Genomic DNA, 144,179 nt, shown 5'->3' with positions numbered 1-144,179 from the left:
CCCTTATGATTTTGGAGTCTTTTTTGGCCCAAAATGTGTTCCTCTTCCATGTCTCCACATAAATTAAGATCTTGAAGCATGAAATGGCAGTTTAAACACACGGAAATGATGAGCAACTAACAACTAGACTCTTCTATACTCCTTTTAGACTTGACTTGTGGAAGAAATATTTTAAGCAAGATTAAGAGCTAAAAGTGTGCCAAATTTTGTCATTTTAAAGCACAAATGCAAGTCCAATGGAAGCGATAGAGGCAAATCCAATCATTTTATGCATTAATGAAAGATGGGTTTTAAAGTCCCCATCTAAAGACAAACCCCACAATAGTTTTAAATTCTCATAATTTTTTTCGAGTGGCAGAATCAATAATGTCAAGTGTCAGGCAATGCAAGAGTTCCAAATAGGTAGGTAAAAATGTTTAAAACTCAATTCAGAGGTCGGATGTGATAGATGATGTGGACACCAACCGAGAGGCCGAGAAGAGAGCCAAATATGAAAAAGGTTTGGGGCAAGAAGAGAAGGGGTGTGACCTTAGGGGCCCTACCCTCCCCAATTTTTCATGAGGAGGCGGCATTTTTTTAATAGAAAAAAAAAGGAACGGAGGAAGATGCCATCAGAATGAGGAGAGAGGAGGAAGAGAGATGGCTATCAGTGCCTCAACGTACCCTATCCAACAGATTCTACCATGATTCTTATCTATTTTTTCATTTTCTATCATAACCTTTGGCTTCTTGAATGGTAGTCCGATTAAAATCTATGTTTCTAGTGTTTCTCTCTCCTCCCTCCCTCTCCTCTTGTGGGCTGTTCTTGTGGCAATAATCAATAGAAGATTGGGATGAGATATGGCTCTCTAGCTTGAACTACATGAAGATGAGATGATGCCGATGCTGAGATGCAATGATCAGCACTGATTAGAGCCCAAATTAGGACCAATTTGCTAGCCTTGTATTCATTTATGAAAATTTAAAAGGTGAAAAATGTCAATAAGTCTTATTTTTAATGGAAATTTGGTTCTTTTTTTCGTTTAATCATGAGATTTATATGCAGATGGCATGAAATTTGATATGAGAGTAGTATGTGATGTGTTTGAGTGTTTTCATAATGAAAGTTCAAAAACCAACATCACATTAGTGAGAAATTAATTATCTAAAGTGCAAAAACACACACAAAATGAGATAGTTCTAATAATAATTGATGAAAATGATTAAAAGAAATGTTATATGTGGATAAAATGGTGTATGTTGATTTCCATGGTTGGGACTTTGCTATAGTGTAATAAAAAATTGCAAAATAATGATATTTATAATCAAAATAATCAAGAAGAAATTAAAAATAATTAAAATTAGAAAAAATAATTTACATTTTAAAAATAGAAAAAATAGTATAACATGTTTGGGTGTATGGTGGGCTGTAAAGCATGAGGTTTAGCCTTAATCTATATTTATTTCCATGTTAAATTACATGTTTAGGGGGTGTTTTTATGGAAAAATGTTGTATAACATAAAAATGTTACGTATAATGAAGCAATGTGGAATGGGACTAAAAGGCCAAGGTTTTTTCATGGAAAAAAATGAATGATTGTGTATTAAAGTATAGCATTTAGATTTTGTTGATTATTTAAAGAAACAAAAGGTCGTGTTAGCGTCATCCGGTTTTCTCAATGCCGCACTATGTTAAGGAAAAGTACAAAAAAGGTATTCGCACAACATGGACATTGATTCTTAATTAAAAATATTTGAGCATGCTAGGGCATTACATACCGCATATGCACAAACCATGGTATCAAAGAGGAACTGTTTGTTGCATAGCACATGTTTCGTGAATCATTGACCTACATTGAGAGAAATAGGTTCCTAAACATCTAGGGAAAACTTCTATTCAATTCTAGGTCCTAACAATAATATGGCATGAACTAGAGCTAGTGGAGGTCAAGGTGCAATAAGTACACCCATGACCAACCCTAATCTAAGAGGAAGCATGATACAAAATGTACTTATGTTGTTAGCTCCTCCTAATGTTGTTATGCCAATGGCTAGCCAAATGGCTCCATTTAATAGCCGAAGCCAAATGGAAAATTGCAGTGTAATGCCAACTAATCATCCACCAATACCTAATTAGGTGGTTAGGCCATCATGATGCCAAGTGGATAATTACGATTATGATTCTAGTGTATCGAATGTTCTTGTGAAAGTCAAGGACATGATGAAGTATTATACTAATATGATATTTGAACAATATAGACAAATAACCATAGATGTAAACTTCTTGAAGAAGCAACAAAACTTAACAGGAAGTTGATGCCCTTAAGAGGGTTGTCCATCAAGGTTTAGCTATAAATGGTGTGATGGTCAACACTTCCTTTGAAATTATCCCAATGTTAAATGTGACATATACGAAAAGTTTGACCACTTAGCTAGCACCTGCTAAAGCAAGATTAGTTCCCTTCATCAAGGAAATAGACAGCCAAGTCCTACTAATCATCGAGGACAAGGAAACTCTCTTTAGTAAGATGAGGGACCAAAGCATATTTTGCAAAGAGAAAATGCTATAGTGGAAGAACTACCTAGTGGTAGTGGTGTACGTGTGATAGAATTAGTGTGTGTTAATGGAACTAATGCTTCTAAATCATAAGTAAATACAAGAGGTCAGAAGGCTAAAGAGGGAGATAGAGATAATGTAAAATATGTTGAAGAAATCCCTAAGTAGTGTGTGTTAATGGCACTAATGATTCTAAATCACAAGTAAATACAAGAGGTCAAAAGGCCAAAGAGGGAGATAGAGAAAATGCAAAACATGTTGAAGAAATCCGTAAATAGAATGATAAGGGTAAAAAAGTCTTAGTTTGATGTGTAAGGTGGCTCTTTGAAGGCTATTAATGACAAAGTGGACCCGAATAAGGAGCTAACAAAGAAGAAAGTAAAGGTCAAGAGAGAGGCATCTAAGATTTTGAAGTGATCAAGAGAGCAGATGGTTTGATGGGAAAGAGGACTGTTGCTAACTTTCAAGAATTTGATCTAGCAAGTTCTCTTTGTGAGGTAAACCTTTTGCAATTAAAGAACTCTTGTGTATAGCTTATGTTTGTGATGATTGATTTGAGCATGCTTAAAAGCATTGCCCAAGGGTGCTAGACTATGTTGATGGACCATGTCATTCTGGATACATGATCCTCCATTAACATTAGGAACTTGAAATTGATAGAGAGGCTAGGACTAGAGATCCAATAAGTTTCCTCTACAATTCTAAGGATGGATGATGATAGTTTGAGACAATTGAAAGGTTATGTTATCAAAGTACATGTAACTATCGCTAACGTTGAATGCATCATCGACTTTGGGTCATTAAGCTTGTAGGGTGGCCAAGCTACCAAGTGCTATTAGTAGGCAAGTTGTGGACCTTGCAATCAGACTATGAAGTTGACATACTAGCTAGTCATTTGATCTTTTGTAGAGGTACCAAACAAGTTTTAATCGATGTTTACCCAAAATCGCCTCAAAGTGAGAGCGCACCCATATCCTCAACAAAATTGGATGTGCTAGAGAGGCCTTCTCGTAGTGAGACTTGGTCGAGTGATAAATCAAGAGAGGAGTCTACTACGGATAACATTTACCAAGTAAATTTGAAGAATAAATAAATCAAGCTTTACATTGATTTTAAAGAACTCAATTTTTTAAAAAATAAGGATTATAATTGGTTTCCATTCATTGCTCAAATCCTAGAACAATTAGCATGTAGGGATATATACTTCTTTATGAATTGTTTTTCTGGCTATAATTAAATGGCCATCGCAGAGGAGGTCAAGCTAAAGATGATATTCTTAACCATGCTTGGAACCTTTGAGTATTATGTCATGGCCTTCAGGTTATGTAATGCACCTAGTTCTAGGCAACATGTGACCGACAAAACCTTTGGTGATATTTTTTGAGAAGAGCTAAAAGTTTTTATTGATGATCTGGGGGCAACCACCAGTAGGGAATGCCAGTTTGATAGTTTTGTAAAAATAATTTGAGTGCTGCGTGCAATTTTGCATTGCTTTAAATATGAGAAAATGTGTCTTTCTGGTGCCCTACAAATTACTGTAGGGCCATATGGTAGTTCGGTTGGAATTGAGACTAATCCAAAAAAGATCAAAATCAAGGAAGTACATAATTTCCTATCGTTAGTCCAAAAATACCGACGATTCATTAATACACTTACTCAAAGGACATTGCTATTAAAAAATTTATTATTCGTCAATTGTTCATTTGTCTAGAGGGATGTGTGTAAAATATCTTTCGAGGATGTGAAGTTGGAATTGGCTAAAGTGCTAGTCTTGAAAGCACCAAAAAGAGGTGAGGTGTTCTATGTGTTTTTAGCAGCCACAATGCATAGTATTAGTTGTTGCTGCTTAGCTCAAATATGGGAGGAGAAATAGTATCACTTGATTGTTTTTGCCAATCACAAATTGGGTGTATCCAAAATTAATTATACGTATATGAAAATTTTGTGCCTAGGAATGGTCTTTGCCACAAGGAAATTTAGGCACTATATCCTATATGAGAACATAATACTTTATAAAAAGGCAGAAGGATTGAGGTTATCGCTAAACAAGTTGCAACCACGTAATTGCCTAGCAAAGTGCATGTAAAATCTTGCTATCTATTGTATTAGAGTAGTTAAATAAATTGTATAAACTGAGCAATGGAAGATCAAATGAAGCCAAGAACATCTCAAGATGTTTGCCAAATATCCGAGCATCAATGCATATACAAATGGGCAATTGTAGAGATTAGAGTGAACTCCAATGACTAACAAAACCCTGTTCAAATTTGTATTACAATAGGTTTCTTATATAGTATAGTAAGTAACAGAGGTTGAGAGTTCCAAAACTCAAGTGGCCAATTTTAGGGAGGGTGCTAGAGGTTTTCCAAGTGTCCAAGAGTTCCTAATGAGTGCTAGGAACCAAGGAGGTTTCCCATATGTGCTATCTAGATAGCCTAGAAATCAAGCATAAATCATGCCAAGCTAATTGCAGGGTTATGCTATCAATGTTGCTACTTGTCAAGAGTAAGAAGCACTTATTAGTGCTCATGAAAGCCTTTGGAAATCCTTGAAATAAGCTCAAACAACCATGGAGCAAGCTAAAGTGAAATGGTTATCTCAAATGGAAGAAGCCATGGCTTGAGAAACAATGAGTTGTAGATATTGTCAGGTGAAGCTCCTTGATATTATCTCTAATAGCAATTGAAGAGATAATCTCAAGTGAGAGCACGAGCAAGTAGAAACAATGGAGGAATGAGCTATGGTGGATGGACACACAAAGAGAGAGAGAGAGAGAGAGAGAGAGAGAGAGAGTCAAGATGTGGAAAATCCAATAGTCACAATGTGTGACTAACCTTCCCTTATTCAAATGTCACTAAAAGAATAAATAATGAAGTAACAATGATGGGCACCCACCACTTGTTGTGTATAGGTGTGTGGATACTATCAATGTAGTAATACACAAGCGTTGTAGGCACAAGCACCTTTACCCCTAATGTTTCTTTGTCTATCTTGGTCAATAATCCCTAGTTTGCTACTATCACTCTCCCTACCTAGAGATAGCCTCCATCACAACTACAAAGGTCCTTAAATTCTTCTCATCCCCATCTAGTTAAATACATATGTCACCTTCAAATTCTACATCCAATAGCTTTGAAAACTCTAGGATGGGAAGTTTAATATCTCAAATACTTGTAGCTCTATCTTGCAAAAAGAGTAGATGGCCTTTGTAAAAAATAAGAAAAGAAGATATGAAAGGCAAAATCCTTGTCTCATTGAACTCTAAATGTTGAATCTAACTCATTAGCCTTTCAAGACCCAAACCCAAGGATGAGTTCTTGCAATGGCCAAGTGTGTGATCGGATTGGACTAGGAAATTCTTGATGAATTGCTTCACCTAGCTAATGCATGACCTAGAGAAGGACCAATAAGAAGTCTCTTCACTTGGCTATTGCATTACCTATAGGGGCAACCTTCTCCACTGACCTCTAAATAACACCATATTGAAGAATGTGGGAATTTCGCTTAGGTTTGGGACATGTAGTCAAATCTTTGGATTTTTCATAACTTGAACAATATTCAAAAAATAGGAATTGGGAGATTCCAAAACTCATTAATATTGTGTTAAATGATCAATCTATCTCATCACATCACAAACTGACCATGTGCACAAAGGCATTTCTGCAATTGCAAAATGCTCTATAGCACATGGTAGAATCCAACCCAAAAATGTGGGAATGGCAAGGGATGAAGTTTATGCCTTCAAAATGCATTGAGTCTATCTAAAGATGCACCATCACTCACCTCAAACTTTGCACAACATAGCACAATACAATATAGAGGAAGGTAGAAATGCGATAGTGAATCCCAAACCATAAGTTGAACAAAATATCTATGTTAGGCCCATATATTTGAGTCCATGTCTCGTTAGTACCATATGTCCATGGATGTGAGAATTATGGAGTGTCATTTGCCACATTTCATCATTTTGTGTTCCCATATGTGCAGGCATCCAAAATTCATGGCCAACCATTTGCCACATGACAAGATGCTATGTTTTTCAAGAAAATGTCTGGCTTGTGACATCATGCTCACACGGTTTATACTATATACATGCACCATCTTGGGTCAAATTTCAATTAGGACATCTTCAAAGTGGAAGATTGATCAACGTCAATAGAAAAGGTTAAGCACACTTTAGAGGTGCCTCTCTTCCCTATTCGTTCAATGCAATGGACTTTAAAATGTTTATTTGGCTTGCATCTAGTCAGATGATACAATGGTAGGCAAGGAACCATTTTGGACTATCAGAATGGCTCCTTGCATGCTATAGGGTCTAGGCCAAGCGCTCTATGTATTTTTTTCTTACGTATCATCCAAAATGTGTTCTTTGGACATTGGTCATACAAGTGTACTCTTTATAGTAAGATTGATGATAGTATTCTATACAATAATATCTTTATAGTATGGATATTGTTGTTCTTAAGGGGATTACCTTACTCAATATAGGAAGGTTGAGGATGGCCTTCTCAAGGGGGCACCCTTACCTACAAGGAAGGTGTTCACAGTATAGATGTTTGCATATGACCACACTTAATAAAGGTGTATGAGGACTTCTCGATATGATTGCAATCCATGATCATCTCCACCAGGTTAAAGGTTTTTTCCTTCTCTTAGAGTTCCTCCCCACTTGGCATTTAGGAAGAGATTCAAATGTCCTCCCCACTGTTTCTTCTACATTTAAAGGTGCATGGCCCCAATCATAACCTTGGCTGCTATGATAGACTAGTCATCATAAGAATTCCCTCTCCAGAAGTACAATGCTCATGGTGTTGACCATCCAATAACAGATCATAAACTCCAACAAAGTCTAAATCCTTTTCATATTGTGTCTTTCATCTTATCTAGCCTGTAATGGTATACTATAGATACTGCTTAGGCCTTCATTTCCCTAGAAATAATATTTTTTAACCTTCCACATAAGTTGTCTAAAATTGAAACATGGATATGAATTTTTCATGTTGAATATGCTTAGAAAACTTAGTAACAAAGTAAGAAAATGTCGTAGAGTTTGATTATCTTTCTAGACAAAAATATCAACCCTTGCAGGTAGTAGTATTCCCATGTGGAAAGAGCATGATTTACAATGGTAGGAAATGACAGGTTGGCCTAATATAGGTAGCAGTAAGCTACAAGTCATTTTGTAAACCGGACCCTACGGCTCACAGGGGGCCATTTCTAGAGTTTTAGAATGGCTCCATATACGCCATAGGGTTCGGATTAAGAGGTTTGTGGTTGGTGCACTCAAGAGCTTGGGGACATCTCAATAGCATTGCAATCCATGACCATTGTCAACAAGACAAAGGTTTTGTACCTTTCCTTAGAGGACCTCCCCACTTACCATGTTGGAAGAGATTTAGGGTGTTCTAGTTCAGAACAATTATGCATCACATGGGTTGCTTATTGGGTTGGCATCTAGCTTTCCTAGAGGCTTGATTTTGCTCTATGTAAGGCTAAGAAAGATGTTTCAGGCCTAGAAAGGTCAATGTATGGGGCTTATAGAAACCTAATGAGACTAATGAGAAATAAGTCTTGAATATTATGTCTATCTTGCATACAAAGGTGCATGACCACAGTCATGACCTTGACCTTGACAAACTATGCATCATAAGAATTCCCCTTATTGATAGAGTAAAATGCTCATGGTCTTTAGCATCTAATAGTAGATCATAGAATCCATTGAAGTTAAAATCTTCTACATATTGTCTTTCATCTCATCTAACTCATAATGATATACTATGAGCACTAGTAAGACCTTCAATTTCCTAGTGGACAATACATTAGCCACCACAACATTTTTTTAACCTGCCCCATATGATTTCTTAAATTGAAACATGGATTAAAAGTTTTCCCATTGAACATGCCTCTCAGAAACCTAGTTTAAGTAAGAATTTATCTTAGAGTTTTGATGAGCTTTCTACACAAAAGATCAAGCCTTGAAGGTAATGTTTTCAAATGGAAATAGCATGACTTACAACAAGCATGACTTTCTCATTAACTTTCAAATTTCTCTTTGCACCCTACTATGCAACTTTCCATTTACACAAAGCAAGTTGGATCATGTTGAAAGATCTTATGCATGGAGCTATAATGGTAGGTTGGCCTAAAGGTTTTAGACCACAATGGTAGGCAATGATGGCTACCACTAGGACTCATAGAGACTAGTGGCTGCTAGACCACCATTGCCTACCATTGTTAGACTACATAGGGAGCCATTTTGAGAATACATCATTCTTGTGTTTCCAGCCACCGAAAGACATGGTGTATTAAGTGAGAATGTACATGAGTGTACCATTTCCTTGGTGCCTATTTTAGGCTATAAAGAGTTTTATGCAGTAAACATACATGTCTAGAAAATTTTGGATCAACAAAGTTTGGTGGTTGAGACATATAGATTTTCTCTTCTAAAGTAACCATGTAAGAAGGTAGTTTTGACATCAATATGGTGAAGAATCAATTTGAAATGAGCAACTATGGAGAGTAATACCCATAAGGAGGCTAAAGATAGTACAAGAGAGAATGTACTTCCATAATGGAGGCCTTCAATTTCTTTGAAACCATGAGCTACAAGTCAAGCTTTATACTTGTCAATAGAGCCATCTAGTTTGAGCTTTTTGCAAAGTACCCATTTGCAACTGATTGCAGATTCTCTAGGAGGAAGAGGAACTGATATCGAGGTGTTTTTGTGAAGAAGAATCTTGTATTCATGGAGCATTGTAGCTTGCCATTGAGAGGCTTCATGACTTTGAAGTGGCTAGTGATTGGAGGCAAATCTTGAGCTTGTCCAAGGGCAATATTGGCTTGCAGATGAAGATCATGTAAGATTTTAAAGAAAGGAGTTGGTTGTGACTGTACCTCATCAGTATCAAAGTCGGAGGAGCTCAATAGAGTAATGGGCATTGATGGGCAAGTTCAAGGTGGAGGCCAAAGAGTGGTAACAATGAGAGCACTAGGGGAAGAATTGCTTGAAGTGGATGACATTGCTGCTATACGACCAGACCTTGAAAGTTTGTGTCCATTAGTGGAAGATGATGGAGCTAGTTTCTAAGAGGAGGAATTTTTTAGAAGATTTGAATTCTTTTGAGGATATTGGACTTGTGGGAGTGGAAGGATAGGATCTTGTTTGTGTTTAAGTAGAGCTTCACTTGTGGAGAGTGAGCTGAAAAATTTCAGGAAGAGAGAGAGTATCATTATGAGTGTATAGTTGAGGTGGGTAAATAGTAGGGCAACTACTGAACATCACCTTTTTTTGACGTGGCTCCTGACCAGGCGACCTGTTTGTAGCAAGAGATGGCGCCAATTGCTGTGTGGCATGGAAAGAATGCAACATTTGTGCTATCATCTCTTTAGCTAGCGTGATTGACATTGCCGGATCAGGCACCAGTTTACAATCTTTTTTTTGTTGATGAGATATGTAAGCTAAGTTATTAAGGTTATTTTATTATATTTTGAGATTGTCCATATGTGAGAGATGATTTGGGCTGGTCTAAATGAGATAAGGGAGATAATAATGGTGAAAAACATGAATGGAGAGAAATAGGAAGAGAAGATTTTGTAGAAGATATAGTGGGTCCCGATTGAGCCATTTCAAATGGCAAATTGGATAATGTGTTAACATATGGGAGAGTGGTATAAAGTGTGAGAGATTGAGGGTGTGTGCTATTAGAGCTTGTGAGAGAAGAAGATTAATTTCATGAAATATGGAACTTTTGCCATAAATAAAGACCTTAATGTGTGTATCATGAAATTGATAGGCTTTATGACCTTGGGGCTCGCCATATCTCATAAAAATGAATTGTGTGGATCTAAGAGAGAATTTTGATTTGTGATGTTATAACAAAGTGAAATTTACCATTACATTCCTCAATAGATATATTATAGTATATTACCATTGCTGATTGCACATTATTGTTGAGTTTAGTGAACTTCACCTTATATGCATTTTTGGTCCCAACCTTTAGTGTTTCCATGCATTGAACATGCTTGGGATCTCCTATCAACTCCAAAACCTTTGAATTAAATTGCCGTCAAGCCTCTATTAACTTTGAAGATTGAGGAAGAGGCAATATTCTATTTCTCTTCAGCACACGACCAATCCTAGCCTTCACACCTTTGAATATCTTTGAGTAAGTTGTTGTGCTAATTTTGACCCTGTCACAAATAGATTGTGCATCCACAGCTAAGAACTAATTTGACACATCTTTTAATGTGAACTCAACCACCTTTTTCTTCATAGCCTTAAACTTAGGATTTCTCAAAATTCTTTCCAATGTACTTGCCTTCAACAATCTACTAATACACGATCCAACCTCACCCTCACCTAGGTTCTCTTTCTGAGCTACTTTACATACTTTGATATGTTTCTTCCGTTGGCCGCTATTTACAATTAACTCATTGATTGGCTTCTTCTTTTTTTTGTGCTCCTGTGTTAGCTTACTGTTGATCTTTCTCAAGTCATCCAATTGTGCCTTTGCCTCCTCATATGAGATACCAATGTCATGGATAGTGTCTTGTATTCAAATAGTTTAATTGTTTTGTTGAATTATAGTGTCATTCAGCTATACCACTTCTCCTACGAGCTGTTATATATGAAGTTACATCGATCACATCATGACAAATTTTTATGGTTACTTGGCAAGTTGTAAATACTTTGAAAACCAAAAACCACCTCTTGCTTTCTATGCGGTAGAGGTCTCACACAATCTCGTGGCGAACAAGTCTCTAAAATCTCACCTTTGAAATGATGAGATCAAAAGAGTGTTGATATCTCCTAATTTCTCTCAAGACCACTGTACCTAGCTTTCACTTGTGTTTCTTGTGGGGATGCTGAGGAGGACCCTTAAGAGGGCGGCTTGAGGAAGCTAGGTTAGGTTGAGAAGGGGGTGCATCTAAGCTAGTAGATGCTCCAAGGGTTGAACACACAATATGGGGCTCTGAGCAAAAGCTTATTGCAATTACCTTAGAACTAGCCATCTTTCCTACACAACAAATGTGAGAACTCAATGAATAAGATAGAAAGTGAAACACTATTTTATATAACCCTAAACTATAAGACTCATTCACATAGATGTGCACTCTCTCTTTCACTCTTAAAGTATGAATTGCATTCACACTAAACACATTGTTTATCTTATATCTTAGCTCTCTTTGAACCCATTTGCTGCCTTGTTGAAGCCTTATTTCTAACCACTTATATAGGGCTCTCCTCTTGGAGCTTGATTTCAGCAGAGCTTCCGCAGCACTTGCACCTTCTCTTATCTTCTTCAAGCTTGATTTCAGCAAAGCTTCCAGAGGTCTTGCATCTTCTCTTCTCCTCTTGGAACTTGATTTCAACAGAGCTTCCGTAGCACTTGATTTCAATAGAGCTTCCGCAGCACTTGCATCTTCTCTCCTGCACAATATGTGTAGGAATCTCCTCTTGGAGCTTGATTTCAAGAGATCTTTTGCAGCACTTGCTCCTTCTCTTCTCCTATTGGATGCATGCAAAGTGATGCTTCCTTCACCTCTCCCACACCCAAGGAGAGCCTCCTCTTTTATAGGCGCTTTCAAAATCTTCTCTTCTTGGCGAAACTTGAGTGCCAAGATTGGAAAGGTTGATCTTCATGCAAGATGTAGCTGTTCCAGGACCTACTCTGTAGCACCCATTTTGAGATATCTCTATGTGCATTGCTCGGATGAAAAAACATCTAACACAAAAGTTGTAGATCTCGTTGTTTTTAATAACCTATGTGGGCTATTTTTAGAGATCGTCTTTCTATTGCAAGATATTTTCAAAATGGATTCATTATGTCTATTTTAAGAAAAACTGCTTTTTAAATTATACTCTTAACTTGTGGTTATGCAACCACTTTGAGCCATAGATAAGGAGAGTTCATTAGATTGCCTTGGGCCTCAACCTTAAGATTGAATTTCACACAAAATCTTATATAATTTTAGACCTTAGAAAGAGAAAATCACTTCTCTCCTCACTTCCAAAGGATCATGTCTCTCGTCCTTCTTAGTGGGAGAATTACCTCTCTTATCTTTCTTAATGAAAGAAAAGGCCTTAAACCTTGACTTGTAAGGGAGAGGATGACCCAAAATTAATGTAATGCTCATTACACACAAGTAAACGATCCCAAGCGTCCTAGGATGCACACATAAATACATATACCTAATGCTAATGCACTTCCTCTTCTTAGAACTCAATCCATCTTCATTTATATGTAACTCCTTGGCTCTTCTATACACTCTTACACTTGGCAGACACTTCTATCCCCCTTCCTAACTTGTATTGCCTATACAAGATATCTTGGTCGCAATGCTCTGATCACCCCATTAAGTGGTACACTAGGAATATTAGTCTCTAAATAGTCTCATGGCCATGCTAGATCATCATCAACACTTAAATAAAAGTGAGTCATTAATTTATTGACATAAATTTATTGAATAGAGAATGTGTAATAAGAAATCAATTTAGTGGCATCCCTCTGGCTTCTAAATAGTTGACATCAACTGTAGAAGGGATACATAGTCATTAAGAAGTTTTGGAAAGTCTTGTCATTCTCTCTCAATCATAAACTGAGCGTCCAATGGGAGATAATTCTTAAACTTAACCAGCTACTTCTGTAATACCTTACTTGACCTTAGATTATTGTCCTGATGGTGTAAAATTCTTTCAAGCACAAGGAGCTCTTTTATTTCTTCAATGTCAGGTGAATCTTCCTTGATTGGTTTCATTGGAGGTTCTCCAACATAGGGACGTAGCAAACTTATATGGAAACCATTATGAATGTTCCAATGGCTTGGTAGATCCAAACAAAAAGTCACATCATTTATCTTATTTGTGATCTTGAAAGGGCCATAATAGTGATTAGAAAGCTTAACCACTTTACCCTTTTTACATTTCTACTTCTTCAAGCGTGCCCTCTCAAACTTAAGAAGAACATACTGTCCCAACTTGAGATCTAACTTGAGATCAAGCTTAGCCATATGATCGGCTTTGATTGTCTTTCACACAGGTGTAAAGTGAGCTTGCTTACTAAATCTATAAATGATAGTCCGGATTGCATTGTTGCCTGCTTGTGTGTGAGGAAGCTCCATGATAAAGTCCATAACTATACTTTCCCAAGGCTCATTGGGAATAGGTAATGGCTTCAATAGACTAGGTGTTTTATGCATGTCATACATTACTTTTTGGCATATCTTGAACTCATGGACATATCTTTCAATGTAAGCTCTAAGAGTGGGCCAAAAGAAATATCTTTCCAATGATTGAGTAGTGGATAGAATACCCCTATGTCTAGCATATGGAGATGCATGTGCTTCATCCATTACCTTGTGTTACAATGGTAATGCTAAAAAAATTGCTTGATGATTATATAAATAACCATCTCGAATCAAGTAAGGTGTAATTAGCTGACCTGAGTTATAGCTAATCCCATATGGTTGAGAAGTCATGATCAGCTGCATACATTTTGGGTAAATCCATAAACTCGTTATGGTAAACAATTATGATTGCATTCACTTGAGATTGTTGTTATAGAGCACCTACTATCAAATTCTTAGTTCTAGATGTGTGAAGGATTTGAAAATGAAACATAGATAAGAAATTTTCCCAATGCATCTGTTTCTCTAAGAGCTTCTTTTGAGTAAGAAAGTATCTTAGACTTTGATGATTTTTTTAACAACAAAATCTACACCAAGTAAATAATGTTTCCATACTTGAAGAGCATGTACCACTGCCATAAGCTCTTTCTCATATACTGGAGCATGTAGCTCATGGTCCTTGAGGCGTCAACTTTCAAATGCTACTGCATGATGCTCTTAGTTAACCACAACTCCAATGTAATCCCCAGAAGCATTGCAGTGAACTTCAAAAGGTTTTAAAGATCCGAAACTATGAGAACTAGTTCTTGAGTCACAAGAAACTGAATTCTTTCAAAGGCTAGTAGTTTCCTTGATCCTCGATGAAAAGGAATTCTCTTTTTAGTAAGGTCATGTAGAGAAGATGCAACATACGCAAAACCTCGTATGAACCTCCTGTAGTATGAACATAGGCCCAAGAAACTTCTAACTTCATGTATAAAAGTAGGTGTAGGCCATTCAACAATGGCTTGAATCTTCTCAGGATCCATTCTTACCAAATTGTGAGAAACAATATAATCCAAGTAATGAATTTTTGAAAGGAAATTTTCACTCTTCATCTTAGCATTGACTTGTAGTCTATGCTTGCAAAGCTCTTGAAAAAAAATAGATAGATATTTTCTATGCTCCTTTTCATATCATGAAAATATTAGAATGTCATCAAAGAAGACATTTATGAAATTTGTGTGAGGTTTGAAAATTCTCTCCATCATTCGATTGAATGTGGTGAGTGCATTAGTCAAACCAAATGGCATGACTAAGAACTCGTATTGTCTAAACGTTGTACAAAAAGTTGTCTTATGAACATCTTCAAGTGCTATCCATATCAAGTGATAGTCACTCTTGAGATCAATGCAACTAAAGATACTAGCCCCTTGCAACTTCTCCAAGATATCATCTATCCTTGGGATAGGAAAAGAATTCTTGATTGTGATATTGTTCAAAGATCTATAGTGTATGCACAAACAAAGAGAACCATCTTTCTTTTGAACAAGACTGGAGAGCAGTATGGAGAAGAGCTAGGTTGAACTAACCCTTTTCTCAACAGTTCGTTTACTTGTTTTAGAATCTCCTCTTGTTGCTGACTTGCACTTGCTAAGGCTACTGGTTAGGTGACTGCTTGGGATAAGATCAACTATGTGATCTTCTGAGTTCTTAGAGGTAACTCTCCTGAGAGTGAATCACCAAAACAATCTTCATATTGTTTAACAAAATCCTATCTAGCTTGATCAATTAAAGAGAGGGGTTTTTTTAAAGTTTGAGACTTAGAAGCATTAGTTGGTATTGTGTGTTCATTAGAATCATCAAGTGCCCTTAAATCATTAGCTTCTTTTTACTCTCTCACAAAAATCATGTATATAGAAATAGCTTTCTTCATTTCTTTAGAAATGCTAACATGACTAACCATTGGCATAGGCCAATCTCTAGCATTAGAAATGCATACTATGTTCTTACCCTTGAATTGAAATGCAAGGTCTTCTTTACAAAATCAGGAAGAGGTCTAATCTTATAATGCTAAGGCATGCCTAAGATAATATCACAGTTACCTATGGGTGCAAGTAAAAAAGATTCTTGGTCATGGTAATTCCCAATTCTAAGATTCAACTTCCCTTGAATAGGAGTAGAATTGGTTGTAAGTCCTTCAAATGTTAAACCTGATCCAATTGGTGTTCCCAATCGATCCAGTGAATTTGTAGCCTTTGAGCAGTATTTGCTGACACAAAATTATCCGTGGACCCTAGATCAAAGAGTATCAAAACTCATTGATTTTCTAGTGTCCCCCAACCCTTTAAGACTTGTCCCTTCTTCTCATTTGAATGAGTGTTAGCTTGCATATCTGGAATAGAATTTGAGGATGGCAGAGGAGGATCTTTAATCACATTTACTTCCTTCCTTTAGTGAGGACAATCAAGCTTCATATGCCCTAACTCACCACAAAGAAAGCACCTTCCTTCCTCTTTGTACTTTTGTATTTGAGAGCGTGAGAGATACTTGTGCTTCTTCTTGTTACCCTCTGGCTTTGAATATTTGTCATGGGTGGAGGAAGGTCTTCTTTGATTAATCCTATCTCTTGTTTGATCATAGAGCTACTCTTGTCTAGCTCTATAAGAACTCATCTCCAACTTTCAAGATATACCACGTGTATGCAAAATTTCAGCTATGATGGCAGACTCCATCATGCAAGATAAGATTTCATGTGGATACACCTTCATGGTTCTGTGTAAATGAGGGAGTAGGCTAGCTTCAAAGTTTCTTTTCTTCTCTTCATCATTGATCTCCACGAAAGGAGTAACCTTGAGAAGAGCAGACCCAAACTTGTCCACATAACTAGTGACATTATCATGCTCTTTTTGGCCTAACTAATCCCACTTCTTCTTGACATCATACTCAAAATCAGGAGGCAAGAATTGGGCATAGAACTTCTTCTTGAACTTTTCCCAAGTCGTAGGTTTCCTTCCCTCCAAAATGAGAGTCAAGTACCAATTGCTAGCGGTGTCTTTCAAGTGCATGCCTACGTGCTTGAGCTTGGCATTTTTTGAGAAATTACCATCAGAAAAAGAAACTTCGAATTAAGTGACAAAGGCTAATGCCTTAGCAGGATCTCTCTTACCGGAGTAAGAGCTAAAATTTATGTCCTTATCTCCAAACTTGAAAGTATTAGTCTTCTTGCTCCTCTTATGGTCCCTCTTTGTCCATTTGCAGATTGGACGAGACTTAGAACCAAGAGAGTAGAAACTAGAAGACGAGGAGGAGGAGGAAGAACTTGAGTATTTAGGGGAGTAGCTGGTTGATGAGGGAGATGACTATCTCCTTATCCACCTCACTCGAGGTGAGGTCTTTTTACTCTTCTTGATCTGAGAGTCCTTCTTCCTTCTAGGAAGCTTCTCATCAATTGGATGCTTTCCACCTTCATCATCAATTGGTGCAATGGTGTTTTCTCCAGTATCAGCATCTTTTGGAGGATTCGATCCTTCATAAGTAGCTTCTTCCCTTGCCCTTAAGTTGTCAATAAACAGACGTACTTCGGGAATCTCCAACAAGCTATGATCATAGATGATTTTAAGATCCAACATATACTTTCATGTTATAGAATATGTGGCGAAACTTGTATTTTAGACTTTGGAAATTGTGGCAATTTGTTCTCTAAAACAAAGATATCCTATAATCAGTTGGTGAATATTTTTTATGAAAATAATAAAATAATAAAAGGCTTAAAATATCAAGGAAAGAGGATGTCATTAATAAGCTGGTGAAAAACTATGGAGGATTTGCAGATTAAATTGGCTAAGTAGAAAGATTTTGGGAAAACCAGTCATTCACAGGCTTCGCCTAAAAATAATTTCATATGTAGATGCATATAGTGTGATAGCCCTAAGTGCAAGCACAAAGATTGTGAATCATTTAATAATGTTATGTAAAAAATTTTGATTCTCTGGCTAGATGGAAAGATCTGTGCAACCAAGAGTGATAAGTATATTGCTATAAATTTTGGTAAGGGTGGAATGAAGAAGCTTTTGAAGGATATGACTACTTAGACATATTATGTAACCACAGGAGAGATGCTTCTGCTTACGGTGTTTAAATTTAAAAGAAACCAAAGTGTAAATCAAAGTTATGGACTTTTTCTTTATAGACTAAAAATAAGGACTAAGTGTAGCAAGCATATTTATCTGAGATTTATTTGGTGCAAGGAAGAGCATCACAACAAAGATTGGGTGGTGATCTCCAATTGATAAATACTCAGTTCATATCTATTTAACAAAGACCCTAAGTACATAAGTGATTGTTAAGGAAAAGAGAAAAAGGGATGATACTTCCAAGAAGACTACAAGGGGTGAGCCTACAACACCACCTTCTAGACCAGGGCCTGAATAGAATAAAGAGGATGCACAGAGAAGTAGAAGAAAGAAGATGCTAGAGCAAAGAAACAAACAAGTTACAAGATTGCTTCAGATACTAAGTCCATAATAGATATTAAAAGTGTATTGAAGGAGAGAATCTTGAATAGAAATATTGAATTCACCTTAGGAAAGATTTTGGGAATTGTAAAGAGAGATTTTCATGAAGAAATTTTAGACATCATAAAGAGAAAGAAACATGTGATTCAGACTATCGAAGAGCCTATCATGTAGGGTATCATAATTGAGGAGGTGACTAAGGAGAGTGATGATGAAATTCTTGTTGAGAGTGTTGCAATATATCCAAAGATTGTGAAGAGTATAAAACTAGTGTAGATGTAGAACATGGTTGATAGATGAGAGCCACCAATAATGTTGCAAGAGAGCTATATGCAACATGTTCGAATATGAGGGTGTCCATAGGGAATGTTCAAGGTGATTGTCGCTTCTTAATGCAAGATTCATGTTCTTATGATTTCATTTTGGGTTAGCCCTTTATCATGAAGCACAGATGGAAGCAAAAGTTATAGATGACGAATCTACATGTATGCGGATCCAAAGTAAATATGGGAAAAGAGCTGAGCAATTTATGACAGTCTGTGTATATCACCCATGAAACAAAGATACATTGCGCGATTCTCCTCTACCCGCAAAAGAGCCAAATTTTCTCTAGGTTCCTCTATCCTACAAGACAACAATGGTACAAGGAGAAAAAAGCTCTCGCCTCCTAGCAGCAATGCTTTTTCTTCAATATTTATTGATCTTTTAGTTGATAGTTTTATTTGTTTTCACAAAGTTGCAAAGATGTCTAAAGCTGCCAAGCAATATGCATGAAGAAAGGAAAAAGGGTTGAGAAGAGTACATTTATTCTAGGATGAGGAATGCATTGATGGGATGTAGGATGGGTTGTCTTATGCAAATACTATTATAGAGATTGAAGATATGTTGAAAATAGAGGTGCAAAGTGGTTCAAATTTTGTGCAAGTATGTTCCCTAGATATCTTCCATGAGATTGTTGATTTTATGCAACAAAGAGGGCTGGGTACTGAGTTTTCTCAACAAAAAGAGTTATTTTCTTATGTATTTCAGCAAAGAGAGAAAAATGTTGAATTATCAGCCAGTTGAGTTGCAAGGGGATGAGCTATTTCAGCCAAAAGAGTTTTATGTTGATTCATTTCAGCATACAAAGTTTGGGGCTATTTATATGCAGGCCAAAGAGATTATGAATGATTTATTTCAACTGATAGGGTTGGATACTCCCCATTTGCAACAAAAGTTGTGTTTACAAGAGAAAAAGAGTGAAGCCAAGGTTCAAATCAAGTATAAAATAGTTGACAAGAAAGTGAAACTAGTTGTAGGGTCATTACCTCCTAACAATGATGAGCGAATGAAGTGGGTTTCCAAGTATCTGAATTTGAGGAATCCAAAAATATTTTTCCAGCAAAGACATTAGCAAAACTGAAGATTGGAAATGGGAAGTTCTTTCTTCTTGCAAAGAGACAATGCTTTGAGGAGAATATGCTCTCTACTGATGCAATGTTTAGAAAGATCGAAGCTATATCGACAATAAAAAAGAGACACTGAAAGAGCATACTAATGATACCTTGAATAAGAGTATTAATACTAAAATACTTGAGAATGTAGATGAAATGGATAAAGAGCATGTAGATGGTATAGTCTCAGAATGATAGAGAAGAACTAGACGTTTTGATTGAGGGTATTCATATGCAAGATGTAGACGTTGGAGAGGAGAGCAAAGAAGACATTGTGACAATGTTGCTTGTACAAGATAAATATACTTTCATAGGTGTTTTTCCCAAATTAATCAGAGAGAGATATGCTATGGATTGCAAAGCTAGAGGGGGTGATGATACTCGACATGTGTTTTAGACATGGATGTTAAAACAAGGAGATGTATACATACTTATCTATGGATTTCAAGAGTTTCACCAACCTAAAAAAGGAATGATAGAATATTCAAGTGATTGTCTTCAAGAGGGCGACATATGTAGAATGATGAAGAAAGTTTTCAATCCTAGCAGACTCCATGTGTTTCTAAGTATGATATATAGGTTGTTTAGACCAAAAGTGAATGTATGGGTTGTATGCATGCCTTTTTGGTTGATTATCCAACGGCCTTTGATCTAGAAGGAGGGATATTGCTGTAGGTTATTGCAGTAGTCAAGTTGGAGCAGAATTGAATATCTTGAAAATTGTTCTATGTCAGTGCGGATTTATTGTGGCCAGAACTTCTATGATGGGCTTCTATACCTAGGGAAGAGGCCTACCAGGTTTGGTTGTCATCCAACTTGGTATGCGAAAGTCACTGGGACAAGAAGCTGGTCGATGTTTGGCCAAGTCTGAGTGCAGTAAAAGACAGTTGCAAGTTGCGCAAAAAACTTTAGGGTCTGAAATCTTTGAACTTTAGTTCTAAGTTATTCACAAGAGTTGTAGATTAAAATCAAGGCTACAACTTTGCAGAAGAAAGCTCAGCGATCCAAGTTACAGATCAAAAGACATGGGTGGTTTTCTACAAGGTGGTCGTGTAGCACAGTTTTTTGGGCACATAGAGATTGACCCTAAAGGACGTAAAGTATTGTATGGGACATATACTTCAACAAAGGTGGATAGGACTGACTTAAGGATACCTGGAGTAGGGAAAAGGTTCAAAGTATTTAAGAGAAGAGATGTAGAAGAGTATGTAGTGGAGGACTTGACAAATGAAAGACAAAGATGACGGGATAGATGAAGATGCACCCTTTTCCTTACCAGGCAACCTCAAGGCCTGGTGCTATTCACCCTGGCCACAAAAGTATGTTTTCATCCCTTTGATGCTTCGCTGGTACTCATTAAGCCCCATAGACCTTCCTTACTACTCAATGAAGCACCTAGGGTTGTTGCTTGACAAAGGGGAAGCCTATTTCTTCCTATTTCTTGCTACTGACAATTGTGGTGCTGCCTGATATTAGAGTATCATTGGGTGGGCTAGAGGCATGCATCCGCCTCTCTCTTGTCTAAGCCATGATTATCTACTTCACAGGTGGACTACTAGAGAAAACTCCTATTTGTAGAATTATAGATGATGTCTATACAATTGAAACAAAAGGGTTCTATGGAAACAACCTGTGTAAATATACAGTCCAAAGTTCTTTGAAGAGGGCAAATGGAACCACTATTCAATCAAAAAAAGGTCTAGATTTTGTAAAATATTACATGGCGCAGCGAATAGAATCTGAGAAAGAGATAGAGAGTACACGACAGATAAGAGGAGAATCAGTAAATTCTTTAACTCCAAACAACTGATACAAAGATGGCTCTGTCCACCCGTGCACTTCCACTGTGTGAAGCTTAGATGGCGATCTAGGCAGAAGATAGGTGAAGAGCTTAAGGCTAGCTGGAACAACAACTCTGACTGGGTGAAAGATGAATCAGTGAATGCTGCGAAGGGGTTTAGCTTTTATAGCCTGCGAAGGTCGTAAGGTCGGCCTGCTGACCGACCTACCATATGAGCCTCCACTAGTCAGCCAGGGAATATTCCAAGGCATATTCCAGGGACCCCCCAGCCAGGGGCCGCTTCCGCGGCTGCCAGACCCCATAATAGGAGCTCCTTTTAACTCCCTTACACCGCAACTCGATGCAATGCGCTTCGAGTTGCTACCAGCTTAACCACTTTGTCTAACCCAAAGATTAGACCCACAACAGTCACCTTTTTGCCATCCGGTCACATAGACCTCATCTCATATACAAGTCAGGACTCAACCAATGTCTGGGCTCACATTTGGCTTCTCCTCATAATGGGGGCCTTACAACTTTGAGCACCATGGATCATTGGTAGCACCTAATGAGGGTGGGGCATTGATCAAATCTAACACCCCCCCTCAATGTCTGAACTATCTCCTCGGCCCAATGCCGAGTCTCTGAAGATGAACTTGAAGCAGATCCTTCATAAGTGCTTTGGTGAAGATATCTACTCCATTCTGCTTTGTTGGACAGTAGACCAATTCCACTATCCCATCCTCCATCAAATCACGCACATAGTGATACTGGATCTCTATATATTTGGTGCGTGCATGAAACACTGGATTTTTGGCAATGGCGATGCAACTCTGATTGTCACATCTCAACACAGTTGGTTCTTCATCCTGCACTCCCATATGCCATAGAATCCTTCTCAACCATACGGCCTCACATGCAGCAAAACAAGCTGCCTTGTACTCTGCTTCGGTAGAAGACAATGCTGCTGTTGGTTGCTTCTTACTAATCCAAGAGAAAATTTCTGAACCGAAAGAGAAACAAAAACCGGAAACTGACTTCCTGGAATCAATGTCTCCTGCCCAATCTGAGTCACAGTTCCCCACAAGAGAAGATCCGAAACTGTATGTGATACCATAGTCAAGAGTTTTCTTCAAGTACAGAAGCATTTGCTGGACGTGCCATCTATTCTTTAGGTGATTTGTATTTGGGATATGATCAGTTTCAGCTGGCTTTGGAAAGCAGGGACATAACCACCATGAGAAATCCTATCGGGCTTGTTAGGATGTATACCTTGCCTCAAGGTGCCACTAATTCTGTTGCGCATATGATGAATGCCATGCATAAGGTTCTTTGTGATTATATACCTCATTTTACCATGCCTTTCTTGGATGATGTGCCCATTAAGGGGTGTGCAGAAGAAGAGAATAATGAGAGTCTAAATGAGCAGGGATGCAGATACTTTGTGGCTGATCATATTTCAGTTTGTGAGAAGATTTTGGCCAGGTTAGAAGAAATGAACTTGACACTATCAGGGCAAAAATCTGTTTTTGGAGTGAATGAGGTTGTCATTGTTGGACATATGTGTGGGTATTATGGTAGGAAACCCTCACCTGATAAGGTGGATGCTATAGGCAAGATTACGGAGTATTGTTCTACCACTTCAGAGGTATGGAGATTCATTGGAGCTTATGTGTTTTATATGATTTGGATACCTCATTTTGCACACATAGCAGATTGTTTATATCAGCTGCTTCGAAAGGGGCAGAAATTCTATTGGGATGAGAGCCATGCGGAGATTGAAGAAGTTATTGCAGATTGCTCCTACTCTCAGGAAAGAGGATTATAATTGCGGAAGGCCTATTGTATTGACAGTTGACACTAGTCCAATTGGCATAGGTTCAAGATGATGCAGATGGAAACAGGTATGCTATTCGGTTTGGGGTGAAAGTCCTAAATGAGAGACAGAGGAGATATCCGCAAATCAAGGGGGAGTTACTAGGGATTGTTATGACTCTCGAATGTGACAAGGAGTACTTTATTGGAGCTTCACTTGTGGTAGAGACAGATTGCTTGCCATTGATTGGTATGATTACGAGTTGCTCTACTCCGGATATAGCTATGTTGAGATGGATTGCATACATCAAGTCATTAAATCCGGAATATAAACATATAGTAGGGAAGGATAATCCAGTGGCAGATATGCTTTCTAGAGCCAGATATGATGATGAGGAAAAACTACTTGCAGAAGAGGATGATGCAGAAATTTCAGCCGCTATGGTTGATCATGTTTGCCATGTCTATGATATTGTGGATTTCATAGAAGAACTCTATGTAGGAGATTGATTGCAGATTGGCAAGTACCTTAGTACACTAAGCAAAAGAGATGAATGGATAGATGAAGAGTTTAAGAAGATCAGAAGAAAAGCCTATGGTTATTTTCTCAAGGACGATTTCTTTGGAAGCATCCGAAGAAAAGAGGCAGATTACCTTTGCGGGTTGTCTGCGATAGAGAGACACAGTTACAGGTGATGAGGGAGTTTCATGAGAGTCCTTGGGCTGGTCATAGAGGAGTGTGGGATACTTATGAGAAAATCAAGGAGAAATATTGGTGGAAAGGCATGTATAGAGATGTTTCTCACTTTGTAGAGACTTGCAGAGACTGCTAGATGTATTCGGTAGTGCGTCATCGAGATGAGCTTCATCTGACCTATCCGCTATGCATTCATTATAAGTGGGTAGTTGACTTGGTTACTATGCCTATGGGTCTATGGCAAATGAGATATATTGTTTTGGCTAGACAGGATCTTACCAATCATGTTGAGGGCAGATCTTTGAGAACGAAGACCACTAGTGCAGTGTGTAAGTTCTTATTGGAAGAAATTTTCTGCAGGTATGGCTGTGTGGGTAAGATCACTACAGATCGCGGAGAATTGGATGCAGATGAAACTAGGAAGTTTTTCTCTCAACTAGGAATCAAGTTGGCTCTAACCATAGCATACAATCCAAAGGGAAATTGAAAGACTGAAAGAGGGCATCCGCCAATAGTGAAAGCATTAGCCAAAGCATGCAGAGGACGGATTGGAGAATGGCCAAGACTTCTACCATTTGCTTTGTGGGCTGATCGTACGACTCATAGTGTTACCACAGGATATATGCCTGCAAAGTTGATGTATGGTCAGAAACCTGTTATGCCGACTGAGACTTGTGCTTTGACTTGGTCAGTTTTACCTTGGTAGGAGGATTTGACGAGAGAGGAGCTCTTAGCTCTTTGGATTCGACAGTTGGAGAGAAGACCAGAGGATATTCAGCTAGCTATTGATAGGTTGAAGGTTGCTAGACTAAGAAATAAGGACAGATTTGACAGCAGGCATCGCTTGCAGCCTAGAGCAATAGAAGAGGGAGATTGGGTATTAGTCTTTGATAGCAGCCTTGAAAATCAACATACTGCACTTTGGAAGATGGTGAAAAGATGGTTTGGGCTATACATAGTCAGACATGTCTTTGACAATGCAACATATGAGCTGACTCAATTGGATGGGGTAGTGCTTAGAGTGCCTATTGCAGGAAAAAGGATCAAGATTTTCAAGAAAAGAGATGATGAGGATTATGCATTGGAAGAATTTGCAAAAGAAGAGCAACGAGAAGAAATTCCAATAGAAGAGATAGATGATATGACAGATAATCTTGTTGATATACCGGAAATGCATAATGAAGAGATTGATCTGTTTGTGGATCTTGATGATAACGATCATGGGTAGTTGGCCCATCCAGAGGATGCGCAGGATTAGAGGGGGTGGATGTCGTATTGCTGCGCATTCGAGGTGTGAAATCCACCCAAAACTTGTATGTGTGGGATTTGATACTTTGTACATATTTAGTTGTTGTGTTTATACTTTTGTTCTACGTGAAAGAGGGTTTGGAGCAAGAGGAACTTATCAATAATGCTCTAGTTGGCATGTCTTGCCAAGTGGTCAGTCAACCTAGATGAGGAGGTTTTGATCAATAGCTCACAGGAGCTTTGGGAGATGTGGCTGAGACTAGCACAGACTCTGAGATTGGTTATGCATATGGTGCTTTGATATTCGTAGGTGTGGTTGGTGAAGTTCTTTGTGTAGCTCAATATTTTCAGAATGTCATGCATGTTAGCTTCCGCATTAGATCTTCTATGATTGCTGTTGTATATTCCGTAAAACATTATGGTTGACTCATGAGGGAGAAGAATTTTGTCAAGAGAAACTTAATGGCTGGAGGAAGCTCACAAGTGGGTACAATAAGTGAGGGAGAAGAATTTTTTGCTGGCAAAGATGCCAGTTGTGCTCTTGCAAAAATGTCTAGCAAAAAGGGGGAAGATGTTTTTTTTTGGATGGAATCTGGCAGAAAGAAAAAGATCCTGCGATTATAGGCTGTAAGGCTTTATTGGTCGCGGAAGAACAGCTTTGACAGGTAGGGATGCTTGTACATGGAACTCAATGATTGGAGTTAGGTGTTCAAAAGCCCATGAAATCAAAATGTTATATTGTGGAATGCGATGCTACCGGGATACGTTGAACAGAATCAGCACAAAGAAGCCCTTTGGCTGTTTGAGCAAATGATTCAGCGAGGAATGCTACCAGATAGTGGTTCTATACTTCCTATCATAAAAGCTTGCATTGGCATGAGAGCATCTGATGAGGCAAGACGAATTCATGCTTATGTTGTGGAAAAAGATCTGGAGGTAGATGCGGCTGTAGGAAGGGCTCTAGTAAGTATGTATGCCCACTTGGGTAGTGCAGAGGATGCTCGGCTTCACTTTGATAAGTTGCCAATGATGGATACTGGTGGACAATGGTTGAAGGCTAGAAGGATGGCCCTGTGAGTGTGGGAGGAAAGGGAAAGTCGGGCATTCAGCATGTGGCCATGGATTACACCCTGCCTGCATTGAAGCTGTTGGTGGCGCATTTTCTTCTCTTCGCCAGGCCAAGATCTCTTCCAGGTTCTCCTCCCGTCATGGCACTGGGCAACCTAGTGTTTCAGCGCGCTTAGTTGCAGGGTGTTCTGGTGGTAGGAACAGAAGCTGATCGCAAGGTGCTAGACGATGGAAGTGGCATCTTTGAGCTCCTTATCCCTAAGTAATTCCAGCAGAAACCATGGAAAATTGAGATGTATGTGCTCGTTGTGGGAGCTTATGTTATCAGCAATGGCAGAACCCTCCACATTACCACAGGAATTTCCAAGTCTGATCAGAATGCAAACATATAAGATACTATACCTATTACATAAGTGACAGAAGAAAATCTTAGTGTTCTGGAAAGATAAGGACTTTGGAAGAGCAACATCAATGATAATTCTGAACCACAAGGTTTGAGTAGTTCAATCAAATTGTCATGATTTGAAGAGCTATTCTCAGTTTTCATATTGCTCTTGAGAGGGTGGAATAGTTTTGTCAACTGTTGCAATCACAAATACTTGGACTCTAATAAGAGCTTGTATACACGGCATGGGTCAATTGCATAGATCACATGTGGTTTGTTATGATGTTTCTCTATGCTCAGAGATAACTTGGCAGTAATACAATTGTTACTTGGCATCATATTTGTCTTGATTACTTGCTTCGATTGATCTTCTATCTTGGAATTTCTCAAGAACCTCTGTGGTTGTGACTTTGCTTTGGAAAACCCTTCGACAACGCGTCATCATCCACCCTCTCGAAAATCTATCATTGCTAGAGGGTTGAGGGAACTCTCGATACAATGTATCGATTATGTACTCCTTGCTGGCATCTGGGATCTCCTTCCACTTGTCTGTAATGCTGTGCCAAAATACTTGTTGGCACAACTCATGCATCCTAGAGATGACAGCTTTTCCATCATCATTCATGTATAAATGGCCAGAGGCCTTATCTATGAGATACAAGTAACCTGCAAGATTTTGCAAATGGGTACTTTCAGGACATCAATAAAAATGTGTGAAACACAATTTGAATTGATAAGTGCTACTGCGAAAATCTTCATGTGAAAATACATACCTGGAGGAGTGGGTTTCATGTACTTCTTGTCGGCCCTGGGAGTGATCGGTGGGGTGCGTGAAGGAAAGGAGTGGGAGTAGTAGACGTCTGCCCGCCACCGCCAGTGAAAGACGGTGTCGACTCCTTGGTGGCAGTGCGAGTGGGAGAGACTGCATCTGCATCCCCACAACAGGAGCTACCTCCTCCTCGACCACGTGACTCTGAAGCAAAGTGAGACCTGTGACTGTGTCTAGTGGAGAGACTGACGCATCGGACCGTCTAGAGTCTGCCGATCGTGCTGAGGTGGAATGGGAAAGCTGTGCATCGGCTCTATCTCTGACCCGTGCTAGCTGCTCCAGTGAGAAACGCGCTAGCATCGCGTCGATGTCGTCATCTGTAAAATCCTGGCTCATCCTGCCATCTGTGCCCAAATCCTAAACCTGTACATACAAGGAAAAATAAGTCAATTTGATAATGAATTGCAAGACATAATAAAACTAAGCCTTCATTTGCAAGACTTCATTTTAAAATAATAAAATTTTTTAGATAATACAAAAAACGATACTCCAAAAACATACAAACTGTCCTAACCGATTTGCAAAAAGTGGACATGATGAATTGGGAGGAACGTTTTGATCGAGTCACTTTTGTTTAGGGTTCCACAATCTCATCTTGACATAGCTCAGTATACACCGGAAGATCTATACAAAATTCTCCACAAAATGAGGACTCTGCTTCATTTTCAAAAAACCCATCCTCTATCTCCTCTATCTCCATAGGTGAGATGTCTTGGTCCTCCAGGCAATTCATCCTAGTTTCTTGTATGCCTTCTATTATTGCCGCTATTAAAGGTGTCTCTTCTACGATCGGTATGGGGGTTTTGGCAAACACTGGGATACTCCTAGATGTCATGGGAATGACATACCACCATTGAGGTTGTTGCGGATTAGGGAAAAAAATGACCTGATCCATATTAGGATTAGTATAAAAGTCCACTTTGAGATTGCTAAAGTGCATCAAGTATTAGGGATGCTTACCTTCTCACAGTGATTTGGCAAAACAAATGTATCACTCAAATCGGTCCACTTCTTTGTTGAGTCAATCTCAACAAAGCCACTTGGCCCTCGTCGAATAGTTGCACCTGCTCCTTTGAGAGTAACCTTGAACCATTGCACATCAAATATGGTAACGGAGAAACTTTGATAGTCCACTGTAAGGATACTCTGTAAACATCCTAAATACTCCATCTCTGCAAACTACACGGTTTGGATCTGTGGCACATCGTCGACTTTCCTGCTCAAACATTGCCATCACTCCACAGTCCATTGTCGAGCGTAACTTGTCGATGTGCTCTACTCTGAAATGTCGTCTACGTGACCATGCTACACTATGGATCTTATACTAGGAGAAGAACAAGTATATTAGTTGCGATTTGTAGTATAGATTGTAATTTCTTGGGATTGCATACCTTGGGATTGTATCCACGTGAGAAGTCCCACTCTTCTTTAGTAATAACTGTTTCTCCATCTTGAGATGCTTTGGTTAGGGCCTCATATAGCCATCTAGTGGACATGAGTAGAGGCATCTCCTCTAAGCCCTTCGGATATCGAATGGGTCGTTGCCACATACTCCATCCAAGGTCAGCGTCGAAAGTCAAATCTTGCAGACTCTCGCTCAGCACGAGCATCCTCATACCGTTGCAGCCACTTCTCCATTGTAGCGCTATGCAGCATACAAAATCGGTTCACCTTGGACTCCATGGATGCGTCCATCTTCTTCTCTATTCTGTTTCCCACTAGGACATCTCCATTCAGACGATCATCCTCCTTAAGTGACCATATCAAGCCTTTGTCCCGGTCCACAGTGGACAACCACTTAGAAATGTACACCAAGGCCTTCGCCACTAACCAACCTTCAGCCATGCTACCCTCAGGACGAGCCCGTTGTCGCACAAATCCCTTTAAGGTCTTCATGAACCGTTCAAGGAAAAACATCCATCAACTATGTACTGGACCTGCAACCTGTAATTCATCTACAATATGCACTAGAAGACGGGTTTGTATCATGAGCATGCTAGTGGGAAGATACTTCTCCAAAAGATAAGCACCCTCTACTGCCATGCATTTTGTGGATTCAATCAATGATGTGTGAATCTCTTTTTGGGAGACAAACTGAACCAACTCGGACAATTTGTAAATGGTTGTCCGTACCTCCAATGTTAGAGACCCTGCGATTGCGATTGACAATACAAACTGTGAAAACCATGTAATTAACATTGTGTATAAACAAACGGAGATTCTGAAATCTAATATGCAGAATCATGCCATATGCAGCCTCATACTGTACATACCTGACACATCTTATGCCAATCATGGGATTTGAGTCCTGTTAGTTGGTCATCCTTTTTTAATGTTGTCTTGAGAGAATGCATTAGGCCAGTCGGCATGTGAAAGGAATTGATGTTTTCCTTTACTCGTCACACTTCATTTCAAAACAAAACCCAAGGAGCGCGCGGCAATTTCACACGACTGTCGATGCCACTTACAAGCCAATATGGTTCCATCTTTCCCACTGCTTTCAAATCCATCCTCGCTCCTAGTGTGTCTCACTGCCCAGTGAGGTGGTCCCATAGCAAGCTACCCACATTCTTAAAAATGTGCATGGGATCTAAAAGGTGACCAAGAAATCCTTCTCTCATGACATGACCCTATGGCAAAAAAGCCCGATGTCCCTCAAATACCATCTTCTTCATAGATTTTGACATACGAGAATCCAACCTTGGTCCCCATAGAGGACATGCATGGTAACCTGACGTGACTAGCCCTGCAGAACACACATGTACAATGAGGCATGTCATAATACCAACATCGCTCAAAGAAAACTAGCAAAATAAGAAAACACGCTTTACCAGAGCATTCTTCATAACCTGGAAAGTCATGCATGGTCCACATAAGAATTGCCCTTATAGTTGTGGATCGCCTACCAATATGTTTGCTCATGTCCTCCACTAGAATTCCCTCCCACAACTCCTTTAGCTCATCAATTAGTGGAGAGAGGTAGACATCCATATTCTTGACTTCGTATCGTCCAGGCACAAGCAAGCTGAGCAAAAGGTGTCCTTTCTTTGTGGAAAGCCATGGCGGTATATTGTAGTTAACAAGGACCATGGGCCATACACTATAGGAGGTGGAACGTAAACCAAAAGGATTTACCATATCCATGGCAAGACCGAATCGTAGATTCCTTGCCTCCTTTGCAAATTCAGGGAAAGTCTCGTCAATGTGATGCCATGCTTCCGAGTCAGCTCTGGTGTACGTTGTACACCATCAATGGATTGATTTTCCGCATGCCATGTAGTCAAATTTGCAAAACTTTGGTCCGAAAAATGTGATGAACACGCGGTATCAGCAGAAAGTGCCTCAAAACCTTCTGTGGAACAGTCTGTCCTTGCAAGTCATTTCGATACCTGTCCGCACTGCACTTGGGACATGTGGCCAAAAATTCAAACTCTCCCCGGAAGAGAACACAATCATTGGGGCAAGCATGAATGCAATTATAATCCATTCCTGGCTTTCGCAGCACTTGCCTTGCATCATCACGAGACTCAAGAATCGTGTTTTGGATAGGAAAAATATAAGATTTCAATGTTCTACAAATTTCAATGAAGCACGTTATTAGAGTGCTATATAGCACATTTTAATGGATTTCAATAAAGAATTATACACATCATAATATACCTAAATAGCTCTATCATACTCGCATCGCTCCATTCATACTTTGTTTGTATGCTCAACAATGCAAGAAGTGTCTTCAAATGGGATACCCGACTCCCATCATACAATGGAATGGCAGTCTTCGCAATTAAAGGATCTTGGGATTCCAAGTCCATCGAAAGCAATGATTCAATCATGTCCTCTAACTGGGGCTCCAAAAATGCAGGAGGATCGTCCATGTCTCTAGCATTCTCACCCATAGAAGGGGGTTGAGAGTTATCACCTTCTATGAGACAGTTAGTTATCTCGGACTACATTTGTATAGAGCGTGGATGAACCCTTCTTACTGGATGCAAGAGATCTGCGGACTACAATGTATCGACATGGCCCTGACCCCTGTAAAGGACATTAAGGAGTCAACTTCTAAGATAACCCCAAATTGTTATACTTAAATCAATTACATGTCATATAGTATGTAATGAGAGAGAACTTACCGCAATCTTGTAATTCGAGAGTGCTTGGTCGATTATCTCAACTCAAAACTCTCCATACCATTGCACATGCTCTATGGACAAACGACGTTTTCGATGAATGGCAAATTTGCATTGCGTGCATGGACATGGGACACGTTGATTGAGCCAAGCCTCACGATCACCACCATGTTGGTCGTGAGTGATAGACATCTTGAGTGTGATGTAATGGAATGATAATTTAATAAAGATTCTTTATTGTATATTGGGACCACTCCACTATATATATTTGAGGTCTTTTTTTTTTAAATTTTCATACCTATCTCTTTGATTTCGGCTCTAAACTTATCTATCTTTGAGGTCGGCTCTAAACTATGCTCACACATATACATTTTCGTACCTACATTGCAAAGAATAAAAACCAACACAAGAAAAATTTTGAAAACACTTGCTTCCATTTCTCTCTCTTTGAATACTTCCTAACCTACATTGCAAAGCAACACAAAGATCGAAGACAAACCAACACTTTCTAACCTACATTGCAAAGCAAAACAAAGATTGTAAAGAAACCAAAATAGGGCATACTGTCGTGCTCTCTTATTCTTCCATGACCTCTTTATGCGAGTGACACTCCTCTCCTCCCGTGCGGTTCGCGGCTTACTTCCTTGCTCACCTCCCTCTCTTGCTCACAATCCTTTCTTTCTCTCTGCCTTCACGCACTCATATAAAAGAAGCGTTTGGGTTTTGGCAAAATTTTACCACAGTAAGTTGTCGCTATTAGCGTTGGTATCTGCGTCTTTAAAAACGTCGGTATTTACGTTGTGACATTTTTCAAGATGCAGATACCAATACTAATACCGAGGCTAATATACCGACGCAAAAAAAAAAACATCCCTACTTAGCGTCACTATATGTGTGTACCCTTGTAGTGAAGAGATGGATGACCAAATAAAGTCAATAAGACAAGACATCCAAGCTGCTAAGGATAGATAGAAGGCATACACAAATTTGAAGCGTTAAGATAGAATCTTCGAAGAAGGAGACATGGTCTTCATTCACATATTCCCTAAAAAGAGTTCCCTATCCTTAGGAGATTACAAGAAGCTAAGTCCAAGGTATTTAGACCGTACAAGATCCTCAAATGCCTAGGACCTAATGCTTATAGATTGCAACTCGCTGAGAACCTAAAGGTTCACAATGTATTCCATATCATCTTATTGAAAAAGTATGTACCTAATCCTAACCATGTACTTGATGACCAACAAGTTGTAATGCTTAGTCAAGGAGTCCTTGAACTAAGGCCTGACAGGATCTTAGATGTTAGGGAGAGACAATTAAGATCCAAAACCTTGAGAGAATGCCTCGTCCAATGGAGAGATTATCCCGAAGAGGGTGCCACTTGGGTAGACGAAGGTACTCTCAACCATCAATATCCCTAGTTCATCTCGAGATGAGCACATCTCGATTCCTCTAAGGGGGAGAGAATGTAAAGTTCTAAATCTCCTTCCTCGTGTGAACTACCCTTATAAAAAAGGGAGATAATGATATGGCAAATGTTGGTAATTTCTTTGGGGATAATGCAATTTTTTTTTCCTTATTCCCCCCCCCTAGCTGAGAGTCTTGCTAGAGGGGGAGGGGAATCACATTAAAGCGAAAGCTCCTCAGTGGAGCTCGCAGAGGAATACCACTATGTGCACAAACATGAAGGGGGTATCATCATCCCCCTCCCTCCCCTATTTAATAGAGGGGGCTACTACCCTGGGGAAGAAAAAGGGAAGATGTCGTCGTGTTGCTGAAAGAAGGCAGTAAGACCCCTATTTAAATTGAGAGAGAGAGAGTGAAGGGTTGCCGTCAAGTACGAAAGGAGGAGGGACGAGGGACTAAAGATGAAGGGAATGCTGCCCCTACACTTATGTAGTCGATGGGAGAGAAAGAAGACGTGTGGGAGCACTCCGTCACTACCGCCTAATTCTGCCCTCCGTTGCTTGTCCTCCCAGCATGCCACCTGTAGTCTCACAAGCCTCACCGCCTCTCTATCACACCGCCAGTCGCCATTAGGATTTCCCCCCCACGTGTGGAAGCTTTAGAAGCTTCCTGGGGGGGAAGCTTCCAAAGGGCTTAATAAGCCCCCCTTCACCCCCCTTCTTGTGCCTTTCTGAAACCTTATCACCTCCCCCCTCGGGTTTTAGAATCCCCTTAAGCCCCTTTCTTTTGGGCCTATTACCCCTGTGTCCTAAAAACCCCCAATGCCCCCCTTCTTGAACCTCACCCCCCCCCCCCAAGAGCACGAAGGTCTTAAGGGTCTTATTACTTTTTCCCCCCGTGTTTTATCCCTTGAAACCCCTTTCACCCCTCTATCGTAAAACCCTCCAAGGGCCCTACTTGTGCCTATTATTACCCCCCCTCGTGTTTAAAGGTCTATAAGCCCTTTTTTCCCCAATAAAGAGTGGGCTTAGAGGTCCTATTATTACTCCCCCCTCGTGCTTTTAATCTCTCTTAAGCCCTTTTCCTTGGGCTTTGAAGGCCGTGCAGAAATACCCCTTGGAACTCTCCCGCACTTGTGTCTTTTTCACACCTTTCTATTCCCGTTCGTGCAAGTTTACAAAGGCCATTAAGCCTTCCCCATGGCTTCAATGGGTCTTAGTCGTAAAAGATTCTAAAATACCCTTTCGAATTCCCAACTTCAAGGAGGGAGCCTTTCAAAAACTACATTCGACGGACGATGCAAGGGAGAGATGGTGGAATTCCAAGGAGGAGTTGTAAAGCTGCTTCCACGTCCGAAAAACTACAATTGCGATCCCTCCTAAGAAAGTCCAAGGCACAACCACAGGAGGGTCATCTCCCGGTATCCATGTGGATATCTCACCCCAAGCCCACGTTTTCCTTCCTAATTTTTATCAATCATGCAAGGTTAATTGTTAGAAATAGAATATATTCTTGTCCTAGTTGTTCACGACGAAGGAACTTTGTCATCAATACATATAAATGAAACATGCGAGTTAAGCAAGCATAAAATCATTTCTAGCAAATAGCTTATACATTGAAATGAATTATAAGATTAGATTATTATCCATTGAAATAGTATACTTTGATTAAGCCTAGAATTATAAACTGCATCTCGTACTATTAATCCATATCCTCTTTGCAATGAATCATCATGGAAAGTGCAAGCATAAAATGATTCTTATGATGCATAAACTCTAGGAAAATATCATTGTCAACAGCATAAATTATCAAGTAAAAGGTTGCTTGTTTAGCATGAATTTTGTTCGCAAATTGAAGAAAGATTATTTGGAATTAACCTAACCTCAAATCGATAAAGTTTAGTATTGAAAAATCAATTTACGCATAGACAATGAATCATGTGGAAGTAATCTCAAAATTATCTTCTAGAGTTAATCAAATTGACATAAACTTAAAACACCTATGCTACGAAATACTTGTTGGGAATGAGTTAAATTCCAAGAAACACCTATACCTTAAATACTTGCCCACATTCCCTGAATGTAGGGATGGTGAATTGTAATCATAAAAGGAACTAGGGTTTGTCCCTGAGAATCTTAGAAAGATGAAGCTTGGAAACCCTAGGTCTAATGATGTCAACTTAAAGAACCTGAAACAAATTGTTTCGTGACTCCATTGTCTCATAGTTCTATGCGACGCTTGCGTAGCAAAGGCGGAGTCATATGATCTTGTGATTGGATCACAAGAGAATGGCCAAAGTCTCGCAATGGGGTTGGCAGATCCTTACGCAAGTTATCTTGTAAGAGGATGAATACTTTATTATCCTTCTTGAGTAAGGAAGATTGTTTAGAAACTAAAGACCAGCCGATAGACTGAAGTAACCAATGAACTCAAGGTTTGACCAAGTTGGGTTAATAGGGTATGCCCTAACCCAGGATATAGGGGATCTTGCCAAGTTGCAAGTCATCTTGGATCGAGTGTTGGACGCATTCGAAAGGAAGGATTCATTCCTTAGCAGTTTGCCAACAAAAACGATCAATGGAAATGTTTGTTCTTGCTATGGATTTTAGAGCATTGTTTGGCTTTGTTGGTCAATGAATTAAAAGATAAATGGATATCTGTACTTTAGGTTGAAGTTCTGAAGGGAGAGGCAGCTTCACTTACCCCCGACTACTTGCCTGACCCTAACCAAGGGGGTTGTTGACCACACCGAGAAAGTGGACCGAACCCGCCGTGAGAGGTCTCTCCATTGAGCACTACTTGGAGCAAGAGGACACTTGGGTGCCAAGGGGGTTCTGGCCATAAATCCCTCACCTTTCGAGTCCTGCACAAGAGGCTAATGTTACTTGGGATTGGATCTCGAGGCCCGCATACTAGTCTACGCGCGGAAACTTGGAATAGTGATCCCTATTGATTGCTAGATAGCCTTCGAGTGGATTGTGGATAAGCCTACAGGCTGGACTCTTTGTATTTCAAAGATAAATATGATAACCTATTAATAAGAAACTTGTCTAACATTGTTTTTCTATTTCAAGTTATAAGATTACATGAAGGAACCAGTGCGTAATGGGTTAATTAAAGAAGCTGGTTGTTACATGTCCAACTAATGTGTTAGGTAATTAAATAACTAAAACAACCCAAGGAAAGTGTGGAGGATGGGCCATAGGTCCGTCCTATGGTTGGGTGGTCCCGGTTGGCCAGGAACTTTTCTCAAATTGTGATGGATAGCAGGAGGATTGTCAAAGAACAGAACAACAAAAGTGTTGAGCTAGAGTTATGATTAAACCCAATTTACGCTATTTTAGGGGAACGGAATGGAACTATGCCTTATGGCAGAGAGGTTGAGCTTTGCCTCCCTCTCGTTTCCCATTCACCTTGAACCAAGTGCAACGTGAATCCGCTTCAGGCCTAGCGTTTATGCGTAAAGTAGTTCGCTTGGGTCCAACGCTAGTTGTTGTTAGGAAATGACCAATTAGGAAAACCCTAATTCAGGTCAATCCTAAGTGGGAACGGTTGGAATACTTCCGCTACGTGGCAGACATGGAAAGCTCTAGATCTCAAACCCCATAACATTCCACGGGAGTGCCGAGCAAAGAATTTTAGACATCCTTTCCGATGGACTGCTAAGACGTGTCCTGGATGACACTAGTGGACACGTTACAATTTGGTATGACGAAAATGGATGGTATGACAGTCCAAAAAAGGGGGAAACCTGAGAAAAAGTATTCAGCCTGCTCTTATATACGTCTTCTCTCATTCTATTACCTTATTCATGGTCCAATGAAGCCCGTCTTGTACCCAAGTACTTGAGTGACTTTGGGGCAAGAAAAAGGGAGGATTTTGAAGGTGTATGGGCTGTTATGGACTGAAAAAACCAATCATAAACAGTGCAGCCTACTATTCTTGTTCATTTTGATGAGTAAATTAGTAATCTATGTGGTTGTAATAGAGGAAATTGACCTCTTAACATCAGGGCTTCACTTGTGAATGATTAGAGGAGCTTATTCTTGGGATTATGTACACTTTTGGAGCTTGATTATGGGCTGGAAATTACTATTTTAAAACAGGGCTGAAGTTAAAATTATGCTTTATCAATGCATTTCATGAGCTTTTGATTTATGTCTTGAATGTATTTGAGTCTACCATCAAAATACTTGTATCTTGGAGTTGTTATCCATTCATGTTCATGAAATGAAAACCATTTGAGCTTGCATTTGGAATATGCATTTGGATTAAATTTGAGATTATCCCTAATATAATGGCTTATTATTCCCATATGCATTTGATGTGATCAAGACAAAGTCTTTCATTCCATTCATGTATGCTAAATAAAATGAAAAAGCTTGATATCTTCTTCTTCAACTAAGTAATTTCTAAAACCCAAATCTCATCAAACTCCAATCTTTTCTTGTTCTCCAAACCTTGAATCCCACACTCCTCTTCTACTCTAAACCCTGGGAGATTGAACCCACAAGTTAGATGCGACTCCTATGCAACAAGATTGCAAAGTCGCATGGTTTTGTGTTAAATCACAAAGTAGAGTTGCCACTCCTTAGAACAAGGTTGGCAGGTTCTAGCACAAGTCTAACTTGCAAGAGGATGAGTAATCCTGCTACTGAGTTGCCAAGTTAGGGTAATGAGCAATTGACAAATCAAGTTAGAGCGACAAGGTCGCTAGGATTTATTGTCTATTTTTAAGAAACCTAAGGTTTTGGTTAATTTGGGTTGACAGGGTATGAACCTAACCCAAGGATAAAAGGGTAAAAACGCAATGGAACCCTTGGGGATCTTGCCAAGTCACAATTGATCCTGGATCAAATGTTGGATGCATTCAGAGAAAAGGATTCACTCCTTAGCAGTTGGCCAAGTAAAATGACCACTGGATTGATTATGTTTGTACAGTTTAGGAGCATTGTTTGTATTGCTTTTCTCAAAGAATCTAAGGATGGAAAAATAAATAATACTTCAGGTTAAAGAGGTAGCATCAGCTACCCCCGACTATCTACCTAACCCTAACCAAGGGGGTTGTTAGTCGCACCGGGAACGTGGACCAAACTCACCGCATGAGAGGTCTCTCTGTTGGGCACTACTTGGAGTAGGAGGACGCTTGGGTGCCAGGGAGGGCTCTGGCCATAAATCCCTTGCCTTCCGGGTCCTGCACAAGAGGCGGACGTGATGCGGGATTGGATCTGGAGGCCTGCATACTTGTCTATGGGCAGAATCTTGGATTAGTAATCCCTGTGGATTGTTGAATTGCCTTCAGGCGGATTATGGATTTCCTTCAGGCGGATTATGGATTAGCCTACGGGATGGATTATTATGATGTATTCCAAAGACTGACTAATAAGATAACCTGTTGAAAAGGAACTTGTTTGACAATGTTTTTCTATGTCAAGTGCTAAGATTACGTGAAGAAATCGGTGACTAATTGGTTAATTAAGGAAGCTGTTTATATGTGTCCAACTAAATGTGGTAGGTAATTAGACAACTAAAGCAACCTTGAGGAAAGTGCCGTGGATGTGGCCATGGGTCCGTCCTACGGATGGGTGGTCCCAGTTGGTCGAGAACTTTTCTCGAAGGAAATGAACAGCAAGCAACGTTGACCTAGAGTCTAGGTTACTACAACCCTAATTTATGTTGTTTTAGGGGAACGGAATGGGACTATGCCTTATGGGCAGAGAGGTCGAGCTTTGCATCCCTCTCATTTCCCATTCTCCTTGAACCAAGTGCAGTATAAATTTGCTTCGACCCTGACATTTCTGAGTAAAGTAGTTTGCCTAGGATTCAACGCTAGCTGTCATTCTAGGAATTTGACTACTAGGAGAACCCTGATTCACGTCAGTCCTAAGTGGGAACAGCCGGAATACTTCCGCTTCGTGGCAGACTCAGAGGACCTAGATCGCAAACCCCGTAACATTCCATGGGAGTGCCGGGCGGCACTTTCTAGACTCTCTTCCCAATGGGCTGCTATGACATGTCCTGCAAGAAAATAGGTGGACACGTTACACCAGATGTCCTCATCTCGAGAAGAACTAGGGGTATTGTTGGTTGAGAGCACTTTCATCCATCTGAGTGGCATCCTCCTCGGGATAATCTTTCCACTGGATGAGGTATTCTCTCAAGGTTCTAGATCTCAAATGTCTCTCCCTAACATCTAAGATCTTGTCAGGCCATAGCTCAAGGATTCCTTGGCTAGGCATTATAACTTATTGATCATCAAGCACACGACTAGGATTAGGTACATACTTCTTTAGTGGACTAATGTGGAATACATTATGAGCCTTTAGGTTCTCAGGGAGTTGAAGTCTATAAGCATTAGGTCCTATGTACTTGAGAATCGTGTAGGGTCCATAATACCTTGGACTTAGCTTCTTGTATTCACCCAAGGACAGGGATCTCTTCTTTGGATGTACACAAATGAAGACTATATCTCCTTCTCAGCGAAGGATCTTTCTTGACATTTCAAATCCACATAAGCCTTTTGTCTATCCTTGGTGGCTTGGATGTCCTTTCTTATTGACTTCATTTGGTCATCCATATCTTCCAACATTTGCTTTGAAGCTTCAACTCTTAGGGTTGGATTCGAGAAGTTTAAAGGACTTCAACAGTCGTGCCCATACAATGCTTGAAAAGGGGTCATTTGAATGATATGTTGGTAGGAGGCATTGTAGGCAAACTCAACGAGTGGAAAGCATTGAATCCACTTTTTGGGTTCGCAACAGCAGTGTGCCCTCATCATATCCTCAATGAATTGGTTGACTCTCTTTGTTTGGCCATCAGTTTGGGGATGGTAAGCTGTACTAAAACAGACTGAGTCCCAATGGCTTCGAAGATAGCCCTCCAAAAGTGTGATGTGAAGAGAGAGTCATGATCACTAATGATTCTCCTGGGTAACCCATGCAATTTGAATATCTCCTTGATGAACAACCTTGCAATGTCTAAGGCTTTATAGTTTGTCTTAACAAGGATAAGATGTGCAATCTTGGTGAGCATATCCACCACAACCATGATGGAGTTGTATCATCCCTGAACTTGGAGTAGGCCAACAACAAAATCCATACTAATTAAATCCCATTTCATTTGGGAAATGTCAAGCGGTTGCAACTTCCTTGGCATTTTGACATGTTTAGCCTTAATATGTTGACAAGACAAACACTCAGTGACATATTTGAGAATGTCATGTTTAAGCCTCTCCCAATAATAGCTTTTTCTGACTACATTGAGGGTCTTGGCATAGCCAGGATGTCTTGAAAAAGGGGAATCATGAGCTTCCCAAAGTATTTTCTGTTTGAGTGAGTGGCTTGCTGGTATACATAATCTTGTTCTATAGTAGACAATTCCACTATTGATAGAGAATTCTTGATACTTAGCATGTAGCTTCGGGCCTTGATCCTTGATGGGGATCTCCCTTAGAAACTTCTAATAGGTTGGATCATGGCATGCCTCTTCTCTAGCTAGCTCAAGTATTGGGTTGTTTGGCATGGATACCTTCGTGGCTAGAGATCTAGCTATTGATGGATCTTGCAAGATCAAAGAATTAGGAAAGCCTTGTGATTGAGTGCATCAGAAACTACATTCTCCTTTCTAGGCCAGTATTTGATTTCAAAATCATACTCCTCTAGCACGTCAATCCATTGACATTGCCTCATGTTGAGCTCATTCTGGGTAAAGATCCATTTGAGACTTTTATGATCTGTCACTAGGGTAAACTTGTTACCCAGCAGGTAGTGTCTCCAAAGCTGAAGAGCATGGATGACAGCTAACAACTCCAGATCATGGGTAGCATAATTCTTCTCATGGCTCCTCAGATTCCTTGAAGAGTATGCTACATGATGACCTTCTTGCATAAGCACACATCCTAAGGCAAGTGTGCTAGCATCAGTTATCACTTTAAACTCCTTATTAAGGTCTAGAAGTTTCAAGATAGGGGCTCATACCAAGCTTTTCTTTAGCCTATCAAAGCTAGATTGTTCAGCAGTTGACCATACAATCGATGTTTGCTTCTTTAGTAGATCCGTTAGAGGCACTGCAATCAAAGCATAGTTTTTTATAAAGACCGTGTACCATCCTTTCAATCCAAGAAAACTACGTATTTCTTTGACAGTTGTTGGCATTGACCATTCTAGAACGTCTCTCGATCCATTGAGATTCCTTCCACTAAAATAATGAATCCTAGATATTCAATCTATCACTTGAAGAATGCACACTTCTTCTTCTTATCATAAATCTTGTGTGCCCTCATTGTCTCAAGGACAATGTGAAGCTAGGGTTCATGATCTTCTTCCTGTTTAGAGTAGACTAAGGTATCGTCGAAGAAGAAGAGTACGAAGTCATCAAGATATGGCCTAAAGATATCTTGCATTAACCTATTGAAGGTGGCAGGTGCATTCGTCAGTCCGAATGACATGACTAGGAACTCAAAGTGCCCATATCTTGTGTTGAATGCCATATTTGGGATATCCTCTTCCTTGATCCTTATCTGATAGTATCCAGACCTGAGATCAATCTTGGAGAAGGTCTTCGCACCTTCAAGATGGTCAAGAATTTCATATTTTCTTGGGAAGAATTTCATATTTTCTTGGGTGGAATAGGATATTTATTCTTAATGGTTGATTGATTCAACCCTCTATAATCAATACATAGCTGAAGCATTCCATCTTTCTTCTTTTGGAACAGCACTCGGGCTCCCCATGGTGAACTGCTAGGATGGATGTTTTAGCCTTGATCTAACATTTTCTTGAGTGTCTCCTTCAGCTCAATTGCTTCCAGGATGGACATTCTATATGGCCTCTTTGTAATTGACGCAGCTCCTGGTACTAGCTTGATTTCATGATCAACTTTTCTTTGAGGCAGGAGTTCTGTCAGCTCTTCAGGAAATACGTCTGTGTACTCCTTTAGCCATGAAGTTTCTTCATTAGACTCCTAATTCTGATCTAGATTATTAAGCTTAATCAAATAGACAAGTAGCCCCTTTCTGACTCCCTTTATTATCCCAGATGCTCTGGCCAATTGAATTTTCGGCTTTCCAGCCTCTCCTTGAGTTGTGAACAATTCCCCTTCAGAGTTTCAAAAGGAAACTTGGCCCTTTCCATAATGAATGTGGGCATCATTAGGTTTAATCCAATCCATTCCAAGCAAACACTCATGGATACCTAGAATCATGACCCTAAATCTGACCGAAGTCAACTTTCCTCCCAATAGGAATTCCACCTTAGCAGTTTGCCTAGTACAAGTGACCTCATGACCATTTGCTAATTCAACAAGAAAGGTAGGTGTATATTTTGTGGCTATTCCTAATCTTCTTGCACAAGATTGTGAAATAAAGGAATGCATACTGCCACAATCAATCAAGGTTTTGAAGCCTTTACCTTGATAATCCGATGGTGTCTGAATCACCGAAAACTGGCGATTTGGGCCTTTCTTGTGAAGGGCGGCATGGATTGTTGCCCTCTCAAAGTCTACTTCCATGTTCGGGTCTTCGTTATCGCATATCTCCCTATTGGCAACACATGTGATTCTTCCTTTGCCCCAGGTGGTGGCTCCTTGGTCATGGATGATTCCTTGGAATGGTCCTTGACATTGTTCTTCGCCAAGCTTGGGACATTGCCTTTTGAAATGATCGGGCTCATTGCAATGGAAGCAATGGAGGTTGCGGCCATCATCTTGGGTATGAAAAAAATTATTGACATTGTTGGTCCTAGCTTTCTTCTTTTGTCAAGTTTTGACCTTGAACTCTCTTCGCTTAGGACTTATACACTCCTTTGTTGTGATACTTATAAGACCAAGTCTTATTATTTCTTGGCCTGGTTTGCACTTCCTAAATTATGGGTGCAACTGGAATGAGTGTGTCTTGAAGATCTGTCAGGCACATTGATTCGAGGCGGGTGTTTATGGGTGGGTTTAATCCAGCACAAAACTTCGACACCTATTGTGTGATATCCATTTGTGGTGCATACTTCAAAAGAGAGACAAACTTTGAGTAGTATGCATCAAGAGATAAACCAAGCTGTTTCAACTCATAGAACTCATTCATCTTCTACGTGTGGTAGGCAAGTGGTAAGTATCTTCCTTGCACAGCTCTTTTCAGCTTCTCCCAAGTAACGGACCCTTTCGAGATCCCTTGGTCTTTGCACCATTGCTTCCACCAAAGTCTTGCTTCACGAGTAAGCTTCAGCTTGGCGAGCATTGCTTGGTTGGCGGGTGCAGTACCTGCTGCTTCGAAGTATTCCTCCATGGATTCGATCCAAATCTCGGCATCGGTTTGGATGGACCGTCCCTTGCCATCAAATTCTAGTGGCTTGATTTGCTTGAGAAGAAAATTCTTCTCCTAAATCACGGCCATACTTGGTGTGGGGGTTGGACTAGGAATCTGCATCTGAGGTTGTGCCTGGGCATTAAGATTCTTAACGTTAACAAATCGCTAAACGTTTCTCACGTTATATTTCATGCCCAATTCAACTTTTAGCCAAGATACCTAATCACATAACTTTCTTATCAATACTCATAGTCAAGACAATCATTGATAAAAAGAGTCTTATTTCATTCATATGGGCATAGCCCTTTCGGAGTACAATTATTTTTGGGGAGATGGAACAAGCTGATACATTAATTCAGGGACAATAAGGTTGTGTTACATTCAGCTATGGGAACTTGGTAATAATATGGATTTGGGTCATGGATCTTTAGGAATCGATAGGTCATTGGAAGATTAGGGTATCCTTTCCTTTGATACCCGCTCTTCTCGTAACGTTCCAACACCTTGATTTTGTCGGCAAGGATTATTCAGGTCACTTCCTTGTACACATACATGTTTAGCTTGACCTTCCGACCTCGGACATGTAGGGTTGTGTTTGTGTGAGCCTCAACAAAGATGAACAGCTTCACGATCTTTAGGTCCTCAACCACTTGATTCTCTTTAGGTTGGTTCGAAGGTACACAAATTGGTGGGCAGCTATGTAATAGATTCCTGAATCACCCGTCCATCTCTGTTCCACATACAGGGCGATGGGTTGTAGATGTGGTCTAGGATATTCATCATATCGATCCTCCGTCGATAATGTGAAGCACGCATTGCGGTCATAAATATAACTCAGAACACCAAGAATCTATTCCATGCTTCATGACTCTGCAAGTCAACATTGATAAGTAAGTAAGGAGACGATCTTAACAACAACATTTGCTTTATTTTTCCTTATTAAGTTTTCTTGTAAAAGACAAATCCTCGTTGGTTTGCTCTGATACCAATTGTAGTGTGTCCACATGTTCTCTTGTAGGACACATCTTAGCAGCCCATCGAGAGGAGAGTCTAGAAAGCGCCGCTCGTGGAGCCCCAAGAGGAACACCAAGGAAAAGGGAATTCTCTTGCAAGAAAATCTATCTTGTAACATCAACAAGCTTTTTTATTAGGTTTTATATTATCACAATGAAGAAAAGAACACAAAGCATAACAAATTTTCATGCAGCATCATGTAGATCTCCCACGGATTTAATAGAATCAACCATATTCTTCAATATCTTCACAAAATCCATCAATAGAACAAAGAAAGAAAAGGAATACACCATCTTTGAATGGAAATACATCACATAGTATTCATCTTCAATATCTTCATAGTCTTCTCTCTCAATCTCTCATATACAATCACTCTGTTTTAGTAGAATTGGTTATCTCTGACTCTCTCTCTCTCTCTCCATCAATAATACATCATATCCTCACTACAATCTCTCATAATCACTCTCAATAATCCTTCTTAGGTCGTGGATACCCCTCCCAAGAGGTATGTTTGATATGAAGAGTCACCAGAGCCACTACAGTGTCCTTTCATAGCTCACCACTGTCACTTCACTGCAGTCTTTACTTAAGTCTTCAGCAGCTACTTCTTTCACTTCTTTTAGCTCTTTTGCACTTGTATTCACCTCTTTCCAAGGTTAGAAAACTTTCCCAAGCTACACTCTTATCCATCAAAACACATACAGAAGCATACAGAAGGTCTACAGAACAGTCACAGTACAGTACCAGAACAGCTATAGTACAGAGACAGTACAGAGACAAAAGCTCTACAGAAGACCTACAGAAGGTTACAGAAGGTCATCAAAACCTCATCACTCACACTCAAACCATTCCAAACTCTAAAAAACTATTCAATAAGCTTTCACAATATCTCAATCTTCATCAATCATCAATCCATCCGCGTGCTCTTGTGACGGCTCGTTCATTTTAATTAAAAATATTAAAGTGCCTCTTTAGCGCACTTAGTGCGTGTAAAGTGAACGGCGGGTTTATTTTTAATTTAAAAAAATGGTGTGTTTAGCTCGAACGCGCGTGCCATGGTGGTAGTTAGGGTTTAGGTTTTTTTGTTGTTGATTTTTTTTGTCTTTTTTTAAAAAAGAATTAACCATGGGTTTTGGGGTAATTGAAAAAAAATAATAAAAATAAAAGGAAAAATACCAGGTAGTGGGTGTATGTAAATGCAAAGAATGCGCTCTCCTCAATCCAAAAATATCTGGATTTTTTGCTAGATGTATAGGTGGTGTTTGTATAAAAAATGATATTTTTTTTTGTTTGTTGTTTTTTTTTGTGGTTTCTTTTTGGTTTTTTTTAATGAATTAGGATGTAATGCAGTATTTGTACAGCCTAGAAAATATGCCAAAAAGTTTTTAAAAAAATAAGAAAAGTTTTAGGAAATTTTCAGGAATGAATTTAGCATTTTTTAGAATTTTTAAAGAATTTGGTTCATGTTTTTGAATATTTTTAAAAGAATTTTGATTTTTTAAAAATGGTTTGATTTTTTTTCGAGAAATTTACAGGTTAGAAAAAATAGGCAATTTGTTGCAAAAATAATAGGAAATTTTCTAGATTTGTCTATATTTTTTTCAGAATTTTAAGAGTTGTTTAATGTTTTTGTTTTTTAATTTTCAATGGTTTTTTTGTTTTGTTTTAAAGGTTTCAGGTGTTGGAATTAAAAATCTGGAAAAATACCCAGAAACAGGCTGCGTGGCAACTGCGTGTCGGCAACCAACTAACAAGCTCTTACACCCGCTCACGATCCTGCACAGGAGCAATCACACTCGCACGAACAATCGCAATCACCCACACGCACGTACACACCTGCGCATGTGGCTGCGCCTCGAAGATGTCGGCAGGTGGGATGGGGATGTATGTAGGGGGTTGCGGGGGTTGGCTGCGTATGAACCAGGGCAGGGTTGAGGTTTTGCGGTTCAGCTGTGCAACGATTCTGCAGCGTAGGACAGGGGGCTTACAGGAGGGTAGGGGGTTTTTGTGTGTGAGCTGTGGGTGTGGGTTAGGGTAGGGTTTGACTGTGTGACGGGGGGCTTGCAGGGGGTAGGGTGTGAGTAGTGTGAAGGGGTGCTTCGATGGGGGGGTGGGTGTGGGGGGGGAGAAAGGGGGGCTTGGTTGGGGGTGGGCGGAGGGGTTGTGTGTGTGGGGGCTAATGGGGGGGAAGGGGGCTTAGGGAGGGGGGTGTGTTAGGTGTGCAGGGGCACGTGGAGGGCAACGGTGTCAGGACGTGCAGGAGGAGGCGACGGCGGACCGACACAGTGGACAGCGGGGCGAAGATTGCAGACGACGGCACGTCAGGCGGAGTCTAGGCCGGAGCAGCGCGGCGTCGTCGAAGGGGCATGCAGGCGGCAGGGGCACTGTCGAGGCGGCGGCTTCACGTGGCAACGCCACGTGGCAGGCACGGCGGGCTGGAACATGGCACGGAGGAGGAGCTGGAACGTGGCACGTGGCAGGCACGGCGGGCACGGAGGAGGAGCTACGAGGCACAGGGCACGGGCGAAGCAGGGAGGGGCGCCACCTGACGGCGTCGGCGATGTTCCGGGGGCGCATGAGCACCAAGGAGGATGAGCAGATGCGGAACGTGCAGAACAAGAACTCGTCCTACTTCGTGGAGTGGATCCCCAACAACGTCAAGTCCAGCGTCTGCGACATCCCCCCCAAGGGCCTCAAGATGTCCGCCACCTTCATCGGCAACTCCACCTCCATCCAGGAGATGTTCAAGCACGTCTCCGAGCAGTTCACCGCCATGTTCCGCCGCAAGGCCTTCTTGCACTGGTACACCAGCGAGGGCATGGAAGAGATGGAGTTCACCGAGGCTGAGAGCAACATGAACGACCTCGTCTCCGAGTACCAGCAGTATCAGGACGCCTCCGCCGACGAGAAGAGAGGAGGAGAAGGGTAGGAGAGGTGGAGGAGAAGATGGAGGAGAGGGAGGAGAAAATGGAGGAGAGGGAGGAGCAGAGGGGGAAGGAGAGGGGAGACGTTTGGGGGGAAAGGGGTCGGGAAAGGGGAGGGATAGGGAAGGGTGTGGGGATGGGCAGGGGCCCATGGGGGGTGGCAAAGGGGGTGGGGTGCCCCTGGGAAGGGTAGGGGTCATGTGGTGGGTAGGGCATAGGGGAAGGGGTAGGGGCCCATAGTAGGGGGGTGCCCAAGGGATGGGGTAGGGGGTGCCCAAGGGGAAAAGGCGTACCCCCGTCCCACACCCGTGCGTGAGGCGGGGTTTAAAAAAAATTTGCTGTGATGAGATTGAAAGGGTGCCAGAACGTCGGGACGGGGCACACGGATACGATCGGGGTGCGTTAAGACGCGTAAAATCGAAAACAGGCACATTCGCGCGCAAGACGAGTTGCGTGAAAACACACAAAAATAAAGAAAATTTAATAACTCCCAATCCGGACATCAAAACAAAATGTCGTAAAAACAAAAAGTGGGTAGGATGTCAAGAGGAAGACATGGAAAATGTGCCACGGGGGTTTCGGGGGAAATACAAATCGTTCACATGCAAAAAACGCAAAAAATGGGACAAAAAACGCAATTAAAAATTAATATCAAAAGATCCGTGCATTGGAATGAGGTGCAGAAAAAAGGAAAAATGTGCCGAAGGACGTGCCCGAAAATGCTATCACATCAGAACAGGGTTCCAACTGAGATAAGACACGTTCACGTGGGAAAAACCCAAAAAACAAACCAGAAAATGGAATCGGAAATTAAGATTGGACGAACCGTACACCGGAATGACACGCAATAAAAAGAAAAAATGTCTGCAGGAAGGGGAGTACAAGGTTGTCACGTTAAAACGCAGTTCCGGCTGAAGTAGGAGGGGTTCGCATGCGAAAAACACCAAAAATACGCCCGAAACACATGGAAAAATTAATAATTAATAATCAAGAAGTCGAAAGTGGGGGAAGGAAAAAGGAAAAAGGTGGGGGAAGGCACAGGGGACATGGTTGTCAAATCAAATTGGAATTCCGATGCAAACAGGGCAAGTTCACATGGAAAAATGTCAAAAAGACACACGAAAAAGTCTTGAAAAATCGTAAAATTAATATGGGAGAAACGGTGCATCGAAATGACACGGAGTAAAAAGGAAAAGTGGCAGGGAGACAGCTGGTGTCAGGGCCATGACATCAGATCATGGTGCCGAAGCAGAAAAAGCACGTTCACATGGAAAACCGGCTAATGGGTGCAAAATGCTTCAAAAATTAATAACTTGAAAATCGTGCATTGGAACGAAAAATAAAAAATGGTCAATGCAAAGGGAGGAATAGGGCTATAAGGTTAGATTTGGGCTTCGATGAACGTAGGGTGCATGCACATGGCAGGACAGCAAAAGCAGGGAATGAAGGAAAACTGCAAGGGAGCAACCCCAAGGGTGGGTGAAAAATGAACGAGTGGGTGGGAAGGGACCCCATCAGGGTAAATGCAAGTCATGGCATAGAGGCATTAGCAGGTTGAGGCATATGCAGAGGGGTATGCAATGTAGACGCGCAGGGACGCGTCCCCACACTTAAGACCTTAATGGGTAAGGTTAAGCGAGCAATAGGGACCTAGGACCACACATCAGACCATCCACTAACGTCACCACACTTAAAACATAAACATCACTGAGAAACAGAAGTGGTAGGGTTAGAAAAACTTGGCCCATGTTATTGAGAATCAAGGTTGATTGTCAATGACACTTCCACCGTCACTGTCGGCTCTGCAGGAGGTACCAAGGCATCTTCTCGGCACTCATCTGGCATGGCAGGGACCACGCGGTAGCACCGAGGGAGGTAGCTGGTTGAAGGAATCGTAGGAAATTCGTCGATGATGAGGAATGTTGCACTCAACTCATAGTCACTCAAATGGAATGAAAGAACAGTCACTCGCCCCATGACTAATATCACTTGAGGAATAATGATTGAAACCCATATCTTGTACCTGGTTTAGAAATCGACAGGGGAATGGTGTAGAAGGAGTATGCCAGGGTGCACAATTGATGGTGCATTACTGCGTCGAACCCGTCTGGCATAAGTGCAAGGAGGAAGGCAAGGAAGTCTGACATTGCAGTGTACAGAACAGGGTGACGTGTCCTGTGATGACAGTAGAGACCCATCACATGGGTACATAGGGAAACGGAAACATACCTGACTCGAAGTGTCATAACGTCCCTCAATCTCACCTCTCAGTAATTGATTGAAGAAACTCCAGTTACACTCAGCTCACCCTCTATCTCACGCTCTATTGATAGATACAAGAGGGCAGCCCTTTCCTAAAACCCATTGATGTAATCCTCACAGTCACTTGTGCAAAGGTTGTATGCCTTGTGTGCATTTGATGGTGCAACTGTGCATCCCGCCCTGTGTCGGCATACGGTGCGGGAAGGAAAGCCAGGGAGCCTTATGGTGTAGTGCACAGAAACAAATCGTGCTTTGTGCATTGAGAGGCCCATCGCGTGCGTGCAACACTTCATTCACACTTCGCACCTCTCATTTGATTTGAAATGAAAGATTGGTCACTCACCCCACCCTCTGTCTCACGCTCTGTTGATAGATACACAGAGGGCAGCCCTTACTCATGTCCCCATCCGGTTAGGATGAAATCTCACATCACTCGATTGTTTGTCGATGAAGATCGCATCGTCAGAGGCGTACCCAGGGAGGTAGCCATCAAATCAAGCGTTGTGTTGGATAGGACATGTCATCTGCTAGAGGACAGTTAGACGTTCTGCAGAGAGACTCAGGACACAGCATACCAAGGGAGACAGCTTCAGAACTGGATCCTGGGAATAGCAATTGATGAATCCACTTTCTGGACTGCTGGGTGTTGCCACCTTTTCCATAGCTAGCTTCTGGCCCAAGGGTGTTTGCCACCTTTTCTTGGAGCGAGACCTGCTATGACAAGGAATTGCTTCCTTTTCTCCCATAATAATTTTTTTTTCTAATTTTCTTTTCGTTTTTTTCTTTTTCTTTTTCTCCTACTCCCGAGGGTGTTTCCACCTTTCTCGAAGAATAGGTCGGCATGACAAGGACCTAAGTCCTTTTCTCCCATGACCGATATGTATATTTTTTTTCCTTTTTTTTTCAATTCATTAGGGCAAAAAACGCTTCAAAAATGGCACTTGTAAGAAAGTGATTAAGTTGCTAATTAGTTGAGGTTTAGGAAGAATAAAACCTCTAAATTTGGTTGTCCTTATGTGATTAATGAGAGAATATTTGGTTCATTGAAGAGGTCGGCCATTAATTGCCCTCATCTTTTAATCCAGGTCAGGGATCACCTTTTCGGTCGTTTATTGTCTTGGAACTCGAGAGATTTTGTATTTTCGAGATTTTCGTACGAACTTCGCATTTGTTTGCTCCCGCGTTTTCTTTCTATACACTATTCTCTTTTACCATTCCTTTTGTTGCACTTGCTTCCTATCACTGTGAGATTCTTGCTCGGTTCATTTGCTAGAATGTCTAGCAATACTACTTCAAATAACACAGGCGCAAGCACATGTAAATACAAGCTATCTATTCAGCTAGATCCGACTTACACATCTTGGAGAAGTATACATCATCGAGTATTGATAGATGAGATTGAAGCCAACAAATTGCGAACACAAGGAATGAAGCATATAGATTTGTGGGTGGATGGAAATATCTATCCCAGGGATCCTTCTACAGGTAAACCACCTCCTTTTTTGAATGTCCATGACTATATAAGATATGCTAGAGAAGGTTACAATGGAATGCTTGGCTACTGTATGAGGTTATACTCTGTATCTTACACATATATAGCTCAAGTGCACGAAATGAAAAAAGCACTAGAAACTACACAAACAAATATTTTAGAGTTGACAAGTCAGATTGATATTTTGAAAAATGTTAACAATTCATTGCAGGATAAGCTAACACGCTTGAGAGAAACTCCAGTAGGATTTAGAGAGAGGAAGAGACCATTAAAAAATATAACCAGCTTGTATGAGAGAGCAAAGAAAAGGAGACTAAATCTTACAAAGAAATATGTCTCTAACATACTAGGCATAAATATCCGAGAGAATGAGGAAAGAATCAAACTTTTGAAGGAAACCATGAATAAGAAAGACATTTTGAGGATTCTTAAGTCACCAGAAAATGTGGATTTGAGAGGTCCAACTCTGAGAGAGTTAGTGAAGGATTTAAAAGGCACAGTGAAAGCAAATGAAATCGTAGAGACATGTGATACTGTGGGTATAAGTCAAAAAGGTTATCGTGCTATCTCTAGATTATGGTTTAAAAATCTTAAACGCAATAGGATAACTATATTTGGATTGCCCCGAGCCCTTGCAGTTTCGATTGCAAGAATTTCCATGATTCGCAAGATTCCACATGTTTTTGGAGATTACATTCACATCGAAAGGTCTATGTCCTATGAAAAACAAAAAACAGGCAATTTTTTATTACAATGAGTTTAACAATATATGGGTTGATCTAAAAAAGGTGCAAATTGCAATGGTTCACATGTATAAAATCACAGTAGAAGAAAGTTATGGTGTTCTAAAGTTTGCCTTGAAGTTGGATGAAGCACAGATTCAAAAGGGACAGAAGATGGAAAGAATTAGCATTTGCCTCATGAACATGGCATTGGACCATGGCAATGGCGAGGGCAAAGCTCCATTGCATAAGATTCAATCCGAGATGGAGATTTGGTGGATTGGTGCAGCCCAGGTACCAATTGAAAATCATCAAACGTTGAAATGGTTGTTCAACCATACAGGTATTCCAAATATCATTAAGTCTCAAAGTGAAGGCGAAATGTTGGTAGTTGATGGGGTTGGTAAATTTAATGTGGAATGGCATATGAGTGCTGATTTGAAAACTATCAAATGTATGCTTGGAATATGTAATGGTGCAAATGCAAAATATCCTTGCATTTATTGCATGGAAAGTATTGGATCCAAAGATTGGAGTAGTTTGCGACCAGTAAGAAGAGCCCCAAATAGAGACTCTATAGATTTGAGTAAATTTAAAAACATAGAAGACATTTGGGATCCCATTCTTTCCATCTCTCTTAAGAATGTTCATATTTGTACTTTGCATGCAGAGATTAGAATAATCGATAAGCTTCTCAGGTTGCATCTTGACTACGCATATTCCATTAAGCCATTATCTTTATCAGATGAGTGTATTGATAAATGCGAGGCATTGCTATGAAAATGGGATTTCATGGGGGCCAAGTTCACTTGAGAAAGGATCCAATACTTTCAGGAAAAACAAGAGATATCTTGGCCGATGTCTCTATGGGAGGCTCAAAAGCTAGACGATTCTTAGGAAACCATTCAGGAAGGCAGGTGAATGCGGCTTGGGAGTGTTGGAGAGAGCTATGTGAGATCATAATAAATGTTGCAAGCACGCCGAGGCTTGCGTTTCTTAGAATGGAGGTCTGGATACACCTTGATGTTTTTCTGAAACTCCTCAGGCAACATAAGACAACATATACATATGCGGAAGAGTTCAAAAGATCAATCACAAAGCTTGTTCAGGCGATAAAAGAGGCATGGGGAGAAAAAGATATCGCTTTTTATCTGGTAAAGTAATAATTATTTAATATGGGCTTATTTTGCAATTGGTATAAAATTTGTGTTACTTTGTATTGCAGCATATTCTTCATATTCATGGACCTTTCTTTGTGGAGGAGCATGGCCCCTTAGCAACTTATAGCAACCAAGGCATGGAAAAATCCCACTATCAAGCACGCACAAGTTATTTTCGAACCACAAGGCATGGGGGAGGAGTTACAAAAAGCAATGCTTTGGAGGAGCATTCAACTGGTTTTTTCGACGACAACTTCAAAGAATGCAAATAAAAGACAGCAATGACACATGAGCAATCGCACTTTTATATATAAGAAAGAATATATACAAAGCTAGTTTTCCAAAACTCTCACATTCTCTTCCTCCTCCGGAATCTTTCCTCTATAACGTAGAAATTTTTTTCTCTTGTAGCCAGCTCTAGATTTTACATCAGTTCGGTCTGCAGATAAGGCGTAGGATGAAAACGCCAAAAAGTATCCTGCTCTATAAGCAGAGTAACCTGGACCGTAGCCAAAAATCCTAATTGCTGCAGTCTTTTCCAAAAACATTACTTTGTGGGCATTATATTGTAATCCTGAGAAACCTAGAAGCCTTGTAAGAGCTTTAATACAAAGTATGGGCCATGCTGCATCCTCTGAGAAACTACTATGAAGTACAAAAAAGGAATCAAGGTCAATCCTAGCCAAATAGTGGCCGAGTGCAATGTCTTTGGTGGTGTTACTAGCAGCTCTCGATCCTTTGCCACGCCCCAAGAAGTTGTATCAGCAATATCCAACTGCAAATAAAACCCATACTGAATGAGCATGAAATGTAAACCTACCAATGTGTAAAAGCAAATTCAAAATTATCTTACCACTTGATTTTCATCGTACTCCAATTTAAATGGATTCCATAAATTAATTGATGATGCTGTCTCATTGGTGTTAGTCAATTCTTTAACATATTCAGACTCCTCTCTTCCAAAATTGAAAATCCCGAGTTCGCTTTGAATGCGATCGAAGTCCTCATCAGTAATACTCAACTCTTTCTCAGCTTCTTTGGCCTTTTCAAAACAAAGAGAGAGAGCCTCACCAGCATCAATAAACTTATCATCTAGAGTTTCTTTATCAAGTTTCAGAATCTCTTCCTTTGATTCATTTTCTGTGTCAATTATCCCATTTGCAGCATCATAAGCCTCTGCAATAATTGCAAGACAATAATCTTCCCTGAGATTAAAAAGTTTTTGAATATCTGATAGTAAAATGTACTCCTTGTCCTTGAAAGGTATACATGGTAGGGAAGGAACAATATGGTGAGAACTCTCATCAGGTTGAGGGTTTGTATCTCTTTGGCTCTCCTCAATGATAGTCTCAGCTTTGAAGTGAGCAACATCCAAATTCTCAGCAATAGAAGCCTCAAAATCTATATCTACAACCTCCTTTGTTTCCTTTTCATCTACCAGATCATCTAACATGCAAAAGCTGGCAGACTTTGCTCCCTCCAACTGTTGCTCCTCAGCTTTCACAGGGTATTTGACAAGGGTGAAAACAATAAAAGCAACAGATTTTCTCATCATCTTGCAGTTTTTGGAATGAGTGCCGCAAAATATGTCTCTTGAATAAAACCTCTCCAGAGAGTGGGCCCTGCACTTTCTAGTAAATACTGACTTTTCATTTCCTGTTGACCCAATGGGAACATGGACATATTCAATTGTGCCAACTTCAACAGAAGGACCTGCAAGATTTTCAAACTCCAAAAAGTCCTCCACAATATATTTTTCACAAGATTTCAGAACTTTGTCAAGTTCCCAATCAGGATTAAACACATTTTTCACAACTCCATAGAATGAGAGATCCATTCCATTCTGAAGCATAAAATCAAGTAGCCTCTCTGATGGAGTGATATCAGTGAGCTCTGATACTCCTTGACCTCTCACTACCGACGTTTGCTTCCCTGGAGATGTACTTGGCTTTCTCACACTGGTGGCAGAGGATGGAGAGGAAAAAGAATGCACAGGCTCATCATATGTTGATGCCCTTGAGCCTTTTGAAAGCCTTCTTCTTTTACCAGTTCCTGGAGAAACCTTGGATCCTAGGAATTCTATGGGTTCAGACATGTTTACAACTTCTGCCGATACGGCGCGATAAGAGAGAAACGATTCAGACGGATAGGCCCCCTCGTGCCGTATCGGTGATTCCAGAAGAAGCGCTAGAGCCACAAAACTGGTGGTCACACGAGCTTGGGCAGAATGAGCTTGAGAGGAGTGCTGAAAGAAGACTCTGCAGAACCTCCAAAACAAAGCAAAGAGAGGAAAGCAAAGAAGGCAAACAGTCACTCTCGTGCCGTATCAGCAATACAAATAAAGGTCCCGAAAAACCGAAAAAAGCCGTACACATAAGGAACACACCCTTATGTAGGTGCGGAATTATGCCACCTGGCAGTATCCGTTGGTCTCATACACGTGGTAGTAGCCGTTGGCCAACATGTGGCCGATAACCACGTGGCAAACAAGTGGACCGGTCGTTACTTGACACGTAGCATACGGACCATAAATGCAGATACGTGGCACAATCAGCATCGTGTCCGACACGTGTCATGATTGACCTGGGTATATAAGTGGTAATTTTTTCGACGTGTACACTTTTCATTTCTCGAGCTCTTCCCGCCTTGCTTGCTGATACGGTGCGATACAAGACTTGCGTCTTCTCCGTTTCTTATCTCTCGCGTTGTATCGGTTGTCTTTCGGCTGAGTCCTTTATTCGCTAGTAAAAAGAGGTGTACCGATACGGAGCGAGGGCGTCCGAACGCTGTTCTCGTTTCCTCCATATCGCACCGTATCAGCAGTTTGGTCTCACCAATACGGAGTAGGTCTATTAACATTCCCCTTTTGTTAGTGCCAATACGAAGCGAGGGCATCCATACGCTGTCTTCGTTTGCTCCCTATCGCGCCGTATCAGCATTTAGGTCTCACCCTTGTGTCATTGCCAATACGGAGCGAGGGCGTCCATACGCAGTCTTGGTTTCCTCCATATCGCGCCGTATCGGCATTCTAGTCTCCAATACGGAGCGAGGGCGCTGTTCCATTCTGCTCCTTTTGTTCATATCGCGCCGTATCGGAATTTCTCATTTCGTCCCTTTTCACACCAATTAGCCTGTTTGATTTACAGATTTTTACTATTTCAATTATTGTCCTTCTGGTTGTTATTTTTGCTTTTCTGGATGGCAATGACAAAGCAAACTGCAAGAAGAGTGTATCTGGATGGGAAGGACAGTGGGGGTAGAAGAAAGTTAAAATTTGATGAATCTGAGGAGGAGCCCTCTTCCAAGTTTACTGAAGCTGGTCCATCACAGGCTCCAGAGCATTTTACAACAGAAATCCCCCCTACACCAGGTGTTGGCCTTACATCTTCTATAAATGTTTCTTCTCCTGAAGTTGAGGAAGCAAAGGGTGAGGCTTGCCTTGTGAAAGATTCATTCCCTACAATGGCACCTGAGCCCACATCTACTAAAGCCACTGAACACCCCAAGCCACAAAAGAGAAAGAGGAAGTCCAGGTTCTTCTATATGCAGAGATGTTTCAGTGAGATCAGGAAAGCCCAGAGAGCTACACAGCATGTCATTCCAAAAGCTGCTTTTATAAGGGTCGTTAAAGAGATCTCTGATAGATTGTCTCAAGTGGTAACTGTCTCTGGTCTAAATAAGAAGTGGCAACTCTCAGCCATTCTTGCCCTGCAAGAGGCCGCAGAAGATTTTGTTATTGATTTCATGAACGACGCTTACATTGCTACCGCCCATGCTCATAGGATCACCCTTATGAATAAAGATTTCAACATCATCAGCAGAGTCAGGTATAGGTTTGACAAAGTGCTGAGGCCCTTGCCTTCCAATGATAAAAAATCTTTTGAAATCCTTAACGTTCCCCCAAAATTGTCCAGGAAAGAGAAAAAGCTAAATGTTGAGGATGTTACTTACCTTTACCCTACAAGGGGTGCCACCTAGCAGGAGGCTTTCTTGAGTGAAAAAAATCAGGAGGTGTTTGAAACTGAAGATGATGTTTACAAGAGGAAAGCCGCATCACTTGCTCCCGTCAACAGCGAGAGGATGGGCAAAGTGTATGGGCAGATTCTTGTGAATGTTTCTGCGGAACCTAAGGAGGAATATCTTAGTATATCTCCCGAGGACAAGCCCATGTTGGAAAAAAGGGATGTCCAACTATCTGACTCCGTGGTTTTTTGTTGCATAAGGTAAGGTTTATATTTTTTTTTTGCGTAAGTTAAGTCTTATAGGTTCAATTATATTTTGGATGAAATTTGTATTGAATAGCTTTTGCTATTGTCTGCAGGGCATTGGTCTCCTCTCTCACTCTCAATATCCGAAGAACCATATACATTGTTGATCCACTTCTCTCTGTGGAACTTTTTGCAAAATTTGATTCTAATATTTCACCATTTTTTCGTAGCTTCGATAGTGTGACAAATTACCACATCTTTTTCCCTTATATAGAAAGGTATTTTTCTTTTTCTGTAGAGGAAAATTTATATTCATTTGCTTTCACCCTTCTACTCACCTCTTTTATGAATTTGCAGAGGGCATTGGAGTCTCATCTACATTAATTGTCTTTCAAGGAAAATTATCTTTATGAATTCTCTCAACGGTGTTCACGGTCAAGCACGAATGTATGTTGAAAGAAAATTACTCACTTTGATTTTATTTATAAAGAATATTTTGAACTTACAAAGCTTGCTTTTGCATTGCTGGTAGACTCGTTTCTACATTTTTGGATAAAACATACGAGGATCTTGCTGATCCTCAAAGGCCTTATACTTTTCTTCTACAAGAAGTTCCATTGCAAAGCGATGTGCATTCTTGTGGATGGAGAGTTATCTCAAACATTTGCAGAACAGTGGATTCAAAGTTGTTACAAATAGAAGGAGTGAATGTAAGTTAATTTTATTTAATGTTTGTGTAACCCTTATCATGATTTCTTTTCACTAACTTATAACATTTATTCTTACAGTGTAGAGACTATTGAATCATATGTTTGGTGGATAAGGGAGAGATGCATCGAGCTGATTCTGGACAAGGCAATCACACCGTATGATCCTGACTCCCCTCTTCCTCCCAAAACTTCAATGGCCAAGGGCACAAGCAAGGGAAAGGTCAAGGGAAAGGGTAAGGACAATGGCAATGGTAAAGGCAAGGGCAAGGGCAAAGGCAATGGGACCACTGCTGCAGAGTCTAAGAAAAAAAAGAATGCCAATGCTCTCTCCTCTTAAATTTGATCCATCCCCTCTTAAGCCCCGAGAAAAGAGACTACCTGTAAAGGTGAATTTTTTTCAACAATCAAAGAAAGGCCATGTGAGAAAAAATATCTTTGAAGAAATCGATAAAGAATGAAAATAGCAAACATAAGCATACACAAGCCTTATTATTTTGGCTTTGTACACTTTTATGCAATTTTTGTACCTCATTGTGTAATGAAAAATTTCACTTGTAAATCGAATGTAATGTACATTTTATTTATACACATTCGAAAGGCAACTTGCTTCATGATAGCTTATGAAGTTCCCATTTAAAAATATCTTAAGGATAGTCTATTAAGATAAATTCCTACCAAATTTTCATTCTCAAGGCTCAAAACTCACAATTGTGGGAGACAAACAACTCGTACAAAAGAAAGAGCGCTCGCCTCTTTTACCAATTGTTACACCATTCACTTTGAACTTATATCTAGGGGATGTATTGTCTAGCAATTCCAAGGTATCCCTCACATCTTTCAGACTCCAATTGGAAGTAACATTCACCTTCTTTACTTCTTCATGCGGAAAAACGTGCACCGCAAGTTTATATGGTGTGTAATCTGTATCGGAATCCAAAGGAACCCAAATACCCAATCTTAGTTTGTATCTCCTGTAATCAAAGCCCAAAGCAAGAGTTTGGCGAGGGATACTGTAAGCCAAAGCCAAGGATTGAGGGCATGCACTGCACCTCAAGATATCACCTTTATGATCGCACTCTCTAGATTTCCAATGCGTCCCTATAGTGTTGTCCAAATCCTCTTCCGAAAAGTTTCTACTTAGCCAGGATACCTTCGTTCTTTGTAAATTTGCTGTTTTGAAGCAAGCCACGAAGATATGGAGGGGTACAAACCATGATAAACGTATTCTTCTTGAGATCCTTCCAGCTGTCATGGAATTTTTAATATCCTGAGATATTTTGAATTTGAAACTCTGCACTGTTACCTTGTCAGGAATCTCCCAGTTTAGAGATGAAAGACTTGGCAATGGAAAATCTTCGATATTCCCATACCTATCCGCTTTAGAGGGAACCACATACTGTGCATATTATATAAAAACCTTGCATTCACTATAAAAAGACACAGTTTGATCGGCATAAATAATGTCTGCCAATACCTTATGAATGGCATGGAAAGTCCCACTTAGGCTTTCCACAGGTTGCCATTCAATACTTGTTGATGGAAAGATATCTACAATGACGAACCGTTTGTTAGAACTTGCATAAATGGAAAAGAATTATATACGTTATTCAACTTATAACTTACAATGTGTTTGTTGGGGAACACGTTCGTTTGGAGGCAAGTGCATATCCTTGGCCATGTAAACATGTTGCACCTTGACAAACCAGCCTTTGGGCATAATTTTGAAGGCAATGATACGCCCCTTCCAGTGATGTTTTATATCTTCTCGTTTTCTTCTTTTCACCTTATGAGAGCCCTTGCAAGATGGCAGCATGGTAATCCAATCGTTTACAGCAAAGGTTTTGGGCTCAAAATTTCCATCTACTCCCTGGCTATAGACTGTGCAAGAGTGTATTAAACGAGAAGGGCGCCTGGAGGAATCCATGAAAAGAATGAAAGCGCAGAGAAAGAAGCTCAAAGAGGGGTGAATGAACTAAAAAGTAGCGCCAAGAACCCAAATGAGTATGTATTGGGCGCCAAAAACAATATTGAAAGATCTCCCGACTTTCAAAAAACTCATTATTAATTTCATCACATCTCAGTCATGTATTTTGTCAGATTTGTAAGTAAATAATGTCTTTGGGACTCCAAAACATGTCAGACTTTAGGGGTTTTGGCTAAAAAAGAAGAGAGAATCACGAAATGGACTCCACTATCTCTAAAAAAGAGGAGACAAGAATGCCATATTCTTGCACATATGGCGAACTCTCTTTGGCCCTTTCCTTAATCCCGTGATTAACAAAAGTGCATTTTTTGAAGTGTTTTTGGCCCTAATGTTAAGCAAGGGAATGGTAGAAATACCATGCATCAGAACCAACCTCGTCACTGCTACTGGTGGAAAATAGAGGATAAGAGATCAAGGCTTGAAGATGGGTTTTGAGGGGACAGAGGGTTGTGTCCATTTCATCAGGAGTGGCTGAAGAACGGCTATCAGAAGTAGCATCATAAGAATGATAGTGCCACGCCAATGAGGGAAAGGATCAAGTGACCATGATTGTCAAGATCCCAAAGGAGGGAAGTATTTCTTCAGGCAATATCCATTGATCAGGAAGGGATCATCAGAGGCATCAACGGTCTACACTTGGACAGAGCCATTAGGGTTGGCAGCAAGTACCTTATATGGGCCCATCCACCGCTATTGAAGCTTGCTAGGAAACTTTCCAAATCGTGAATCATAGGCTAGGACCAAATCACCTTCTTTGAACTCCTTGTGCTTGATGAAGTTGTCATGGTAAGCCTTACGTCGAGCTTGCGTGGCTTCCATGCACTGTAGAGCCATCCTGCGAGTTTCGTCCAAACATTCCAGGTGCAGGAGACGGCGTTGCAGTGAATCATCGTCCCCCAAATGCTCTTTGATAGCCACTCTCAAAGAGGGCAATTCTAGTTCAACAGGGAAAACAACTTCTATACCATACACCAACTGGAAGGGTGTTTGTCTTGTTGCTGCTTTATGGGAGGTTCTGTATGCCCAGAGGGTCTCTATAAGTCGATCGTCCCAATCAGACGATGTGCGGCAATTGCTCTTGTCAAAATCGAGCAGAGGATGCGATTGGTGACTTCGACTTGGTCATTGGCTCTGGGGTAATAAGGAGTAGACTTGCAATGGTGGATCTTATACAGTTGTGTCAACTCTTCCATGACTTTATTAATAAAATGAGTGCCTCTATCACTTACGAGCTCTAAGGGACTGCCAAAACGGGTGATGATATTCTCATACATGAATAGGGCTATACTGTCACCATCGTCCCACTTTAGGGCTTTAGCTTCACACCACTTTGTAACATAATCCGTACATACGAGGATGTACCTGTTCTGCTTCCTTTTGGTGGGAGGATTGATTGGACCTATGAAGTCGATGCTCCACTTCTCGAAAGGCTTCAAGGGAAGGATAGGTTGCAGTGGCATGGCACTTGTTTTGGTGGGTTTCCCCATTCTCTGACAAGCATCACATCTTTTACAGTGATCATAGGCATCCTCGTGAATGGTAGGCCACCAATATCCTGCTACTAGCAGAGCCTTCCTGGTTGTGGCTTCTCCTGCAAAGTGGCCTCCACACATCTCATCATGGCAATACTTCAGAACAATCCCAATCTCATCTCCTGCAACACATCTTCTGAGCACTTCATCTTTGCCTTTCTTGTACAGTGCACCACCTAGCAGGGTGTAGGGGGCTGATTCTAACATTAGCTTCTTCCTTTCCCTACTAGAAATGCTAGAAGGGTACTGTTGGGTTGCCAACAGATTGGCAATGTCTACATACTAGGGGGTTACAGTTTCGACCAAGAATAGGGAGGCATCATGGAGGTCTAGATCATCCTGCTCCTCGTTTGCAGTTTGTGGGATACGCAATAGATGATCAGCCAAAACATGGAAACGACCAGGTTTAGTAATTACCTCAAAGTCGAACTCCTGGAATAGAAGGAGCCATCTCATCATTCGTCCTTTCATGTCTACTTTATTCATCAGGAAGGACAAGACCTCATGATCCACATAAAATTCAAAGTGGGTAGATAGGAGATAGTGGCGGAACTTTTCTAGGGCAAACACCGTTGCCAAGCACTCAAGCTCTGTCACTGTATAGTTCCGTTCCCTATCAGTGACTTTTCGGCTTGCATAATAGATCGGTTGATCCAGCTTTGAGGAGCCCTTCTAGTAGAGAACTACGCCTAAGCCTTCAATTGATGCATCAGTGTGTACATGGAACTCCTTCATCCAATCAGGAGGTTGTAGAATGGGTGCCTCAATTAGACACTGCTTCAGAGTGTTGAAGGCTTTGTCACATTCTTCCGTCCAAAAAAACTCTACATCTTTCCTCAAAATCTTATGCAAGGAAGTTGCCTTTGTTGCAAAATGAGCTATGAACCTTCTGTGATCTTTTTGATCTTTGAAGGGTCTGTTGATATCCCTTGTGCAGAGACAATGTGGCCCAACAGAACTCCAGAAGAGACCCCAAAGATGCATTTGTCGAGGTTGAGGGAAATCCCATACTCCCGGCATCGGTCAAAGCATTGTTCCAGGTGTCCCCAATGTTCACGGATCAAACTATAGACACAGAAGTCATCCAAATATACCCCAATAATGTCGTGCAGATGATTTTGGAATGCAGCCATCATGACTCCCTGGAAGGTAGCAGGGGCATTGCAGAGTCCAAACGGCATCACTCGATAAGCGTAGGTCCCCCATTCTGTGGTGAAGGTTGTTTTGGATTGGTCTTCTTCTGTTATCTACACTTGGTTGTATCCGCTGAATCCATCCAAAAGGAAATAAAGCTCATGTCGTGCCACTGTGTCCAACAGTTGGTCTATGAAAGGAATTGGAAAGTGATTCCCGCCACTTTCAAGGGCGCGGCGTTTCAATGGTATGAGAGGCAAGCAGCAGGAACTTTTGGCACATGGGACGACCTGAAGTTGGCCTTCCTCACTAAATTCAGGCGTGAAGGTTTTGAAGAGCGAATGCGAGAGGAATTTATGAATCTAAGTCAGTCCTCTGGAGAAAGAGTAGAAGCTTATGTCTCACAAATGGAATCCATCCTGAAGAGATGGACTAACCATAATCTAGATGATGGCATTCAAAAGGGGGTGTTTCTCAGAGGATTACAACCAGAAGTCCGTAAGTTTGTGAAGCTGCAAAGACCAGCCACACTGCAAGCTGCAACAGAAGGTGCAAGACTGTACGATGAAGTGGAAGCTAGATTGGCAATGAATCTAGGAAGAGGAGTCCTACCTTCTCTGATGCCAAGAGTGATGTACCCACCAAATGCAGTCCCAGGGACTATTCCTTACCCCTACCAATAGATGTCCCCAGTATCACAGTACAGTGCACCAAATCCACAGTGGCCACAATCCATGCCTCAAATGATGGTTCAACCAAAACAACAATGGTCCCAATCAATTTCCCCAATGCCAAATCAGCAGCAACAGTGGAACCCTACCAACTGGAGCCAACAGCCAACAGTTCAAACAGGAGCTCTGAATCAGAACGAGAATAGAGATCCCTCTACACCAGCCCAACCTGTTTATGCAGTGATTACAGAGACTCCTCAAAACCCTACTACCAGTACCTCGGGAGGAGAAAGCTTGAAGGATTATTTATCCAACTCAGTTGCAAATATCAAAAGGGAGTTGATGGATGTGATTACAGAGCAGTTACAAACACTGAAAGTGAATACCGCTAGCATATCCAACATTATAGGAGCAGGAAGAGATGATGCGGTCAAATAATTGGTGTGGTAAGTGTCATCAAGTGGGCCATTTAGCCACTGAATGTACACAAAAACCAACCATTCCTGGAGCCTTCTATTCCTACTGTCTTAGGAAGAACCATACAGAGGATATTTGCTCTCTGAAGGAGATGCATGATAGGAGAAGGAAGGAAGAAGATGCAAGATTCAACTTGCTAGAATCCAAAATGACAACACAGGATATTGGACCCAAGCCTAGAGAGTTTGGTCCTAATTTTGGACCCACAAGATTTCCATCCCAAAGTTACAGAGGAAGACAGCCTGGCGGTGGTCAGAGATCAAAAGTAGAGTGTTACAGATACGGAGAAAAGGGACACATTTTACCAAATTGTCCAAATCTTAGAAGATCAATGGATTATAAACCCATATGCAGTTGATGCAAAGAAGAAGGCCACACCGCAAAAGACTGTCCAAGCCCAGCCCAAGTAAAAAACAGTGCTACTGATGGTTCGGCCAAGGCCCAAGAGCCTACCTCCAATTTAGTGGAATTGGAAGTTGCTGCCATCACGCGTGCAAAGAAGAAGGAACCAACTTTCCAGAAAGAAAATAATCCTCCTGCCATAACAGTGAAGTTCAATCTTCCATCAGAAGAACAGAACAGAACAGAGCCTGACAGTGCCGTACAGAGCACTACAGTGCCACAGAGAGTCACAGAGACAGGACCAGAGGTCCAGGAGATAGAAGAGGAGGAAGTGCCACAAGTGGCAGAAGAAGTTCCCATGATGCGCCTTGTTAGAAGAAATAAGGAGAATGAAAATGGGTATTGCCCCATTCCCTAACCGGTTAGAGAAGCCAGTGGATCCTATTAAGGAATACGATTTGGTCAAAGATCTAGATACCTTTAAACCAAACCTCACATTCCGACAATTATTGATGTTGTCTCCCAGTTGCCGAAAAAGATTCAAAAGTATACATACAAGAAGATGTGGATTAAGGATTGCTCCCTCAACAGCAACAAAGTCCAACAAAGCTCCAGAGACTATAAAAGAAGTGGATGTGGCTAACGCCTTCCTAGATCTGAGGACCCCAGAGACTGGCGTGTGGATAGAAGGCTGCTTCATTGCAAATGCATTGATTGATGGTGGTTCATCAGTGAACATTATGACGGATGTTAAAATAAAGGATCTAGGCCTACAAGGTGTGCAACCAACCCAATGGCTCATCAGACTGGCGGATGAGAGCAGAATCAAGCCTTTGGGTATTCTCCCATATGTGAAGACTACAGTGGCCGGAAAAGATTATTGGCTAACCTATCTGGTGGTGAAGCCAAACTCTTATGGTACATCCTATCCTCTGTTACTGGGTAGACCATGGCTTTTTGAAGCCAGAGCAAGGACGGATTGGTTCAAAGGAACCTTGACCTTGGGTAGAGGACCTAACAAAGTGGTGCTGAAGCTATATGGTGCTCAAAAAGGGCATGGATCCACCTCCTTGGAATTATCTTCTGACTCCCCTAATGAGGCTACACATGGAACATCAACAGACGAAGATGCTATCAAACAGATCCTTCCTAAGAAAACAGTGGCACGTTCCTTAACAGTGGATACTGTAAGCCAACTCCCAAAAGATGCAAAGTCCCTGTCAATGGGAGAATACTTCTTGACTGAACCAGGAATGATTTCTGAAATCACTTCTGACAGTGAGATAGAAGCATGGATGTACTGCTCTCCCTGTTACATAGCCACAGCAGAGCCAGAGACAGAGGCAAAATATGAAACAGAGAACATGTTCTTCTCTTACAAAGCTCTTACAGAGACAGAGACAGAGACAGAGGCAGAATATGAAACAGAGAACCTGTTCTTCTCTTACAGAGCTCCTATAGAGACAGAGACAGAGACAGAGCCAAAGACAGAGACAGAGACAGAGACAGAAGAGGATGGAGATGATATGGAAGAAGAAGGTTATGAAAGTGAGATGGAAGAGTCTATCCCACCTGAAGAGGATATATATGAGGAAGAGGTTCCAGAAGTATCAGAAGCAAACGAGCTCATGCTGTGGGACAGAATGGCGATGGTACCATTTGGTCTGGTAAATGGATCTTCTCATATGAAAAATCTTTATAAGAAATGGATTAAGAAGAACAAGCCGTCTTTCAGCAGTGGCTCTTGCCGTCCTCAACCATCCTTGCCAAAGAAAGGTGATGATGATGTACCATGCCAACAAGCACCGGTCCCACAAACCCAACAGGCATCACAGGGTCCTTGTTATGTGACGTTCTTGGACGTGTCATCACAAGATGAGTCTTCAAGCTAAGAGGTAACTGATTGTGAAACCAAACCCAAAACGGCTCTAATCCCATTTCAACATCTCAAGAGGCAACCTAAGTCTCCACCAAAAGAAGAAGTTGGTTCTAGTGGAACATCAGATGAGGATACCACTCCCTTGAAGGAGTCGGATCTGTACCTAGAAATAGTCCACGGGACCTTCATCCGTGAAGTAGAATGTGAAAGGCAGTTAACCTTTGTGGATGCAGATGGCACTGAATGCCACTTGAAGGTGGGTGGCAGCCTACTAGAAGAGGAGTTGTCAACCTTGTACAACTTGTTGAAAGAGAATTTGGACGTGTTTGCTTGGCCCTACAAAGACCTAAAGGGGATTGATCCCACAATATGTCAGCATCATATTGACTTGGAGCCTGATGCCAAGCCACTACGGCAAGGACAGAGGTGAATGAACCCAAATTATTCCACATTGGTGAAAGCAGAGCTGCTGAAGCTTCTGGAAGCTGAGTTCATCTATCCAGTGGCAAATAGTGAATGGGTCTCACCCATCGCGGTTGTGTGCCCGAATCTACCACAATTTGAGCACGTCTGAGATTAGGATCTTGGCACTCAACTGGGAGGTGATTGCTGCCGAAGTACACACATTGTACGTGTGATCTCACAGGCTTTCTAACGAGCTCTTGCAACCGTGCAATCTCCATTCTCATCTCTGCCATCCCTTCGTGGTGGTCTACACTCTTTCCCTTATCTTGCACGCTAGCAGTTGCTTTTTTCCTCAAGGTGGTTGATCTCTTAGGGTCCCTCTGGCTTGCACTATCTCGATTGGTAGTCCTCATGCTACATTCCCTGAGTTGATCATCTAGGGATATTGCCTCCTCGAAGACTCAAGCTAGCACGTCTCGTTGTAAGGTGGAGTTACTGGCCAAAGCCTTGTAGAGCTCCTCACTCTGAATCCCATTCATGAACACTATAGACACTGCCCTCTCAGTAGGTCGCTCATTGGTAGGGATTCTTTTGTAGAGGCTCGCACCTGAGTGACGTAATCCCTAACGTCCTCCTTCTCCCTTTGGCTGATATTCATCAACCTAACAATGAGGTTATCTGAATACCCCGTCTCCGAAAAACTCTTGATAAGGAGGCCCTTAAGGCGAGAGAAGTTTGTACGTTCTGCGTCATCCAGACTAGAGTACCATGTCCTCCCCTTGTCGCCTAAGCACTAGCCGAAGGCTTGAGCTCGCTGCGCAGGGTCAGTAAGACCGTTTGCCTCACATACTTGCTCGAACTACTGCATGAAACTGTATGGGTCAGTGATAGGTTTGTATCGAGCTAGTTGTTTTGCTACTATGGGGATTTTAGCCTGCCCTTTAGCCCCTTGTGTGACTCCCAATCCTGATAGTAGTGCGGTGGCTAGGGCAATAGCACTCTGTTCCATGGATGTATTGTCCATGAGTCACTTTGCCACTAGTTCACTCAAGGTCATGCCAGCCTCTGCTGCCCGTTCCCTCTCTACGTTCGGTCCGGACTTGGCTACCCCAGCTAGGTCTAGTACTCGTCTAGCCTCGTACATATCCACGTCTTGCTGTAGCCTTCTAGCCCTTTGATCATGATTGTAGGCAATTATGCCTTCCAACACTCTCTTGATAGCTCTTCTCTCTTCTTCCAGATTCGCTACCACTTCCTCTACAGGTCTGCCTTGGATCACAGTCTTGGTGAGTAGATCATAGTCGTGGACCAGTTCTTCAACTGAGGTTGGAAATTCTCCTAAGTCTAATTGGTTTTCCCCTTGTTCACCTCTTGATCCTGACATTGTTTCTGCTTCCAGCTCCACGAGGTTGTCAATGAATCCAATCAGCTCCGGCAGCTTCCACTCCTCTATCTTGTTGCTTCCCGTGTCTTCATGTCTTCTCCAAGTACTACTAGGAGGGCACTCAGGCACCTGTCTTAGTCCTGGGTTCTTCTCCTACTGGTGGATTTCTTAATGTTATTAGATATCTTGGTGTGTTCCTTGTTATTCGAGAGCAGCTGCGATCCTTACTCACACATTGTGCTTTAGTGTTTTCGTGGTGCTTGGTCCGAAAACAGGCTTTTCTCTTTTCTTGATGTGCAAACTTAGTGGAGCACAAGAGTGAAGTGCCGATGCAGAAAACGTTTAATGCAAAATCCACCTTGTTTCTACCCACATTCCCAGCCTAATTTGAGTTCTCAACTCGGTTCTCGGTTATTCTACGGTCTTTCCGCACCCTAAGTTCGATTAGTCTGTGAGGTTCTAATGGTCAAACTGGGTCTTGGGGTGTTCAGGGTTGCATCCTGGGGTCAGGTTTGTGGCAAGGCTAGCAAAAGATCCCTATCTTTTTCTTCTGGCAGGATGGTCCAATTCTGGGAATCGGACATCCGACTCTGGGAGTCGGACGGTCCGATTCTTGCAATCAGACCGGTCTCGTTCGACTCTAACAATCACACGGGGTTGGTCCGATTCTGGGACTCGTCTGACCATGGTGGTCTGATTATGGGAATTGGACCAGGAGGGTTGTTCTACTTTCAAAGTGGTCCCACTATGGATTGGTCCGAGTTCGGCTCCAATGGTCCGACTACGATGGTCCGATTCTAATGGACAGTTCGAGTGCCATGTGGCACGTCCGATTGGGTTGGTTCGATTCCTGCAATCAGACAAGTTTGGTCCGACTCTTTCAGTCGGACAGTCCAATTCTGGGAATCGGACGATCCATCCTCAGGACTCGGGTTGTTCGATTCTGGGAATCGGACCACTACGAGTTGGTCCGACTGCGTCGGCAGCGGGCACGATTCCGGCGCATTCGAATCCTTCTTAATGTTTGCTACATGCAATCACCACAAACTTCCCATATCTGATTAGAGCACTATTGGAAAACACCAGACTCACCTGGAGCAGCACGAATCAATGGCGTCTAGAATGGGGGTAGCATTTCCTCGTCCTGTGAACCAGAAGCTCTCTCTCTCTCTCTCTCTCTCTCTCTCTCTCTCTCAAGGCTAAATAAAGAAATGAGATTTGTCCTGGCCTCCCAAGCCTCTTAAGGTCCTTTCCCAGCACTGCAAAACCTTACAGCCAGTTCCCTATCCTTGTTTCACCCAGAAACTTGAATCTAGTCCCCTGTTTTCCTGTTTCCAGCAACAGCCAGAACCTCTGTTTTTTCTTTTCTTACCCTAATCTAACCTTAATCTAGTGTAGCCAATATGCAAAATAGAAATGCACAATAGTAGCCCTAATCTAATGCTTCCAACAAACCCAAATACTTGTTTCATTGATTAAACCCCCCTAAATCTCCTAGTTATCTCGAGCACCGGTTCAAGCTGCAAACCCTACTTCCATGCTCGATCTGATGCGCGCGGCGCTCAAGGCTTGATTCTGTCTGTCCCAGCAAACGGAGCCAAATGGAGGGGAGCTTCGCGCTCTACCCCGAGACCTACGGACCACTTATTGCTCAAGTGTCTCGAACAGAGCGGCCATGGCTACCTCTCACATAGCCGACGTGCAATGGCTATCTTACGGGTGTATTGAGCTTACCTTGATGTGCGATAGAGTACCCTCTTCTTTCTTGCACACTGGTAGCTCAAGGATCCTTGAGGCAAGCTCAAGCAACCTCAATCCCTCTCCCATGAGCTTCATCCTCCATAGCCATGCGCGAGACAAGAGAAGAGAAGAGAGGAGGAGAAGATGAAGAGAGAAGATGGAGAGCTTCTTCTCCAAGATCCCTCACTCTCACACAATCACTCCCTCACTCCCTCACACTCTCTTAATCCCTCTCTCAAGCACAAGCAAGAAGGCAAGAAATAAGAGAAGAAGAAGAATAAGCTTTGGCCACACACAAGAGTGAGCTTCCCATTCACTTTTCAACTTTATATACATGCCCTCTTTTTCATGGGTGGTCATCCCTCTTTTTTACATGGCCGGCCATTAGCCTAGGCCCATTTCTCATTTCCCACCATTCTAGTCTATCCTATCCCCAACTAATGCATAAAATTTGCACAGGAGTGAGCCTGGTGCTCTCTTACAAGGTTTTGGAAGTGTTTTCACACTTAATGGTGCGCTTTTCATTCTTTTACTATCCTTGGGTGACTCTAAGACTTCTTGAGGGTCATGCCCATGCATTTAATTTTTTACAGGGTCTAGTTGCTAGTTAAGGCGCCTTTTCCTACTTTCCTTTTATGTTTTCCATTTTCCACTCTCTGCACTGCGGTAAACAGGAGTCTTCCAACTGGAGAAAACCCTCATCATAGCCATGCAATAATGCCAAATATTTGAACTCAAGCAAGAAATGAAAGCAAAAGAGGACATGGAAGAAAGCTACAAACAACGGCTTGAGGACGATAATCAAGAACTTGTGCAAATGCAGAGAGAATACAAGCTCCTCTTGACGCAATATAAGGAACTAGAGGCAAAAACCGCCACCACTGAGCAGATGATGGAGGAACTAAACGCCAAAGAAGAGAAGACAAGACAAGACAGGGAGCAATAACGAAAAGAGATCGAGTCCATGATCGATAAACTACACCTCGGGAGGAAATAGCAAGAGAACATGAGCAAAGAACTTAGAGCCCATGAGCAGAAGCTCGTAACCTAGCACAAAAGCAGGGGGAGAGAATGGAAGGAATGAGCAAAAGGGCCGAGGAATGGGCCACGCAGAACAAGAAACTGGTAAAGGCATTGGTGCGGCGCCTTGCCTTGGTGGAGAAAAAAAAAATCTTGGCAAAAAGCCAAACGGACGTCGCTCAGATAGCCTTCACTACTGAGCAATAGGCCTTCGTCAATACACTACTGGACACAACCCAACTGGAGGAAAAGGAGTCGTTGGAGGTGGTGCAGAAGAAACTAAGCATCGCATACAAAGCCCTACATGCGGAGTTACAGATGCCACCCCAACCTGTGGAGGTTAGGTTGGGCTTAGAATAACAACAAAAGTACCTGCTATTGGCAAGCCTAACCCCCCAGGAGGCGGATGCACTTGGCTTTGAGGAAGGGACGCAGCTAGACGACTGGCAGGGGGAGGACACTGACATTGAATTTGTCATAAGAAGAACCAGTGAAGAAATAATCCCACCACCCCCTCGCCGCACAATCAGGAATAGCAACAACTCGACCCACCCCTGGACAGATAAACCACGCTCAAGGAGCAACATATAAAATTGGTGGAAGAAGCCAGAAGGAAACTGCAAGCCAAGCCAATCATGCGGCCATCCGCATCTCTCCCACCATGCCCCAATGACCTCCCAACGCAATTCCACGCGGAGCTGGTGATCTGTGAACGGCAGGAAATCAAAAATGACCCTTTTTCTTTCAATTTCCTTATGCCCAACAGCCTGAGAAGGGTCCTGCTGATTAAAGTAATGGAGGAGGTGATCGCAGCTGGCAGTCGACTGGGCCAAAAATGGCTGGAAGACAAGGCAAAGACCCCTACTCTGTGGGGTATGGAGGAAGCAAAGTTTTGGCAAGACAAAGTGTTCGAGATACCACACACTATAAGGGGTTAAAACTACTAACCTCTCTGGAGAAGGCAAATATGCGATATTAACATGCTCGCCTAGATGCCATTTTGCAACACCCTACCGTATGAGAGGAATGACCCCACATTCATGGCGTATCCTCGTAGGGTAGGTGTGGATTTTGTTGCCACCCTCCATGGGTGCCATGAGTTCCCCATCATCTACAATTCCAATGCCACCTCCTTCTAGAATGCCCTCCTTTTTTATTTAGGAAGCCTAACTAACTCCATGACGTGCTTTCTCGCAGACTTCTCCTCCTGTCCAGATCCTGCCTTTATAACTACATATAATTACCTTAGGCTTCTTAAGCTATTACTCAAGCAAGATCTGACACCGCAGGAGAATGGCTTGCCCCCCCTCTTTTGATCCCAATTCTATTGATAGCTACGCTATGGCACGCTTAATGATGAGAGCTAGCCTACTTTCCTCCTTTTGCCTAGCTCTCCTATAGGACATGAGTGACAGCCAATTTACTAGGTGTAATCACCCCTTCCTCTCCACCACCTCTCTCCACGTCCACATGAACCTGAAAGGGTACATGCAAAGCCACCAATTTTTGTGCAAATCCATCTGCCCTCCTTCCCCTCATTCAGATGAAGAGGATTAGGCCTGGCTGTCAGTCATTCCACTACTGACAAAAAAAAAAAGACATTGACTGGACAACACCACCCACTTGTAGAAGCACTTACCACTACATAAAGCATGATCATTGCACCTAGGAGTTCTTAAATTAGGTGTGTCTGGTGGCTTCGGACGGCCGTCTCTACTCCCAACCCCCTAGCCTTTTTACTCCCCCACTTCACGCTTAGGGCACATCAAGGGAAGGACATACCTAGGGAGGTAACACTCACCTATGGTTAGACATGTCACTCTAAGCCACTTGCACCGCACCCCCCTTGGCACAAATGGGGTCCTCAAGTGTGGGACATTTCCTAGGCTTGCCTGCAGTTAGACCCACCTCCCCATTCCTCTAGCACGAGCACAATGCACTAACACGTTGAGGTAAGCACTCCCCTTAGGAACAGCACCACACTTTCTCCTTTCAAACATCAGAGAGCAACAAACCACCGACTTCGAAGGCCCCGTCAACCATGCAATACCCGTTTGGATCCTTCCACAAAAAATCCACAACTCCTACAAGCACCTAAGTCTCCAAGTGGCCCTCACCATTGCACCACTTGGCCAATTGCCCGCCAACCTACAACAACACAAAAGTGCCATGGGATTGGCACCTAGCTAGGAGGGGCTAATGTTAACGCCAAATCGAGATGGCCCCAGGTCAAGATGGTGGAAAAAGGAAGAAAAAAGCAGAAAAAAAACATGGAAAAAGAGCAAAGACACACAGGTAACCTCCAAAACCAAGCCGGGGAAAAAAGTGCAACTTTAAATGAAGGGCACCTCAAAAAAACTGGAAAAACTCTTGTAAAAGAGTGCCACTCTCCCTCCTATGCCAATTGTAAAATACTAGACGGGTGTAGGCTAGAGGCATAAGGCTAGAAGAGGGAAATGGCAAAAAAGACATTGCCACAAGGGCCAGTCATGTAAAAAAGGGATGGGTGCCCATGGGATTTTAGGGTTTGTATACATAAAGTTCAAAAAGTGAATGAGAGCTCATTCTTTTGGTGTGTGGCAACAAGAGTATTCTTCTTCCTCTTCTCTTCTCCTCATCTTCTTGCTTGTGTGTACTCTTGAGGGAGGGAGTGTGAGAGTGTGAGAGTGTGAGTGTGTGAGTGTGAGGGATCAAGAGGGTGAAGCTCTTCACCATCTCCTGTTCTCTTCTTCTCTTCTCTTCTCTTTTCTTGTGCACGCGACTATGGAGGATGGAGCTTGGAGATGGAGGAGGCTTGAGGATGCTTGAGCTCGCATCTAGGATCGTGGAGCTACCGGGGTGTGTGAGAGAGGAGGCAACTCGTGTCGGCATCAAGGTAAGCTCACTACACTCATAGGATCGACGGTGCATCAGCTTGTTGAGAGATAGCCATTAGAGCTCGCTTGAAACACTTGAAACAATAAGTGGTCTGTGGGTCTTGGCGGTTGAGCGAAGGCTCCCACACCAAGCATTATGACATCATTATTATATAAGATGAACTAGGGTCAATGCTAGTGAAGGTACCGACTATCAAACTCCTAATGCCCCCCTTACTCTATGTCAACAACTGTGTCTTTATTCCTACCACCATAAACACATGCTCCAACGTTCATACTTTGATGGAAAAAATGCAAATCACATGAAGGACATTCTCTCATGGCATTAAAAGTAGCCTCAAAGAACACGACAACCAAGTGCAAGGAGAATCCTAACAATGAGCATATATGCAAGGAGAAATCTTGACAATGAGGCTAGTTTGAGTCCCTAGGCAGCTCTTGGACTGATTTGATTAATGGAGAACACCAGTAGGGTTGGTTTGAATCCCTAGGCAAGCTGGTTTGAATCCTTGGGTAGATTTTGGATTGATTTGATTAATGGAGATCACTACTGGTTATAATCCTAACCTATTTAGATGTAGAAAGTTGTGTTCTAGAATTTGATACTTCGGGATTTGAAAAATCAATCAACAAATGGGCAATCAAGGTAGAGTATCTTCATATCCAAGGGATCTAGAGATACTGTGTAAGATCAGCTTGGGACCTCGAATCTAGGGTTAATAGACATTATACACATAACATGAGAGGTTGGAGAATAGTGAAAGCTCAAATCACTAGTTCCAACAATTCATTTGCTACATTGTTATCTCCTTTTCCAGATGTCCAATTAATGGAGCTTCTGCATCCAGCAAAATCTACAACTCCTATTCTCTACTTCCTTTAGTACATCATGGGGTAGGATATCCCTCAACTGTGGCAACAACTTGATCTTTCAAAGCCCTCAACAAGCCAACAATGTTGCATCAAAGCTAGAAACTGACACATTGCTCTTCATATGGACCAGGTTCATATTTTTTTATGTGATTAAGCTTGGCAGTTGCTATAAGGCTTCTCCTTTTGTTGTTGCTGTGGCTCTCAGCTTTCTCAATCTACACTTGAATTAAAACACTAATTGTCAGGTCCTGTCATCTTCATACACTTGAATCAAAATACCAACTGGTTATCAGAATAGGTAGAGAAGATGTGCTCTTTCTTCGTCTGAAATGCCATATCACATAGGATGTCAATGATGTTTGCTCTAAGGATTCCAAGGTACATTAGCTTTGTTGCATCTATAGGAGCCATGCAATGTGAACTCCAGATGATGATAAACCTAGTATGATTTTGAGGAAAGCATTTGTAGCTCTACTAATTATATGTGTAGAGATGGAGAAGTTAAATATTTTGGACACCTATTTCACAAAATGATGAATCTTCATAACAACTTGCTCTTTTGACAAAATTTCACCTCGGATTGTAGGGTTGACCTCTCTCAACAGAGCTGTAGGGTTTCATGCACTTGCATTTAGAAGTGTGAAAGAAACTTCCCTTAAGGAGAGTTGTTGCTACCCTATGAAGAATTTAAAGCCAAATCTTTTGTGCATATTGTTGTCTTGTTGTCCTCTGTACTAGACTAGGATTTAAAAGTGAAAATGATGCTATCAACCACATTATGTATTTGCCCTAAAAAATAGTTATAATTTTGCATGAAATGATAAGAAGAATCAAGATAGAGCATGTATTTTGGCCATGGATTCCCTAGAAGAGAGAGATGTTGATGAATCCACCATGAAAGTCTAAAAGAAGAAGGAACAAGAAGCTTTCTTTCAAAAGCAACCAGGACTAGTCTCTCTTTTTGCTCCAACTAATTCCTTTTTAACCAAACTAGCTACTAAAAAAGCCTAGAATTAAGTGACGACCTACTATTTTGTCCTTCCACCACCATATCTCTCCCAAAGATCTCTTCATTTAGTCTTTTTCCAACTCTAGATGTCCTATAAGCCACTACTAGTCACTCTCCATGTCTTGTATCTATAGCTTGTCTGAAATTGATTTTATGATGAAAATTGAGACTGAATATGAAGAAAAGAGGATAAAAAATGGATCATAGACAAATGCTCTAATACCACTTGTCATGAAGGACCTAAGAGGAGAGAAAAGACTGCAGGAAAGAGAGAAAAAGAGTGTAGAGGAGAGAGAGAAAGTCTAGACGAGGAGAGAAAAATACTAGAAATGGAGAGAGAAAGACAAGGAAGAAGAAAAGAGATGGTTGGAAGCCATGTAAGGACAATAGGAGCTAGAAAGAGAAGAATGACTAAGTTGTATTCTTGTGTAAAAAAATTATTTGAATAATAATACCTTTCTCAATATTGAAGGCCTATGGTAAAAAATCATAATTTAGATCATGAACATTAGTAGAGAATGAACCTTTGAAAACTAGCTTATTTCTATGTAACCAAATTTTCCAAATAAAACATCCATATTGCGGTGGGTAGGCCATTGCCTTCCCCTCATAATATTTCTTTCCAACTTAGCTTCGAAGGGTGAAAATATTTGATCACTACAAGATAGAATTGAATAAATCCTTATTGTACTTGTAGTTCATAAACAAATGAGAGAGTGTTCCAATTTCTAATTTACAACTTGGTCAACGACCATCACAAATGCGAAGGATAACATATTTAGAGTATAACTTATCTTGTCGAGTGCTACCAATATATGTTTTCTACCTCTTATCTTAGTGGAATATTTAGAGTACTACTTCTTTTGTTAAGCACTATCAATATATGTTTCTCAGGATTCTAGATATACCACTAAGATTATAGGATCCTTGGCAATTCTTCTTTGTATCGCAATTATCAATTAAATTTTGCCTACTACCTAATTGAGAGCCTAATTTAACCAACATGGAATGTGATTAAGTGGTGTGATTAGCATGATTTTGAAAGGGTAACTAAGTCCATTATAAACCCTACACAAGCTATCCTAGGTTCACATCAATCCCTTTTTTATGGTTGTTCGTAAACTCCTTGTTAGAGCCAAATCATTGTTCATGAAAAACATATTTGGTAGTAGATATAGAAACCTCAACTCAAAATTTTGGAGAGATATTTGAATCAAGCCTATTTACCATTCTTATAAATAAAAATTTTCAAGGATTCAAGGTTTTAAACCTTCTTCTTTAAACTTTGAGTGTAGTTTGAAATTTTCACAATTCACTTTACATTAAACCTTGATTTTTCGTGAACAGTGAGCCACCTAGAAAGCTATGGATGAGGCATCTATGCTAACTTTGCTGATGCTGTAAATATTTGTTTTTGAAACGATTAATTTATCATCCATGATGAAGGGTCATCTTGGAGAAATGTCAGGCACACAAACACACACACACACACACACACACTCTCTCTCTCTCTCTCTCTCTCTCTCTCTCTAAGACTATGTTTTATCTTTTGCTATTAGAGGGTCCTTAGAGGTGGGGAGTTAGCTTGACCCTCTTGCTAGTACTTGTGAGCCTTATGGGAGGTTGGGTTGTTTCCTAGGTACTTATTTGGCTGGGCTAGGATCTCATTTGGGTCATCTCATGATTGTTTGACAGTAAAGCTAGTTGGCTCATGGATCCATGGTGTGGCAATGAGTGTCAATGTTTTTATGATTGATCATTGTGTGTTATCAAGTTGGTGTGCTTTAAGGTTGTGTATGACGTTGACATGTTTTGCTTGTAGATTTGACAAGCAGGGTCGTTCTATCCCATGATCACCAATGAAAGACATATTTAAAGGTATAATTTATGGAATTCAAAGGTGTTTTAACTAGATCCGCAAGGCGTGTTTGGTGGAAATTAAAGAGGTAAAACTTAAAAGTGGTTTGTGATTCAAAGTTTCTAAGGTACAATTCATGGGGAAACCTAAAGGAAAATGTGCAACAAAGGTCAAATATAGTGTGGTTGGAAATCTTAACAATGGCTAGTATTTAATGATGTATTTTTGTACACCAAAGGTTGTTAAAGCATTTTAATTTGAGAGGAAACACGGTAGGAGGACATGCTTTTGGCCAAAAAAGAGGTTGAAACTCAAGTGGACATGCCAATTTGAAGGGACACTTGGCCAAATGTTGAAAAATGTATGATTTTTAGGAATAACAAATCATGGTGAGAGGAGATGAAGAAAAAGCATGTAGAAAACTCACATCATGAAGTACCCTATTTTCTTAAGCACTTCCTAGGTGATGCTTATGGTAGCATAAATGGTGCCTACCCATCATGGACTTCAAGATGATATCCTCTTTGTGATGATTTGATCATTATGAAATTTAAAAAATTAGTAGTCCTCTCTCCCTGTTTTAGTCTTTCTCTATAGTACTCTCTCTACTCCTCTACATACATAATGTTTATTTCTATGAGAGAAGGGGATGGGAGTGTGAGTGGGAGAGGTGAATACTATGTAGCAAGAGGCATCCAAGCATGGTGCTAGAGCACATGGGAGTTTTAACATCAAATTTTTTCAATCATTTAGTATTCACCTTATGCATTTAGACATCCCTTCATGTACACTGTGATATAGCACTTTTTTTAATCTTGACTGAGTCTCTCTGAGGGAGTCCAAGCCATCTAAGTGCGGGGGTCTAAGGGGATTGAAGTGAGGTTGAGAGGACAAAGTATCACATTTTCTAAAACAAAACAAGGGCTGGTAGGTCAAATCCCTAACTAGTATAGAATGCTCATTTATTAAAGGCCATAAGACTCCATTGGGTAGGGAGGTACCAAAGTGACATACTTGTAATGTATTAGATACCAATATGTTGGGGCACTTCATCTTGGAGTTTGAGATACACAATTAGGTAGTCGACTACAAAATGTTGTGTATTAGTGTGAGATGAAGTTGCTAACCTACCTACTAGCTACTCATGGCCGCAAGACCATTGGGGTTGGGTGTTTGAGGTCCAAGAGTGTGCTTTGAGTGAGAGAGCCACTATCAAGCTCATTTTAGGTTCCAACCATTACGCTCTATATCAAGATTGGAGTTAGAGCCCTACTTTTTGAAGATGACTATGCAAAGTTTTTCATGTGGAAGTGATGAAGTAGGGGTCCCTTCCCTAGTTTGGTTATGAGTGGTTATGGTTAATTGGCTACATCAAGTTTTTCTTTACTACCAATTTTTCTCCCTTTACTAATTATAAAGATATTATATGCTAATGGTGGGTCTTTTTTAAACTTGTTCATGGGGATGTTTCACTCTTTAGCATGGACAAGATGATGAACCAAGAACTAAGCCAAAAATAAACCATGATATTCTTCGTCTACATCAACTAAAACTCTCCAAGTCACTTCATTTTTGATTGAAACTAACATATATATGTAATTGGCTCATAATTATAAAGCCATCTCTCAAGGTTGTATCAAATATTTGAAGGCTTAGACCTTTGCTATGCATCCTTTGGAATTGGGAAATTAAAAGGTCTGACTATTTGGCTATGTAGTGTGATGGAAGGGTGTGCATCTATTTCTCTCTCTCCATCATCTTGACCCATAACCTACACACATATTGGTGGCTCAAATCTCTCTCTCTCTCTCTTCATGGAGGATGAAGATTTTAGTGATGAAAGTGAGCATTTAGGCTTCTCCTCGATCAATTGTTATGGGGCCTTCATGGCATGATCTGGATAGTAGATGATAGGTAGCCCATAGCTAGCACAATCAATTTGTTGATAATGAGGATGATGATGGAGATTATAATAGTGATTATAATGTTCTTACTGTTATTGTTGTTAAGAAAGATGATGATGATTGTGATGGGCAGCTTTGATAATGGGATTAGGAGATATAATCTGGCCAATGTGAGATGAATAATAGGCGGTAATAATTTGGATAGTTTGTGTTGACAAAGATGATGATGCTTGTGATAGCATTTCTTGATGAAGGGGGCTTAGTAACAATGGGCAAACTCCTTGATTATGGTGAGGATGTGCACCGAGTTGTGTTTCTCAAGCATGGAAGCAACCAAGGCATGAGCTTCTTTTCTGCGGTTCTCCTTTTGTAGTTGCTTCTTCTCAGAGATGTTAGAATGCTTCGTAGTCTAAATAGCAATACCTTTGTCAGTATTGGAGGCCTACATTACAAAATCATAATTTAGATCATGAACATTAGTAGAGAATGAACCTTTGAAAACTAGATTATTTCTCTGTAACCAATTCGTCCAAAGGAAATATCCATATTGTGGTGGGTAGGCCATTGGATTTCCCTAAGAAGATTTATTTCCAACTTAGCTTGGAAAGGCGAAAATCTTTGAGCACTACAAGACAGAATTGAATAAATTCTTATTGTACTTGTAGTGCATAAACAAATGAGATAGTGTTCCAACTTTTGATTTACAAATTGGGCAACTGCCATCACAAATGCGAAGGATAATATAATCTTAGCAGTATATTTAGAGTATAACTTATCTCGTTGAGTGCTACAATATATGTTTTCTACCTCTTATCTTAGTGGTATATTTAGAGTACTACTTGTCTCGTCAAGCACTATGAATATATATTTCCAAGGATTTTAGATATACCACTAAGATTATAGGATCCTTGGCAATTCTTGTTTGTATCCCAATTATCTATTAGATTTGACTACTACCTAATTGAGAGCCTAATTTAACCATCATGGAATGCGATTAAGTGGCGTGATTAGCATGATTTCGAAAGGGTAGCGTGTGCGACACTCTTCGGATCGATCATGAACGCGTTCTGGCTCTTACGACTCACGAGTCCGAGGAAAGGGCTCTCTCTCTCTCTCTCTCTCTCTCTCTCTCTCTCACAGCGTGCGCGACACACTTCAGATCGGTTATAAATTTCCATTCGAATACCCGCCCTGCACAACATCCATCTTCCTTTTGCGTCCATTTGATCAAAATAACATTGCCCAACCATACACATATACCTGGCTTCAATAACCTCCACAGATAGGAGCTTCAGCCACATAGATTTCAGCCGCGCCATCAGCTCATCTGAAGGAGCTTCGCCTGCAATTAATTAGCCATGGCATTTGGCTGCTTTGGCTGCAAGTCCGCAGACGTCGTTCCCGCAGCCACTAACAGCCAAGCGATGGCAGATGGCCGTGGCCATTCTGTGCTGAATGTGAAGAGCCAGGGTGATATTGCTGACCTGAATAACAGGGCCCACGATATCAAGAAGAAGAAGGAAGAGAAGAAGACCGACAGCCGCAGCCGCAGCATGAACAGTATGGAGCTGGAGCAGACAGGCGGTCTCGGCTCCAGATATTTCCACATGGGCCTCCGCCCATCCCCTTTGTAGCCCTTCGCCGCAGCATCGTCGTTCATCATGTGAAGAACCAACTGCGCCAATATATCTATATCATCATCATCATCATCATCATATGAAGAACAATATGCACCATATCTACTGATGGATGAGGATGAAGGCTCGAGACGAAGGCTGTGGGAATCGCAGCTAACAAGCAGGATTAGCTACTTGCAGGCCCCAGCCCTCTTCCTTTTGAAAGGAACGATGATTGATGATGTACCGAGTCTTGAGACATGAATATCAACATCATGTGGCTTCTATTTTAATCATGACACCTTGTCTAGCAGGGAAATCTGACCTTCAAATTGATGATGAAGCATGTCATGTTGGTGGCTGAGAAGTTAGGACGTTTTGGATGGAAATCTCCAACATCGATCGTTCCTTTTAGTGAGTGAGTGTTGATGCTTAGTGCTTTATGGGAAGCTTCGGAGTTCTAATAGAAGTGGGATCTTTGAGGTTCTCCCTTTTCATCCTTTTCCAGTACAAAATATTGGTTGTACTATTTATTCAATTTGGTGTCATCCTCACAAGAGGTATTCAGTCAGCTATTAGAATTAAGATTTGTGTAGTGTTGTACTATTATTTCACCGATCATTTGAAAAGAAAATATAGATAAGAGAAATAGTGTATTCTTGTTGTAAGGGTGGAAATGTCTTTAGAAATACATGTGTTGACACTTTTGAGGCCTTATAAGTATGTGAGTACCGTATGACTTAAGTTTTTTTAAAGATTTTCCCTAAATGATTATTTGGGGAAGTAAAGTATATTCTTATTGTAAGGGCGGAAATGTCTTTACAAATACATGTGTTGACACTTTTGAGGCCTTATAAGTATGTGAGTAGGTATGACTTATTTTTTTTTCAAGATTTTTCCTAAAGGATTATTTGCGGAAGTAAAGGAAGATGTCTCATGCCAATTGTTTAACACTCAATGCTTACTAGTATCACATACTTTCTTTTTTTGAAATGTGACCTTGATTTCCATTAAAAGTAAAATGTATGACCTTGGAAAATGGAATTGAGCTCTAGGAGATCTTTGGAGCTAAACTGAAATGATTTCTCCTTGTTTTCCAATCATCAAATAAACAACCTAACCCAAAATACTTACTTGTTTTGAAGATCAAAATATCCAAACTTCCTACCTATCTCAAGCTCTATTTCATGGATGAATCCCTTACTTCGATGCTCGATATGAGGTGCGCAAGCGCTCAAGCATGAATTCGTTGGTCCCAACAATGGAACCAAAATGTGGAAGCTTTTGCTCAACCGCCAAGACCCATGGACCGCTTATTGTTTCAAGCATTCCAAGCGAGCTCTAATGGCTACCTCTCACATAGCCGACGTGTCGTCGATCCTACAAGTGTAGTGAGCCAATAGAATCCATGGCTTCCCTTTGAACAACAAGGTGTTTCTACCTTCCCAAATCTTCATGAGTTTAGCTCCCCTTATGACTTCCCAAACCTCAAAAAAGATAGGTGTCAATTGACATTTTTGCCTAAGGCGATTTTCTAAGTTATAACATCATGCAATTATGTCATGACTAACATGTCTTGAAGCTTTACCAAAAATCTACACAACATCTAACAAGACCAAACGAGCTAAAATATTGTCATGAAGGGACCTAAGGGAAGGGAGAGAAAAGACTCCACAAACAAGAGAAGAAGAGTGCAGAGGAAAGAGAAAATCTAGATGAGGAGAGAGAAAGACAAGAAAGAAGAAGAGAGATGGTCGGTAGTCATAAAAGGATAGGAAGAGCTAGAGAGTTGAAGGAAAAAGTTGTATTATTGTGTGAAAATGTGATGTGGTGCCTATGTCCTTTGCCCTTCTTATGTGCCCCTTATTCAGTTCTTTACATTCTTTCCATCAAGGGACTTGAAAGGAGAGAGAAGACTGTAGGAAAGAGAGAAGAAGAGTGCAAAGGAGAGAGAAATTCTAGATGAGGAGAGAGAAAGACTAGAAACAAAGAGAGAAATACAAAAAAGGAGAGAGATGGTAGTAGCCATGAAAGGACAGCAAGAGCTACATAGGTGAAGGACAAAGTTGTATCTTTGTGTAAAAATGTGATGTTGTGCCTATGCTCTTTGCCCTTTTTATATGCCTCGAATTCAGCTCTTTACATTCCATCCCCACTCAGATGTTTTTGTCCTCAAAAATAAAAAATGGAACCTTTTTACAATTTTCCAAGTGGAAAGGGGCAAAGTACTTTGTATGGACTGAAAATAAATTGCCTAATCTTCAAGGATTCACTAAATAAATACAACTAGAGGGATGATAATCAAGTAAAAGTATTGATACCCATTTGTTAAAAATGAAATATTGGATGAAAATGTTATCATCAAGAGCTCCTCCCAGATAGAGACACTGTGCTATCCACTGCATACCTTACCGTACTACATTTGTAATAACTTTGGATTGGCTAATCTGAATCAAACATTCTATAGCTCTAGATGAAGATCTCTTTAAGTACTTTCAATATATATGACTCAAACACCTCTGACATTAATTCAATGTTAAATCTAGCCCAAAACAAAGAGATATTCTGTAGTACTGAAACAAAGCCTACTAGTTAGCTTGATATTGTCTCAAAATTTTTGAAGGTAACAATATCATTCCCAAAGTAATGCTGGTCCACATAGAGAGCTAAGGCCAACCCTTAGTCTCTTAGGTCAAAAGAAAAAGTGGCATCCCATCCATGCATTAAAGTCATGACCACCAAGGCATAGGTATCATCATCCATGAAGTAATCTGCATATACTTGTGAATGCAAAAAATCATAAGTAACTCAGTGAAGTAGAAACCCATGGTCATGGTCTTTCTTATCAGAAACTTCATAGATTGCAAATTTAAACCCTTTATCTTCCTCTTGATCAGCATCGAAATTTTTCTTAGCATGACTATCTCCATCCTCTTTATCTCAATATTCAAATACTAATAATATCCTTGCATTCTTTGCCTTGCATATGCCTTTGTGATTGGACATCAGTTCAACACATCTATAACATAATATATGAGCATACAATTCTTTGATCTAATCATTGGTTAAATGTCAAACTCTATTGGTTGTAGACACAAATGTGCCCACATTATCACTATGTAGATCAACAATGGAATAGTCATACTACTGTCCATGATACTAAGCATGTTGCTAAGAAATAAATGAATGCTACTCACATAGACAATGTTGCCCATAAGAGAGTGATTGTCAATACTCACTATCGTACAAAATAAGCAATGGTTTCAATAAGTCTTGTTGAACTGCTGCATTAGCCATAGCAATCATTGCAATGTCTTGTACATGTGACAAACCCTCTTGCAAAACAACATTACCATAAAGATTTATGAGAGATGCCAACATGCATAGTTGTACCAACAACTAATCCATATGAGATGTCAAGTGTTGTTCTATTCGGACTATATCTACCACTTTAAATGCCATCATGGTTGCATCAAATTCCATAAGTGCACATGCCAATACATCAATCAAGCTAGCCATATGATCAACTCACTTGTTACTAAATTCCATTTCTTGAATAATAGTCATCATATTGCTATTGGATGCAATTTTTCCCCTATAGAACATTTTAGAGTCAAGATTGCCTCACTGAAAATCATGGTTACAAATGTTGCCATGACCATCTTTATACAAGGATTGACCCATAGTATCTATTCCTATTGGAGATTGACTCAATGATTTATGACTTTTTCCAAGATCCCTTAGATTGCCCACGTCTCTCAAGAGGTGTTCCTATGCTCCAAATTCATTGCTACTTACAAGATCCAACATTCCCAAACAAAGAACTACCTACTTCATAGCTAACTTGTTGTTGAAACGGTGAGCCATTATAAACTTTTCATATCCTGCTTATCAATATTATTTGAGCTTTGTTGTAAGTTGTATTGGATGGGTCTAAGAGTTTCTTCCAAATTGTGATCTCACTATATATAATTGCTCATCTTAAATGCTTCTAATGCCATGAAGGCCTCCTATCAGCAATAGCAACATTTGTGTGATCATTGCAAACTATTGTTGCTCAGATTTTCCAAGAACTTGTTGCTAGTACAATAAATGTTTAGAAGAATGGTATTGTTGCTCTTGTTCTAGTCTAAGATGAGATTCTTGAGGTTTAAAGAGCTATTGCTGGCAAGAGGAGTTTCTACTCTTACTGTAGCTCTTACCCCTACCACTATTCATGCCACAACCAACTGTGAGTATGGTATTACTGTAGACAGAGTTCTAGCATTGATATAGGTAGTTTCACCAACATGAGAAGAAAATGTTGACCAATTAGATGTTATTAATTTGGAGGCATGTGTAGCTATCTTCTAGAAAGATATTATTGCTCATGTTCAAGATGTTGTGCTAGTTGCCTACTATTGACTATTGATGCTAATCTTATATATAGGACCAAATCTTTTTAATGCTTCATGAATCCAATATTTGTAGAATAGCCAATACCATCATAGCTAGACTTGACAAGAGGAGGATGCTATTGATGGTGCTACTCAAAATCTACTCATGAAGGGCAACTGCAAGATCATTGTGACCTCTTGACTCAATTTGGGAGTGATATGTTTCTAGTTTTAATTTAGGTCTATGGGTCTAGTGTAAACCCTCCATATCTTGAATTTGCCAAATAGGTTGCTATCTCTAGTTCTCTACATCAATGTATTAATCAAGCTCTATATAAATGTGTGCTTGCCTCTACATCAATCATGCTTTTCTTGGTAGGGATAATGATGCCACTTGAATGTTTTACCAAACATTAGAATCCGAGGAGCAACTTTGTTGGCCCTTATTGAAAGACCGCTGGTTGGAAATAGCAGTAAAAGAATACAATAGCTATTGTGGCTTGTTGGATGGCCCCTTGTCAGATTAAGCATTAGATCATGCTCATGGAGTCCAAATACTAATGACTTACTTTCCTAGAATAGATGGAGTTCCCAATACTATTTCTTGCATCCAAGCATATGCATGTAGAAGATTCAACAACTTTGTCATATAGCTCTACCAATGCATCACTTGCAAAGGATAATAACCTTGAAATTGTTGATTTAGTTTGTTGAGGATTATAAGACTATTAAAACCAATCTTCTATACCAAAAATTTTCCTGTGAGACCACACATGCCCCTAACACATAAGAAAAATGAAAGAAAGTGATCCTACAATACATGATCCTTACAAACAATGGCTCATGCACTTAGAAATCTTCCTATGAGACCATACATGCCCTTGACACATCAGAAAAATGAAAGAAATTGATCCTACAATACACTAGCCTTAGAAACAGTGGCTCATGCACTCTACAGCCTAGTCAGATCTTTTGCTTGAAGTTCCCCATAGATTGTATGGTATCATTAGATAATCCTCTCACTACAACAACCAAATCTACTCCCTTCAACACCCTTTAGAGAAAAGGGGGATATTCACAAATCCAATGCTTTTCTAGATAAAGTGAAACTCTAAGAGTCTAATCCTTTTGCCTTCCCCACATTAGTGCTATTTCCACTCTCTACTTCTTCACTAGTTTCTTCTAGTAACATGGAAAATTTGATGTGAAAAATCATCCATCCAGCAACCACTGCTACTAAGCCTTCCGCACATTAGTGCTATTGCCACTCTCTACTTCTTCACTAGTTTCTTCTAGTAACATGGAAAATTTGATGTGAAAAATCATCCATCCAGCAACCACTGCTACTAATCTATCGTCTAAATGTTTTTCTTTTGATGCAGGTCAATGATCCTTTACTCCCAGCCTCCACATGTCAATTCGAGCTATTGAGTGGTGCAAAAGAGCAACAATCCTCCTTCTCATTTTCAAAATTGTTTGAAGTAGATTCCTCCCTTGAACAATCTAGCAATCATGACATTACTCCCATCTTGCTTTGCAATCTGGTGAAATATTGATGTGCATTCATTCCATTATTGAATTCATAAAATGTTACCATCATGGCATCTTGATAGAGTTTGTTAGCTAGAAAGCTTTGATGCAAGTCAATAAGCCTTTACTCCCAACCTCCACAAGCCAATTGAAGCCTTTATTCCATCTTTCTAAGCAATAGGAAATAGTTTTCTCTCTCAAATGAAGTCACATTTAGACTCTAGTGCATGTTTGAAAAATTATAGACCTCTCTAACCTTGTAAATAACATGATGTGACCTATCGTATGGCTATTTTGGAGGCATATAATCTTGATGGAGCTGTACTCTCCCCATCAAAATAGTATTAGATGCATGAAGCTTAGGGAGCCATGGCTTAGGCTTTGAAGCATCAACCTCCACACTTGTATATGGAATTGTATCAAATTGATGATTTGTATATCCCCTTCTTCAAAAGAGCTATGAAGATGGAATGAAGCCATGCCTACTAATGATTACACTCTTGGCTTTCCAATAGGCCACTAGAAACTCTGAAATAGACCTATTTGTGTACTTTAGCACAGAGTTTAGGCCATCACCCTTGTGCATAATGGTTGCCTGAGCTAACAAATTTGCAAGAGATTCAACAAATTAGTGTTGGAAGATAGATGGAACTGCATGAGAAAAAAGATCAAGCTAGCTTATATTTCCCTAAGTTTCTGGAAATGTTTGATGGCCTTGATTGGGGATTTGGAATTCTTAATCTCTTGGTTAAGTTGGAGGCTAGTGATCATGTGTGGCACATCAGTTAGACTTGCATAGTATGTTGCTACTCTATCATCGAGCCTTGGTACAAAGAGGTGTCAGCTAATTTTACTATTTTTTATCGGTGCTACAGCGAGGGAAAGGTACATGTTTCATAGAAAAAAAATATCTATATGTAGGCTTGCTACAAGAGTTCTAAAGGAAGGAAGGACAATTGCAAAATTTGGGGCTCAACTCTTGCTCTTCCTATTTGTGAACATCTTTAGGCTAGAACAGAGGTTGATGTGCACTCCATTTCATCTTCTTGAAAATTGAAGTAGAGATTCCATTTCATTTGATTTGCTAAAGTTGAAGGTCAAGAACAACACCATTAATTAAGCTCAACCTCAAGGCCTTCAAATAACCTCTTGCCTTGCTAATATTGTCATAATGTTGACTAAAACTCCATGACAATGGTAATGAATCCATGGAAAATGGAGTGGAGAATCTTATTGAAGAGTTAACTAACCTCAAAAGGCTAGTGTTTGGAAGAAAGAAGGAGGTCTTTGCTGGTTGTCTCCATGAAAATTGTTTGAAAGCTTGAGAGAAGAGAAAGAGAATCCTAAACTTTCAAAACTAGTGAAAACTTACAACTCTACTAACCCCAGCTAGCCTTGTTCCTCCAAAATGCATGTCAAAATGGCATAAAATTGGTCCACAACCTACTATTTTTCCCATCCAATGCCATATCTATCCCTTCTTGCTTTAAATATCTCCAAACTTGTCTTTTTCCAACAGTAGGTATCTTGCAAGTCATTGCTAGTCACTTCCATGTCTCGTACTTGTAGTACCTGTCTAAAATAGGTTTTTATACTAAATTTTGGGATCAAATATGAAGAAAAAAAGGAAAAAATGGATCAAAGACCAATGCTCTAATACCACTTGTCATGAAGGGACCTTAGAGGAGGGAAAGAGAGAGAGGAGAGAGAAGATTGCAAGAAAGAGAGAACAAGAGTGTAGAGGAGAGAGAAATACTAGAAACAAAGAGAGAAAGACAAGAAAGAAGGAGAGAGGTGGTTGGCACCCATGAAAGGATAGGAAGAGCTAGAGAGGTTAAGGACAAAGTTGTATTATTGTGTAAAAATGTGATGTTGTACCTATGTCCTTAGCCCTTTTTTTATGCCCCTAATTCAACTCTTTACAAATATACTTTTCTCAAACCTGTTTGCACAATGGACAATGACAAGTCAATGGTTTCCTTTTTTCCACTTTACCTTTGGTAGGGAAATTGACCTCCATAAAATTAGATTGTACTTGGCAAATGGCATGGCTTTCCACGAACCCAACATTAAGTCTCTAAGCTTCCTTATGGACAATGTTTGATGCATTTTGACCCAATAGGCATGCCCTTGACCTCCCATCCTCTTTGATACTTTTGGAATCGATTTCAAGTTAGACAATAAGGTGTGATTGACCCTAAATTTATTCCAACTGATTCTAATTTTTAGACTTTGAGAAGTTGACATTCCTTCTTTGCTCTTGAGAAAATCTATATCAATCAATCTAGCTCTTCATTCATAAGAGCAAACCTCTATTGTACTTTGATTATGGCGAGCTAATTAAGCCTATTCCCATGTGATAGAGCATCTCACGTAAGAAAATATTCACAATAAAAGACTAGCACCTTCTTGGATCCTTACAAGAAAGCACCTTACCATCTACATTTTCTCTATAGGGGTGAGGTAGATCAATTGATTTAGTTACGAATCGCAAAAGAAATTTGTAACATATATCCACTAACATTAGCACTATATCAAAGTCACTAATCTGAATTTTATCGTGTAAGAAGATTACCTTGTGTATTGAAACTGGGTTTTCCCTTCATTGGCTCTAAAGGGATCCAATGTTTGAGAGGAACTCATGCCTGATAAGACCATTGAACTATTTACAACCATGTAAGACCAAATTTCACTATCCTCTCATATAGTGAACTTATAATGCCTCTAAACCATCCAATGTTTTTTTTGCCACCACTTGACCCCAACTCACAAAATGCCATGTATGGTGATCATGATTTTGCCAAAGGAACCGACTAATAGATTTTTTGAGCTGCTCCCATGTGTATCTCACAAAGAGGAATACCATTGCCATAAGCACCATCTAGGATTATAGAGTTATTTAAGTACCACTAGTTTACCAATGGTGGAAAGAGGGACTTTGACCCAATAATCTAATTTTTGAGTCATTATTTGAGATGGTCAATAAAGTTTTTACTTAAGGGTATTTCCCTTATGAAAGGGGCATCCTAAGTATTGAAACATTGTTCCCAATGCAATATCCATAAGAACCATATTCTTCAACATCCTAGAGTCATTGCTACTAAATAGCCTCAACTCCTTAGTCTTATTTGTACTAACTTTGGAGCCTGAAACATTTGCACATTGATCATAGACCTTGAAGAGAGCTCTGATGCTACCACCATCCTCCTTAATGACATTTGTGGTGTTTTCATTGGTGAATAGTTGACCCACAAATTAGGAATTGTTTGCAAGAGGAAGAGTTTAATCTAACATGCTATGACTTGCAAGTTTAAGTTACACAACAAAGGGTAAGAGACAATGGCAAAAGGAGTGCCAACATGTAACCTTGGCAAATAGACCTTTATAGAGTGAACAATTCTATTAGGTAGCCTAGAAGATTTCCATCCTACAAAAGATTTCAATCCTTTCTAAGACAAGTATTTTAAAATCCCACCTTACTCGGTCGTAGGCCTTATGGCAAGGGCGAGGTTAGTCATAATGCAATCCTTTTCAAGGGGAATGACATAGTCTAGGGAAAGGATATGAATTAGAATGGCTTCGTGAGTGCTTTGTCTGTGGAAAAATATGAATTGCATGCTATGTTAGTCTGCAACAAGAATGCTTTTATCTTTAGTGCACACACCTTAGTTAAAATTTTACATGAAGCATTCAACAATGTTATCAAATTCCAATCTTTACATGTTTTCCTTTTGAGATTTTCAGATATCAATTTGATCACCCACTATTTAATTTACCATATAAAGCACCACCATTTCTAATTCATTGGGAAAAGCATCATAGAGGCCATGTTTGCACCACTCCTAAAATGTCTAGAAAATTTCCATTGGGAAGTCCTTGGGGATTTTTCTATTTTTCATCATGAATATCACCTCCTTGTTTTATTTCTCACTAAATAGCCAATCAAGGCCCATGACTTTATCAACAAGTAGCTGTGCAGTAGCTCTAAAGACCAAGAAGGACTTTATAAATAGCCCTCATCAATAGCAAGGAAATCAAGAACTATGCTAAGAGGAGGTTACCAGTGTTTTTTCATTTAGGAAAAGCTTTGCTTGTTTTGGTTAAAATATGGGTCCCAAGACAAATCAAAGAACAATTATGGTCATTTTTAAGCCAAAAAAGCATAATGATCACCTAATGTTCAAAATTTTGGCACAAAATCTGAGATTTTGATGATGTAGAATGGGTATTTCTATGGAGAGAAAGTATACGTATCCATAAATATGTAGCCATGTCAATAAGAAGATAAAAATGCATTTGAGCTAGATGCACAAATTGGTGATATCATTGGGATCTTTCGAATGTGTGATCAACAAATGTAAACTTTCTTAATAGAATGAATTAGGGTTTTAACAAAGTAGAGTTTCTTGGAAAGGATCTAGGACTATGTGAAGTGTGGGTAGTAGAATATTTGTACTTGGAACATGTATTTTCTTTATAGTGGCAATAACACTTCTTCATTATGATGTGCTGCAAATGATCAAACATTAGGGATTTTTAAGATGCTTCATTATGATACTCTAAAAGAATATATACGTATAGAGCACTAAAAAAATAACTAATTAACCACAAGCTTGCACTAAAACAATAAATAATTAACCAAAACCTTGTGCCCAAAAGTGATGTATGTTAAAGAATACACAAACATCTAGCAATACAACAACAAACTATTCACAATGTAATCATGTATAGGCAATGGAAAGAAAGTCATAGAGCAAAAATCCAACAAACAATCAAGAACAGAATTTTACATGAGCAATGTTAAAAGAAAGTTTTACGATGTGTAGCATGCATATTTGTATATTACATCATGTTCCAAACCAAAAAGTATGTTTACTTATATGAATATAAAAACACATTCACAAATTATACATGACAATATAGATAGATAATATAGAGTGATTGCATCTAATTCATCTTAAATTATTGCCTCTACCATTCCTACAAAGCATACCAAGCATACATGTAACACACACATACACATAGATTCTAGATATAACAACATACAAATACTCACAGATTTTCCACATGGTTGAAATCTTTTCATAACAAAAGACAATGAATATGAGCTTAATTTATAGCTAAAAAAGATAGCTATATGAAAAGAAAATGTGTATTGCCTTTCTATGGCCCATAGCTAAGTTCCAAAATTATTTGCATAAAGATGTAACTAAAAGCATTATTTTTAATGTTTATATCTATACAAAATTTATCTCATTTTATTTTATAAACTAGATATATCTATATATAGTATAGATAGTCACCCACAACTAAATTCTAGAATTATTTACATGAAGTTGTAACTAAAAGCATGATTTTGATGTTTTCATCAAAATAAGATTCATGTAATTTTATGTTATAAAGTAGATATATCTATACAAAAATGTGAATATACAAAAATTTTCTCTAACCTATGTGTTCTACTTAGCATCTCAACATGATCTAAAAGTTTGTTCATGTTGAGATGCTAAGTAGAACACATAGGTTAGAGAAAATTTTTGTATATTCACATTTTTGTATAGATATATATATATATGTGTGTATGTATGTATGTATGTATGTATGTATGTATATATATATATATGTATATATGTATAGATATATATATATGTATATATATATATATATATATATATATATGTATATATGTATAGATATATATATATATGTATATATGTATACATAGATACATGTATATATATATATATATGTATGTATGTATATATATATATATATACATATATACATATATATATATATATATATATATTCATGGTGTATATATTCTAGGAAGACTAGATGTATGAAGCCAGAGCATTTTTGCATCCACAAGTGATGGGCCAAGGTAATATTTTATTAAATAGGTGTAGGTCATCTATGTCCTTAAGGTCTTATAGTTTAGGCTTATAAGTTTAGGATTATAATTGAAGAAAATCCAAACCAAAAACCAAAGATAAAATGGGATTCACACAATTCTCTCCAAATGTGTAATTTAAAAGGTTCTCTTTGCATGCAAGTGTGGCATTAGTGGGGTGCATTCATTATCCCATCACCCCATTCTCTCTAGACCCTGGAGACTCTCTAACGATAGGTGTACCTCTTAATTTTAGGGAAGGGACAAAAAAAAGGGAGATCTCTAATTTTAGAGAAGAGATACACTACAACAAAAAGGCTCCATAGATGCCCTTGTAGACGCAATATTTGAACTGTGAAAAAAAATGTCAGGTGTGTTTATTATCGCATCTACTCCTATGTCTACAGTATCGCGTCTAAAAGCGCGCTTATAGTCAGAGTTACACGCCCATGTAAACGTGCATATAGACGCACGTATTGATGCGCTACATAAATATATAATCATATTTATAAAAAAAGTGGATATGTTCATATTGGGCATCTATACATGCATGTATCTACGCGTCTAAAACAGCGTTTACTCTACAAGTTTTTGACGAGAATAGACGTGCATTTATCCTACAATTTAGACGCGCTGATAGATGCACAAGAAACAGGTATTCCCCCCATCAACATCAAATTGTATGCTAGGGAAAATAGAGAAATATTATTTCGAAGATTGGATACTGAAAACAAAACAATGTATGTAGAACACGAAATTTCATATATATAGATAAAACGTTTTTACATTATGAGTTCTAGTGCTTGTGACCTCAAGCATGGTCATGGTCACAAGCACTAGCCGAAAGTAATACATATCAAAAATGAAAATTACAAGCCAAGTGGAGGCATGCATGCATGGGGCTGCTCTATATCTCCTCAGAAGAGGCATCATCATCACTACCACCACCGCTACCTGTGCCGCTGCTGTTGCAGCCACCGCTACTACTAGTCCCCCCTTCGCTATCCTCAACTGCATTAGGGTTCGCCTACACAAAGGATTAAGGTATATAAATACCATTACAAACAATAAATTAGAGTTATCTATTCTTTTCATGTAAAAATAAAACATACCTCTTCTGGTGGTGGAATCCTCATGGTGCAATTATATTGCTCCTCCGTGATCAGTCCCTCCTCGTAGAAATGCTGCCAAGTGGACACCCGGTTATGACCTTGATGGTAGCCTACCTCTCTAGGAGTAGGCATCCTACCAACGATATGATACTACAAAACAATTTGAACATACAATGTATTAGAACACACTACATAATGAAGTGAACAAATTACAAAATTTAATTTAAAAAAAGAAATCAAATAATACTTACAAACTCAGCCTCCCATGACTCTCTGCCACCTGATCCATAATGCAATGATCCCATGGTTGCCATCTAGATACGTCGCGCCTCTGCATGCTGGCGACTTGTCATTTTCTCCACTGCTCTCTTCTTGGCCTCTTTCCACTCCTTGCGGTGGCAATTGGGTGGTTGGCCATATCCAGGGCGCCCCTGCTCTGGTCTCCGCAGTGACTCCTTGGCCCGCGTCATAAGATGACACCTCTTGTTATAAAGTGCGTCTCTCACCTTTGACCATCCCCAATCATCTGAGAATCATGAATTCTCGGGATTAGGGTACCTTCTACGTAATGCCTGCAGCACCTCTTGCCACAAACCATTTTTTTGGTGCTTGAAGGGAATCATGCAATCTTTGTATGTGGCATGCACGACACTCCTTAAGTAGGCTATCACTTCCCACCAACATCAGTGACAAAGTAGTACATTTATGGAGGCTCACCTCTCTCATTTTCTGGTGAGGGTGATCGAGAGCCACCTCCTAGGCAACCCCCACAAAGCCCTCGACCTCCTCGTCCTCCTGCATGACTCTCCCTCCTCCCTCGATGGGCACTACCCTCTACCTCACTCAATACACGTGCTTCTGCAGATGCACATGCTTCGGCAGATGCACATGCTTCGGCCGATCCATGTACCTCAGCTGATCCCTATGTAGACAAAGATGTGATAGGTGTCCCAAACGTCACACAGAAAACCTCCTTTGTAGTGAGAGAGCGACCAATATAATTGGTCATCTCCCCCATGAATTGCTCCTTGTTTGGATCAGTGCTAGAGGATTCAGGATTCCACATCTACACAAGAAAAATCATATTACCTTTTGCAGATAAAACACATTACATTCTACATCTATATCTGTGTCTCTGTGTGCGTCTGTCAGCGCATCTATACCTGCGTCTACACTGTCATCTGGACGGGCTGATAGACGCGCATAGTCGGATCATTTCTCTTCAAACTTGGTTTAAAAATGTGCAAAAAAACCTCCATAGATGACAAGATCTACCACGTAAAGAGAGAGAAGAGAGAGACAAACAGATAGAGAAAGCAAACAAGATTGAGAGAGAGAAGAAGAACTCACCTTCTTTGCTTGTTCCAATGGGTGGCGGCTAGGTTGCAAGCTCCTTGTCCTCCTTCTCCCTTTCCTTGGCAAGTTGCTTGAATCTTCTTCTCTTCCTTGCTGTTTGGCTCTTGTTCTTTACTCTTTGGCTCTTCTTTCCTCCTGCCCTCTTTTTACTCTTATTTCCTTGCCTCATTGTCTTCATGAAGTGATAGATAGACATGAGTAGTGATGTTGAGCTCGAACTGCAGAAAACGCGCAAAAAACGCAAGAAAGCAAAGGTTTGAAAAGAAAGCCACAACTTTTTTATAAAAAAATTTATATCTGTGTGGCGCGTCTATAAGCGCGTGTAATTGTATGTGTATATGCGCTTACAATACCTATTACACGCACTTACAGACACACAGGAACAATTAAACTGATGAGATGCTAGCTTTTGGTTGTTTTTGGATCAACATGGCATGACTTTCCTAGTCTTTCAATATCAAAATGTTTGCCTCCATGCTATAAGTATCAATGCATGCATTTAGGGAATATGACATATATAGATTGTATGTGCATGGTGGTCCAACAAGTCAAGCCTCTTTCTTATTTGCAGGTATTATATATTGTAGTTAAACTCTAACAGTTTATATTGTGCAAAAAGGTGTCATTGATTTAAGCTAAGATCTTGATCTACATTGCTATTCATACAATTTCATTTATGTTGGGTTGGCCAGTCCGCTTGATTAATGCAAGATATGCTTGATATGATGTTTTTGATTGAGAATACTGGTGAAATATATAGAAAATCTTGAGATAAGAGATAACACACTAACAAATCAATTGACTTATGTGGTGACATATATAACAAAGCTTGAGGATAAGAGATAACACATTGGCAAGTCAATTGGCACATATGTGGTGACATACTAGACCATCCCACTTACAATTGCATGCAAGTATCAATAGCACTACAACAGAAATGAGGCATAGACGCGCATGTTAGACGCGCAAAGTCGGGTGCGTCTATAAGTGCGTGTAAACGTGCATGTAAATAGACGCGAATTTTGCGACTATATATCTGCGCAAATAGATGCTAATATAGACACATCAGTAGACACATAATTATTTAACCACCTAAAATTGCAATTCACATAATTAAAAAACCAAAGTTAATAATTATTTAACCACCTGAAATTGATTCTTGAGCATGAATGTGTGTGCATGATAAAAACCATAGAATTAAGAATACACATTGAATCATTGAATTAAAAAAATAGAGTTAATAATTACTTTTTCATTGCTCTCTAATGAATGGCAGTTCCTCGAGTTGACAAGCCTGATATAAGCAATTAGCGACAAGCGACATAAATCTTACAATTAGTAGCAAGCATTGCAATATGTATCTCGTAATTTCTCTACGTACTTGAAGTGATAAAAAATACTTCCTTTCTATTATGGAAAATTCAATTTAGCTTTAAACTTGACTATTGATTCTTGAGTATGCACATGTGCGCATGAAACAAACCATAGAATTAGGAATACACATTGAATCAATAAGCAAATTAAGTATGTTACAGTGAATGATCCATCTCATCTTCAATGAGATCAGCCCTTGCTAAACTATCTACTTCTAAGTCTATGTTACCAAGAGGCAACGAAACAAATAAGTCTATCCCACTATCAAATGTGTTGCTATATTGCTCAATAACTTCATCAATATCATCGACAATCACATTATTGTCTTCTTCTACGTTTCCTTGAACATCCTCGCGAGGTTCATCTTGTACTATATCACGCATATCATCCATTATGGTGTCATCATACATATCATCATTAATTGTTGGATTGTCATCTGCTATCTCCATGTCGGTAATATTACCATATATTGGTTTTGAACGATTAGATATAGGGATGACATACCACCATCTGTTATTGTTTACCATTGGATGATACACAACCTACATTTAAAAAACAAAAGCAAAAAACTTAAGTACTTATTATATTGTGTATATGTATCACATGTATACATATAAAAAAATTAGCCTTTGCATATATACTTGCTCGCATTGTTGAGGTAGTACTAATGTGTCATTCTTCTTTTGGTAAAATTTTGTAGAGTCAATGATTACAAAACCATGGATGATGTCTGATTATGCAATGCTCACCATTTGTTACCACTTCTTTAAACCACTTCACATCTAGTACATATATAAAGAATCGTCTGAAGTTAAGCTTCAGAATATCTTGGATCAAGCCACAATAACCTTCCATGGTACCATTGGCATCCTCGAAGTGAGCAAGGACACCACAATCTTGGGTATTTCTCTTTTTATCTATACATTGAGTTCAAAGATGTTTACCCTCACACCAAAGTGCATTGAATAATGTGCACTAGTAGTAAAAGATAAAAGATCAAACATGTCAGTTATTTATATAAAATAAAACTTATAGAAACAAATTAATTGATAGTACGTCTCACCTTTGATAAGCAACCTCGTGCATATTCCCACTCTTCTTGAGATATATTAATTTCCTCCTCTTTTTCCATTCTCTCCATTTCCTCATGTAACCAATCTATATCAATATGACGTGGGAGCGCATTTAGATGATTTGGAAATGAGACATTACATCCATATCTAGTGCAAAATTCTTGTATTTCGCTTTTTCCTCTTGCCCTTGCTTCATTATATAGTGTCACCCATTTGCTCATTACATCACTATTGAGCACACAAAAACTATTTAACTTATGAAGTTCTTCTTTTGTTAGCACTTTACTCATTCCTTTTCCTTGAGGTACTATAGAGGTCATCCTCAAGCCTTCATCATCTTTCCATAGTCGTGGTTGAGAGGTATCCACTTCAGCAAGATATTCAGAGATATAAACAAGGGATGATTGCACTAACCAACCGTCAGCCATGCTTCCCTCAGGTCATGCTTTTTTCCTCACAATATCTTTCAAGGTTTTCATGAAGTGCTCAAGGAAAAACATCCTCCTTACATGAACTACCCCACAAAGTGCGATCTCATCAATAAAATGTATGAGTAAATGTAATTGAGTTGTTAAAATGGATTGAGGAAAAATTTCCTCCACCAAACAAATCACCTCAACAGATAATACTCGAGCATCTTGCAATGTGTTTGGATCAATTTCCTTCGAGCTCACGTATCTGTCAAGATGTATTTGAGAATTGTTTATTTTTGTATAGAAATTCAAAGATATATAATGAAAAAATACAATGTATACACACCTCACAAGCTCTCCCATCTTGTAAATGATATCACATACATCTTTGGATACACAATGGGATATGCTATTAGGAAGTACGAATTGAATGTAAACAATATTCATAGATCAAATGATTAGTTGAGGAAAAAGTCATCATACCCCAAAGTTTACACATAGTTACTCCACTAATTACTATATTCATGGTTAGAGATACCCTTACTTGAATCATTTTGTGCCAATCGTGGGACTTCAAACCAGATAGTTGCTCCACACCTCTTTTCTTTTTCTTTATGAAGGCTCCCTTGAGACATCTCATACATCCTGTGGGTGTTCGAAATCTATATACTTATTCCTTCACTATTTTTTCCTCGTTCTTTGACAACATCCAAGGTGCATGGGGTAGCTCAATCTTTCTTCTGGGTCCAATGTGTGGCCAGGCTTGTCTCGTGCGACCAATGTTACGTAAATCCTCCCTTACATTAACTGAATCATGAGCCCCTATCAAGTCATCCCATAATGTAGATACAACATTTTTGAATATGTGCATGGGGTCCAACAGGTGATTGATCTTGAGTTCAGTCTAGTACGGAGGACGAAAAAATATAGAGAACCTAACAAACAAATAATATATTATGTAAACAATTCATCATGCGAAATACTTTAAAGTCAATCGAGAGAAATGCACTTCTTACCGACTCATGCTGAGTGGAGGGTGGCTGTCGACATTAATCCATCTCTCCTTCCAATCTCGAATGGTTAGAGATTATGGAGTCATTCCATTAGTAGGGAGAACATATTTGAGATGGTCAATAGGAAGAAATCGATGAAGATTGTCATAGATAACCTTCTTTAAACGTGCCGGCCTGGAGGAAACTAGAGAGGGACCGCAAATAGGACATGCATGATATCCTGACGTGGTTAAACTTGAAAAAACAAGTGAATTAATAAAATGCAATTGATTCAAGTCTTGAATTTCAAATATAGAGTTATATACATATACTTGAACACTCTCCGTATCCTGGAAAGTCATGCATGGTCCACAGCAACATAGCCTTCAATGTGAAATCTCTAGAGGATGCAAATGCACTTGTATCTTGCACCTCAATACCTTCCCATAACATTTCTAACTCTTCAATCAAAGTCTCTAAGTAAATGTCCATGTTTTTTATCTTGTGCTTTCCAGGAATCAGAAGGGACAACATTACATGTCTCTTTTTAATTACCATGGATGGAGGAATATTAAAGTTCACCAATACCACTGGCCATACACTGTATGATGTGCTTTTGATACCAAATGGATTGATTCCATCCATACCTAAACCAAATCTCAAATTTCTTGGCTCTTCTTTGAAAACGGGCCACAAATTATCTATATGTTTCCATGCTAGTGTGTCTGTAAGGATCCTCCATTTTCCATCACTTGAATGATGAATAGCATGCCATGACATGAGCTTTTCAATAGAGTTACACTTGAACATAAGTTTTATACGTGGAACAATCGAAAAATGTCGCAAAACCTTACGAGGCACATCCATTGACTTCATCTCCACTTCGTATCTTGATTCGCCACAAACAGGACACTCTCGTGCGAACTCATGAATCCCACGAAATAAGACACAATCATTGACACATGCATGGATCTTGACAAAATCACCAACATCATATATTTCTGTCTGATTTCAAAATAGAACAATTAATATTATGATTCATAAGCCAAACTGAATTGATACCTGCTTCAATAACGCATCCAAACTGACATTACTCCATCCATAAATTTTTTGCAAGTTAAGTATCTTGAGGGATGCACAAAGAACGGAGTACGTACAACCTTCATACAACGGAGTAGATGATGCTACGTATAGTGGATCATCTGGCTTTGTAGAGTGACCTTCTCCCTAAACCGGTTGCAAAAATAGATGGTGTACCATGTTGTCCAAAATCTCATCCTCTACGACTTTATGGGGCATTTCATGAGGGCTACTATCATGGTCGTGAGTCTCTACTCTTCTTAAAGACTCTGCCTCCTCACGTCGACATTTTGCAGCCTCTCGACACCCGGGAGGGAGCATCTGAGGATGTGGCACCGCATACAACGCAACCACAAAAGGGAGTTTCATGTACGTTGATATATAATTCCCGTAACATAGACTAGCAATATTAGTGGTAAAAAATAAAATGAATACCGGTGATTTTTCTCAGTCCCATTCTCCATACAAGCAGAGGTATGACATTGCAATTTGACGTGCTCAAAAAATACACCCTCGACAACAATCACACATGCATTTAATTTTTCGTCGTAGCCATGCATCTCGTTTATGAAGACGCAATGTTTCATTCTCACTTGAGGATGTGCTCATTAACTCATCAGCATGCACTGCACTAGGTGATGACGACGATATGATTAAACCTATTAATTCATGATAACATCAAATTAAAATATTTGTCATTCATATGTTTACATAAGATCTCAATTTTAAATACACAAAAATCATCATAAATACATTAAAACTTATGATAAGAATTTACTATTAAAACTTATCTTAAAAACAAAAAATTACGATAAAGCCTAAATGTGTGTCTATATTCGCGTTTACCTATACGTCTATATTGGCGTCTCTTTTCGCGTCTATATTTGCGTCTATCCTCGCGGCTATCTGAAAAATAGACGCGCATATACATGCAAAAATAGACGCATACATCAAAATTAAAACCATACTTAAATCATTTCTTTTCAAACTGTGCATTTCCTTTCCTGCATTTTTTGCTGTTCTGAAGCTTGAATTTATCCGACATGCAGTCTCTTCATACCTTACCTCCTCATGACTCACCTCTTCTTTTATTTCAAACACATAAGAAAGAAAAAAGGAAAGCCAAGGAGAGGAAGAAAGAGAGAACAAGAGAGAGGAGAACAAGAAGAAGCAATAAGCATCAAGGGAGGGTAACTTACCAAGGAGAGGAAGAAGGAGAAGGAAGAAGTGCCACCACCTGCCACACCAAACACCCAAGGTGAGTCTCTCTCTCTCTCTCTCTCTCTCTCTCTCTCTCTCTCTCTCTCTCTCTCTCTCTCTCTCTATACTTTGTCTGTGTATTTAGGATTTGTGATTTCATTATGTATTGCATTTTGTAAATCATCAATGGTGGTCATCGGGCTAAAATCAGCCGACCGAGCGCGTTTGACAGCGCGTATAAATTTCAGTGTAGACACAGACATAGACGCAAAAAATGTTTCCTCTCATAGCGTCTGAGGGCGCGTCTTAGAGCGCGTGTGCTCTGCAGTCTACATGCGATGATACACGTGTTGGTTGACCTGCAATCTACACGCGATTATACACGCGCATTGACCTGGAATGTGCGTCTGATAGTGCGTCTGTGCTCCATATTAGATGCGAATATAGACACGCTGGATAGAAGGTTGACTTTGGGAGAGCATCTGAGGGCGCGTCTAACCTGCAATTTGTGCCAGGTATCCCAGTTCTGATAGTAAACAATATATTTTTGCAATGATGAATGTGACCAATCCCATGTTTATGTTTATTAGTTTTCTTGTTTATGAGAAGCATTAGCACTTAAGTTTTATGCTCAATGTCTAAAGAAAGCTCTTTGAAAATGTAGGTAATATATGGATTTTTGTATGCAAATAAATTTATATTTTTCTTGTGTTTTTTTTACAGATGTCGTATCTTGGTTCATCTATCAATGACCCGGATTTGGATCTCATGAATGATACATTGGCCTCCTTTGGCAGGGGGGACAATGCATTTTTTGGAGGTTTTCCTAGTAGGGAAGACTTCATGGGAGAGATGACCAAACACCTTGGCCGCTCTCCCATAGCGGACGAGGTGTTTAGTGTCATGTCTAGAACGCCTTTGATGTCTTTGCCTGGCACTACTTCCCAAACTCCACATGCAGGTACTCCATATACAGGTACTCCACGTGCAGCACCTGTATGTGCATCGGCTGAAGCACAAGCATCTGCAGAAGCTCGTGCGTCCAGCGAGGCAGAGGGTAGTCGACAGAGAGGGTGGAGGGAGAGTCGAGGGGGAGGACGAGGCTTGTGTGGGGGTTGCCTAGGAGGTGACGAGCGATCACCCTCACCAGTAGATCACGTAGAGGAGGTTGTATGCTAGTACTATAGAGTTACAGATGCTGGTGGCATCTTTCATGATGATGAAGGAACGGATGTAATGGCGTACATGAGGAGCGTCATGCATACGACGTATAAAGATTGTTTCATTGCCTTCAAAAATTAGAAAAGCGGCTTGTGGCAGGAGGTGTTGAGGGTAGTCCATAGGAGGTTTCCGAATCATGAGGGTCAACAATTCTCGGATGATTGGGGATGCACAAAAGTGAGGGATATGCTTCACAACAAAAGATCCCATCTCATGACACGGGCTAGGGACTCACTGCGGAGGTAGGAGGAGGGGCATGGAGCCTATAGCCAACCACCAATGTGCCACCGCATAGAGTGGAAGAAAGCCAAGAAGAAAGCACCAAAGAAAGTGAAGAGTCACTAGCATGTAGAGGCGCGACGGATCCAAATGGAAACCATGGGATCGTCGCATTATGGATCGGGCGACAAAGAGTCATGGGAGGCAGAGTTTGTAAGTATATTTTGATTTCTAGCTTTTTAAATTTTATATTTCTTTCAATTCTTTATATATTTTATTCTAATATATTGTGACTCATAATTTTTTGTATATATCTAAATGTTTTGCAGACTACCATCGTTGGTAGGATATCTTCTCCTAGAGAGGTAGGTTACCATCGAGGCCATAACCACGTAGCCATATGGCTTCACTTCTATGAGGACGGTCTCATCACTGAGGACCAATACAACCAGGCCATGAGGATTCAACAACCAAGAGGAGGTATGTTTTTCTTACTTTCTTATTAAAAGTATAGCTAATTATAACTTTTTTTCCACCTTGTCTATGTAAGCAACCTTGATCTTTTGTGTGTGTAGGCGAACCCGGATGTGAAGCATAGCGAGGGGGATAGCGATACTAGTAGCCATGGTGGTACTAGCGAAGATGTTTCCTCTTCAGATTCATAGAGGAGAACCATACCTCCTCATGAGGACTTCTTTTCTTGTATATGTATGATCCATCTTTGAGGCTACTGCTTGCGGCCACGCTTTAGGTCATAAGCACTTAAACTTCCCATGTAAATGCTTTTGATATATAATGAATACATGGACTTTTATTTTCAATTCTTGTGCCTGTAAGATACATTGTCTTTTTCCCAAATGCACAATCTGATGTATGGGAGGGGGAAAAAAAAACTAGAGAGCTCTCTGGCTTTTTTTTTCCAGTTCTGTTTTGCACGTCTATGTGCGTATCTAAATTACAGATAATTCACATTTATACGCGCATCTATAGTGCAGATTACACGCGCTTATACATGCACTTCATAATTCAAATTTAAAAAAAGAAATTAAATATATTTTTTAAATGGCATTTTTTGAGAATCCATTCGCGTCTACCAGTGCTTGTGAAAACGCATCTACCAACATATCTATATGCACGTGTATATGTGCATCTATTGTGCGTCTATTTTTGCGTGTAAATTCATTGATACATGCAATTATAGACGCGAAATTGTAGACGCACAAATAGACGGGCAGATAGATGCGCCCGTAAGATTTTCTCTATATTCAAAAATCGCGTCTAAATGTGCATCTATGAGGCCTTTTTGTTGTAGTATAGGTGGATAAAGCATGAATGGTTTTTAGCTAGAGAGAGATAATGCAATGAAGGTGTATACGAAAGAGATAGAGAAAGACATATTATCCATCAATCAATCAAAGATATGTATATGAAGTGACTTGATATAATAATTAGAGTATCGTCCTTTTTAGGATGCTCCATTGACTTCTGTAAGTTCCTATAACCTTGAAGTAGAATATAACCAACCACACTATCCATGGAAAGAAAACTTGACCTCATTAAATTAACCAAGTTAATTTACTTATACATTTCATAGATAAGAGATTTGTAGTTGGCTTATTGGTATTGCAAAGTATCCTTACAGTGATCTATTTAGTTCACCAACAAGTGGACACACTGGCTAAAGATGATGAAAAGAGGACATATGCACATTGGCTACATGTAGTCCACCTTATCTAAAATTATATGTGAGCTATAAGTGCACCTTGACATGATGGGAATAGCTTGCACATGCACAAGCCAACTGATTTACATCAATCTACTCATGCTATGAATTGGCATGCATGGCTAGGTTAAGTGCACAACAAATGAGACATGTGAGTATATTGATCAGTTCTCTCTCTCTCTCTCTCTCTCTCTATATATATATATATATATATTGCAAATGCACAAGTCAACCTTTGATCTATAAGTTTTAGCCATGGCTAGGTTAAGTGCACAATAGATGCAACATGTGCATATATCAATCACTTCTATGATAATTATGCCGTATATACATCCAATCATCATACCCTATCCAATCACATTTGTGTAGGGCATGATTGGATGTATATAGGGCATGAAATCACATATATATAATTAGCTTTGAATGATTGGATGTATATTTGTAATACTTAGAAAGAAGTAAAGTTGGTAATGTATATCATGTCCTATACATGTATATGCCCTATACATGTATATCATGTCGTATATACATGTATATCATGTCCGTATGATCCTATACATGTATATCATGTCCTAGCTTATGATCCAGGTGTAACTATGTCATATATACATCCAATCATACCCTATCCAATCATGCCCTATTCAAACAAATACTAGCTGTTAAGAGGTTTGGTCATATTTAGGGACTTTATGAGAAATGAAAAATGTGTGCATTTATTTTCGCATCTATAAGCACATTTATAAATGTGGATATATAGACGCGTTCTTTATACTAGCGTGAATAGACGCACTGATACACGTGCTTATAAATGTGCCTGCTTTTTCGCGTGTAGAGTGCGCGTCTATAGGGCCTTTCTCTTGCAGTGATAGAGAGAGAAAAGGGAGAATAATATTGATTCTCCACATTCTCCAGCCTCTTGAAGCCCTCTTCTTCTTCTTCTTCTTCTTCTTCTTTCTTTCTTTTTTTCTCTTTCTCTTGGTGATTGCATGGCCCTGGTAGCCATGAGCTCCACAATCCAAAGCAGGAGCATGAGTGTTCTCTCAGCCAGCTTGTCTTGAGAGGATCACTGGGGACGAGATATCATGGGAGGATGAGATGGGGTTGGGTAAGTCATAATCTCTCTCTCTTTGTGGGTGTTATTGGTCTCTGGAGGGTATCCTAATTGCCTACCTTCCTACATGGAGTACTTGTAGATTACATGGATGGTGCATATAAAAATTCTCAAAGTTGCATTAATTGATGTAACTATTCTCCCGTCTTAAAACCCAAGCTTTGCAAGTCGCATGGAGAGCTATAAGAAGCAGAGAGACGTTTGAGAGCCCATGGATCTACTCAAACCTAAGCTCTGCAATTCACATGGAGAGATATAGGAAGAAAATATATGCATGAAAGCCCATGGGTCTACTACAACATCCAACATGTCTAAAGTGTGCATGGTATGTATCGGAGGCAAGTCTTGTGAGTGAAGATGAAGAGGAGGCATATTTTCAAGTGAGGCCAGGCCGTCTTTGCTAGTTCCATGACACATGTTGTCACATCCACTACCCGCATTGCTTCGGTGCTATATATCATAGTCTATGTTGATGACGAGCCATTGGTCTACAAGCGCTAATGTACCTCATTCTAGATTTGATTGCCAACAATGGCAAGTTTTCACTCTTGGATCCAGTGCTCACAGAAAACCATCCTGTAGTGTATTTTTTCTAGGCAAGATTCTCAAAAAACCAGTTGAAATTGAAGCTTGTCTTAACAACAACTGGCTATTTTTTAATTATTTTAGTTATAAAACTGGTTGTTTCCCTCCCAAAACCGACTGGGGTTAAGCCTAGTCTTTTTTTTCATTGGATGGGAAAAAAGTTTTTCGTGAGCACTGCTTAGATCTTCTCTATGCGGCTGCCATATGGAACAACACCCACATTTTTTGGGTAAGTCGAGTGAATAAGTACTATGTTGTATTTGATTTGTCCTAGTGCCAGTATCTTCTAATGTAGTAAGAAATGTCCTTCCCTATAAACAAATATGAGCACAACTTTCTTTATATAAAGATCAAATCTCCTAAATTGAAATTTGTTTAAAGATCGGGTAGGCATTCTAGATTATGATCAGATCAAATGAACTTACAAGAAGCTGTAGATATAATGTTTGTAGAAGTGTTTGCATGTGCACACACACACACACACATGTACGCATGTGTGCGTGCACATGTGCGTGTGTGTGTGCCTATATGCACGTGCACACATACACACACACACACACACTCTCTCTCTCTCTCTCTCAGATGTTTAGTACATTTGTTATGTTTTATGTTCATGTGCGGGTAAATTCTTAGTAGGTAGGCATGCTAAATTAGTGTGCATAGTGTTCAAATCCCCTTGATTTTATCTTACTTTCACTCAATGGAAGCATCTTGTTCTAAAATGTGTCTAGGCATATGCTCATGGCTAGCACATTTTCAAAAGCTAGAAGAATTAAGAAAACATGTTTTTAGAAGTTACAAGTTCATGGCCTTCATGTTTTAAGTATAAGTAATGAGAAAACATTATTTTAAAGGTTCCATGGTACATATAGCACATGATAGCATAATACTTTAGAGCCACCATCATATCTTTCACTACAATAGAAATGAGGCATTGTGTCTATATGTGCGTGTAAATAGACCTGAATTTTGCATCTATATATCCGTGCAAATAGACGCCAATATAGACGCTCTAGCAGACGCACAATTATTTAACCACCTAAAATTGGAATTAATATAATTAAAAAACCAAAGTTAATAATTATTTAACCACCTGAAATTGATTCTTGAGCATGCATGTGTGAGCATGATAAAAACCATAGAATTAAAAATATACATTGAATCATTGAATTAAAAAAACAAAGTTTATAATTATTTTTTCATTGCTCTCTAATGAATGGTAGTTCCTCCAGTTTACAAGCCTGATATAAGTAATTAGCGGCAAACGACAGAATCCTTACAATTAGTAGCAAGCATTGCAATATGTATCTCGTATTTTCTCTACGTACTTGAAGATGATAAAAAATACTTCCTTTTTATTATGGAAAATTCAATTTAGCTTTAAACTTGACTATTGATTCTTGAGTATGCACGTGTGCGTATGAAAAAAACCATAAAATTAGAAATACACATTGAATCAATAAGCAAATTAAGTATGTTACAATGAATAATGATCCATCTCATCTTCAATGAGATTAGCCCTTGCTAAACTATCTACTTCTAGGTCTATGTTACCAAGAGGTAACGAAACAAATAAGTCTATCCCACTATCAGAGGTATTGCTATATTGCTCAATAACTTCATCAATATCATCGACAATCACATTATTGTCTTCTTCTACGTTTCCTTGAACATCCTCGTGAGGTTCATATTGTACTATATCATGCATATCATCCATTATGGTGTCATCATGCACATCATCATTAATTGTTGGATTGTCATCTGCTATCTCCATGTCGGTAATAGTACCATATATTGGTTTTGAACGATTAGATATAGGGATGACATACCACCATCCGTTATCTTTTACCATCATTGGATGATACACAACCTGTATTTGAAAAACAAAAGCAAAAAACTTAAGTACTTATTATATTGTGTATATGTATCACATTTATACATATTAAAAAATTAGCCTTTGCATATATACCTGCTCGCATTGTTAAGGTAGTACTAATGTGTCATTCTTGTTTTGGTAAAATTTTGTAGAGTCAATAATTACAAAACCACTTAGATGACGTCTGATTGTGCAATGCTCACCATTTGTTACCACTTCTTTAAACCACTTCACATCCAGTACATATATAAAGAATCGTCTGAAGTCAAGCTTACATAAAAACTTAAAGTTAGCGTATTAATTGTATTTGTCATTTATATGTTTACATAAAAACTTAAAGCTAGCGTATTAATTATTCTAAGATCTCAATTTTAAATACACAAAAATCATCATAAATACATTAAAACTCATGATAATAATTCACTATCAAAACTTATCTTCAAAACAAAAAATTATGATAAAACCTAAATGCGTGTCTATATCCGCGTTTACATATGCATCTATTTGCGCGTCTATGTTCGCGTCTATACTCGTGTCTACATGAACAATTGACGTGCATATACATGCCAAAATAGACGCACACGTCAAAATTAAAACCATACTTAAATCATTTCTTTTCAAACTACGCCTTTCCTTTCTTGCGTTTTTTGAGATTCTGAAGTTTGAGTTTAGCCGACATGCAGTCTCTTCATGCCTCACCTAGTCTCTTCATGCCTCACCTCCTCATGACTCACCTCTTCTTTCATTTCAAACACACAAGAAGGGAAAAAGGAAAGCCCAAGGAGATTAAGAAAGGGAAAAAAAGAGAGAGGAGAATAAGAAGAAGCAGCAAGCAAGCATCAAGGGAGGGTAACTTACCAAGGAGAGGAAGAAGGAGACGCAAGAAGCGCCACCACCTGCCACACCAAACACCCAAGGTGAGTCTCTCTCTCTCTCTCTCTCTCTCTCTCTCTCTCTTTCTCTTTCTGCTCTGTCTGTGTATTAGGATTTCTGATTCCATTATGTATTGCATTTTTTCGTGTCTATACCTACAATTTAGATGCGGTTATACACGCGCCAACTCTCCCAGCTCTAATAAGAAACAATATATTTTTGCAATGATGAATGTGACCAATCCCATGTTTGTGTTTATTAATTTTCTTATTTATAAGAAGCATTAGCACTTAAGTTTTATGCTCAATGTCTAAAGAAAGCTCTTTGAAAATGTAGGTAATATATGATTTTTTGTATGCAAACAAATTTGTCTTTTTCCTGTGTTTTTTTTGCAGATGTCGTATCCTGGTTCATCTAGCAATGACCCGGATTTGGATCGTATAAATGATATATTGGTCTCGTTTGGCAAGGGGATCAATGCATTTTTTGGAGGTTTTCCTAGTAGGAAAGACTTCATGGGAGAGATGACCACGCACCTTGGGCGCTTTCCCACAGCGGAGGAGGTGTTCAGTGTCATGTCTGGAACGCCTCTGACATTTTTGCCTGGCACTACTTCCCAAACTCCAATTGTAGGTACTCCACATGCAGGTACTCCATATACAGATACTCCACGTGCAGCACCTGTATGTGCATCGGTTGAAGCAAAAGCGTCAGCTGACGCACACGTATCTACAGAAGCACGTGCATCCAGCGAGGCAGAGGGTAGTTGACAAAGAGAGAGGAGGGAGAGTTGAGGGGGAGGACAAGGCTTGTGTGGGGGTTGCCTAGGAGGTGGCGAGTGATTACCCTCACCAGTAGATCACGTAGAGGAGCTTGTACGCCAGTACTATAGAGTTATAGATACTAGTGGCATCTTCCATGATGATGAAGGAAGGGATGTAATGGCGTACAAGAGGAGCGTCGTGCATGCGACGTATAAAGATTGTTTCATTGCCTTCAAAAATCAGAAAAGTGGCTTGTGGCAGGAGATGTTGAGGGCAGTCCATAGGAGGTACCCAAATCGTGAGGGTCAACGATTCTCGGATGATTGGGGACTCACAAAAGTGAGGGATTTTCTTCACAACAAAAGATCCCACCTCATGAAACGTGCTAAGGACTCACTGCGGAGGCAGAAGGAGGGGCATGGAGCCTATAGCCAACCACCTATGTGCCACTGCATAGAGTGGAAGAAAGCCAAGAAGAAAGCAGCAGAGAAAGTGAAGAGTTGCTAGCATGCAGAGGCGCAACGGATCCAAATGGAAACCATGGGATCATCGCATTATGGATCGGGCGGCAGAGAGTCGTGAGAGTTGGCAGAGTTTGTAAGTATATTTTGATTTTTAGTATTTTAAAATATATATTTCTTTCAATTTTTTATATAATTTGTTCTAATACATTGTGTCTCATAATTATTTGTATATATCTAAATGTTTTGCAGACTACCATCGTTGGTAGGATACCTACTCCTAGAGAGGTAGGTTACCATCGAGGCCATAACCGTGTAGCCACATGGCTTCATTTCTATAAGGAGGGTCTCATCACTGAGGACCAATACAACCGGGCTCTGAGGATTCGACAACCAGAGGAGGTATGTTTTTCTTACTTTACTATTAAAAGTATAGCTAATTATAACTTTTTCTCCACCATGTCTACATAAGCAACCTTGATCTTTTGTGTGTGTAGGCGAACCCAAATGTGGAGCATAGCGAGGAGAGGGATAGCGACGCTAGTAGCCATGGTGGTACTAGCGAAGATGTTTCTTCTTCAGATTCATAGAGAAGCACCATACCTCCTCTATGGCCTTTTTTTCTTGTATATGTATGATCCATCTTTGAGCCTACTGCTTGCGGCCATGCTTTAGGTCGCAAGTACTTAAACTTCCCATGTAAATGCTTTTGATCTATAATGAATACATGGACTTTTATTTTCAATTCTCGTGCTTTTAGATCCATTGTCTTTTTCCCAAATGCACAATCTAATGTATGGGAGGGGGAAAAAAAAACCAGAGAGCATGTGGTTTCGAGTTCTGTTTTGCGCATCTATCCGCGCGTCTAAATTGCAGAAAATGCACATTTATAAGCGCGTCTACAATGTAGAGTACACACGCTTATACACGCACTAGATAATTTAAATTTTAAAAAAAAATCAATATATTTTTTAAAAAAATGAGATTTTTTGTTTTCCGTTCGCGTCTACAAGTGCTTGTAAAAGCGTATATAAGCGTGTCTATATGCCCATCTAACTGCCAAATAGATGCGCTAATAGATGCACAAAATAAATTAAATAAATAGCAATTTTGATTTATTATACTCTTGTATTCACGCATGTATATGTGCATCTATCGCGCGTCTATTTTTATGTGTAAATTGGTTCATACATGCGATTATAGACACGACATGGTAGACGCGCAAATAGACGGGCGGATAGACGCGGCCGTAAGATTTTCTCTGTATTCATAAATCACGTCTAAAAGTGCATCTATGAGGCCTTTTTGTTGTAGTGTTTGGAGAGGGTTGCAATAATGAAGACATTATTTATTGGGATTTTCCATAAACAATGCTTAGTTTAGAGTTTACTACTAACTAGCAAGCACAACTATTTTGAGTAGATATTGAGGGCATTCTTAGCTAGATCCACCTCCTCCAATTGTAGCTTCAACATAGCAAGGCAGACATCAATATGTCCATGACTAAGCTCCTCCATATGATAGGTAAGAATTTTGTGTTGGTTATGTTGCAACTCAATTGATTTTGAAGTTGATAATTGGAGCTTTTAGAAGTTGAACTAGGAGGTTGTTGATTTGGAATTGCATAGAGTCCTAGCATTCACACATAAGAGTATTGCATCATCTCTATTCATGTGAGACTCGTCATTGTACAATATCTATTGTAGGTGCAAGGGCTCCAAATTGTGAGAGAAAAAGAGACTTTGTTAGTTAGCACCAAGTAGGAAAACAAACATGGATTTATTAGTGGAAGATATCTAGATGGATCAAGTATTAGCTCACCTTTCCAGATCATGGAGAGAGAGAGAGAGAGAGAGAGAGAGAGAAGAGTGTGTGTGTGTGTGTGTGTGTGTGCAAGTAAGCTCTCCTTGGAATATATTCTGGCACTAGCCTCTCTATCATGGCATGCACCTACACCAAGTTTGTGTCCTACATAGGGGAAACACATTGAAGTCCCATCTCCATGCCAATGTCCCATTGATCTTGGACACCATGCTCGATAATCAAATTTGTGAGTGCACACACACACACACACACACAATGTTGAATGAAATCTCAAAAAAATGGATGTGCACATTGTTATATTGTTTCGTAAGTTTTAGGGGGAATATATATATATATATATATATATATATATATATATATATATATATATATATATATATATATATATATATATATATATATGAGAGAGAGAGAGAGAACCATCATAAATAATCACCTTGCACATCTCTTCTCTTTATGCATGAGCATGTAAACACGCGATCCCATACATATGCATAGATAGTGAGAATATTATAGCCTAAACTATAATAAGGGGAATGGTGTAGAGGGAGTATGCTAGTGTACACAATTGATGGTATATTAGTGTGTCCCAATCTATGTAGCATAGGTGTAAGAAGTCACGCAAGGGAGCCTTGTAGTGCAGTGTTGCATAGAGCATAATGACATGTTCAATCGTGATGGAAAAGGCCCGTCTTGTGTGTGTGTAGGGAAATGAAAATGTACTTGGTGCTAGTGTCATAACATCCCTCAATCCTCACCTCCCAAAGTTGATTGAAAAGAAAACCAGTCACACTCGACCTCCCCTTTGTCTCATGCTCTATTTATCATGATTTTTCTTCTAGGAGTCCTAGACCTAATATAACTATTTACAAATGGGTTGAAACCAAACTTTTTATACTTGCAAACAATTGAATCTTTTATACAAGTGAAAGAGGTTCTGTGTTGGGAATATGTATCACTCTCTTACCATATTGCCTCACAAATGAAGAAGAATAAGCATTGATTGTACTGACCTCACATAGATAGAGGAGAGATACATTTCTACACATAAAAACAAATGCATATGTAGTGAAATAATGCATGCATGAGAGGGAGAGAGAGGGACTCTTCACCTGTACATATACACATACATGCTCTCTCTCCCATACCTAGATATATAGGCATCACAACAACAAGTACAATGCCAATTCAATGCATTAATACAATGCCAATGCCAACTGAATGCATTAATTCTATGATAAAACCAATGTTTTATATCTATTATATCAGGATTTCTTAATTTCTTCATGATAAATATAAACTTACAGTAAGGGATTTATAAATTATGATAAAAATTCACATAAGGGTCAAGAAAATATCACAAAATAGGTTACATAGGGATACGTAAAACATGCCATGCATGCATGTGATATATAGGTTTTACACACAATGATCTCTTGGAGCATGTATACCAGCTCATATATGGATAGTCATATTTGCATAATTTTAAAAAAGTTTCAACACAAAATACTCAATCTTATATTGATGCATATTTTGAGATTGGTAAAAAGGACCTATAGCTAACAAATTCTCTTCTTTTCTTATTTGGCGTGATCTAGCTTGAAGGTAGATTACTATACACAAGTGCAATGTAGGTTGTAGAGAGAAATATTTCATTTTTGTCTCTAGGATACATACATACATACATACATATATATATATATATAATATTTCATCATTAACAAAACATATAATACACTTGGATTGATGGAATAAATGTGATCATGTTATAATTGCCCAACATACTTGATTATAAAATTATTTAATCATGATAAATTAGTTTGTAAACTTAGTTGTAGAGTGTGGGAGAGAGAAGGAGAGTGGAGTGAGAGTGAGAAATACTAATAAATCATCATTAAATTTAGTAAATTATAAGATTAATTAGTGATAATTACATAATTAGTTAATTGTAGAGGAGGCTAAGAAAGAGGGAGAGAGTAGAGGGGAAGAGAGAGAGAGTGGGGAGAAAGAGAGATATAGTGGAGAGAGAATGAGTAGAGAGAGCATGTGTAAAGACAAAAAAAGACGAGAACATAGGATTATATATGTGTGTGTATATGTGTGTGTATAGAGAGAGAGAGAGAGAGAGAGAGAGAGAGAGAGAGAGAGAGAGAGAGAGAGAGAGAGAGAGAGAGAGAGGGAGAAATTGTAGTGAGAGACAATAGATAGACAGAGAGAGAGGGAGAAAGTAGAGAAAGAGAGTAGAGATTATAGAGGGAGGGAGGGAGAGAAGATACTAGAGAGAGTAGGAAATAGATATGTGTGTATGTGTAGAGAGAGAGAGAGAGAGAGAGAGAGAGAGAGAGAGAGAGAGAGAGTGTGTGTGTGTGTGTGTGTGGAGAGTGGAGAGAGAGTAGAGAGGGAGAGTAAAGAGAGAGTAGATGTTAGAGAGAGATAGAATAAAGACTATAGAGAGAAAAAGAGAGATTAAATTGTAGACAATGAGAGAGAGGAAAGAGAGTAGATAAAGAGAAAGAGTAGAGAGAGTGGAGAGAGATTTGGGACTAGAAACTACATACTATTGAACTCTCTTTATAGTGCTGGACCTTCTCTATCTAAGGTGGCATGAAGGAGAGAAAATAACAACTATGACTATCACCTCAAACTTTCTAGTTAGTGAAATGTGACTTTAAAGAACAATAAGAATCCAATGTGTGGAAGAGTAGACTATGATAGCCTCCTCTAGTTCTATAATCAATGAAATATTGTGAGTATGTAGGAACTCTCCACACATTGAGAAGAGGATTGGGAAACTAGCAAACTATTGGTTCACTTGATGAGCACATAGTGATTTCCTTATGGGAATCTCCATATAGAGGAGTCCCAAAGTGGCATGTTATGGTTGGCTAGACTTCGCTAAAGTTTAGAAGGTAATGAGCTTTTGACTTAAATCTACAAAATCAAAATGTAAAGAACGTGCCACAACTAGGACTTTACTAAACTCAAAGAGGCTTGAAGAAAATGATTCTAGTAATAAATAACAATTGAAAATGATTGTGAGGTCCAACAATTATTTCATTACAATTGATGACGGGTATGGTATATGGATGAAATTTAAGACACCAATATACACAAAACTCTTTCCAAATGCAAGGCCCTACCATTGAAATAAGCATTGATAAAAGCTTTTGTTTAGTTTAAAAGCTTAGCATGTCATATTCCAAACAATTAAAGCACTACAGCTAATTCACATTAACTAGTGATCAATGATCCACAACGAATGTGATATATAGATGAGAATTATTACATGTGATATATAGATGAGAATTTTTTGTATCTACAAAATTCATGCATGGTCCGTATTAAGATCCCTCAAACCAATACATTTTTCTTTTCGACCAACATGTTTGCTCATAGCACTTACTAGAATACCTATCCATAGTAGTTGAATCTCCTCAATCAAAGGTCGGAGACAAATATCCATTTTCTTCACTTTGTACCAATTGGGAATCAACAGAGACTAAGAATGAGATGGCCCTTCCTAGTTGAGAGCCATGGAAGAATATTATAGTTGACCAAGACCACAAGCCAAACATTGTACATGGTTACTTGTTAAGCAAGAGATGTTAGTTGTCAAGTTGTACACAATGAGCTCCAAAGATCTCTTAGAGCTTGATTTCTTTCTGCAAGGTCGTACATTTTACTTTTAATGGAAATCAATGTCACATTTCAAAAAAAGAATGTGATAGTAGTGAGCATTGAGTGTTAAACAATTGGCATGAGACGTCTTCCTTTACTTCCCCAAATAATCCTTTAGGGAAAATCTTGAAAAAAACTTAAGTCATACGTACTCACATACTTATAAGGCCTCAAAAGTGATTGGTGAAATAATAGTAGAATACTACAAAAATGTTAATTCTAATCGCTGAGTGAATACCTCTTGTGAGGATGACACCAAATTGAATAAATAGTACAACCAATATTTTGTAATGGAAAATTATGAAAAGGGAGAACTCCAAACATCCCACTTCTATTAGAACTTCGAAGCTTCCCATAGAGCACTAAGCATCAACACTCACTCACTAAAAGGAATGATCGATGTTGGAGATTTCCATTCAAAACGTTCTAACTTCTCAGCACCAACATGACATGCTTCATCATCAATTTGTAGGTCAGATTTCCCTGCTAGACAAGGTGTCATAATTAAAATAGAAGCCACATGATGTTGATATGCATGTCTCAAGACTCAGTACATCATCAATCATCGCTCCTTTCAAAAGGAAGACGGCTGGGGCCTGCAAGTGGCTAGCTGCGATTTCCACAGCCTTCGTCTCGAGCCTTCATCCTCATCCATCTGTAGATATGGCGCATATTGTTCTTCATATGATGATGATGATGATGACGATGATGATGTAGATATGGTGCAGTTGGTCCTTCACATGATGAACGACGATGATGCGGCGAAGGGCTACAAAGGGGATGGGCGGAGGCCCATGTGGAAATATCTGGAGCCGAGACCGCCTGTCTGCTCCAGCTCCATACAGTTCATGCTGCGGCTGCGGCTGTCGCTCTTCTTCTCTTCCTTCTTCTTCTTGATATCGTGGGCCTTGTTATTCAGGTCAACAATATCACCCTGGCTCTTCACATTCAGCACAGAATGGCCCCGGCCATCTGCCATCGCTTGGCTGTTAGTGGCTGCGGGAACGACGTCTGCGGACTTGCAGCCAAAGCAGCCAAACGCCATGGCTAATTAATTGCAGGTGAAGCTCCTTCAGATCAGCTGATGGCGCGGCTGAAATCTATGGAGCTCCTATGTATGGAGGTTGGGCAATGTTATTTTGATCAAATGGACGCAAATGGAAGATGGATGTGGTGCAGGGCGGGTAGTCGAATGGAAATTTATAACCGATATGAAGTGTGTCGCGCACGCTGTGTCAGAGAGAGAGAGAGAGAGAGAGAGAGAGAGAGAGAGCACTTTCCTCGAACTCGTGAGTCGTAAGAGCCAGAATGCGTCAACGTTTTTTCCAAGTTCTTGACAATGAACTTTGAAGAGTTCATGTTCGATCGGGGAAAAGGTAGTCTGCACTGACTACCCTTTCGAAATCGTGCTAGTCACGCCACTTAATCACATTCCATGTTGGTTAAATTAGGCCCTCAGATTATATTATCCTTCGCATTAGTGATAGCAATTTCCCAAGTTGTAAATTAGAAGTTTATGCACTACAAGTACAATACTAAGGAAAAAAATGAACTCACAAATGGGCCTTTTTACCCCTCTCTCTCCTCCTTAAAATGTCAAGTAAAGGAGGAGAGAAGAATAGTAAAATAATCATCTTCTCTCTTCACTTTCACAATCTCGTTTTGCTTTTTTATATTATATGCTCAGATTTCTTCTCTCTCCTCATTCAAGAAGTTTTTTTCAACCAAATTTTATATTAAAAAATGAGTTAGTTATGGAAGTGTGGTGCATAGTTTTCAATGCAAAGTGATTAGTCGAAACGAGGTAATTTATTTTTTAATCGAAAACAATGAAAATGAAAATTTGAAAGTTTATTTTAAAATATTTTGGGGATTTTTTTATATTCTAGCTTTTGGTCCCCAAAAACAAACCAACTGGTCAAATTTCGTGTTTGTTGGAAATATTTTTTAAGGTAAAATAGAAATATCTAAAATATGAAAAGTCTTGGACATCCCTACCCTCTTAGCTATTTTCTCCCATATCTATACTCTCTCATGGCTCTATTGTGACCTTTTCTCTGTGTTTATGCAACCTTCAATTAATAGAGTGAATTACTTACACCCTCCTTTCCCTTGGCACATTTGTGTGCCTCTCTGTGCATCTCCACTCTACCTCCTGTGACAATGAAGTAGGCTCCCCATTTCTATTAATAGTAAAATGAATATAGGAAACAAGGAGTTGCATATTGAGGTAGAGATTGAATACGTCCTATTATTCAAAAGAACCCAACGTACCAGTGTCAACCCTCAGGTTATGCAGAGTTATAGGAAAATGGGATTGAAACATGTGGATTTGTGGGTTGATAGGGGAATCTGTCCAATTAACCCCTTAAACAATAGACCTTCAACTTTCTCAGGAATCACAAATTTGTTGAAGTTTGTGTGCAAGGGTGAAAAATGGGTTGCTCGGTTACACTAGGCAGCTTAATGATCATGTGCTCAAAGTATTTACAACTTGCCAAGTAACCATAAAAATTTGTCATGATGTGATCGCTACAAATCCATATATAACAACTCATAGGATAAGTAGTATAGCTGAATGACACTATAATTCAACAAAACAATCAAATTATTTCAATGCAAGATACTATCCATGACATTGGTATCTCATATGAGGAGGCAAAGGCACAATTGGACAACTTGAGAAATATGAGCAGCAGCAAGTTAACACAAGAGCGCAAACAAAAGAAGAAGCCAATCAATGAGTTAATTGTAAATAGTGGCCAGTGAAAGTTACGTATCTAAGAATGTAAGGTAGCTCTAAAAGAGAACCTAGGTGAGGGTGAGGTTAGATCATGTACTAGTAGATTGTTGAAGGCAAGTACATGGAAAACATTTTGAGAAATCCTAAGTTTAAGGCTATGAAGAAAAAGGTGATTGAGTTCACATTAAAAGATGTGTCAAATGAGTTCTTAGCTGTGGATGCACAATCTATTTGTGGCATGGCCGATATTAGCACAACGACTTACTCAAAGATATTTAAAGGTGTGAAGGCTAGGGTTGGTCATGTGTTGAAGAAAAATAGAATCGTGTCTCTTCCTCAACCTTCAAAGTTAATAGAGGCCCGATGGCAACTTAATACAAAGGTTTTGGAGCTGATAGGAGATCCCAAGTAGGTTCAATGCATGGAAACACTAAAGGTTGGGACCAAAAATGTATATGAGGTGAAGTTCACCGAACTCAACAAGATTTGTACAATGTGCAATCGACAATGGTAATGTACTACAATATGTCTATTGAGGAATGTAATGGTAAATTGCAGTTTATTATAAAATTAGATAAAAGTGAGGTCGTCAAATGAGTGAAACTTGAAAGAGTTAGTGTAACTCTTATTAATAGAGCTTTACAATTCGACAAGAACAACCGAGGGAACTTTAGTATTCAATCCAAGCACCATGTGTGGTGGCTCATTGCATTTGAATTTCCTAAGGAAACATTTGAGGTGATGTAGATGTTCTTTATGCACACAAGCATTCCAAGCATCATCGATCATCAAGAACATGGTGAGATGCTCTCGATTTAAGGGTATGGTGAATACTTGGTTGAATGGCATTTTGCAGGAGACTTGAAAACTTTGAAATGCATGTGTGGAATCTCCAATGGTGAAAATACAAGGAATCCATGCCTATATTGCTTAATAGAGAGGGTGGAAGGAAATGACGGAAAGAAAAACTAGTTGTTACTAAATTTATTGCTTATTATGCATATTTTATTTAATAAATTTATGTCAATAAATTAATGACTCACTTTTCTTTAAGTGTTGATGATGATCTAGCATGGCCATGAGACCATTTAGAGACCAGTATTCCTAGTGTATCACTTAATGGGGTGATCAGAGCACTATGACAAGGATATTTGGTACATGCAGTACAAGTTATGAAGGGAAAAAGAAGTATGTGCCAAGTGTAAGAGTGTACACAAGAACCAAGGAGTTATGCATAAATGAAGATGGATTGAGTTCTAAGAAGAGGAAGTGCATTAGCATTATGTATATGTATTTATGTGTGTATCCTGGGATACCTAGGAACATTTACTTGTGTGTAATGAGCATTGCATTCATTTGGGGTCATCCTCTCCCTTACAAGTCAAGGTTTAAGCCAAAAATTTCATTGTCTTTTAGATTTCCTTTTCTTTCATTAAGAAAGACAAGAGAGGTAGTTCTCTCACTAAGAAAGACGAGATACATGATCCTCTAGAAGTGAGGAGAGGCGTGATTTTCTCTTTCTAAGGTCTAAAATGACACAAGCTTTTGTATGGAATTAATTCAATCTTAAGGTTGAGGCCCAAGATAATCTAATGAGCTCTCCTTATCTATGGCTCAAAGTGATTGCATGACCATAAGTTAAGAGTACAGTTTAAGAAGTTTTTTTTCTTAAAATAGACATAGTGAATCCATTTTTAAGTATCTCACGATAGAAAGATGATTTCTAATAACGGCCTAAGAATGCTTTCGGAAACAACGAGATCTACAACTTTTGTTTTAGAAGTTTTTTAATCTGAGCAATACATAGAGAGATATCTCAAAATGGGTGTTGTAGAGTAAGTCTTGGAACAGCCACATCTTGCATGAAGATCAACCTTTCCAATCTTGGCACTCAAGTCTCTCTCTAAGAAGACAAGTTCTTAAAAGCCTATAAAAGAGGAGGCTCTCCTTGGGTGTGGGAGAGGTGAATGAAGTATCACTTTGCATGCATCCAAGAGGAGAAGAGAAGGAGCAAGTGATACGAAAGCTCTATTGAAATCAAGCTCCAAGACGAGATTCCTACACATATTGAACTTGCCCGTGCGTGTGTGCATGCACGTTGTCAAAAAGCTTTCTATTCATGATATAAATTATAGAGTCCTTATGTTTGCAGAAGAACTTCATTAAGATCCACATAAGAAATTTTCTTACCTAATTCTGTCATTATTTCCCAACATCTGACTTAGATATCACTTAATCTCATAAGTTCTTTTGTAACTTGTCATGAAATTTTCCGTTGTACCATGTAAATTGACAAAAATTAAGTCTATGGGAATCCACAACTTGATCAACAGGAGGTAATTGATAGTCTGCAGGTTAAGTCACATTGGTTCAAGAGAAATATTTGCCTAGAAATCAAGAAAAGTGCCAAAAGTCCACTAGGTTTGTATGGGACTTTGAATGATGGACTTATGTGACTTATAAGTGACCTAAATGGTCAAACTTTTGTGTGGAAACTGAAGGAAGAGCAACCCGCATTTTTCGGCACAATTTTCAGTCCTGCATACCTATGGCTGTTTTGGACTCCTAAAACCAATCATAAATAGGGTAGCCTACTATTCTTGTCCATTTGAAGGAAAATCAAGTGACCTATATGGTTGTAAGTGAAGGAATTGACCTCTTAACATCAGGACTTCATTTCAGAATGATTAGAGAGGCTTATTCTTGAGATTATGTGCATTTTTGGAGCTTGATTATGGGCTGGAAATTACTGTTTTAAAACAAGGCTGAAGTAAATTATATGCTTTGACAATGCATTTCATGAGGTTTTAATCTATGTCTTGGATGTAGTAGAGTCTACCGCCAAAAATACTTGTATCTTGGAGTTGTTGTCCATTAGTATTCATGAAATAGAAACCGTTTGAGCTTACATTTGAAGTATGCATTTGGATTAAATCTGAGATAAAATCTCTAAATGTATTGGTTTATTATTCGCAAATGCATTTGATGTAATCAAGTCAAAGTCTTTAATTCCATTCATGTAAGCTAAGTATATGAAAAAGCTTGAGGTCTTTATCTCCAACTGAATCATCTCTCAAAACCAAGTCTTCTCAAACCCCATTCTTTTCTCTCTCTCCTAACCTTGAATCCCTCACTCCTCTTCTGCTCTAAACCCCGGTGAAAGACCTTCAACCCCCAACATGACGACAATGGTAAACCCGACGTGAAGGTCGGCCGCCACAGAAGAGAAAGTACAATGGGAGAATCATCAAGTCCGAGAGGAGATGCCTTGCAGTAGTTGGTTTGTCTGATGCAAGAAAGCCAACAACAACATTTGCAATTTCAGTAGCAGATGCAACTGCAGCAACAAAGGAGACAAGATGAAGAGTGGAATGATGCCATTGCCATTAAATCTTTGGAAGAAATTAGACAAGAGCTCAAGCAATTTAATGGGAAAAATGTGTCCTCTTTTATCTGCCTCTATACTGACAAGATGGTCTTCTTTGGAGTTCCTCATCATGCTTGGAGCCGATACTTTGCCCGTTTGGTCATGCATGGCCTCGAGCACCAAATTCATGGTTTTTTTCAAAAAGATGCGGGATGGTCTGCATTCAAGAAGGCTCTTCAAGAAGAATTCTTTCTTGAAGATTCTGGCCTCATGACGAAGAAAATCTTCACTGAATGGGTTGAAAGGCCCAATAAGGGACTAATTGCCACTGCTCTTCACCGTGAATTTGAAAGCAAATTTGCTCAACTAGATCCTAATGATCAGCAGGGTATGGAAAGCTAGAAGATTGAATTGTTTCTGAAGGCTATGGATCCTTTTCTTCAAGAAAAGCTAACCGATGACTTGAAGATTCTGACTCTAAGACGGATTGAAGACTGCTTGGGGTGATGTCACAGAAAGTTTATATGATTGCTCGGAGAGAGTGGATGCGTCTAAGGTGGGGGTCTACCTCTGCACCATCTGAAACCATAAAAGAGCCTGTCCCTGTATCTCCACCTCTTGTCTCTACGGTCGAGCAACCAAGAAATCCCGTTGTTCCACCTCCAAAGAAGGATGTTATGGATGAGCTCATCAAGAGTATGCAGGATCTCCATCTTAATCTAATGGAGATTAATTCCAAGGTGGAAAGGCTTGATGTGAAAGTGGAAGAAAGAGGACGGACAATGCTCCCCAAAGACCCGTACGTGAAGACTTCAAAAGACATTGTATCTGGTGTGATAGCCTACAGCATGATAAGAGGGAGTGTAGTGCATTCTGTGAAGCTAAGGCACAAAAAATAATCTTTTGAAAGGATGGTAAAATTCATGCAACCGAAACTGGGCTTCCTCTTGAGCCAAATTTTGGTAACGGTGGCATGAAGAAAAGACTAGAGGAATTGGCAACAGGAACAGCTTATGCAGCTGTTGATGCGGCAACCTATGGGCTGCAAATTGAACCAACTAATGAAATTGTTAAAGCATGTAAAGCTTATGCAAAATCTAAAGTGTGAATGCAGGCCTTAGATGGCATGGAGCGAGGCAAGACATACAAAGATGATTTAACTACTGCCAGCCAATGCATCCAAGGAAGAACCACATGGACCGAGCCGATTGATTCATTTTCAGCCTTTGCTTGGTGGGCTGAAATCAATAATCAAGAAGCTATGGTAGAAGAAAAGAGAAGAAGAGATGAAGATGTCGCCAGTCCCTTCTCTTCAGGGCCAACCTAATGTGTGACAAGAAGTAAACCGGATCAATAGAGGGCTGCTGAAAATCCACCACCACCGCCAGAGCATGATATGGAAAATGCCCCACAAGCAAAGAAGATGGAAGGAAAGAGAAAAGGTAAACATCCCGGCTACAAGCTATAGTCTGACATAGAGACTGCGACGGATCTCAAGCGAGGATCCTAGAAGAAAGGATTCTTGGAAGAAAAATTGAATTTACATTGGGTGAAATTCTTAGAATTGCAAAAAGAGGATCTCATGATGTAATAATTGATGTAATTAAATGGAAAAGACAATATGTTGGTGAAGAAATTGAAGAATCTATGCATGTTTTTTTGCAAGCACTTCATGTATATTTGTAGGATGAAGAGAAGCTGAATACTCAAGGGATTCGATTGGAGGCAATCAAAGAACTGATTGCAACCATAGAAGCCAAAGATGAAGACATCTATGAAGCAAAAATTGAAGAAGATATTGCAGAGAATGTTATGGTGGGGTCTTCTCAATCTAAAGAGAAGCCCATGCATAAGAAAGAAGCTCGACTTCACAACATGCAAGAAGAGATTGATGCTCATTTTATTCTAAGTAGTCACTACTCCCATACCCATTGGGCAAGAGCGACCACCGAAACCATTGTCAAGATTGGAGAAAAAGAGACTATCTTGGGTCAATCACTATGTATGGTTTTTGATTATTATTGAGGTATAACAACACTAAAGTAAGGCAACTATATTCAAGCTCAGGGTCTAAGTCTCTAAAAATTTGTGTAAGATAGACGCATGTGACTTCGGTTACTAGAAGCAATCAAGATTTAGGTGGGAACCACCCCAAGGTAACAAGAGTGTTGGCTCAAGGCAAGGGTGTTGAAAATAAACCCAATGCAATAAATCTAATCTCATGCAAAACCTGTGGGAAACAAGGGCTCTTCCTCTCTCTCACTCCTCAATTCTGATACACAAGCTTGTACTACCACTTTTTGGCTACAAAGCAATGAAGTTGCCCAAGCAAATGCCAGTCTCTCCATTTTTAGTCCAACTTCATGGACTGAGAGAAGCTTCGTTGAATTTGGGATGGAGTTGAAACTTTGAGGCCTCAGACCTTTCCACATATTTGTAATCAACAAGGTAGGGAATGTTGAGTTAGAAATCCTAGATGGCTAGTCCACATCGACCATTTTAATGGCAATAGAATAAAGGAGTACAATCCACTTGGACATCCTTCACGTTGTCGTGCTGCTGCGCATCCGAGCCGTATACACCTCCATTTTTTTTGTTGTGCATTTGTGTTATTTTTCCGCGTGTGATTCATTGTGTGTGATTGATGCATTACGATAATCCGTCCTTTCAGTACCCGCATCCAATGTATATATTCCGCTAGTGTGTGTGTGTGTTTCTGTTTGTATGCATGATGTGTGTGTGTTAGAAAAATATGAAAAACCGATGCCAAAGGACATTATCAAGCTGATAATTTCAATGATGATCTGTAAGAAAAGTGCAGGGAATTGTGGAATCAAAGGAAGCTTTGTGGAAGCCGATCATCTAAGTTCAATAGTTCCCATGAAATAGAGTTGAAGGAAGTCTCTCAAAAGTTGCTTAAGCGAGTAAAGCACTAGTGAAGCACCGAGAGAACATTTTGCCACCCAGTCCTCAAGGCCAAAGTCGAAGTTCGTACGCAGATCACCCATCGTAAAGCTGATTGTTAATGGGGCAATTGATGACTCCAAAGATACCCTAAGTCAGTCCTCAAGGTCAAAAATCAAAGTTTGTGCGTAGATCTCCTGTTGGTGTAAAGAACTAGAGGTAGCAATGCCTCAAATTTCTGGTAAAGAGTCTTTGATATCTAAAGCACTAAAGACAAATGATGCTCCACAGAAGAAAGGCTCAAAGATGGATGTAATTATATTCCTTGGGCTTTTTTTTTTGTCAAGCTATATCGAAGGAATCAACGAAAAGTCTGGGGGGAAAAGAGGAGGACGATCGACTAATTTGGGAATGCAACCACAAAAGACCAAGAAGAATCACAAAGCATTCCTCATCAGTGGTGCGCCATATCTTTTCCTGCTGCAGCTTATGATTGCTATCTTATGAATAAATGCACCACTTGCTCTTCCTCAGCTTTGGCAATTTCAGCTTGGGGTAGTGTTGACTGGAGACATTATTACAGGTTGCAGCTGAATAGACATATATTGTGTAGACTGCAAACTTTGGGGCTGCAATCAGTGGTTTTTGCAATCTTTGTTTCTCACAATTGCTTACGACAAGCTTGTTTCTGTTTTCTTGAAGAGGTGGATCGTTTGATCAAAAGAGATCACTTATTTTAGCGCAGTATTATTCTTGTTAAGCCTTGAGAGAGAGGACATTGAAATCTTTCAGGGATGGAAGGTTGTCAGTCTTGGTGGTGACAGACATTGCAACTAGAGGTCTAGACATTCAAAATGTTGATCTTATTATACATTATGATGTGGCTAATGACACAGAGACATTCGTGCATCGTTCTGGAAGAATAGGTTGTGATGGCAAACAGGGAACGCCTATTCTTATGCATACACAATTCCAGATGCGGACACTTGATACTCTAGAACAGGAGTTGGGTTGCAGGTTCGAGCACATAGATCCTTCCAGCTCTCTGGATCTTCTGAGATCCTCTGCTGATCAGGCAACTGCCAAGTTACAGAATGTACATGCTGATGTGAAGAACATTTTTCTTCCTACATCTAAGAAACTGCTTGAAGAACAAGGGCCCAGAGCTCTTGTAGGAGCCATAGCCCATGTTTGTGGCTTAAGAGAGGTGCCTGCTTCACGTTCCTTGATATCTTATAAATCGGGAATGATGACTTTAAAGATTACTTCTCGAACAGGACCAAGGATCACCTCAGTTGCTAGTGTGACACAAGTGCTTTCAAATCTATATGCAAATGTTGCATTCAGCCTGGTTCCTCTGCAGTAAGGATGCCTAGTTTTCTGCCCATGTCGTAAACAAATTGCCACTGGATCTGTCTCTAAAACCAACTGCAGTTGCATTCAGAGAGGGGAAACAACCGTTTATTCTGCACAGATTTTGCCATATATGTATTATCCAGCATTCAGAGGTTAAGGTGCAGACAGGTCAAGTTCCTAGTCGTTGTCCTCAATTTGGGTGCATTCAAACACTTGATCTTGATCAGTGCCTGCCTATCCTCTCTCAGAAATGGTATGACCTCTGTAACAAGCGGCTAATAGAGGCAAGAATTCTTGAAGCAGAAAGGGTCTACTGTCCATTCCCAAATTGTTCAGCTCTTATGAATAGGCAATATCTTTTATTGGTAGAACACTCTCACCTTTTGATGAAGACAATTTAATACCCTGCTTTGGCTTTGGAGATACAAACAGATTGTTCCTCATTTGTGCTTAGCTGGGCACACATTTTTTGCTGCCTACAGAACTCCTTTCTTTTGACTTTGTATGGAATCCTGAAAATTTGTTCATAGGAATTATTACCCAGCAGAATTTAACAAGTCTATGTGCCAATGGCAAAACTGAACTCAAGCATCTGAATGTAAAGCTGGATATGTACAGCTTTTTCTGAACATGGACCTCATGTAACTCTCTTGACAAGGAATATAGTGAACTTTGGCATCAAAAATTAGATTTCTTCTTGTTAGTCTCTTCACTTCTTGCAACTTGAACTCCGTGTTCAGTAGCCCTTACAAGAAATCTATGACAACGTGAACCGTCCATGGTCAATGATGATAGTCCTTTGCTGCATATATAATAAACCTTTTAGGAAGATTTTGAGCAATAACAAAAACACAATCTTACATTATACTCTGAACAAAATCCATCAACTCTAGTTATAAATGTTTGAGTTGTTACCATTAGCAGCTTAGAAATGGAAGATGAGTCTCTTATTCTGGCAACTTACCTTTGCATATGCCTTATAGTAGTCATGGTTGATGAAATCATTGATGAGGGGTTGGTTTATACACACTTCCTTACTACTATTGAAAAAAACCTAGGCTAGTTGCAATTGCAACCATGAACGGCATTACTGCTTGTTAGGTGGTTGTAAATTAATAGTAATCGTTGAGACTAAGAATCTCCCACTCCGTTTCTAGGTTCTTCCAAACTCTGAGGAGAACATCACTAAGATTATTTTGGGACAAATACTCAAGCTTTTAACTTATTGCAATGTTAACTATGTTGATAATCACATTCACCTATAGTTACTAGATACATGAGTAAGTACAATCTTTAGTTCCAAAGAGGCACAATCTAAGCCTACTCAAATCACCCCTACATTATAGTCCAAATAATCATCTAAAACCATGATGCTCTTAACCCAAATCTTGAACAATCAAGCCCACAAGAAGTCACATGTCAGCTCCACCGCATAGTGGAAGTGGAAATCCAAAAACTTTATCGCACACCTCTATACGTCGTATGCTAGGAAATGAAAACAAAAACACACTTGTTTATGATGATGCCAACCCTATACTAATGCATGCATAACAACTTAGCATGTTCCAAAAGGCCCTTCTAGAAGCATAATGGTATTATGAAGACCATCTCAAACTCTCATTTCCAAATTTGTCCACGACTGCATGCATCATCACACCCTCACACTAACTATAGCAACGGCTCCAACAACAAAACATGGACCAACCAAACAGGTTGCCTACACTATGTTTACTATCTAAACCCCCATAGAGCCTTCATGTAGGACCTCTACTTAGAAAAAGGTTTCACCTATATCTTGTAGTCTACTTACCACGTCATCTCCACCCTTCGCTAGGCATCTCAACATCTCAATCCTCCAAACTAGCTACAACTATTATTGGCACAAGCTCTTCTATCACTAACTTACCTCCATAGGATGATATTATTCCTAAATTGTACTATGTCCCCCCATATTGAATGTGTAAATATCAACCCTCTGCACTAGCTACACTAGAAAAACCATGTCAATGCCATTTGATTTACCTGAAAACTTATCTAGAAGTGCTTTTTCTGGTGGCTGAATTCCATGTTTGGAACGTTTGACAAATTATTTGCAATGATGGATCTCAAATTGACTGACATAGATATGATCCTACTCACCTCCCAATGGAAACCCACTTAGGAGGAGCAATAATAACTGTTTCAAAAAAGCATTTTCATGCAATTCCACTCTGGTGACAAGAGCGTCTTGGCAAGAAACAGGATCCCCCTGCACCCTTCCTTCTATGTCTTTGTCTCTCTCTCCACTCGTATTCTCTAGGCATACATTTTCACAATAGCTTCGCATGAGCGGAATCTAATCAGAGAGAATGAATTTGGAGAATTGCAACCGAGCTCGACGAGCCTATATAAACTAATCACACGATAGTGATAAGGGAGGGATATGGACATCCTAGCATCACTATGATGACCGATGGCTCTTTCTCTTTGTGCATTATGAATCGTGATTACTTCTTGACAGTCCCATTGGAGCATATCAGCCATGGCTTGCTATAGAGGATGTCCTTTCAGCTGTCCAAATGAAGATACTTGTGTGGATAATGGCATTCTTAAGGATATCAGAGCAACAAGTGGTTTGAAAGAGGAGAGTACACGTCCAGCAAACTATGATGATTCGCAGTACTAATAATCAAAAGAGGAAGTCGGAAGTGATGATGTATGCTCCCGTTTGCTGCATTTGGATGTCATGAGCATATCCTATGCATGCTTTATTAGAGGTCTAAAGTGTTCATGGGATCATCACAAGTTGAATTGACCAGTTTCATGGTCTTACTCTGGTGAAACAGTAAATTGTAGCAATTATATTATTACTGGAGTGCTGATTTTGTGAGCTTGGAAAGTGCAGGCTCTCAGGGATTGTGCAGTGCACAAAATAGAGGGATGGGGATGCAACTACTTTGGGGTGGTTAAACAAAACAAAAAGTGGAGCCAGAGAAGTTTTCCAAGCAGCAGCATGGTAGCGAGGGTGTGAATATGGTAATCTCTTGCTTTCAGGTTACCAAGGTGTTCCAAAGACAAAGCTATGGTTTCAAAAAGTTAAACAATACGGTCTAATTTTTTTGCAGAATAGAACAATTGAGGATTGGATGAGGATCCTAATTCAGCATGCTCATGTGTTTGCATACTTATCACAAAGTCTCCAAGGTATTATAGGGTCACCCAAGGGCAGGTATGTAAAATTTTTACTTCTAACCTTGTTAATATGTTCAAGGAATTGTCTTGTAAGGGTGGATCTTGAGAAAGGTAACGAGAGGCCTTTTAAATTCTATCAACTATTCTTTAACCATCATGTGTGGAGAGTAATGTTGTAAGATTCTCTGTGAAATTTTCTCAAGGGATAGGTATTGAGAGGCCTTTAAAATCTTGTCACATGTTCTTTTAATCATCGTTTGTGGAGAGTAGTGTTGTGAGATGCTCTGTGAGAGTTTCTCGACCTGGCTCCTAGTAAGTTACTAATGCTTGTTTATGTTTAGCAAGATCACTTGGGCACATAATATTTTAACATGAGTTGCTAGCACATAGGATCCACACATTCTTTTTGATTCCTTGACCTCAAATGATTACGTCAATATGGATGGACCTGCTTAGTAGTTAGATGTTCCTTGTGGAAAGGAGATTGGATCAGAGGATATGGCAGCCATTCTTTTCAGACCATGTTTCTTTTCCAATATGATATATTTGTTAAAATTTTCTCATCATCTCACACTTGCATAATAGTTTGGAATGAGAGATGTTAGCATCTATGGTTCTTGAGTAGAAAGCTTGTCATCAACAGCCATCCAATGGTGCTATGGTGATTGCCAAAGTTAACTTGTAACTGCTTTTTGCAAAAGGGGCGACCACAGAGAGAATTAATGCTCTAAGAAGAATTGCCATCATCACTTAGAGAATTGCCATTGTCACCCACAAAGATGAGATGTTTGACACCAAGAAAAAGGACCCCGCATTAGTTGCAATATTAGAGAGGTCTTCAAACATCTCATCTACTTGAGAGAGTTATTCAGTCACCTTTGGTATTTTGACAGCCGATGTTGTGGCGTGTGGATAGTGGAGATACTAGTCAAAAGGATGTATGATGGAGAAGATCCATTAGTGTTCGAGGCAAGTCTATAACAATGCAAGTTTGTGATGTGTCCATTAGGCAACATGTCTCTTCTACTAGAGCCACACAACAATGTTAGGTTTTGAGGCTGTTTAGAATGCAATTTGTATACTTTCAATATATTGACTTGCTTGCCAAACTTCAAAAATGCATGTGGGAAACTAAACTTTGGGTTCACTTCACTAGCATATCAATGAAGGTAGGATGCCCCACAACCATCACCATCACCCTCTTACACTTCCTTTGGCGTTAGATAGTTGCAAGGGATGCCATCACCACTAGGGCTAGAAGGAAAAAGAGTAGGTTGGAGTGCATTCATCTTCACCACAAAAGAGGAGCTGGTTATAGTCTTGGCTTTTACCGTGGGGGGTTGAGTGTGAATCAGAATCTTAAGAGGATAATTCTCTTTGGTAGAATCCCTATCTTTCTTCCTCTCCTTTGCCTTTTGCAATGTTGCTAGATCCTTGCAATTTTTTTGGAAATTCCCCTTCTTGTCACAATGATAACATTGGCTTTCTTCTTATGCTTGTCACCCCTCTTTGAAGCTAAAATACTTTCTAATTGCCACCACATTGAGATCCCTTGTGAACATAAAGAAGCCTCAAGCCCAAGCAGCATAGAGTACATATCCTAAAAACTAATAGGTGTTGTGGATGATGGTAGTGAGCTTGCTGCAAGTTAATGTTCACATTACATGCTACATTTAAGTAGCTTGATTGGAGAAAAGGATTTCTATAGTTGGCCTTATAAGTTTAGGAGTAGCATCAAAGCAGAAGGAGATGAGACTAGCCCACTCACTATCATTCTAGACTTATTGTCATTCTAGGCTTAACTTGGAGTAATTTTTTTGAGCTTTACAACTTCACCGACTACAAACAAACCAACAATTGAAGTTTCATCTTGAAGACCACTTTGAACTCCACCACACATGTAATGTGTTGCTAGTACCATAGGTATCAAATACTTGTCACTACTCTATTGGCTTCATTTGGTCTTCTTGAGCAGCCTTAGCCATAGCTTGCAACATTAGAAACAAATGTCGATTGCAACATCAGTCTCAGCATAGCTACTTTGAAGGCCTTCAATAATCTATTCAAGATTCAACATACTTACAAAATTTTCTTCCTTCTTATGGTTGCTTTCTCATGGAAGTCCTAGAATGGGCAATGGGTTAGGCTAGGTCATCACTTCAAGCATCAGATTTGCAAGTCCCTTTGTGTTGATCTGGATTTGAATACTATGTCTCTCTTCTTGGTATCTAAAGACTGCCAACAAAAAAAAGATCAATGTACTCCTATTTGATCCTTAGAAATTGTCAAAGAAAAGTTTGTTCCCCACCCTATGCATAGCAATGTCCTAGGAATACACAAATCCCGGAGCACACATTAAGGTGGACAAATTTGAGTCTGTGGAAAGATAGTAGCTTGTCATTGCTAACAAGCCTTCTGATAAGTGGATCATGAGTAGTTGTAACCTTGAAGAAATTCCTATTCTTGAATTGCCCCAAATGCTACTCACTCTTTGGAGTCAGACGATCATAAGTCTTATCATAATATTCAAGGTCACTACACATGAGAAGGCCCTCTAGCTCTCCAACATTGAAGCTAAGCTTGGTGGATGTAGTAAAAGGGATCTAATCTAACATAGTCCATTCAGGCTGAATGTCAATAGAACTGCGAAAGACAACAACCTCAAGGCACTGCGTATTCCGGATCTAATTGTAGAGTCAGTTTTGGTAGAGCTTCTCTTTCTCAACCTCATGCTTGCTGGAGAGTTAAAAACTATAGAGCTATCTTGAAGCTTAATAAAGTAGTAGCAAGATGAGTTGCTCAAGTAGGACTACCATTTTGCTATGAATACCTTATTGCCAACCATGCTGACCTCCCCTCCATCATTACTGAAGTGGAGGGAGAAAGTGAAAGCAAAATTTATTGCTCCAAGGGCCACAACAGGAGTTGCAGGCTGTAGGGAAAAGTTGGTTAGAGAGCACTAATAATGTTGAAGTGAAGACAAGAAGAGGAGGAGTAGGCTGTTGGTTAGTTGGGCTGAAAGAGGCAACAATTCTGGTGTTGCAACAAAGATGAGAAGAGGAGGAGCATGCTTTTGGTCTCAGTTGTTTGCTGGGTTGAAATAGGCAATAGATTTGGTGCTTTTTGAACAATATTTTAGAAGGGGGTGGGGGATTTTTAAAAAACCCTCGATGTGGCCTTGTTTTTTGGCCAAAAGCTATTTTGTCTTGGGCAACTTTTGGCAAACTATTCCCTTCTAGAAACCTTTGCTAGAACAGCTCCTTCGTGTGGGAGAAGCATATGCCATGCTTGCATTCGGAGTAATCAAAGCAATTGAAGATGGGATGGAGCCCCAATCCTTCGGTGGCACCTGCAACAAGTTTGATATTGGGGGGACAAGTCAAGCAACAAGGAAGGGGGAGGCAGTGGCGCGGACGAGGCATCATGTGGTCCACCCTAATCATGTGCCCATCCAAGAACTCATTATTCATTTTCTACTGTGCGACATCTACTTGAGTCTCCTCAAGGAAGGTGATAAAGCCGAAGCCCTTTGACCTGTTCATCTTGTAGTCCATGATGACATGGTAGTTGATTATCTCAATGTGTGCTTAGAAGGCCTTGTGGAGGGACTCCTCATCAGTGCTATATGCTAGGCTACTAACAAAGAGGCAGGACATGGCTCATATCTACACAAAGCTAAATCCATGTCTAAGGGCTTGGCATCACATATTTTGATCTATCTCTTCTTTGGCATATTTTGATCCTCTTTCCTATCCTTTGTACCATCATGTCAGTCTCAAACATCTTTGTCAAAGCATATGTCACATGCAATAATTTACATCCATAAGATGCAGTCTTATCTTATCTAGAAAATTGTCCTACAGGACCACCCTACAGAAAACTGCTCATATATTTTGAACAATAACTTGGATCACTAAGCTTTAAAAAGAAAATTGTAGCCTGCTTGTGATGTAAAACTTTGCTAAAGACACTAGGATCAAAATCTGAATTTTTCAGCCCCTAAAATTTTATCTGCAACGTTCAACTATTCATTATAACATGCTATCACGGCCAGATATCGACCTTCCCGACTTTGTATCTCCTGCATACGAACATGGGTATCAACCAAACTTTGTAGGACCCGTCCCAAGGTATCAAAGCTCATTTTGGATGCATCGGCCACTATTAATCCTCTCCCAATTAAAATAGTTTTACACATCTTCAGTTTTGTTGTGTTTGCCCACTACAGTTTCTAACAGCCATATCGCCCTCTTGGGTTAAACATCCACTAGATAGTTGACCAATAAGGCATAAATACATGCAAGACATCCCCTTTGGCTTTAAATAACTTGTATATCACTCAAAGAAAAGGTCAAGATCAAAGACCCACGTCATTAACTTACTTTATTTAGGTCGTCTTTCTTTACATCCCGAATGACGGTATCCTCTGTAACCTACATCAATGTCTCTCTTGTATTTTCTATATCTTTGGTATTCTCCTATAATGCCTTTATTGGTGTTGGTACCTTGCCTCTATTGTCTGACCGTTCATTGAGCTCTATTTTTTAGGCCCTACATGTTCTTGAATTGGGCTTCTCTTTTCTCTCAATTCATGGTCTTCCTAATCTCGAGACTCGTATTGTCTACATCGAGCTAGCTATCTTTGTTGCAGATTCTTCTATAGGAGCTACTTTTGTGATAGGTTGGCAGGAGAGGGGGCTACAGGACCTCATGTCTTTGGTATTCTCCTATAATGCCTTTAGTGGTGTTGGTACCTTGCCTCTATTGTATGACCGTTCATTGAGCTCTATTTTTTAGGCCCTACATGTTCTTGAATTGGGCTTCTCTTTTCTCTCAATTCATGGTCTTCCTAATCTCAAGACTCGTATTGTCTACATCAAGCTAGCTATCTTTGTTGCAGATTCTTCTATAGGAGCTACTTTTGTGATAGGTTGGCAGGAGAGGGGGCTACAGGACCTCATGTCAGTCTCAAATTTCTCTATAGCATATGCCACATGGAATACATTACATCCATTAGATTCAATCTGATCCTGTCCACAAAACTGTCTTACAAGACCACCCTATAGAAAACTGCTTGTATCTTTTGAATCATAACTCAAATTGCCAAGCTTTAAAACAAAATAATGTAGCCTACTTGTGATCTACAACTCTCAAGACATTTGACCAAATTATGAAGATTTCAGCCCCTAAAAGTTTCTGTGCAACCTGCAACTATTCATTACACCATGTAGTCCTAGCTAGACATCGATCTTGGTGACTCTGTATCTCCTGTATACAAACTCGAATGTTAACTAAACTTTGTAGGACCCTTTCCAAGGTATAAAAGACCTTTTTGGATGTGTCAATCACCATTAATCCTCTCCAAATCAAAACACTTTTAGACATCTTCAATTCAGTCGTACATGTCCATTGTAGTCTCCTACTTGGTCAAACATCCATTGGATAGTTGACCAAGAAGACACACATACATGCAAGACATCCCTTTGGCTTTAAATGACTTGTATATCACATGGAATGTGCTAAGTTCAAAGATCCACATCATTAACCTATGGTCGATCACATTAGACATACAAATATGGATTGAAGTCTACTTCCATACACCCCCCTCTCCCAAAGGGGGTTGGTTCATTGGATGCTACACATCCTTAATCTAGTCCTATTAGGTTTTCGAGAACTCGCTAGTTGGGCAGAGAAGGTGTAGAAGGAGGGTGACTCGCCTTAGCTACAGCCTACTGACTAATTGGCCTCATCAAATTACAGTCCCTTTTTTTTGTTCTAATCCACAATCAGCCCCTTTAGTAACCTTAACATCTGTCATTATCATTAACGGCTTCTTTCCCTATAGTACCCATCAAATTCTATCTAATAACATTAGGCAAGTCTTGTAGATTCTGGCGCCAGCAAGTGAAGCAGTTTACATATCAATCAGTATTGTGAATTTTTTGGTTTGTTTGGTGGTGGCTAGACAAACTAGTACATTTGTTAAATCTGTTAAGGTAGTGTACATGTATCAGACCTCGAACTCTCAGTGTTGAGGGTGGAAAAAGATTGAATTTTTGTTATTTTGGAGGTCTAAATGATTGATTTTTTATGGATTTAGAGTAATGTATGGTTGTTAATGGAAGTGTTTGAGAGTATTTTGGATGATATTGATTATGTTTTGGAAGCTCATGATGATTTTTAGTGGAAATATGAAGCTTTATGATGTTCTGATAGGTTATGTTGAGGTTTTGATTGGTTTTGTATACCTTCTGTATTGATTCTGTTTTGTTCTGATTTTCTTCTGTGTGAAGCATGGATTGATGATTGATGAAGATTGAAATATTTTGAAGGTATATTGAATAGTTTTGATAGTTTGGAATGGTTTTAGTATGAGTTATGAAGATTTGATGTTCTCTGACCTTCTATAACCCTCTGTAGAGCCTCTATCTCTGCTCTGTATCTGTTACGTATCTGCTATGGTCCTGTATTGTACTGTTTTGTAGATCTTATGTACATGTTTTGTAGAATGTATGTGTGACTTTGGGAAAGCTTTCTAACTTTTGAAAAGGATAAATCTAAGTTCAAAAGAGCTAAAACAAATGGAAGAAGCAACTGCTGAAGACTGAAGAGAAGACTGGAGTGATAGTGATAGTAGTGAGCTATGAAGAGACACTGTAGTGGCTCTGGTGCCTCTTCACATCGGACATACCTCTTGGGAGGTGCATCAACAAATTAAGAAGGATTATTGAGAGTTATTATGAGATTATTGTAGTGAGGAGATGATGTACTATTGATAGAGAGAGAGAGAGAGAGAGAGAGAGAGAGTCAGAGATACTCAAACTCTATCAAAATAGTGTAACTATATATGAGAGATTGAGAGAGAAAACTATGAAGACATTGAAGATGAATACTATGTGATTGATTTCCATTAAAAAATGGTGTATTCTTTTATTTTCATTGTTCTGTTGATGGATTCTATGAAGATGTTCAAGATTATGGTTGATTCTATCAAATCCGTGGGAGATATCTACTATGATGCTGCATGAAGATTTGCTATTTTCTTTGTTTTGGTCATCAAAAGAATGAAATAAAAGCTTGTTGATTACAAGATAGATTTTCTCGCAATAGAATCCCCTTTTCCTTAGTGTTCCTCTTGGGGCTCCATGTTTTTGGTGTGCAGCTAGGGAAACTTGCCATCAACAAGCATCTAAAGAGGCTGAAAATTAAGGAAATGGCATTGCCAAGAAGAGAAGAAATCAATGGATGTTTGCAAAGTTCCTTCTTCCACTGAAGAGTTGGAGATTCTCATTATCAAAATCACTTTCCACAAGAAGTTCATCCCACAATGGTGGAAACATATTACCATCATGATGCATGCTCCATGCGATGGATTGTTTCCTCTTCCTGTTGAAGTAGCAGAAACTTGCATCTTGGTGGCAAATTGTTTGGAGAAAAACTGAAGAGCAGAAGCAAAGAGAATGACCATCCATGGAAGATTTGACATTCATTGAGAATTTTCCAGACATCATCAAGTGGGAGATTGTGAAGAAGCTTAAGGAGTCATGATCTGTGGAGGTTCATAAAAACAAGAAGGAAAAGAGTTAAAATTTGTTCATGGATGCTCAATAGCAAGATACGTGGGATGCTTGGTACACTAACAATCTCCTGTTTGTCCAATTATCAACCCACTTGAAGTTGGTAGACAGAGTGTTTTTCACAACATACACTGTTGAAACCATCAAAAGCTGGCATTATTATAATGGCACAACAACGATCCTAAGAAAAATGAGTTTTGATACTTTCAGAATGGAATATCTCCCCCTTTATAGTGGTTTGAAAGCCGAATTCAGAGATGTTGAAAAGAAGGAAGTAGAGGAAATGTTGGCTAGAGAATCCCCCAAAGAATGAAGCCCCTCTCTAATACTATCCTGCTGAGTACAGATCAACTAGTTGGAGCCAACCCTTGATGAATGATGCAATCAAGAAGAAAGTGTTAGAACAAGTCCAGAGGTACATGAGAAGAGAGAAGGCAAAAATCAAAGTTGAGAATGAGCTCGAAGTAGAAGCCTCCTTTGACTCTCTAAAAGCACTCTTTACAGAAGTCCCCATGGAGACTCAAGGTCCCCCTCCTAGTCAGATTTGTCTTGGAAATATTGATGATAGGCCAGCAAATGTAGTCCTATTGCCAACTTTTAAAGGAGAGTACAATGAAGACCCTGATCTTCATGTAGCAAAATTCATGGTAGAATGTGTGGCTAAAAATGCCAGAACCCCTGAGCATTAGTTAGCAATATTCCCCGCCACTTTCAAGGGCACGGAATTTTAGTGGTATGAGAGACAAGCAGCAGGAACTTTTGGCACTTGGGATGGCCTGAAGTTGGCCTTCCTCACTAAATTGAGGCATGAAGGTTTTGAAGAGCAGATGTGAGAGGAGTTCATGAACCTAAGTCAATCCTCTGGAGAAAGAGTAGAAGCTTATGTCTCGCGAATGGAATCCATCCTGAAGAGATGGACTAACCATCATTTGGACGAAGGCATTGAGAAAGGAGTGTTTCTTAGAGGCCTACAACCAGAAGTTTGCAACTTTGTGGAATTGAGAAGACTAGTCAATCTGCAAGCTGTAGTGGAAGGTGCAAGATTGTATGACGAAGTTGAAGCAAGGCTGTCAATGACTCCAGGAAGAGGAGTCTTACCTCCTCCCATGCCAGGAATGGTATACCCACCAAATGCAGTCCCTGGAACAGTTTCCTACCCCTATCCCCATATGCAAATAGTGTTTTAGTGTAATGCACCTAATCCACTGTTGTCACCACAAATGATAGTGCCTCAAATGATGGTTCAACCACAATAATAGTGGCCTCAAACAGTTCCTCCAATGGTGGTGATTCAACAACAGTGGAATCCTACTAACTGGAATCAACAACCCCAAGTCTCAACACGAGCTCTGAATTAGAATCAGAACCAATGATCCTTTGGATCGACCCAACCAGTGTATGCAGTAATTACAGAAGCTTTCCAAAACCCTACAACAAGTACTTCAAGAGGTGAAAATCTGAAGGACTACTTATCCAACTCAGTTGCAAGTATCAAGAAAGACCTTATATATGTGATTACAGAGCAGCTAGAGACGCTGAAGGTGAATACCGCCAATATGTCCACCCCTACGGGAGCTGGAAGAGATGTGATGGACTCTAATACATGGTGCAGAAAGTGTCATCAAGTGGAACATTTAGCCACTGAATGTACTTGAAAACAAACCATTCCTGGAGCCTTCTGATCCTACTATTTGTGGAAGAACCATACAAAGGATATTTGCTCTCTGAAAGAGATGCACAAACAAAGACAAAAGAATGAAAATGCAAGATTCAACTTGCTAGAGTCCAAAATGACAACCCAGGATATTGGACCAAAGCCTAGGGAATTTGGTCCTAATTTTGGTCCAAAGAGGTTTCCCTCTCAAAATGACGGCCCAGGATATTGGATCAAAGCCTAGGGAACTTGGTCCTAATTTTGGTCCAAGGAGGTTTCCCTCTCAAAGTTACAGAGAGGACGACAGTCGAGAGATTAGAGGTGGAATGTTATAGGTGTGGAGAAAAGGGTCATATCTCCCCGAATTGTCCAAACCCTAGATGATATGTGGATTACAAGCCCTTATGAAACCGATGCAAAGGTGAAGGCCACATTGCAAAGGACTGTCCCAGTCCTTGTAAAGGCCAATGGCACAGATAGCCAACAGAAGGTATAAGAGCTTGCCTCCAATTTGGTAGAGTTGGAATTTTCCCCGTTGTCACATGTGCCAAGAAGAAGGAACTAGTTGTTCAGCACTTTAATGCCATAGAGAGTTACAAAAATATTCCCAAAAACAAGACCATAGGTCCAAGATATAGACGATACAAAAGCACCTCCAGAAACAGAGGAAGTGCCGATACCACCATTGTTAGAAGAAAAAGGAAGTATAAAAATGGGTGTAACCCCATTCCCCAATAGGCTAGAGAAGCCTGTGGATCCTATCAAAGATTATGACTTGGTCAAAGACCTAGACACTTTTAAACAAAACTTAACATTGCAACAGTTGCCGATGTTGTCTCCCAGCTGCGGAAAGAAATTCAAAAGCATCTTGACAAGAAGACCTAGACTAAGGATTGCTTTCCCAACAACAATAAAGTCCAACAGAGCCCCAGACCCTATAAAGGAAGTAGATGTGGCTAACGCCTTCCTAGATCTTGGAACCTCAAAGATTAGTGTATGGATAGAAGGATGCTTTATTTGAGATGCATTGATTGATGGAGACTCATCAATAAACATAATGACGGATGTGACAATGAAGGACTTAGGGTTGCAAGGAATTCAACCTACACAGTGGCTTATCAGATTGGCAAACCAAAGTAGAATTAAACCGTTGGGCATCCTCCCATACGTTAAAAAAACCCTTGCAGGAAGAGACTATTGGCTGACATATTTGGTGGTCAAACCAAATTCTTATGGGACCTCATACCCTCTATTGTTGGGAAGACCTTGGCTTCTTGAAGCGAGAGCCAGGACGGACTGGTTCAAAGGAACCCTAACCCTAGGCAGAGGACCCAACAAAGTGGTGTTGAAGTTGTATGGATCGCAAAAAGGCAATGAATCCACATCCATTGAAGTCATAATTGATTCCTCCAACGAGGTAACAGATGGTACATCATCAGGAGATGAAGAGGCTCTTAAACAGATCTTTCCCAAGAAAACAAAGGCACAGTCCCTAACAGTGGGCATTGTAAGCCAACTACTAAGGGAAGTAAAGGCCTTGTCCATGGGAGAATACCTCCTGCCTCAACTAGAATTAACTTCTGAAATCACCTCTGATAGTGAAATAGAAGCATGGATGTTTTGTTCTCCTTGTTACATGATAGTCGTAGAGACAGAACAAAGACAGAACAGATATACAATAGTAACAGTAATAGAGATAGTCATAGAGACAGTCACAAAAGCAGTCATAGAGACAGTCACAGACAGAGCAGATGTAGAATAGAGACAGAGTAGAAACAGAGACAGAAGCAAAAGTAGATGCCGAGGCAGAAGATATGTTCTTCTCCTACACAACCTCTACAAAAGCAGAGACAGAGCCTCCAGAGGAAGAGGATGAAAATGATGAGGAAAAAAATGAAGCTGGTTATGAAAGTGCAGTTGAAGAATTTCCTTTGATAGCGAATGATATTGTTGATATCGCAACAAAGACCTCAGAGGCCGAAGATCTCAGGGTGGTAGATGGAATGACCATGGTTCCATTTGGGTTTTCCAATGGACCACAAAGTATGCAGAATCTATACAAGCAATGGATTAAAGGCATAAAAATTAAGTTCACCAATGGCTCCTATCGCCTTGACCATTCAGTCTAGAGAAAAGATGATGATGGTACCCTCTGCCACCAACAGAAGCCAGAGCTATCAAAGCCACAGCTTCTAGAAGGTCCGTGCTATGTGACATTCGTAGACGCATCCTCTGAAGATGAATCCCTAAGTCTAGAAGAAATCACCACTCACATAGAAGCCAACAAAGCTCTGATACCCTTTCAACAATCTCACAAACAAACGAGTCATCTGTTTAGAAGGAGGACACTTGTTCTAGTGGAAAATCAAACAATAACACTACTCTCTTGAAAGAGTCAGACCTCCATCCAGAAGCAATCCGTGGGACATTTATTTGTGAAGTGGAAGATGAAAGACAAGTGACTTTCCTAGATACTAATGGTAATGAATGTCACTTGAAAGTGGGCCTCAATCTTCCTGAGGAAGAATTAGTGGTCCTGCGAGACCTACTCAAAGAGAACTTAGATGTGTTTGCTTGGTCATACAAAGACCTAAAGGGGATTGATCCCATAGTATGCCGGCATCACATTGACCTAGAGCCTGATGCCAAACCTGTAAGGCAAAGACAAAGGCGCATGAATCCTAATTATTCTGCTCTGGTGAAGGCTGAAACTTCTTGAAGTAGAGTTCATTTATCATGTGGCTAACAGTGAATGGGTTTCACCCATTGTGGTTGTACCCAAGAAGAACGGGAAACTTCGAATATGTGTGGACTTTTGAAAGCTCAATTCGAAGACAAAGGAGGATCATTTTCCTATCCCTTTTACAGACCAACTCTTGGACACAGTCGCAGGCCATGAGCTGTATTCCGTCTTGGATGGATTTAGTGGATATAACCAAGTCCAAATTGCAAAAGACGACCAATCCAAAACAACCTTTACCACAGAATGGGGGACCTATGCTTATAGAGTGATGCCATTTGGGCTCTGTAATGCTCCTACCATGGTGCATAGATCGGATGATGTATGCTCACGTAGTGAGCGCTGGAAGGTCCCCAAGAACAAATGAACTCTACCTTTTGCAGAAAACTCAAAGTAGAAAGCATACATGACATGAACAAGAGACCAATTGGGTGCAATCTCCCCCCATGCCTTGTGTGAGCGCTCCACAAAGCATGTATTTTATGTATTAATCATTTTCAAGCTCAAATAATAGCCCAAATTAAAAAATAGCACGCTTTTGGCTTTTGAGTTTGCTTTAGCACAAAATAGAAATAAAGCTAATGGATGGGCGCCCAAAGAGTCAGGCATACCCAATACAATGTCCAAATACAAATATCATAATCGTGCACCCATGCGCATACAAAATAATAAATAAATATCCAATGCCTTAATAAATAGGCACGGAAAAATATAGGCGCCATGCCTAAGGTATGCGCCCATCAAAATATAAGTGATAACTCGAATACACGCTATCCTCCAATGCTTTCCTAAGCCACTACTGCTATCTCTACACATCAACTAAAGCACTCACAATCGTTAGTAAAATAATACAATTAAACTAACAAAAGTAAATACCTAGCAGTCTTTAGCTACATAAATAAATCAACTGGTTAGAAATCAATCCTAACCTTAATTTATCACGAGTGCGCACTCTAAACTCATAAACGTTTATTAATTTAATATGTATTTTGCGAAATCAATCCTAACCTTAATTTATCATGAGTGGGAACTCTAAACTCATAAACTTATTAATTTAATATGTATTTTGCGAAATCACCCGCTATGGAATCACCCATGTACACACTAAATTAATGAAACGCCCGAAAAGGATAGGCGTCCCCATCAACTTCTCACACAAAGAATCCACTTTGTGTATGATCCCCGATCAACAAAGTTTACGGAACCCACCGTAAAACCTCACGGAATCCACCGTGAAATATGCCTACTGGCATCATGCCACCTTCCAACGAGTAATGATGACTGCCTTTTATAATCATTTGCATGATTTTATTGAGGTGTATTTTGATGACTTCTGTGTCTACAGCTTAATCCGTGAGCACTAGGGACACTTGGAGCAATGTTTTGCAGATATCAAGAGTATGGGATTTCTGTCAACCCCAAAAAATGTGTATTTGGTGTCTCATCAAGAGTTCTTTTGGGCCATATTGTCTCGGCACAAGGGATTGCAACAGACCCGACGAAGATTGAAAATATTGTCACCTTAATAGCACCAACAAACCTCAAGCAATTGAGAGGATTTCTTGGCCATGTGGAAACTCCATATTTGGGATTTTGGGAGTTTCCCATCAATATGGGAAAACCAAATCAAAATGGATTTCATGAATTTTGGGAATTTCATTAATTTGGAACTTGGTGCAATTAAACATATTACTGCTTATGGTTGTTTCCAAGAGATTTAAAAAAACTCAAAAAGGTGGTGTTAATAAACACCTTAATTTTAATATCCTTGAAATATTCAAGGAAAATCTTCAGTTGATGGATTCTTGTAGACTTTCTTTAGCTGTCAATACAACCTTTGGGGGAATTTTAATTTTTTGGGGTACCTTTTTTCATCCAAGAGAAGACAATTCTATCTATTGTTTCCCATCGTTCATTATCTCTTTTGTTGCACATCCAATATTTATCCCAACAATTAAAATACACCTCTACATCTGTTGCATTTTGACAACTACAAACTGGTGCCCAATATTGTATATGTACCTTGTTGAAGTTTTTGGAATGTCTATTTGTATCGACCTCACTTTGTGCAACACAAAGCCATATTGGATATACTGGATCTGAAGGTCTAACAAGCACAAAGTCATCTTTCATAACATCAAGCATTGGTTCAAATGCATGTTTGGGTCGTTTGCTCAAAGGACCACAATAGTGATCATTCAACTTTTCCAATCCAATGAAGTCATCTGCATTATCTACATCTATATTGGTTACATCACTTTGTGTTCTTGGCTAAAAATCTATGAAAGATAAATCTTCTTGGACATTTGGAGTTTGAAGAGCATAGATCATATGTTTCCAATAATCAATCACTGGTGTTATAAACTTTGTGAACTCTACTTTAGGTCCTTGTACATTTGACCATCTTTCCCAATACTTCAAATAATCTTTAACTCCACTTACTACTTCTTGATGATCCTTAATATACTCGAACATGGGCAGCAACATTGGAACACCCTTTGGAAGAGTAGGCTTTCCTGCAAGGTCTCTTTTCCATAATTCAATGCCACCTTCTCTTGGTAACCAGTCTAGGGACTTTGCATGCATCTTGTCTTGCATGACAAGTGTATCTCCCTGCATATAAAACCGAAATTGAAGAGGTTTTGAGTGACCAACAAGTGTATCTTTCGAATCACACAAGTATCCCTCAATGTATCTCTTAAACTGAGGCACATGTGTCAATAAGAAAGGTGTAGGACTAGTCATCTGGCATGATTGAAAATGTTGCATAACATGGGAAAAAGAGAAGGTCATGCTCGTCCTTAGCTTCTTTGAAAATTTACAAAACATTGCATCGATGTCTTCATGTGTATGACCCACCATGAGAAACCCAAGCTAGGTCATCTTGAATGTTCCTCGTGCAACAAGCAATGATAGATATGGAAAGAGATAGCGATTTTTGTTTTTTGACCCGCAATTATCAAGTTGAAGTAGTAAGTTCTCTGGCAATCATTTGAAATGATGATGGTCATCCTGTGGTGTATTATCTTCCATGCATGATTTATTTTGTGCAACACCTTGATAGTGATCTAGTGCTTTTTTTGAGTTAAGGGCATTTAGTAGCATAGAGGTTGATCTTGGCATTCCATCTACTTGTAGATCACCATTTGCATGCCCTATGTAGTCGCTCCAAGTTCCTAAAGCACAATGACAATGAGGCAATTGTGAAGTTAGGATCATGAGGCCATAGATCGAGTGAGAAATGTCCATATCTACCTTCTCCATGTCCATGTGTAATCATGCCTGTTAAAGAAACTGGTAGTTGAGTAGATCTTTCAGTCTCTTTTGATTGAAGCCTTAACTTCGGGATAGATGTCTTTTTCTGGTCCATTTTATCATGTATGATGCACAAGTTTTTATCTGGATCTAATGCTGAGGCCAAGCACCAACTATAGTATATATTCCGACAACTTTGTTGCTGTAGCATGTGACATTGACACTTCTTTAGAAGCACATTTC

At 39.8% G+C, this 144,179-nt stretch overlaps 2 pseudogenes; one reads left to right on the top strand and one right to left on the bottom strand.

Moving 5' to 3' along the window:
• Positions 1 to 46,500: 46,500 nt before the first annotated feature.
• LOC148029795 (uncharacterized) lies at positions 46,501 to 47,109 on the bottom strand (annotated as a pseudogene).
• On the top strand, positions 47,108 to 125,549 carry LOC148029794 (DEAD-box ATP-dependent RNA helicase 3, chloroplastic pseudogene; annotated as a pseudogene).
• Positions 125,550 to 144,179: the final 18,630 nt, after the last annotated feature.

Source organism: Lygodium microphyllum, chromosome 10, assembly GCF_053477565.2.
Source record: "Lygodium microphyllum isolate KBCC chromosome 10, Lygodium_microphyllum_v1.1.10, whole genome shotgun sequence".
Lineage (NCBI taxonomy): Eukaryota > Viridiplantae > Streptophyta > Polypodiopsida > Schizaeales > Lygodiaceae > Lygodium > Lygodium microphyllum.
Note: the sequence above shows the minus strand (reverse complement) of the source record. Positions and strands in the feature narration are given on the sequence as shown.